This window comes from Haemaphysalis longicornis, unplaced genomic scaffold, assembly GCF_048455015.1.
Source record: "Haemaphysalis longicornis isolate Haplotype H1 unplaced genomic scaffold, Haemaphysalis longicornis Haplotype H1 scaffold_7, whole genome shotgun sequence".
NCBI classification, from domain to species: Eukaryota; Metazoa; Arthropoda; class Arachnida; order Ixodida; family Ixodidae; genus Haemaphysalis; species Haemaphysalis longicornis.
The window spans coordinates 149,919,326-150,063,504 of NW_027526422.1; the positions used below are offsets into that span (position 1 = coordinate 149,919,326).

Here is a 144,179-nt window from a genome sequence, read left to right on the forward strand (position 1 = left end):
AACATGGCTGACGGAGAATCGTAACGTCTATACCGATTGAATATAAATCGAGCAGCTAATCGCTGTGTTTTTTTCTTTTTTTTTTGTATATTACCAGCTGTATGGGAGTCCCTTACAATGCTGGCATATTCAAGAGAAGGACGAATTATGACTTTATAGGCTGAAAGTTTTAGTGAACTAGAAGAACGACGAAATTCATATTTCAGAAAGCCTAATTTTTTCCGGGCAGCAGAACATATACAATCAATATGTGCTGCCCAGCTAAGCTTCGATGTAATCGTTACGCCCAAGTACTTGTATTCTTCTACTTGCCTGATAATGTATCCGCCTACATTATAAGTAAACTCGAATTTTCGAATTTTGTTACGCAGACATAAATATGCGGTTTTCTCAAAATAATTACCATTTCCCACTTTTTGCACCATTCTTTGTGTAGTTTAAGTTTTCACACAAGTCACGCTGGTCAGAGATAGAATTTATGGTATTAAAAATTATACAATCGTCGGAAAATAGCTTAACAGACACGCAAGGTTGGATGGCTTGAACTAAATCGTTAATATAACTCCTAAATTGTATTGGCCCGAGAACTGACCCTTGCGGGACTCCAGAAAACACCCCCAAGTAACCAGAGCTGAAACGGTTTATATCTACTACGTACTGTTTTCTGTTCGTTAAGTATGCTATGACCCAGTTAATTATTTCCGGAGGAATGCCAATACCTTTCATTTTGTTTATTAGTTTGATATGCGGGACCTTGTCAAAGACCTTAAAAAAGTCCATAAAGATGACATCAACCTGTCCAGCCTTGTCAAGAACATGGGATAACTCGTTAACAGTTGCTAATAATTGCGTGGTAGTAGATAATCCCCGTCGGAATTAAGCCATGTTGCGTGCTGTGAATTACGTTATTTTGTTCAAGAAAAGTATTTAAATATTCCACTATAATGTGTCCAAGTAATTTGCAATAAATACAAGTGAGGGAGATTGGTCGATAATTGCTAACTAATAATATGTTACCTTTCTTAAACGCCGGAATTACACGTGCTAGCAGGTCAAGCACTGTACTAGTTTTAATCGAAAGATCAAATATTATTACTAGGAATATAGCCAGAATTTTCGCATACCCCTTTAGAAAAACAGCTGGGATACCATCAGGGCCACTCGATTTTTTCACGCCCACCCGCAATAATAGTTATATCACCCCTTCCAAGGATACATTTATTAAGTTTGAATGAGTTTTGGGGTCTTGAAAAAACTCTCTGAAAGTAAGAATTAAACATGTTTGCTATTTCGTTTTTATTTGTGACAGCGGTTTCTCCATTCATTATTTCATAAGGAATGCGGTTGTATTTGTTTTGTAAGAACTGGTAAAATTTTTGTGGACTCTGACGCAAAACGGCCTAGTGTCACGGTGTAATAATGTTACCTAGCCTCCCTCAACTTGGATGCCAAACTATCTCTTAGGTCGTGCAGAACAACATCATTAGCTATTTTTTGCTTTCTTCGCCGTTTAATTTTGCGTTTTAAGTGAATTAGATCGCGCGCGTTATCCAGGGGTTCGTGCGGCCAACTTTTTTAAGTTTATCTGGAACAAAATTGCGAATGCAGAAGTGGCAATAAAATTTGAACCTTGTCCATAGAGAGTTAATACTGCCCTCGCCAAATAATAGCAAAGCTTCTTCTAGTTAGTGAACAATCTGGTAATCGTCTGCAGCAGAATACTGCTCTACAACTACGGGCTCGGGTCTAGAGGACCTTGTTCTACGAGGTAAAGAACAATTAAAATGTACCAATTTGTGATCAGAAATTATATCAAAAACAGTTGCCATATGCAGGATTCAACACTTGTGGAACAGAAAATGACATCTAATATTGAAGAAATTGAACTTGTCACGCGCGTAGGATTAAGGACTGTCTGCGTGATGGAGTAAGCACGCGACATGTCTAGTACTCTGCACATCAATCGAACCACATTTCATCGATTCCCAATCCATGCACGGCACAATAAAATCACCCGCGATAATGATGTTTCGATTGCGGTATTTTATCAATAAAGGTCTATCAAAAGTCTGTCAAGAAAGAAGGTGGGGTGCCAGGGGGCCTATAGATAAATTCCCGCAAAATTAATGGGGTTACCAGCAATTACAGCTTTAGAAAAAACACTTTCCTGGCAGCTGTTAATATCAGGCAAGGAAACAGACGATACATCGCGTTTAACATGGATTGCAACTCCGCCCCCTCTTGTCTGACGATCTTTCTAATAACTTGTGTATGAAGGAGGAAATATGCAATTATTTGGAACTTCAGGGTGCAACCATGTCTCCGACATTACTGCTACGTGTGGGTCGTAAGAAAGCAAAACGTGCTCGTGTTGATCTTCGTTGCATACTCTTTAAAGGAGCACTGACACGAAAATTTTATGTTACACTTTTATTGCTTTTATCGATGCTTAATGGTCTGGCGAACCTGAAACAGCACTTCAAATACTTCAGCGCGCGATAGTTAATTACATTGAACGGCCTGAAAATCGTTTGTTTCAAATTCCCGCGCTTTCGTCCCGAACGGCGCATATGACAGCCTCCCGGTTTGACCTCACCGCTTTGTGCGGACGTCACCGGCGCCCGCTTGAGAGGGTGTTGCGCCCGCTCGTCGCTCGTGGGGCCGCGCGCGTGAAGTGACGTCACGAGTTTTTGGCGAGCGCTGTCGCGTCACTTCTTTTTCCTCTCCTGGAGTGATGTCACGCTGATGTCCATTTGCTGAGTGCCGCTCCGCGCGCTGCTCCGTCGGCGCGATAAATGCGATCCAATTGAACTATGTTCTTCGCGTCGCAGGCCGCTCATATTTCAGCCAGAGTATTCTGTTGAGTGAAGGAAGCGAACTGTGCAATAATATTAACGCCGAAAATTGGTGTCAGTGCTCCTTTAAGCATTCAGGAACCGCAATCGGAGAGCCTTTTGCGCATGCTCAGTTTTGTTTTGGGTTTGTCATTTTTCCGAGTAGGAAGACTTACGTAGGAACACCCTGCTACCAGCTGTGTCGTCCTACCCATAAACGTCATCGTTTAAAAACAACTTATCATGCACCAATTGAATCTTATCACCAGTACGCTTGTCCTGTAATCGAGATTGCCACAACTTATTTATTATGTGCAGCGTGGGTTGAGAATAATCGTGGGAGATCGACGCATCAGAACCTTTGAGCTTTGATCAGTTATCGAAAAATTCAATTTTTTCGTTATAATCGTACAGCCGGAGGATAACTGGCCTATGGCGGTCTTTTTGCGGCCTTCCTCTTCGGTGAATTCGTTCTACAGACCTGACGGAAACACCAAGTGTTTCGCCGAAAACTTTACGCAAAACCTTATCCTGTAGATTATGTCTTGTTTTTTTTTGTTTTTTTTTTGAAACCTCAGGTATCCCGAAGACGACTACATTGTTTCTGCGTGAACGATCTTCATCATCGTTCAGCCTCCGGTCCTGCCCAGCCAAAGCCTTCTCCAACTGCTGTACCGTTCCCTCCATCTTATGTATCTTTTCTTCGTTTGCCTTTGATATTTTCATAACCTCGCCTAGTTTTGACAGCTTCGCATTTACCTCAGAAAGTGTGGCATCGCGCTTTTTTCCGCTCCCTTTAGCCCTTTTAACTGAAGCATATTATCCTTCAACAGTTGTTCTATCTCGGGAGCAGGGTTACTTTCCACGTCGCCACATAACAGGAGTAGAAAAACATACCAGCAATCTATGACAACATGAATACATCTTTGTGGGCACGGCAGCACTACAATAGTGTACGAACTTGAACGAAATCCAGAAAGCGTGTCGTAGAAACTGATTTGCACAACAAGCCTGGAACTGGAGATCAGAAAGGAAAATTTGTACGATAGTTACCAGGGCAGTGCTTTGCTTTTGGAGGCTACAGCAGCTTTCTTGCGAACGAAGAGCTTTGTGGGCAAGTATTTACAAAATTATGGGGTATGCGTGGTCTGCGGAAAAGAAACAGAAACTATGCGGCACATAGTGTTAGAATGCGAGGGTGACCATCCAAATCTACATGAGGGAAATATTCGGCTTCCAGAAGCCCTAGGATTTAAGGGTAGCACAGAGGAAGTTAACTTCAAGGCTGTCGAGACGACGAAAAGAACTTTAGAATGCTGGTGGACGAAAAGGAGAGATGGGGAATATTTCCTAGGGCAGCTAGCACCTGTAACAGGAAAAAAAAAGTATTTTGTGCCTAACAAGTTTTTTGTACCTGCCCTAAGCAGCGCTAGTATTACACCAAGAGTATAAAGCATAGGTGTATTAGTCCTTTTTGGTAAGATGACACGTCATCACCCCGTTACAAAGGGGAAACCAATAGCAATCATCATCATCAACAACAAGAGTCCGGTTATGGTGGCACCATAGTCCGGTGCCAGTCCAACTGATATACCCCCACGGCACTCAACAACCACGATCTTCTCACTGCCCACTGTTACGAGAGTCGCCTCGCATAGGTAGCCCGTCTTTGAATTGAGGAACTCGTTCGTTCTTCCAAAATCTTCAAGTTAGCATCGTGTCCTGACCACCTCTCCCTCTTTCAACCGATGTCCCTTACTCCCCTGTGCCCTCCTGTTAATAAGACTCCCTCATACACGTGCGCGCCTACAACGACCCGCACAGAGATAAACATAGGCCGTGAAAAATGCCCCATAAAATGAATTAGAGACAACTATTGGTTTTAAGAAATACTGTACGTAAACGCCCCGCTCCCCACAAAAGCGAATAGTCTGCGTTTCCTGTTATTTGCTTCTCAGAACTCTCGGATCTATTTTCTTAGTCGCATCCTGCAAACGGAGCAATATTCCAGGAAAATGCTTCCCGTACACAACCGTTATGCTCTCCCCAGCTGCAAGAGACAAACGGCGTCACTTATCAAACCGTAGCCACACCGTAGCAGACGACGCACCCTTGAGCCCTTACGCAGCTTTTTTTTTTTTTTTTGCTACTCCTCATTTAGTAATCATACCTATTTCGCCTACGTATTTCACTCGCGTTCCTGCTACAGGAAATATATTTTTTTTTGTTTTTGCTCATCCATCTAACGTTTTAAATAAATTCAACTATTTGTTTTGGTAGGACGCGTCCTCTTGTGGTGAAATCTGTGGACAGTAGGGCGCTATGGGGCGGCGGGGCGGCTGTTTTGCTAGGTTGTTAGAACATCACGGTCATCACGGATCGCGGGTTGTCGAAGGGGGAGTGATTGCTCCGGTTTCATTGCTTTTATTCGAAGTCTACCGATTCTGGAAGCCCGAACTAAAGGTGGGGAACCGTGCCGTTGCTAGGCGTTTTGTGCTGCGGGAATGAAGTCAGAAGACGTGAAGCTTTCGGGCGGAAAGCCGAGTAGCGCCGTCGTAGCGGACATACAAGCGATCAACGCGCTAGGTGCCGATGAGTTCACTCGACTTCTCGATGTTACCTGCCGCCTGTCAACGGGCGCATCTTCAAACTCGAGCGGCGACGTGAGTAGCTGTGCCTTTGTCATTTGAAAAGTGAACCCGGTGATCAAAGCGCTGTCTTTGTTCTGCCTAGCTTTACCGAAACCGATCCCAAAGCCCAGTGTTCAGTCGAAGCGTGCACCAGCATATCGCGTTTACGCTGAGAAAACAACAAGTGAACACTGCATGTCCCTTTTAAACACTGGATTAATATGTATTGCGTATGGCCTGAAAGACAATAGTCTTTCTTTAGCTACTTGAACGCAGAAATTTCGGTCTGTATGTATGCTTGTCTGTCTGTCACAAGGTTCAGCCGCCCGGCCAAAGTCAGATGCTTAACTAGAAGTTAACATACACAAAGCCATTTATAAACATGTAAATCTGGTGTCACTGTTCATACCTGTCAATATTGTTGAGTAACAACAAAACATTACGCATATCTGAGGCAAAACTTCAATACATAAGTGATATTTCTGGGGTTCTTTTATTTAAAAAATACACGAATGCTTGATTCAGCGTAGCTGCTTGTTTGTCGCGGCAATTGCCGTGACCAATCCTCCTAACTCAAACGCGCTGGCACGTGCACACCCATGCGATAGCAGTCGATCAGGAGCTGTGGTACTGACCAGTACACGTCCCAAAAAAACGCCTACGAACTGTTTTCAAACAATGTTGCCGGCAGTTTAATTCCAAGAGAGTTACCGTATTTACCCGAATCTAGGCCGACCCCCGAAATTCAGAATGTCAAAAAATAAAAAAAAAGTTACTTCGAATGTAAACCGAATGAAAAAGGGGCACTCGACTGAGACTAGAACATGCACTTTATTACTCTTGCAACACTTGTCGTAGAATGTTCAATGCTCACTCGTCTTCTTCGTTGACATCAGTGCCCTCATTGTCGCTGACCTCTTTGTCACTGTCCTCTTCCTACAGCGCACTGTCCTCACTTCCGTCCAGAACATTTGAAATGCTGCACTTACGGAAGGCCCGCACAATTACCTCAGCCAGAATTTCGGCCCATACCGTGGTGACCCAGTTTGGCAGTTGGCTGAGTGAAGTGCACTTGATGCACCCGGTCGGTTTCACTTGGTGATCTTGCAGCATCAGCCAGTTGTTGTAATGCTTCCGCAGCCTGTCCATGAATGGCTTGTTGATGGCCACGTCGAGCAGTTGTAGCTGGCTTTTCATACCGCCGGGTATTACCGCAATGTCCGTACCGCCCTCCAAAAGCACGAACTTAACGGCATCTGTCAAGTGGCTGCGGTAGGAGTCCAGAACCACGAGTGACTCCTTATTAAACAGCAGAGCACCGGCATGTCGCTGCCAAACAGTCTTAACCCAATCTTTGACAAGGGCACCACTCATCCAACCTTTCTCGTGGGCAAGCACGGCGACATTCTTAGGGAAAACTTCCCTGGCTGGAAGAGTCTTCCTCTTAAAATAATGTACGGTGGCAGCTTTTGCCCATCGGCCGTGCAACACAACATCACGGTAACGCGCTGCTTCTCGTAGCTTGCAGTTTTGAACTTGACTTCTTTCGTGCCCCTGTCATTCACGGTGTAGGCCACAGGCATGTCGAAATACACCGGGGTCTGGTCGGCGTTACCAATCTGGCCCAGTCGGTACTCCTTTGCCACCCGTTTCTTGATGACAAAGCGCTGGAATGCGACCAGCTTCTCCTCCAAGTCAGGGGAGTGCTTTTGGCACACCGACGTACGATGTCGCAGGCCGAACCCGAACCACTTCATAAAGCGAGTGATCCAGCCCCTGCTGGCCTTGAACAGAGTCCATGCGACGCCTTATACGTTTGCGAACTCCCTCGTCTTCGCCTGTATCATCTCGTCATCACAGGCATTCCACCTTCTCTTTGCTGCCGGATAAAGTCAGTGACTTCCTTTTCCACCTCGTGGTGTCGACCGTTCTTGGGTTACTGCGAAGGCCATTCACTTGACAGTGCAGCTGAAAAGTTCGTTCCGCTGCTTGTGCCATCAGCTCCACGTTCTTCTCATCGACGCCGAATTCACGCTGTGATTGAAGGTTTGAAGTTTTCTCGGCCTCCAAGACTACCTTCGGCTTGAAAGCTGCGGTGTAGTGGCACCGGTTGGTGGGCACCATTGTGCCGCGAACACGGATGCTTCTCGAGGTCATGCAGCGCCGAACGCAAGCAAGCACGGAACGCTCAGAGCCGAGTTCACAACGTTCAAACAAGCAAAATGGTGCCTGCAAACCTGCAGGCTGCAAGCTTATGGCCACGAGATGGCGTTGAGTGGCTAGCGGTGACAGGAAAGCTGCATCCTCAAATCTAAGCCGACCCTCGACTTTCGTAAACGACTTTTTAAAAAAAAGTATCAGCCTAGATTCGTGTAAATACGGTACTTTGTGCCAGGTAGTGGAGACCGCGTGAGGAGTTCAAGCTGGATTATCGTCCGGCTGACGATCGCCCACGTCTTTGCAATGCTTCTGGCAGCCAGTGCAGTCACCTAGGGGATGTCAAAATAGTTGCAACATGGGCTATTTGCCTCATTCCTTCGAGTGAAAGCAACGGCGTGTCAAACGAGGCAAGGGGAGGTAAACGCTTGCGTAGGCGGCAAACACAGCACCTGCGTTTCTTGTACCATCTGACGCGCTGTTGCGTGCAGTCCAAGCATTCGGGAAGTGTGCACTTTACGTCATGAAGGGTGCGACAAATCAGGGGCATTGGCAAGTCTGCTTCGCCGGAAGTTGTGCTTTAGGTAAAAAAAGAGACCATTTGGACTCGGTATAAATGTAAACTTGATATTTGTATTCAACGTCGTGGCAAACTAAAGCAGCCTGTAAGTCTATTTTTTAGAACAGTATTTTTATGTTTGCTGTAAAAAAAACCCATTAAAACTTGAGGATTCTCCTTATGCATCAGATGTTCTAGAATGAAACCTGTGGCCACTGCTCATCTCGCTTAGGTTACCCGTGCTGGCGTGGCCGTAACCACAACACCCCTACGCACCAGAAGCATGCCAATGAGGACCTAGCCGCTGTGGCCGGCACTCGCATGAGGAGAATGTGATGTCGCAACCTTTGCTCAAACAGAAGTAGATCTTGTCGCCAAAGAGTGCCAGTGGCAAGTGTTGGTAGCATGGTGTTGACGAGGTGCGACGAGAAAGTGGCATTAAAGCTTTTCTAGATTGGTGAATTGCTTGCATTGGTTAAAGGGACCCTGCAACACTCTTTGAGCCATGCAAGTAAGACTGCGTGACGTTTAGCTTACACTTCCAGGAATCCCTGAGCCAAATATTACACGTGCACGTGAAGCGGGGAGTGTGCAAATCGCCGTGAAAGACGCGGAAAAACCAACTGCGCTCTCTTCAATTCTCCTCATTATGCACCCCTGGTATGGCCTAAATGACGTCATTGAGGCCATGGCTGTCCATTGGCTGTCGCTGGTCAACTTCGCGGCTTATTTCTCGCATTTCCTGTGACGATCCGCCGCCGTTGGCACTGTGTACAAACCTCTTCTTTGCCTGAACCTGTGCGCAGAATTTTGCCGTTTCTTTTGGGTTTTGAGTGCGCACATAGTTTGAGTGATGAGCTCAATACTTCTCTTTCTACCAGACCACTCGACAATGAACGTTTATTGCTTCAAAAACGCCCTACTAGCCCAAGCGTGCGCTTGCGCGCAGGCAGCCATGCCTGCTTTTATGTGGCACCAGACCGGAAATAGACCCCTCCACGTTGCGAAGAAAAGGAGAAAACTCCCCGGTCTGTGATATATCGAAGGCCACGGAAGAGAATGCCGCTAGCCACCCCCCTCTCCGGGAGAGAGCGTGCAGCTTTCGTCGCGTTTTCGGCGGTCCAGTTGAGAGGGAACGATTATGCACGATTTCTCATCGTGCGTAGTTTCGGTGACAGTGAACGGATTTTCATAATTCTTGCGGGAGAAAATTGCTGGGATAATAGACTTTACCCCAAAATACATTCCTAGTAGTCAATGGTAAGTGCTGCAGGGCCCTTTTAAGACCGTGGCAGTGACACTGGTTGCTTAGATGTAGCTCCCCGGCCAATCTGTTGCGCTGATAGAGATGATGATGAGAGTGTGGACAGGCGGTGCACAACAAAGAGACTAAGGGAAGATAGCACGGTCGGCCCAACATTCGACGAGAGACAAAGCTGTGTGGGCTGCGCAGGCTTTGCGGCCGCTCTCTTGGCCGCCTTGTAAATGTTGTAACGACATCGCTCATCATCTCTTATGGTTCGTGTCACCTCTGTCCTGCCACTGCCTAACAATATCTAGCCCATGTGTGGCCCAAACATAAGCACATTTTTGAATCGGAGGCTCGCACGCAGCGTGCCTTCTCTCGTTTGTCATTGTCAGTTTTCCTGATTCGTTAAGTGTCTCTGCACCTGAGAGCCAGCGCACATTGCATACGTGTGTATTCTGAATAAATTGGTCTAGTTGAACACCTTATACAGGCTTGCTGTCTACCATCAAACTTAAAAATGTTGAGGCAGCACTACATCATTGTGGTGGTATGTGAAGCAACCGCAAAAGGCATGAGGTGGTTGTTTTATTTCCTAGACCAACTACGGACCTAACCTTCCACATTACTGTGCTGTGACAGAGCACTTGCATTGAATGACTCAGTGGACAAGTTGGCCAGGCTCACTAAGCATTATTTTCAGTAGCGTGCAGCCTTGTTTCTTACTAGTAGCCCCTTGTTGCTGTTGCAAATGCTGCTGTAATTGTGTTGGCAAGGGGTTTTAGGAAAATTGAAATTGTAGAAATTTCTTCTGAATCACAGATCAACTAACCCTGTCATTTCATTGCCAATAAAATGAGACGGAAACATTTGTTCGTGCAGGACATAACATCAGAAATTACTCTGGGTAAAGTGATCACGATCTGTCATGGAGAACTTTCGGACGTGTTTTGTCTGTATGCCACAAGATATCAGTATGGGTGCTGGGGCCATTGGAGGGCACTGTGTCCAGAAAGTAAATTTAGTTACCATGCATGCATATAGAACGACTCTAGCTCTCCCAGGCCTTTTTTCTTTGTGTGTGAGGCTTTTTTTCAGGGCTTTACAGTGGTCGGTTGTGCACTAAACTTGTTAGTTTAACATTACTCAGCTGTCTTGATTGGGGAGTATGCAACGTTATGAGTGGTGTGAAAATTGCATTTATAATCAAATGTGCCGTTTTGTCTAAACTGGTGTTTCTTGACATGGAATTTCTCTTCTTACGTTATATGGTGACAAGTTCATGCCATGTCATATCTATTATAGGCTTTGGGTACAGCTTGAACCATGTTTTCAAGACCTAAAGGCCAGTAGAATGACTAAAGCACAAAAATTTATGCAACATGTTGCATTTTTCAAGGCTTTTGTATTTCCCATAGTAAAGGATGAGGCAATAACGGACAAGGCTTTGCATTTTTGTTCCTATTTTTGTGGTACCTTTCCTTTTCCTTGTTTTTTTTTTAGTGATGAGTAGTTCTTAACTGCAAGTAGGCCAGTGATCCCTTCTGGACTTGCAAAAGTGGTGGGGTATGCCCACGCTGAAGAAAGTTGATATGTATTATATTGTCAAGTAATTTGCTTTTTTGTCTTGTAACTGCAGTTGTCTTTCAGCACCTGCCTTTTGTGTGCCTGGCTTTCCCGCACAGCTGCAGTGTTGTACAGAGAAGGAAAATGAGAGATGGGAAATGAACAGACTATCATGTAGGGTTTCCACCTGGCCGGTTTTTGACCAGACCGACCGTTTTTTTAGACAGCGGGCCGGTTGCCGGTTCATACCTAAAACCGGCTGTCATTTGCCGGTTTTTTGGCCATCGGGCCACGATTATGATCGTTTTGGCGTTTCATGAGCGTCAATTCAGCAACTACGACGATATATATGTGCCGACAAGCTGCGCAAGGACACGTGAGCAAAGAAAATATGTTGCGTGTTTCCAGAAAGTCACGTTCACATTTCCTTTTTAGATAATCTTAGTCACTTTCTGCACAAATTTTCTGCTGATTTCTCACTAGGAAAATGCTACAATAACTGGCATTGCATGACAGAAAAACAAAAACACGTGGCCCCTCCCCCCTCGCGAGAAGCGGTTTTCTTTTGGAAGAAAGGTGGCAACCTTAAGACTATGCAGAGAAGGGAAATGAACAGACTGGCCATGCAGCAACTTTTTCTGCATCGTAAATAAGGTTTGCAGAAAGGGCAGGCAGGAGAGGGTTCGTAGATCCCTGAAATGACCCCACGAACCCCATTGAGAACCGCCATTAGCAGACGACCCTCGCCGGCCTCCTGTATTTCAATTACAAGCCAGAGCGAAAGTTGGTTGTACTTAGTTTATTCGTGTTGTGGCGCGTTAAATTGACTGCATACTGAATGAAATAGCCCTTAAAGAAGTTGCGGAGGCTAAACAAAATAATACCAGCTGCAACAAGCTGATTTATCGGCTTTCTTTTGAGCGAGCTGTCGTGATCGTCGTGGCGTGGGACAGTATCGCCAGGTCAGGGGGCCTAGCTTCCTCACGATAATTATCGTTCTTTCGTCCTGCGTGCGGTCAACAATGGAAAATTCGCAAGTAGCTTAAACACAGAACGCTGCTCATTTTATAGCCTGAAGTAACTGTAAATGGTTGCTTCAGCGGAGGCGTGTAAACGGACGCGAGGAGCGCAGCCGACTCAGCAGACAGTGCTGTCCTGGCACCACCTTGAAAACGAGTGGAAATTTTGCTTTCTATTTTCGCAAAATAAAGGAATCTTGCTTAACATACACCGCATGGTTTACTAATGGCAAGGTGCATGTGTACTAGCGAGTAGGTGAGGCAATAGCGTCAAATAAACATATTAAGTGCAATTAAAAGATACAAATCAAGCACCAAATTGCATGTCCGCTGCTTGCAGAGTTGCTTACTTCTCTATTTACATAACATAACACAGCCGCATTCATGGTGCACGGCCCAGATAGTTACATACAATAGTCACTGACTCTGTTGGTTATCTTCTAGTGCAGGGGTCATCACTAACAATCTGAATGTCTTCAAATGGGATTAGACGGCGAGACAAGAACAGATAATTGATCGCTTCCAGTTGCGTGGTCCCCCATTTTCACACTTCGCCAGATTATGGTCAAATATGATTGGCAATTCGCTGAATTTCTTCCCTTTACCTTCAAAGCCCCCCTCCCCCTCCCACCCGATTTGCCGTCCAGCCCTCCTCAGTGTCGGCTTCATGCAACTCAGCCCTACACCTCAAAACGTTGCTGACCCTTATTGTGGTTTATGAAGTGCAAACTGGGTATATGTGATGCAAGAGCATACTTAAATAAAGTGAGAGCAAACAAGAAGACAGGATGGCCACTCAGTTCGTCCGACCACTTTCTTTTACGGCCAGTACTTTCATAATCGCAAAGTAGATTTCACGCTTCTGATGCTCGCTGCATTTTGTCACTGAGCCACGCAATAAAACGGCAAGCTAGCGCTGCACCGTGTATTCGTAACGGCGACAGAAACCAGCAATGTTTAATGAAAGTGCATGCATAAGTGCGCAGGTGCGCGCTTATGCAGACGAGCGGACAAGCCTGCGGTCCGCCGGACTCGCTGGCTTTTATGCACGATCATCGCCAATTGGGTACTCTTCTTTTTGATCGGCTGTAGTTGAAAAGTCCTTGTCACTAAGTGTATTAATACAAACAAGAAGCTTTCACTTCAAATTTCACTTCATACGACCATCGATCGGTAAACCTGCGAGTGGCAGAGGGCCGTCACCGTCCCAGCACTTTCGTCGACGTTGTAAACATATTTAGCGCTGCAAAGCTTTTCCCGAATGCCAATTTGATCGCCGGGAGAGATCAAACGCGTCGGGTATGGGTTGGAGACCATGTCACAAAACAATCGAGAGTATCGAGCTCATTTTGCTTCTGTCAACACGGGATCGGAACCCCCACAGCTTTGTACTATGTACCCGGAAGTACTGCCCAGAAGCCAAGAGCCACTAAATAAGCTATGCTTATTACTTTTATTCGGTGACGCTACGGAAGCCGGTTGCGCAGCGCCGCCTGGGCAGCGCAGGAGCCGCATGCCTTCAGCAAATGAGAGGCTAGCAGTGTCGCCCCATACAAACATGCAACTAGTTGTGGCAAGTATGACGCACATATGTACGGCTTGCTTGCTTGTTTCTTTTCTTCCTTTGATTATTGTCTGCAATATTTTTATTACAGAAATCTTCAAATTGGTATTACCTTTTTATTTTTTCTTTTAGCTTGATTTGGCACAGCACCTTTTTTCGTGTGTCCCAAGCTGTTCTTTATGCTGAATGCATCTTTCAAGCATTTCACATTGTGTCCCTCAAGTAACGGGCACCCACATGGTAAAGCTTACCGAATTTTCTTTTTTCAATGTGTTGGACAAAAAAAATTGTTCAGTTAGTGCTTTGGTTCAGGTGAATTCATTTTGTTTTGGTTCAGTACCTGTTCGAATAAATCATGTACCAAATTGGTTCGATAAGTTGAATTATAAGCGAAGAAAAAAATGTTTAGCACCTTTAAGTAGCCGTAATCGCAGAACACAAACCAAAATTCAAAGTACTGCTTTTTACCATTAATAGTGGTGTGATTTCCTGGACAACTCTAAGCAATTGGGCCTCATATTAGGGAAAAAGCCGTTCTCCACTCAATGTGAAAGCAGTCGGAAGCGCAGAGCAGTGATTCGCCATAATGAGCTGTACCGCCATTATATGCTTACTGCTACTACCCCATGCAATTCAAATTTCCCGCCTTCGCAGTGCTCGTGTGCCCCCTGCCTGAAACTGCGCCAGCGGGAGTTCTAATCTCTTTGAGCTTTTCTCCCCGCACGTGCCGGCGTTGCACTGCCACATTTTGCACTATTGTGAAAAACCAACCCAACGGGTGTCCTTAACTAAAGGAACGCGGGCGCTGCCAGTTAATTATGTATATTTTTCCTCAAATGTGCGTATAGTTTTCTTTGCGCTAAACAACGGAAAGATGCATTACAAGCGCCAGTGTTCCACAACTTTTCGAACGCTTATGACTATATAAACCGCTTGGCTTTCGAAGTCTCTGGGGTACGCCGTGAACAACAGCGTTACCCCGGGACGCTGCCTCGGTGCTCTATATACTTGGGTTGAGCGAGCCAGCTAGGACAACAAGGCGAGCACCTAAAGTGCTCTGCACTTAAAAGACAAAGTAGTGACCATTCGCCAGCCACTTTCTCGTCAGCCTTTATGTCATTTTAGTGACTAGTTTTGCGTGTTTTCAGTAGAGGTTGGACAAGTGTGTCTGGTTGACATTTTTAATTTAGAAGCGAAGTTTGTACATAGCCCAGCAGCCGCCTGTTGCTATCCCCATGTGCAAGCGGGCACAACGATACACGGCGCCTCAACCGAGCGCTTGCTTCGGCACGCCTGTGCATTGCGGTCGCCGTGCGCAACTTCGCTCAACAAGGCGCGGTCACCCTCCCAGCATCTCCCACGATTTCCTCAGGGCCGAAACACGGTACACAAGATGGGCCCTCTATGCCCTCAAAGCTGTTGCCCCGTTGCCTGCCTGGGCATGCCATCATGACAATAATAGTGGGAACACCCAACCCTTACACAGGACTCTCATGAACCTCTGCGGCTGCCAGCCGAACGTGCAACCTTCTGTGGGCTGGTCACCTTGGAGCAACATGGGGGGGGGGGGGCAAGGCCAAAGAGAAGCAACTGTTTTGACCGCCCATTGTGCTTCTGGTCATTAGCGAATGGCATGCGCTCGCGCCATCGAATTTGGGGGCAGCGAGCTGGGCTTCAGCCAGTAACAAGGTAGGGTTCTCGGAACCGCGCACTGGAACCTTCAGCAGGAAAAAGTATGAACCGGAGAGTTGTCTTCGACCAGCGGAACAATGCTGCTGCCCACAAAAGGTCGCCTGTACAACAAAGGGCCCGGGGCCCCATTTGTTGGGGTGTATTCAAAATAAACGCCCATGATTTACCTCGTCACTGACCCGCAAGCTGGCATCCTAATAACAACATACAGAGTGCCGATAGTTTTGTGATTGATCTGAAAGGAAAAAGTGCATGAAATGTTACGAAGTTGATCTTGCTTGAAAGAGAAAAGCCCAATCAATTTGAAGGAGAAAAGCCCAATCAATTACGGTTGGTCAAACAGTTTCGTCGGGAACCGGTAACTGTTATTTATTTTGTCGGTTCGGTTCTGGGTTGGATTCAGGTGGCACAGCTGGCACATAACGGCTCGGGTTCAAGTTCAATTAGGTGAGAATACCGGTTCAGTTTGGTTTGGTTCCAGTTTGACACCTTGGTTCATCTTTTGTTGAGGTTAGCTTAGTTGGAAAGAGCCATGGAAGCCCCATGCAAGTGCCCACGCAAACGGCATGTACGTGGCTATATCGCATGGAATCTAAACAAACTACCGTGTACAGAAATCGTTGCCTACTTAGCTGAGCACGTAAAGAAATATTGTCAGGAATATAGGGTTGCGCCACCCATAGGTGGCAAGTGGCATTTCCTGCACTTAGGTACCTAGGTAATTTAGTGACCACATGCTTTGCGTTGCAGCCAGGGTGCTCCCCCACATGGTATTAACCCTTTCAGCCCTGATTTTTTTATTTTGAGCAATATGATGTTTTCTTAGTGTTTTCTTAAATCTTTGGGTCCCATAAGCCTCAAAACAAAAAATAGAACTTGAAGTGGAAGAAATAAGATTTATTAACGGGGCAATTAATTAGTACATCTGGCAATTAAAAATTTTGTGTTACACGCCGCTGTGGCTCAGTGGCTAAGGCGTTGCACTGCCGAGCACGAGGTTGCGGGGTCGATTCCCGGCCGCTTTTCTGATGGAGGCGAATAGTGAAAACACCCGTGTGTGCGAGATTTCGGCGCATATTAGAGATCCCCAGGTGGTCAAAATTAATCCGGAGCCCTCCACTACGGTGCGCCTCATTGCCTGCGTTGTGTCCGTGCATTAAACCCTAAAATCGAATTAAAAAGTTTTGTGTTGAGCAGCGACATCACTTTTGCATATTTTCCTAAACGTTATGACTACATGAACCTACAAACAAAGAATGAGCTTCGCAGTGCACGTATTGATAGATTTGCATGCTTGGGAATAAATCTCGCACCGCCATTTTTTTTTTCCGCCTCAATGGAGCTCCTTCTTTGTAGCGTGCAGCTCCACTAAAATGAAACAACAGTGATATCTATAGCAATAGGTATCAGTGAAGAACAATTTCCCAGGAAACTAGCAGGTTTGGTTTCATTCTCTATGCACTAAAGGAACTTTTATGTGATGGCATCAATTGATGCCACCAGGGCCGAAAGGGTTTTAAAGGGGCCATGAACACGAAATGCAAGTTTTGTTTTAAACAGACTAATTTGTCTCGATAACAATGATAGCAGTTTTATCACAAACGTCAAGCAAATAATCCTGATATGAGGGAAACAGGTGAAGTAGTGACAACCCTCCAGGCACTTTCTACTACCTAGTGATACGATCAAATGGAGCTACCATCATTCCTACTACAGTCACCCAGCCATGTTTTTACGCCGGTGGCCGCCAATCGCACAAACAAGTTCCTCTGACCTTATAGAGAAGTAACTAGAAAGTCTTTATGGCATCAGAGGAACTTGTTTGTGTGAATGGCGGCCACCGGCGTAAAAACATGGCTGGGTGACTGTAGTAGGGATGATGGTAGCTCCATTTGATCGTATCACTAGGGTGGTAACGTTGGGTGAACTCACTCATAGGTGTTTTAGTGCTGGCCCATATGGCAGCACGATATTTGAAAACTCTTCAATCTTTTTTGCATTTTTTTCGGTACAAGAATGCCTTTAGTCACCTAAATGGAGCTGGAGTGGGTTACCGAAGGCTTGTTCATCTAACTTGAATGAAGTTGTATTTTGCCTTCGTGTCCCCGTTCGTGCACATGGCACAATGAAGTGGCCTGCTCATCAGGTAGTAATACCTAACAGACAAGCAAACAATGGCTCGATATTCTCGGTAACACCGCGTCCTAGTTGCTGCATTGGGACTTGCAGCCGGTACAGCCACTGCCATGGAGGACAGTGAAACTGCTTTCAATGAAGGCACCCGGCTAGTTTACTGAGATACGTCAGTTTAAGCTGCTCCAGCCCGGGTACCTCGAGTGGCCAATCTAACAATTTTCCAAAATTCGAATGTTCACATTTTGGTGACTTGACATGCCAAAGCTGCGCCACGGATATGAGGCGCGCCAAAGTTGAGGGTTCTGGAGAAATGTTGACCACCTGGGCACCTTCAACATACGCCAAAATCTCAGGGGGCGCGTTTTTTTTTTTTTTTTTTTTTCTTCACCTTTATTGACAAGTGGCTTCCGCGGATTGTGAGACCTGTGGGATCCACCTTCCGTCCTTGGGCTGAGCAGCACATTGTTTTGGCCAGTGAGCCAACGCGGGGAGTTGTAGGAATATTTTTCATCTGTGCACACTGTGGGAACACTGCTGTTGTGCAGCTGATCATTGAGTGTCAGTCAATTAGCAATGAACGGCTGACCGAAGGGATCAGTGACTCAGCTGCAGTGCTGCCTAAGCAAGGGGTGCAGCTTGCATTACTCGGAAGTGAAGTTCCTGCATTCTCTTTTAAGTTTAATTTATTGTTTCTCAAATTCATAGCAACAAAGTTCTTACGTCGATCCATTTTCTAGTGCCTTGTGTGAATTTCGTTGCAACGGAGTTCAACTTGAAATTTCACTGCAAGCTCCTTTTCCTAAATCAAAGGTGCAATTCAACAACTTGCTGTGGGAGCTCTGTCTTGACTAAACTTCGACCCTAACAGATTTTATTAATGTTGCACAGCATTTTAAAGCTTTGCAGACTTTTTTTGAGGCCTGGTGGTCAGCCGTGGCCAACGACATGTTTCAGTGCATTTGGAATAACTCGGAAGTGTGACTTTTGATTGCCTTCTGCACTGCTTCTAGAGGCTGGTCACCATTTGACGCACTACACTGGTTTAGCGTTAAAGAAAAAGCTGTTCGAGTGAGCACTGCAGAAGCCGAATATTTTGTTACGCTGTCTAACACATTTGATTGTATTAGTTCTACTGACACGGCCAATAAAACGCTGGCAATTTCTGGAGTGGGCGAAAAATTGGACCTATACAATAGAAGGGTAATGGAGCTAATTGCCAATGTTTTTCTCCCAGGATAACCGCATTTACACTTTCAATTTAACAGTTGCTTACAAAGGTTTGGGTTTTGTTTTTGGTAACTTCTCTGTCTAGCTTAAGAAAAAGAGAGAGAGAAAAACTTGTTTACGGAGAGTCATGATGTTCTTGGGGGAGTGTTGCCCTCTTCACGGGTATCCGAAAAAGGGAGGGAGGTCTAGTTGGGCACAATAACGTTATGCAAACTTGTGCTTCTGAGCCCAAGGACTTGGGTTTGATGGTTGATGAGGAAGGTGGAGGCAAAAAGCAGAAACTCTCGTATGTTGAGATTTTGGCACACATTAAACATCCCCTGCTAATTAGAGTTCACAGTTAATTTGGAGCCTTCCACTACGGCATGCCTCAAGCCTACGCATAGCTCCGGTGCTTGAAACACCCAAATCTTGAATTTAAACATTACGCACACTTGTCTCCACTTCATTCCTGGAAACTCCTTTCCCTTCGTGTTTTGGAAGCGAGTGCCCAACCATGTCCAGTTTCAAGCAGTGCTGCTCAGAGCTCCCTGTTGCAGCTTCTTGTCTTTCCTCTCGAGGTTTGTCATGCTGAAGGTGCCGCCTGGCTTCGTGCAGGCCAGTGGACGCTGTGGAGAGACCCTCTTTGCCCTGCTGTCCGAGGCATCGCGCCGAGGCATGGATGCTCCTCAGCTTTGCCAGGCGCTCGAGTCCTTGGGCTTGGACGCTGCCAGGGCCGCACCAGTGGCTGAACAATGGCTGACATCGCGCACCTCGGCCCGTCCACAGGTGGGTAAATGCTCAGATACCATCATTTACACAGCAGGCATTCCTTATTTAGCAAACTTTGGCCGAATGCACACATCTGGAGATGGACGTAGCCCTGTGGAAGTACTTAGTACGAGATATGAGGACGATGAAGGCATCAAGGAATTGTTCTGGTGGCCCTTATGCACCCATCTTGGTGGCTGAAAGAAATCGCAAAAAAGTGGCTTTTTGAACGGGCCATTGATGGATATTTTCTTTTGTTTTCCATGTTGTTTGCTCGTTTGTAGGTCTACCTTTTAATTCACGCTCATTTTAAAAAGTGTAGAACACCAGCGAGAAGTGCACGTGCTTAAAAGAACCAATCTTCCTCAATAACAATGCAATTGCAAAGGCTGCAAAACCATTATGACGTGTTAACACCCATGCCATGGTTGCCCATTGTGTAACTTGGTCCATTCGGCCAGAATTGCAGTCATGGCCGTTATTCATTTGTGGATATCCCCAGTGCGATCATAAAGATTAAGCCAGCAGTTGAGTGTGTACGGATAAAAGGATGCACATACAGTTTCATTGGTCTTGCCAACAGCCACACGGTCACGCAGTGCAGCAATGAAGTGAGGTTGACACTTGCATATCCCTGAAATATCTGTGGTTAACTCTACGTATCTGGTAAACAGCAAGTTCTATGCAGCTCCTTGACAACCGGGAAAATCTTTCAAGAGCTAGTTTTGAAGGCCCTGGGAACCCTGGAATTTTTACAGACCCTTCAAAATGTTTGAATTTTAAAAATTTTTCTTTTTAACATTTAGTAGTGGTGTGCAGATTTTTAAAACTTCCAATACTTTGCAAATAGTGTTGGCTATTCGATTTGCAGCGTAGTTTATGCCGTTCGAATAATTTAAATATTTAAAGTTTTGAAATAATACAGCAATAAAAGTTTTCTGCCGCCAGACGTCATGTCAACATTAAAGCTTCACTGCATGGTTGGCCCTTAGGCTGGTTTTTTTGCACAGCGTCAAAGCTATGCAAAAAGGCACAGCACACGTTACGGGCTTTGCACAAAACAACTGTATGCCAACTCCGGAGTATGTCAGCTGAAGTGGAACACTTGTGTAAAATTTATAAGTTGGAAAGAAGTTTTCTGTCCATATAATCGCATGAGTGAGGAATTGAGTTAGTACTTGCAATACGGTCATACCAGTCACTACCATGCGTGTCTCCTTTCAGTCACTTAAAAAAAAAATGGCAGCGTCTCCACTCCGTGGATGATGGTGAGGGTGCGGAGTACGGGGACTCGAAATGACATCCAAGTTGCGCCCCTAGTGACATCCGCTTTGCGCCCCGACTGTCACTCGATCTGAGCCGTGAGTTGCACCTTGATTATTCCCTAAATAAAACTGCAACTCACGGCTCAAACTGAATTTTGCTTCATTTTCGCTTGATGGTGGTGTGCGCACAGATGGACACGAACGGACATTGGGAGGTCCTAAGGCACTCCGCACCCTTAGTCGAGGGAGTAAGCTGTTTGACTCTTGGGAACTAACTCACGGTCGTAGCCCAATGGGTAAGACGACTGACACTGTCTGAACTGTCTGGCCTACCAGACACAGGCTGGAATCCTGCCGGTGCCTGTGTGATTTTTTGCGATTGTAAATGCTATGCACACGGATGCGGACAGACATTGTGCAGTCCTAAGGTACTCCGCACCTAAAACCGCACATGCATCTGTATTCGCAGCATATTGAGGGACCCGCATGTGTCGAGAGTGCACTGGCGCTGCACAAAGGCACTCGCCTGGCGTTGCTGGGGCCTCCAAAGCGCAGGTTAGGGGTGTGTTGAGGAGGCTGGAACTGACACCCCGTCGGCCCGAATCTGTCCAGGCTTGAGTTGCAATGTCGGTCCCCCAGCAGCAGCATCACCCCTGGCTTGATTCTTGCCGCCTCCTTGTTCCGCTCCTGTCTTCTTTCCTCTGCCGCCTCCTTGCACGAAGAAAAAATGGTGCTGTTAGCCCACCCAGCAACATGGGCAGTGCACTGTAGCACGTGGGTAACACTGGTAAGGAATACCGTGAAGGAAAAACACACGGTTGCTCAGTTGGAAAGAACGCGTTTGTTAACCCACTCAGGACTGTTCACCTACGAAGGATGTTTTTTTTTTTTTTTTTAACTGAAAAAGTAAAACAACAACATTTAAAACTTTCAAAGTTCACACCGCAGTTGCATGATATGGGCAGGAGTGATGCAGTATGTGCCACCAGTAAAAACGCAGTTATCAGTGTGTTAACTACACTTTAGCATTCATGTGATATGACCAAGCAGAACTGGAGGACATGGTTCAATCGCCCAGCCATGTTTCTTTGTGTTGGCTTGGGTCGCCCTCCGCCAATGGCACAAACAAGGCTCTGTGACATCGTAGAGACATGGCCAGAAGGTTGCTGGGGAGGCACCACTGTATCATAGGTTATGCAGCAGTTAAGACTATGCCATGGTGACTATAGCTTAGTGTCGGGTAACTGGGTAGGTAGTAGCGGTAAATGTGGTGACTGAAATTTTCAGTTAGTAGCAATAGGTGATAATCATATTTTGGGCCAGCAGCAAGCCTTGCAAAATCTTTACAACTACCATGGCACCGCTAAAGTCAGAATAGATCATCACAAACAGTAAGCTGTCCATTTTCACCTTATTTAACCTGTAATCATGATAAAAACTGGAATTCAACAATTTTTTTTAGTATTCGAAAGTTTGCCCTACGGCATAACGCTGCACGATTCACAGGTACACGAACAAGTTTGCTTCTCGTATAAAGTCCAGAAGGTGCCGATGAAATGATGGTCCATGAACCCAGCGCTGCAGGTCTGGAGGGCAGCCAGGGTGGAGGCCGGTTGCACGAAGGTGCCGTAATCGGATCTGATTCAGTGCGGGGTAGGTCCACAGCAGATGCTGCACATTCACATTCTGTACGGCGGAGTCGCACAATGGGCAGGTAGAGTCGTATGGGCCGCGGTACTGCGATGGCCAAGAGGCAGTCACAGACGGCGTAAGGGCCATCCCAACGCGTATTCTCCGCAGCGCAACCTCCTCTCGGCGAGTTAAGTCACCAGGGAGGTTTGAACCACACGGGGGTATGAGGGCTCGTGTGGTGCGCCGGAGAATTTCCTTCTCTTGTGCCAGGTTTCCACTTGGATCTTCGGGGAAAAGTGGTAGTGGTCGCATCAGGGTATGCGGGCGACTAGCCGTGTCTGCCTCCCTACTGCCGGGTACCCATTCTATGCGGATCCGCAGTAGAGTGCTTCGTGCTAAGTGGTGAATGGCATCTGCGAACGCCGTAGCTTGTGTTACGCGGTGGATGTCATGGATGGCTTGCATAGAGTCTGTGCGTATTATTAGTAGACAGTATGGCCCTGCCTTGACAATAGGCAGTATTGCGGCCATCCCATCGTGTATCGCTGCTAGTTCAGCAAGATACGCTGGGGGCATCGGGTTAGCCTCGTAAGAGCAACATTGGTCCACCTCTGGTAGCTGGGGGCACATGAGTGCAGTGTGCACCGTGCCGTTTTTGACGCTGGCGTCTACATATGCGATTGCCGTTTCCGCATCTGGGCTATGTAGGCGAGAGACTTGGGCCATGGCCTGGCGAGGTACTGGGTAACGGAGGCGACCAATTGGTTTGTTGTCGGTTAACTGTACTCGCTGCCATGGAGGAATGTTTGAACCTTTCACAGTGGTACTTGGTACAACGTACCCCATGTACCGGGCTAGCGCAGCGGCTGCACTGGCCATTGAGACTTTACAGGCCCGGGCAGAGCGGCGTTGGTGCACCAGCTCATCAATCATATTGAGTTGGGCCTCCCCCTGCAGAATTGGTATCGGGGTCATTCAGAGTAGTCCAGTAATGGCCCGCATGGCATCCCGGTTGATGGCTTCGAGGTGATCCCAGTCCCTCATCGTGATGCGGTGGAATTGAGCCTGGTACACGAGTCTGGGTTACAACACTGAGCACACAAGGAGGCAAGCAACGCTGGTGCGCGACCCACCAGCCTTCATCGCCATTCGACGTATCAAGTCTCGACCTACATCTTGCACCCGTAGTCCTTGGATGGTTTGTTGACCAACACATCCACGGGCTGCAGGACAGATGCTAGGCCACTTATTATAACGGCCAGGTTAGTCCACATGCCACAAAACTTCTCCTTCACGCTCTCCACAAGATGCCCTTTGAAGCTGTCGAGCATCAACACCTCTGGCAGTCGCAGCAAAGCCCCTGGTCGTACCAGTCCTGTATCATCTCCTCATTCATCCACCCATTTTCTTGTATGCGCGTGTGAACGTGGCCTCCAAGCTTCAATTTGGACACCATCTTCCCTTTGAAGATGATAAAGGGTGGGAGTTTGCGGCCATCTGCTGTCACGGCAACCATCACCATGCAGCATTGTTTTTTGCAGCCGGTGGTCTTGATGGGTACTGACGCAACACCTTTCTTGCTCACCGTGGAGTTGGCTGGCATGTCGAACATCGGCGGCGTTTCGTCGGTTTCCCCAATCTGGGACATGATGAAGTTCCCCTTTCTGTGTAATCCAGTCACGAAGCAGTGAACCAATGCAATTTTCTCCTAGTAGGCCTGTAATAACCACTGGCAGAGGGTCTATCTCCATCTGAGAGACAGCTGGGGGCATCTCATGAAGGGTGTCGCCCAGCCTCAGTTAACTGTGAATGTCGCAGCAGGGACCCCTTTCTCGTGTGCGGTCTGCCTTGCAGGCAAACTGCAGTATCTCGCACAACACAGTGAGACAGGACGACCTCACCTCTTCAACAGCTCTTCTTCCATGGCAGGAAACTTTCCTTGCTTTGGTACCTGAAACGTCCTTCTTCTGGGTTTTGTATTTTGGAGTGAACTCTTCTGCTTTCTCCAATACCGCATGTGGCTCTCATTCACGTTGAAGTGCTTTGCGGCGGCGCGGTTCCCTTTTTCCTCGGCAAACTCAATGACATTGAGCTTGAATTTCGCCGTATAGATATTGCAGCCCTTCACTACTCAAGCAAAAGTTGATTGACTGATGGTGAAACGGCAGCACAAAAGGAGGATTCCCTTGCGACGTGAACTCGGGAAAGAGAGAGAGAGGGTTCTGACGCAGCACGAACACAGGAAGGAAAGGCAAGGCTGGGGCGACACTGCAGCAGGGCTGATACGCCCTCACACACCTCCGATAAAGAAGTTAGTGCTTCTGAATCCCCGTCTGCCTTTGCGTGCATTGTGTGTGAGTTCTCATGGTGGAAGAGAAAGGAAAGGACGGAGGCAAACGCTCGAGCAGTTCCAACTCCTCATGGAAAAGACGAAAGCAGTGGTGTACATGTGTCGAGAATGGACAATGTGGCCGGGTAGGGTGTCTGCATGTTCCTCCCTGCCTCCACTCCGCCACGGAGGGATGGCGAGGACGGACATTCAGGTATGGGGGAAGAAAGAAAGGAGAAAAGAAAAAGGAACGAAGGAACTATGCACATGCAGTCTCTTGTATCACTGCACTCCCATTCGCCATGGTGCCGTGCTGCTGTTCAAAATGCGCTCCTTTGTGCATGCGTGCCTATGGGTTGTCTCCTCGGGTGAGACAGGGAGCGCAAAATTTGTGAGTGGATTTTTTTTTCTGTAAATGTGGACAATAGTTAAGGGTGCCCAAATTACACGATGGCACAAATTATACAAGTAAATACACTAGTTGGCGTAATAACAACCAGTACACGAGTTTGTGAAGTGACCGCTTTCGATAGCTTTAGGGTACTTTCTCTTCGTTTAGGTCGGGGGGAGCGTGCATCTATCATCAGGTATCCGTCGCTGGTAGCTTGGCGTGTGTTCATTGTCGCTACAACTGTGCCTTCGAGCGGTAAAAAATCTTAAGCTGTGCGTCGTCTGCTACGGTTCGTCCCACTTCACCACATGCGTTCTTATACGAAAGCACTGCAGCCGTGGCGTTGTGTTAAAGTATTCTAACTTGGTAGTTGAGGCATGTTTGCAAGACGCACCCATAAATTTTAAGTGTGTTGTCATTTATCTCCTGAAAATTCTGAAGCATGGATTTATTAAAGCAGCATTGGTGTCATGTAATATTTTTATGCAAGGATAAACATGGTGAACACGAACGTCTATAATGAAAATGACCCTCTGAAAGTGGAATGTGTGTAAAATTTTCCGTGTGTAGCAATACCTGCTTTTGTAACTCGGTTGAAATACATTTTGTTACAGCACCATGGCTAGTCTGTTTGTGTACTTTCACTGCACGCGGAGAAGTGGTAGGAACCATAGCAGACGACACGCAGCTATCTCCGCCTCTGCCACTGATGTATGCTTATCTTTTGCCATTAAAGGGGCCATGAAGAGAAGATGCAAGTTTAGTTCATTAAAAAGACTGCTTTGTCTTGGTATGAATGATGCAAATTTTATTGCAAAGTTGAAAAAAGTAATGGAAGTACTAAGCAAACGAAATTAAGAAGTGGTGACCCCCCAGCGACTTTTTGGCGATGCCTCGACGTTACAAAATCTTGTTTGTGCGATTGGTGGCCGCGGACCTAAGCCACTGCCAAGAAATATGACTGGGCTATTGTAGTGGGGCTTCTAGTTTGGTCGTATCGCTTGAATGGTAGCACGAAATTAACCCACTGATAACGATGTATTTACTGCTGGCCCCTCTTGCATCACTCCTGCCCAAATTTCATCACCGTAGCTTCAAATATTAAGGTAGTCAGTACCTCTCAATTTCTTTGTTAAACGTCTTTGATGGCTGGAACGGTTTTCACTGAGTAGCCAAAGGCTTGTTCTTTCGAAAGGAACAAAGTTGTGTTTAGTCATGGTTGTCCCTTGACGAAAAAGGACATTTTCAAAAATAGCAGCGTGGTTAATAGAAGATTTTTTTTGTGAGCTTGGTGACCCATTGATTGGTCGGTTGGTGCGTTTGCTGCAGGTTCGGCCATGGCAGCTGCGCGACGTGGAGTGGCGGTTTGGGGTGACGGTGGCCAGCTCGGCAAACGAGCCCCGCGGCAGCTTCGTCCAGATGCGGCTGGCCCTGGCAGGTGGACAGGACGTGCACGTCGAGATGAACCTCGCTCAGTTCTACTCACTGTGCAATGAGATGGAGCAGGCTAAGCTCACGCTCGAAGCACTGCGCTGACTTGCCACTCGCCCTCGGGGGATGCCGTCACCACTCCTGGACTGTAGGTGTTCCAAAAGGTGTAATTATTTCTTTCTCGTTACCTTCAATTGATGCCTATTTTTTGTATAAATAAAGCATAGAGAACAATGTCTTTGGTTGCTGAACATCATTGCTCCGACAGAAGCACAGGGCAGCGGCTTGGCTTTGTGCTTGGGAAGATGTAGGGATTTTTTTGTATTAGTTGCTTTCATGGTCAGTAAAAGAGGGTATGCACATGCACTGAGTTCTGTCGGAGGAAAACTGGTGCTCACAAAAACCTGCAATATATTCAGTGCCACACTAAGTGGTTACGTTATAAGCGACCTACACAGTGCAGGGGTGGAACAGCTACGTCGTTTCCGCCATTGAGCGCCAAACTTGCTTACCTGTGCTATCCTGCGCCGAACTGCCCCTATTGCGCCAAACTCGTTTATCAGCACCCTCCTGCACCGAGGACCCCGAATTTAGCCGTAAGGTACAACAGCCATCTTCCCCTGTGCCCTAAAACTCTGCTGAAACATCATGTTTTTGGTATTATCAAGGCTGCAGGGGTGATCCAGCTGGGCCATTTGCGCCATTTTGCTACAATTGTACTCTCCTGCGCCCTGCTGCGCCAAGTGGTGTTTTACTTGCGCCAAATGCTCCGAACCGCTTGAACCCGGTTTTTCGGCCGAGAGTTGTCCCCTCAAACCAGCTGAAGCGAGAGACGATCATTCTCCCGCTAACCAGCACGATGCTTCCTAGGTTGGCAACTTGGAAGAAGCGGTGCGCTCGATTATTCGGTTCCCCCAGCCGAGCTCCGCTCATGGTGCAGCCGCAGTGCAGCAATAGTGCAGCCACGGTGCCGCTTCGGAGCAGAGAAGTGGTTATTCGGCAATGTTCGGCAAGTCAGCATGCATACAGACCGATGGCGTGGACCGCAACGAAGTGGTTTTCCGCTCTGCTGCAAACAAGCATAAAGGCATTACTTCATGTGTATCGCTTGTAGAAAACTAGCGATTGACGTTCTGCCACTCCTGACAAGATGCACAAACGAGAGTCTATTCTTTTCTGCGCTCGCGGCGAATCGTTTTATTACTGTGCGGCCTTATATTTAGGGCTAGTGCAGTAGAGTAGCGCTAGCCAAAACTGCATCAGCGTAAGTTTAAACAACTTGGCGTTTGGGATCTTCGCAGCGGGTTTCTCTTTGTTTTTGTTTTTTGTTCTTTTTTTTTTTTTTTTCATTTCGCGTGACGGTATTGAAAATAAAGCCCCTTCATATTGCTCTTATCCACCGCCTGAGTGGTCGGGAATGTGGTGCTGATGTTGGCAATGAAAAGCGGCTCAGGTGGAATTTGGAAGAAAAGGGGATCTCCTGCCGTGCGCTACTGAAAAGGGCTGAAGACATTTTTTCATCAGGGCAGGCTTTATTAGCAGAAGGCAACTCTGCTTTGAGCCACACCCTCTCCGAGCTGAATGAACTTAATAAGACGGCAAGCAAGAAGCAATAGTATGATGTGATGTGTGTGAAGTGCAATATTTTCTGTCTAAATATTGTCGAGCCGGACCCTCCGAGCTGGATGAACTGAACGAAACGGCAAGTAAGAAGCAACAAATCAGTGCAATATGTTTGAGATAGTGAAATATTTTTTTTGTAAATAAAATGGGCACCCCTTTGGTATCAGTAAGTTTTTGTAATGATTACTTGGTGTGTTTTTTTTAAGTTAAAGAAACGCTTGTCATCTGCTTCACTTGCAGCGGGGTCTAAAGGCTGTGGGGCCACACATTTTTGGTGCTTTAGTTACCAGCTTCAGAGTCTACAACTGTGGGGAAGTAATTAGCGTTGCCTGAATGGTTGCCAGCCTTCTTTATCTCCAGATAAATGAAGATGCAACATAAGTTTTGTGCTGCTCCCAAGCTGCTCCAAAATCAAGCTCTGATACAATAGTGCTCCAAAATAACATTTTTTCGGCTCCAAAAATTGCTCCAATAGTTCGAATGGCTGGATCACCCCTGAGGCTGTGAATGGTTAGGGAAAATGGCTTACGTTTAGCTGTAAGGTGGCAGGCATTATGCACCTTCACTCTGGATTTATTTGTGTCACATTTGCATACCTGTCAACTCTCCCGATTTACTCGGGAGACTCCCGATTGCCTACCTGTTCTCCCAATTGTACGGGCACAGTCATAAATCTCCCGATATTTGACCCCAACCCCCATCTCGAAAACAAAACAACAACAACAAAAAAAATCTGCGTTATGCAGCACAGCCGCACTGTGATTGCCTCACGAGCTGGGTAGCTAGCCGAAGTCGGATGGGAATTCAAGCCGTTTGTGTGCACGGAGTGTGCAAGCCTAACTTTGTTTATGTGTGGTCGGGACAACGTGTTCAGGACTGAAAGTAGTAACATTCTGCTTTTCACAGCTCTCTTGACATCATGGCGTTGTCGAAACCCAAGAAGAAGTATTTACAATGTTTCTTGAAGTGTTATAGTACTTCAGAAGTCCCGTGTTTCGTTCCGTCCAGGAAATGCGAACAGTTTGGATTTTGCACGACTTGCGCATGCGACGTGAACGTGACCCACGGCAGTGAAGGAGACCTTAAACTGCATTTGGCGACTACTAAGCACCAAAGCTTCCTTCGTGCTGCTGAGAAGCAGAGGACTGTGAGCAACTTATTTGGCAACGGCAATGAAGACAGTGTTATGCGTGCGGAGTGCCTTTTCACTGGATTTCTTATCGAGCACAATTTGCCGCTCAGCGTGAGTGATCACGCTGGGCCGCTTCTGCACAAGATGTTTCCCAAGTGCGAAAAGGCGGAGCGCTGCGGGTGCGGCAGAACGAAGACAACTGCCATTGTCGGCGAAATGGCTACAGAGGCGCAAGGTGCAATGGTGGAAAGCCTGAAGCATCGTGTTTTCGCGCTTGCAGTTGACAGCAGCAACGACACCTCATCGCAGCTTTACCCTGTCGTGGCAACCTACTACGTAGGGAAATGCGGGCGGGTTGAAAGTAAGCTGTTGTGCATGCAAGAACTTCGAGGAGAGGCTACTGGCCGAAAAACTGGCAACCTTGTGCTCGACGCATTTCGTTCGCTTGATATACCTGCGTCGAATTACATTGCATTTGGTGCTGATAATGCAAATGTAATGCTTGGAAAGAAAAATGGCATGGCTGCTGTTTTAAAGCATGTGCTGCATTAAAAAAAAAAAAACCCGCTGTGAACCTCGCGGTTTTCGAAGTCCCCAGGTTGGCAGGTGTGCATGATTTGCACAATTTTGTTTGCGGGTCCGGCTGCTGCACCACAGTCAATTGAAAATGATTAAAAGTAATAAGTGAAATGTTTTTGTGTAACATCGCAAACAGATATGGAACAGAATAGTATTCATATGATTGGTTGTAGTTTATTGGTGGTGACCTTGAATTTAGTCGACCATTTTTGCCGACAGTGTTCCTGCATGTATTTGACAAACAGGGTCTTAGATGCTTTGCCCTTGCTCGTTAATTCGGTTCGCGTTTCCTGTGAGGTACTTGTTTATTTTCGCCTGTGAACTGTGGGGTAAGCTGTGCTCATGTGGAGTATGGTCCAGCATTACTTACGCTCTCATTACGTAGTCTAAGGCGTACGGTTACCAACTCTTGCAACTCCGTAGCGGGTGGAGGCAAAGCTATGTTTTACTTTGCACGCACTTAAACTGCGGTTCGATTGAAAAAAAAAATGCACGCAAACACCTAGTCGTGGCGTGCCACCGACAGTTCGCTTAACACTGCTGTCTAGCGGACACGAAGAGAGGCCTGTTATCTGATCACCTTTGACTCTGCGTTTGAGGTTTACCCCTTGAGCGGTGATCACGCACTGCAGTGTTTGGGACTGAAGGTGGATAACTCCGCATATTGTAAATTTACAGTTATTAGAACTTCATTCCTGGTTGTGAGTAGGTTCTAGTGCACAGTAGGAAGCCTGATATAGTAGATTGATAGACTATTATTACATTACTGTTATTATTATCATTATTATTAGAATTCTATATTCAGAAGGGTGGACTCAAGGTCTTGTCATGGAAGGGGAAGGCGGTAAAGGAGGCGAGGGCGTCTACATCCTACATCCAGAAGAAGAAGACAAAGCTGCGAAGAGGAGGGCGTGTATGTTGCTAATCCATCACGACATAGCTTCGCGTTCAACCACCGTCGTCATCGTCCCGTAGGGGAACCGCTGAAGAAGAAGAAGACAAAGCTGCGAAGAGGAGGGCGTGTACGTTGATCTCAGCCGGTGCACCAATGTCAACAACTGTTATCTCACCAATGCTAATGGAGTCTACTGATTCTACCACAGAGACGACAACATCGACAAGAACATGATGGACAAGTTTTGGCGCCTCGAGAACCACCGCCTACTCACCATAACACAACAGTACTTGCGTGCCTTTGCCACCGGTGTGGACCCGGACGCGGAATTCCCTCTGGCGCTACTAAACACCAGCTCACTCAACATAACGGCAACACAATGGAACCACACGGAACCCCATGATGCTTCGTATCCTCATCAGGGTTCCCCACAGGAAGAGGGTGTAATTTTTTTTTTCTGTATGTATTTATTCCTTTCAATTGCTTACAGAAACACCATTGGGCTCTCTGCTTCATAGTTAGCTTGCAAGCTGTTTCTTGTGTTTCACCTTTCTGACCATCACCCCTGCCGACCAACTACACTTCAGACCTGCCCAGCCCGGCGCGCTCAATGGGGCCTCTGCCTAGTCTCTAACGCCCAGCCGACAGAGGCATTTCAATCCATAGATTTTGGTCATTCATTAAGAACAAGGAGCATTGTTCAGCTAAAATTTCTGGACATGTTATTTAAACAAGCGGCCATAATCCGTTGGACTGGCTTTCAGGTTGGGTGAATGGGAAGCTGTGCGGCTTGCTGTTTTATGCAAACGCAGTACCGGCTCTTGTATAAACAGTTATGAAGGAACAGAACAATTACAAAGGGACAAATTGTTGCGTTAGCGTGTCGGCAACTTTACTTGCGACCAAACCAAACTTACTAGTGCTGTGCGAGCAGCAAGAGGTGGTTTTCAAATGTGATGCACACTCTGGAGTGCGTGAACAGCACAGGAGTTTCGCATATTTTCTTTTATCATTGTGGAGAGAAAAATGAGCTGTGCCGGTACGAAATATTACCTAGTTTATAATTGCATAGCGTGGCGGACAGTTTTTCATGATCAGAAATTATCTGCCTTGTTCCAGTTGTACCGGATCTACGGTTGGAGTACATGGTTCATTTTACTGCATTTTATTGTCACGTCTTAACCAATCATAGGCTGATTGATTGAGTGATGGATGGATTGATTGATTGGTTGGTTGAGTAAACTTTATTCAAGACAGCAAGCGCAGAGAGGGTGTGGCCTGCAAGCCATATTGTTCAATAGCAAAATTTGGCTCAGGTTCAACACTTTAGACTTGGCTGTCACGAGTGGAAGCAATGACTATGCACGGGGTTTCATGAAAGTTTTCATTGCTTGAGATTTCGCAGCCTCTCGACGATTGGATTAAGCGTTTCATTTGTGCCGAAGGGCACATGGAAACAGCCCTGCCGGCGTTCCATCGATGGCAAAAATGAGGAACCAAACACCGGTAAAGCAGCGCTTTTGTGCGTGGGCATCGCATGTTCTGTAGTATCCTTGTAAATGCAGTCAGTCCAGTGTTTTCATATATCAGGCGTTAAACCCTGGTTTAGTCACGTGGTTCGCTTGCACTTATGGCGTCCTCGATAAACACGCACCGGTGTTGCCCCCAAAACCGGCGCGGTGCACAGTGCCCCACGACGGTGCGTACTGGCACGGAGCGTTGATCGAGGACAAACGGGGCGGTTCTACCCAGGCGCCATCTCTTAATCTAAGAAATCAACTCATAAAAACGTTCACAAGTAGCAATACAGCACTGTAATGAGACACAGCGCTATTAGAAAGTGGTATTTATTGAAGGCCAATGATTATATGTACGCACAACTTAAATCCGTCACACATGCGGAACAACGTACCGCCACCGCTTCCACTAAACAGCTACATACAAGCTGCTTCTCATCTTCGTTTGAGCCATAATGCGAGTGCCTGTTTTGTTCCGCCCTTCCGTTACAGCAAAACAAGTAGGTCTTCATCGCCTAGGCACTCCGGTGACAGTTCATGATAATTCGATCGAACGAAACGAATGTCAATCCCCAACTGTCTGGCAATGCATGCAGCCGTCTTTGAAGTGCACGAAGTTCGCGTCTTTACAATCTCTGGCCGTTGTTACCGCCCGATAGGAGCCTGTCGCATCGTTGCCCGATGAATTCACAAGCACGCCATCCTTGTCAGCAACAATACACAGCTCCTCCCGCCTTGACACGAGTGCGGCGATGCGCCGTCGCTGTAGCAGACGGCGGAGGAAGCCCCTTCACCAGCGTCGTCCGCGATGCATCTCGGTGCGCGGCGGTGCAACCAAGAATTGCCCCGCGACGGTGCGCCCCGGTTTATCGAGGACGGATGGTGCACACCGGTGCGGTTTATCGAGGATGAAAAGGCGCACCAGTGTGCCCCGGTGTGCACCGGTGCGGTTAATCGAGATGGAACAGCCGCCGCTGTCCGATAAGACGCAGGAAAAGCAGCTGTTTCAACCTGGCCTAGTTACGTGGTACCGCAGCAATGAAGTTTCAAGAAAGAGAAGCGATAAGAAGGGTACAGCTTGTACTGGAAGAAGATGCAGCTTGAGTGCCAGCAGCTGAAGGTCATTGCGACGCGATGACTGACCTTGAAAGATGCGGCATACTAGAGCTTCCGCTCATAACGAACTTATGTTGTCATTTCCATTGCCTTTGAATTAGTTTTTCCATGCTGACGCAGAATTACCTACGCTCCTTTAGAAGTGATAAAGGCAAACGTTAGGACTCGTGCCACGAAACCTCATGAAATGTCAATGACAAAAGCACGCACGGCCATTAGTCAGCCAGGAAGCCTAAAGCACGTTGCAAAACTTAAAGCCAATCAGACAGCTTGCACCGAATTCAGTAATTCACGGAGAATTCACAAAGTCAAGAATAGAGCCGCTCGACGGGTCCCGGGTTTGCTGAAGTGGATCATTTTTTAACCTGTTATTCTCCTTTTTTTATTATTGGACATAAGGAAAATAATGACCTTGTCTAGTCTTGCACTCCTAGACACAGAGATAATGCTTTCTTGACAAAAAGATGTTGAGACGTTGCCCACTGTCTTCACACGTGCATCATCACCCATTTTGGTTTATCAGGCACGCGTTAATTTGGTGTTAATGGCGGATGCAGCGAGACTGACTTAGCCACATCTTTTATTCTTTCTTCTCTCTTTCTCTGTCACTTCAACACTCTGTGCTATCCCTTCTCTCCCCCTCTACTTTCCCTCCCCTGCACTGGGTTGTATTTAGGTGAGCTGCCCACCGGGTTCAATAATATGCCCAGTGCACTTCCTTTTTTCTTTCCCTCATACTACAAACAACTACAGACGAGCATTTAAAAATCAACTTAAGTTTCAACCTTCAAATCAACCTATACACCGAGTGTTATTCCTATAAGTGACATGAACATACGAGAAACTACTTTTACACTTTTACACTAATACTGAAACACTTGTGGTTAACGTACCCACATGAGGTGTGAGTTTACCTTATGTGAAATATAGTATTATTAATAGAACTCGAAGCTGCAAGATAGCTTCTGTATATAATAATATAACTGATGCCATAGGAAAATTTTGCGATTTTTCTTAAAGGAGCCTTTATTTTTCACAGGCTATAATTACTAAAGCGTGCTTGAGAAATTGTAAATTTCAGTTTTGGTATTGAAAATAGCTAAGTATCCACTTCGATTCTCTACTATTCAAACAAAAGGGAGTCAAGCGCTTAAAGCTGAGCTATAACTGGGCATTGACGGAAACATTCATCTATACATGGTATAAACCAGTAATCGCGTCACCAATGGTGAAGAATGGCGGCACTGATGTTTTGGTGGGTAGAGTCAACGTCCAGTAAATGCTGCAAAGTAACAGCAAACATTGCTCTGCGTACTCTTGTAAATGCAAATACGGGGTGGGTTTTGTCCTCAAACACAAATGCTTAGGAGAAAAAGAACATTCTGGACGGCTAGACAGATGACGAGGAGAACACAACAGAGGCCTCATAAGATTGCGGCACTGGTGCGGGTGGCATTGCGGAGGATGTGAATGGTGCTGCCCTTTGGCAAGGCAACGTCTTGGAAGACAAGGAGACCGACGGTGTTCATAGAGATGAAGACGGCGACGACGGTGGCACACTTGAGGAATACTCCGTACGCCACCTGCGGCAAGGAATACCTCAATTGTCATGGTCAGCAAAGTGTGTGCAAAGCTGCATGAACTACAATCGCGCACTCGGCATTCAAGGGAGAAGGAGAAAATTTTGAAATATAACAGAATTTTCCTACTCGTAAATGTAAACAGGAGCGGCGGATTGTAAGCAGAAAGTTTGTTTAGCAAGAATATTGATCTACGATAAGTTGATCAATACTGATCTACAATTGGCGAGCTGAGTGTTGCCGGCTATTCTCTAAGAACCTGCCGTAAGCATAAAAAGCACTACAGTGACCACACACACGAGCGCAACAAAGAACGCCTCCATGTACAGAAAACCGGGTATGGAGATGAGCACACTCTTCCACTCCCTGTGTGAGTAAGCGCGTGACCCCTTTCTCCTTCCGCTCTCACTGGGAGCAGGCTCTGGGGAGCTGTAACCTGGCAACCCAAGAAGACGTCACCGCCAGAGCCTTGGACCAACGTTGCCTTGGACGTCGCGAGGGCCCTTTGAGCCTCCACCAGGGCAACCACCTGCCTACCCTGAACCCAATGTCTGAAGTTGCAGGAGAGAGTGCGGCGTCTGCGCGCCGTGACGGACACATCTGCGGAGAGCAGCGCGTCTCCGCACGTGTTTTTTCCGCCTCCAAAACCGGTCTCATACCGTACATGCGTGTTCCTAACCGTTGCCGGATCGAGAGAGGGTAAACGTGCGCGGAAACTCGTAGCGCTCTACGCACGTGTGTTTGGCCGCCCCGGAGAAAGGGAGAGGGCGCGACCAGCAGCTGTGGAGACACGGGTTAAGGAGAGAGGGTGTGGCGTCGAGGCCTTCACATCTGCTCCCAAGAAGCTGCAGATATAGACCAAAAAACTGCAGAGATGTACACGTGCGTCTGAGTTTTTACGTAGGTTAATGTACGATTTCGTAATGTGTGCAGCGCAATAAAGAGCTTCGCTGGGCAATTCGCTGCCATATGGATGGTTCTAGACCCAATTTGTTTTTACTTTTGCGTCTTGCATAAAGCTATAAGAAATCCCCGACGGATAACTCTTTCACAAGGTGCACTTTTATAGTAATAAAACGTTCTGAAATGGTCTTTTAAGCAGTGTGACCCGCCGCGGTGGCTCAGTGGCCAATGCGTTGTGCTGCTGAGCACGAGGTCGCGGGTTCGATTTCCGGTCGCGGTGGCTGCTTTTCTGATGGAGGCGGAAAGCAAAAACGCCCGTGTGTACGAGATTTCTGCGCACGATAAAGATCCCCAGGTGGTCCAAATTAATCCGGAGCCTTCCACTACGGCGTGACTCACAGCCTGCGCTGCGTCGGCGCGTTAAACACAACCCTACAATGAATCAATCAATCGTTTAGCAGAGTGGTATGGTTTCACAACAACAGTCTTTCGAGCTTGTTCATGAGCCTTGCCAAGCAAAAAAAATGGAACATTTCTCGGCGGTCCACAATGCCAGGCGAAGTGTGGCTTGTCTGTTCACTAGTGCCAGGTTTTCTTTCAATAATAGACACCGCTACGAAGCTCTATGGCCATCAATGGCCAATATCAGCTTAAATTGAGCACCTTATTTATGGCGCGTGCGTGCGTGTGTGTGTGCGAGGAAAACCGTTGCCCGAGCCCGAACTAGTTCATAATGGCTTTAGAGGAAGTAGCACGACCAAGCCCATGCCTTCCATCCACCTCCCCAACTTTTCACGACCTTGTTCTGAAGTACACCGCCGTTCCCCCCCAGTGCCAGAGGAAGTCTCTCTGGTTCCGCCTGGGTAGAAAGCAGCCTGCACCGCCCACGTAACTCACCGATTGTGCGCATCTGACGTCGAGGTACTCGCGCATGACGAGCAGCGGTAGCGACACCGGAAGCACGACGTTGATGGAGGCAGCCAGACACACGGGCACCACAAAGAAGGACCTCGGCGTCTCGGTCATCAGGGCCTGCGTTTCAAACCGTGTGGTCAGCGCCGCACACGAAGGCATAATACGTTTCGTTCATCAAAAAGGGTGCTTTCTGCGGAACCAATATTTTGTCGATTTTATCGCAAACTTCAAATAAATAACAGAGACATTAGGGAAAACAGAGGCAGCATGCTGCAGTGGCGACTCCGCAGCCACTTTCTGGCAATTTCTGTGACGTCACAGAATCTTGTTTGCGCCATTGGTGGCACCGATCTAGGCCACACACACGAAACATGACTGGGCAATTGTACTGGGGCCTCAAGTTCTATTTAATCTTAGCTAACGCGAAATTAACAAACTGATAATTATGTTTCTAGCGCTGACCCATAACACGCGCTTCCTGCCCACATTATGTCACTGTAGCGCGAAACAAAGTTTCTCAATAATTCTTGCCCTGTTTTGGCTAAAGAAACCTCTTTCGTGGCCTATATGAAGTTGAGTGAGGTACCAAAGGCTAGTTATTTCAAATTATATAAAGTATTCTGCCTTCACGGCCTCTTGAACATTCAATTCGCGCTAGAGCTACATTAAAGATGTGCTGCTTCAGCGCATTGATAACAATGGCTGATGTTACGAGCTATAAAGCGCCAAGCTGTCTTCATCCTTTTAGGCGTACACGCTTATAGTGCCTAGCTAGCGCGGGACTTCCATTTGCCCTGCAGCAGGGATTTACACCCCCCTTAGATTTCGCTCCCACCCGAAAAAAATATCCCACAACCATGAGCACCCCGCCCACGAATTTATACCTCCCCCAACAGGCTCCCCCTACGCACCCCAGGAGCATTTCGACCGCCCACACCCCCCAAATCGAAATTCTGTATAAACCCCTCGCCGTGCAGTTCATGGTTGGTTATGTCAAGTGAGATAAGGTGAAGGGTACATTAGAAGACCTTCCGGAGCTATATTTAACTCAATAGGCTAGACAGGGGCACCGTCAATGGAAGTCGCGTTTGTACAGTGTCGGCTCTAAGAGCGATGATTCCCATGCCCGAATTCCCACTATCAAAATAAAAAGTAGTACTAGTAGTAGTAGTATGTGTGTGTTTATGGCGCAAGGGCAGCCAAGGCCAAAGAGCGCAAAGATAATATTTAGTGGCCCTTATCCTATTACTAAGAAGGGCTTAATATATGGGTGTAAGTGCCCTGATATTAAAAATATGAAGATGGTCATAACGGTAGATGAAGGTGACCATGATGGGTGCATAACCCTCGGTAGCTCTCTTAATGCTGAGAGATCCGAAAGTTACATGTGGTACGATATGAGATTTAAAAAATAGGCTTGAGCGAGATATGATAAAAAAGTGACCCTCGTCCACCCCTGAACGCCCAAAATCAAATACTAGGAAGAAAATCACCCTTCGTCTTGGAAAACGCGGCCATCAAAATAGGAAGAAAATGACCCCTGCCTCGACGGCACGTTAACAGCCCACAGATGTGGTACGTCAGCGTTCCTGCGGGAGCATGGGCGTGTGCGTGTTGTCCGTGACTGGGGTTTATGTGAAGAGACGGCGACTACTCATAATTACTTGCGTCAAACACAGGCAGACGGCTCCGCCAAGCTGCAGAGGCTAACGGGCGACACGTGCTATTGGCTGCGAGATCGGCATATAGATGGCGACAGCGTCGCCCTACTAGTAGATGCTACGCTGGGAGGTAACGGGCGAACGCACGCTCTGGGCGTGCTTCGTGACTTTTTCGCGCCGTATGTGCGCATGAAAGGCGCAGGCAAAAGTGGAGCGCTGTAGTTCAGTTTCTGAACGTGTAATGTATTCGAAGGAAGCGGCAATAGGCTTTCATTACTACGCCGAAAAAGCGACGACCCGTAATTGGGAATCACTGAATGGCCGAAATAATGGCAATACTTGAACGCAGTGGTTCATAGCAAGATCGATCTTCCTCGTGTACGAGTTTCAACATGGAATAAAATTAAAAAGGGACAGCATCTTTGAATAACAGTGTAAAAAAATTGGCCGCGTATCTGCTCCTTTCGTTGCAAATGTCGACAAAAGACGATAGTCTTTATCGACTTTTGCCAAGTAAATGCTTCCCTTCGCTTTCCCGCTCACCTCTCATGTTGTTTCACTTGCGTCGCGCTCCTCCCTTAGGTAAAGACACCAAAGGTTTGCTTAAAGCTTAAGTCATCTTAAATTTACCGCGTTCCACTGTTCCAGGCCGGGTGTCTCGATGCCAACGCTGACGTATGGCGGAGACGCGCGTGAATCGAGGCGCCCTACGTCAACGTTGATAGAACCACGTTTCCCTACTCCACGTGCGTTCCAAGCAGAACGTGGAACCTATCTCGTGGAACCTTTCGTAACTGTTGCCGGTTGATTTCTTAAAATGGCGCCAGAAGCTATAGTTTCGCAGGAGACAGCAGGCGACGGCGGAGGGAATTTTTTTCTTCAGTTGATGAAGTATTTAATTTTGCAAAAATCAAGATTGTATAATTTTTTATAAAGGAACACTGCAAATATCACTTCTGAATTAATTTGTTGACTTATATTGGCGTAATGTCTTGTTCTCCAACAATGTTGACAAGTATGAACATTACTCCGGACTTCGACGGGTATTTCTCATGCAATGATATCGACGGTTCACTAATCCACAAATCACCTTTTTTCCCTAAGGTTGAATGCCTCGATGATTTTCTTAGTTAGCTGATTGCCATGAGCCGAACGGATGGTGGTATCTTGAAACATCGGGACGGACCCGTATTCAGAACAATGCCGATTGATATGAGTGCGCCTTTTGTTTTTAGGGAGTTTTTTGTTCTAATGATCTGATATTAATACAACGACCGGTCTGACCGACATAAACGTGACCACAGTCGAGAGGAATTTGATAGACAACACCCATTTTACACTCGACGAACGGGGACCTGTTTTTTAACAGTAAATCTTTTCTTTTTAACTCCGACATCAGGTTGCGCACATTTGAATACTCGGAACACGCACTGCTTATATTTTTCAAACAAGAAGTGGCGACAGGCTAGTCCAGCCAGAAATGAGGAGTCTCTAAAGAGCATCCATCTTGGTCTCCCCAAAGGGGTCACTCACCACTCGGACGACCGTGGGTGCCATGAGCTGGGCGACCGCGTCGCTGACCACAACCTCGGACAGGACGGCCGCCAGGCTGATCAGGATAAACTGGCTCGACTTGCTCGAGCGGCTCGTCCAGAAGTCGTCGTCCATCTTGGCCAAAAGCTTCTCCACCAGGCGATACTTCTGCGCATGAAGTGGCACACTTGGCAAGTTTATGGTGAGCATTTGCTCGTCCCGAAGGACCAAACACATGTGCGGTGAGCGACGAGTTTCCGCGCGCGTTTTGCTTCCCGGAAAACCGGTATGGCAACCGTCAGGACAGCTCATGAAGGCTAAAGGGCCGGTTTTTGAGAGGAAAAAACCCCGCCCGGAAACGCGTCGTTCTCCGCACATGTACTTGGCCATTACTAGTGCCAGGGGGAAACTCTGCAGACTTCAGTCTGCGCGCATGTCTGCCAACTCGCCCGCGGAGCATTGAACTTTACAGCGCGAAATAGTGAATGCAGCACCGAAGACATTACCTAAACAAATGGATATCAACTAAAAACGTGCAATCAGGGATTGGAACCTGCTTATAGGTGGTATTCGTGGAAAAGTTTCGCTGTCAATTTCTTCGCTTGGCAACACCGGAAACGGCCACAGACATGGCCGATGCGCCACGGACATGGCGCTATGGTCCCTAGAAATTGTTGCACATATTTCTAGGGCCCATAATGGCGCGGCTTGGGCCACTGCGGCCGCTCGCCGAAGAAAAAAAAAACACCCGCGTGCGTCGTCTGCTCCGTTTCAACCCGATTCTCAACGGTGGTGTCAACATAGATGTTATCAATCGCCCTCACACTGGACTCGAGGCAATACTTTGCGTTCGTTGAGGTAGAGTTTGTTAACGTGCAACACAGTCATGTGCTTAGCACGGACAAGTACCGCCATCCCGCGGAGCCCGACGTAACGAGTGACGGCGCACTCACATGGTTGCCTGCATGCGCGCCTCGCTAGTGAATACAAGCAATTGCGATGCCAGTTCGGACCTTTTCTTCCATAACCCCAAGGATGTGGGGGAGACGAAATATAAAGTACATATTGAATACGTGTTTATTTTTTTAGTTTCAGCATTCCTAGCTACTGAGACGAGTATTTCTGGAATAACGCTGGTGCAGGAAGCGTTCCCCAAATACCGATGAATATCTCGTTACTAACGACTGTGTCCCTTAGGCAGGAAAAGCGATCGTAGATGTTTAATCGTGCTGATGACTGCCGTGCTAGTTGACCCTACACAAAGAGTGCTTCCCGTACCTTGATTTTATGATTTGCAACAACAGTGTCGGCTGATGTTAATATCTTATTACAGATATTAACTCTCCTTACTCTTCTCGCGCCTTTTTAATTGGCGCCATATTTTTACCTCGTACAAGTCACACAGGAATATGCAGCTTACAGCTCCAGGGAAGCGAAGTCAGCGAAGCGTCGCATGTGCTCTTGTGCGCAGCTGCTTTGACTTCACAGTCTAAGACTTTGATTTCAAAAGCTGCTTTGACTTCATCGACTGACTACGCTTTTTGCAGTCTACAAACTAACAAACTTAAACCACACTATTCCGTGCGCAATCCTTGTAGCTTAATTTTAACTGAGCGAACGAACTGTGACGCCCGCCGTCGGCCGGCCGGTTCTAAACCTGTCGGGAGGTAGGTGGGCAGCGCATTTGAGCCATTGCTTCTAGAGTAAGCATCACACTAAACGCCATAAGAAATCGGCAAGAAGGATGCAGAGATGAAGACGGAACTTTCGAAAGTTGATTTTTCTATTATATGATATCGTGTAAACGTTCCCAAAGTGCTCGAAACATGCCCTGGGACACGAGACTTGAGCAAGTAATCCACAACGTTCAGAAATCACTCCAGTGTTCCTTTAAGCCGCATATATTATTCTTGACTACAAGTGATAGATGAAATACGTTTTTGAATGTAACGCGCCAACCAGGCCTTCAATATACATCCGATAAGTCGGCCACATAATGCCAATATTGTCGTAGCTCTGAATATTCTGATAGGCTGAAATTCACCAATCACCTTTTGTAGCGCTGGAATTTGAGTATATGTTTATACCGATAAGTTCAAGGCGGTTGTAACTTAAGGCTGCTAGGGAACGTATCTGCGGGGGTGCTCTCCTGTTCCCAGTTTTTATGATTCAGGGAGCGTACTTTCGTCACCAGAGCGGGGACCAACTTGAAAACCTCTTAATTAAACGCCACGAGATTACAAATATAGGAGTACGCTTGTTGGCCGCTAAATCGTAATCAAGTCACTCAACGTATGGCCCCCAATGACGCGTGCCCAAGTTTCCGCCTTGTTGGAATAGATGGTGGGGGAGGAGAGAGAGGAGGATAAACTTGTTTAGAATGCAAACGTCGAGGAAGTCCCGCGCCAGGTTCCCCTAAGCCAACCGGTCCATCAGCTGGTCCGAGGATAGCCAAGCCCGCAATGAGGGTGTGAAACATGTGGGGACGGAACTGTGATGGGGCAGGAGAAAAAAAAAAGGTTCTAACTAAGCGTAGCGTTCGGGACCATTGGGACATGCGGGGAGTCATGATGATGATAGGAACTATCTGTTCTCCCCAAAACTGGGTGAATGGATAGCCGAGAAATTAAGGAGCAGGACTAAGGATGGTATTTATCTGTACCTGCTCCGAAGAATGCGTATTTGCGGACATGAGAGAGATTTCGCGCAGAGACGGTTGTTGAGCGCGTACCTCGACAATGGCGGTGAGCACCCTGACCGATCCGAGCATGAGGAGGAGGCTCCAGGGCATTCGCGCAGCCAGGGTGCGCCAGGAGAGCAGGCGGCGGTACCAGCAGTGGCGCCACGTGGTCGCCGGGAGCATGCTCATCGCCACCACGGACACGCCCAGCAGGGGACCTTCGAGGTGTCTGCAAGGCAGGACGCAGCTAGAGGCTACTTGTGTGCACAACGGGCGTGTACCCACACTTCGTATCACAAGCTGCTACACTCTTTTCACCAATTATCCAACTAAGTGCGTCTAGCGTTCTACGGTGGCCGGCTATCGAAAAGTGTTGATAGGCGTTGGGGCCTTGTGGTGGCACCTGCCCAGCGAACGGACGGAAATATGCGTCCAAGGCACCAACCTCGTTGATTGATTTTAATTGCAGAGCTGTTTAAGCCGAGCGTTATCCGTCTGTCGCACCAAAAAGCCTCGCGGAGCGATGACGTCACCTCGCGTTGCTAGCAACGCTGGCGCAGGTGTGCATAGCTTCGAGCTCGCTTCCTTAGCCTGGCATTGCTCCGCCTAGCCTCACCAGTGCCCATCAAGCCGTGACGTCACTGCGCAAGTCATGGTACAAAGGCTCGTGTACAGCGGCGTCGTACAGGGAGGGGCCGCCAACTCTGCTGTTTCTTGAGCCATGCACCCTTGCAGCAAGCTGGGCCAATTTTGTATCATTTTATTCTTTGGGGTTGAACCTGCCAAAGCCACGCCTGGGCTGTGAGGTGCGCCGTAGTGGAGTGTTACGGATTAATTTTGTCCACCAGGGTGTCTTTAGCGTGCGGCTGAATGTCAGCTTATAAAATAAATTCTCAGATAATTCTCAAATAATGAATGGCAGCCTACCATTTTACCTGAAGGAGAAAGTGCATGACAGCTGCATCTTACCGGTGCTCACCTACGGGGCAGAAGCTTGGGGGAACACTAAGAGGGTTCAAATTAAATTGAGGACTACTCAGCGAGCAATAGAACGGAAGATGATAGGTGTAACATTAAGGGACAAGAAGAGAGCGAAGTGGGTCAAGGAACAAACATGTGTTAAGGACATATTAGTAGAAATTAAGAAGAAGACATGGACGTGGGCAGGGCATGTAATGCGAAGGCAAGATAACCGTTGGTCATTAACGGTAACAGTGGATCCCTAGAGAAGGCAATCGTGGCAGGGGGCGGCAGAAAGTTGATTTATTTATTTATATACATACCCTAAGGGCCCGTGGGCATTACATAGGGAGGGACTAAATTATACACAGAAAAAAGCTCATCTTGAAAAAAAAAAAAAACAGTTGAAAAAATCAACCGCATGAACAATAGGAACCGCAACACCACGAAAGAAAAAAAAAAGAAACATTTTAGGCACAAGAAGCGCCAAAAAGCGGAAATACACAGATATGAAACCGGAATAAACATTATTAACATCATAAATATTCATTTTTAAGGAAGGCTAAAAGTGCAGATTGAAGCGATGAAGTCTGCGTCAAGATGGCTATGTGCGATGGGCAGATGAGATCAAGAAGTTTGCGGGGATAAATTGGTCGCAGTTACCACAGGACTGGGATAATTGGAGAATAATGGGAGAGGCATTTGCCCTGCAGTGGGTGTAGATAGGCTGGTGATGATGAAATCTCAGCATACGGGGTTTTCGCATTTTGCGTCACCAGAAAAGCAGCCACCTCGGCTTGGATCAAACCCGCTCCTTAGGCTCAGCACCACAACGCCTTGGCCACATGGCCACCGCGCGGGCCCCATTGGCGTATGATCAGTTAAGCGGTCTTAATGGACGGATTGTCTGTCGAGAGCCGTGCAGCATCCACTGGGCTGAACGCAGCTTGTGAAATTAAGCATAGGTAAACCCTTCACCACTCCACGGAAATGGTAAAATGGAGCTCAGTTGCGGAAATGGCAAGAGAAAGCTCAGCAAGCCCCGCATAGTTGTCGCACCGCTAGAAAGAAAAAAAAACGTTTCGCAGGCGAGCACGCAGACAGCTCAAAACTGGAGTTTTTACCTTTCGGAAAGAGTAGGGTGGGACACAGAAAAGCAATGCAGGGACGTTAATGGGAACACAATAAAATAAATGCCTTCCCAAATTATTTTTCTCCTGTCAAACGATGCTCCTCATTTCAGGATAGATTCTACCACCAAACTGTTGCCATAGATTATGATCGCTCCGAGCAAGAATTTGTCCGTACGCACGTACAGCCATCGTGGCAGATCATAGTCGTCATAACCTGCACGCCACTGCAATAATGATAAAGATGATCACAAGAGGGGTCTTACGCCCGCGAACCTGGTTATACCAACGACCGGAATGAGAAGGAAGGGACCGGTAATGATGTCCTCATTATCGACGGTGGGTGTTTTGGGTTCTTAGTCCCAGACTCACCCACATCCCAGCCGCAATTTGGTCATCTTTTTCAGCGTGTATTGCCATGCCCAATGCAGTCCTCGGACTATCTGCGCTTAGGTGGAGCTGATAATCGAGGAGACGGTAGAACACACCAATACCGGCTAGGCCGAAGGCTGTACTTTCCAGTTTCTGAGCAACTAATCAGACCCCAAGAGACTGCTCTTCGTGAACTGCAGAATCATACGTACCCCCCCCCCCCCCTCCCGTACACCCCACGCCTTACGATACCCCGTGGACACACTGCGGTGCCCCTGGTATGGGAATGTCAAAATAACCCCGACATCGATCCCATCCAAACCCCTCCAGAGAGCAGTGGGTGAGAACTCGCCAGCTCTTGTATCAGCAAAAAGCTGATAGAACGGGCGAAGACGGCGGGTTGCTCCAATGGCGTACCGGGGTGAGGGCTCCACCCTCAGGACTTTTTACATTTGAACGAAGTAGCGCGCGCGCGCGCGCACGCACGCACGCACGCACGCACGCACGCACGCACGCACGCACGCACGCACACGCACACGCACGCACGCACACACGCACGCACGCACGCACGCACGCACACTCACTCACTCACTCACTCACTCACTCACTCACTCACTCACTCACTCACTCACTCACTCACTCACTCACTCCACTCCACTCCACTCCACTCCACTCCACTCGCTCGTGAGTAGGCCCTGAAATGCTATTCCAAAACGGAATCATGGTCCCTCTGATATTCAGAGTGTAGACTACGACTGCCGGTAAGACGTACCATGTTTCATTCATAAGCACAGAGACAAAATTGGGTATTGCTTTGCTTGTAGCCACGCGAGTCGAACGCTAAGGAGCTGGGAATAGACTGACAAAGGCATTGTTACCTTTCAGGCTGTTGAACACTGTATGCACTGGAGATGAGCGGAATCCCTACAAGCACGTAGAACAGCAAGGTCTCTTGCAGGCTGCGAAATGGTCAGGTTGTAAGACTTTGATGTGTGAGGAGCAGCTACGGTGGAAACTCACGTCTGGCGCCTGATGTCCCGCTGAAGACACCGCGCGCTCCTGGACAGGTGCGTGTGCATTTGCTCCTCGATGCCGTCCTCGCTATAACGGGGAGTGAAGACAGGGACGTTAAAAGCTGGAGCTGTTGTAAATATGAATCGCAGACATTACTCACTAAACAAACGGTATTGCACACTAAGGGGCATAAATTTCACTCAACGTTTGGAGGTCTGTGTTGAGAAAGCTACCTACAGCTCACTACCTGTAGAGAATAGCGTCGATAATAGTTTTCAAAAGATGCTTCTTAAAAACTGCTATGTTTTTTTTTGCTTTACTTCTGTGCACGAAATGAAAAGCATTGAACTGATGAAAGTACGGACAGGATGACGGGGCGTAATACTTCAGGTGAATTGGCAGGCAATCGGTGAATCGGGTGAACGGCCGGGAACAGGCTGATATACATGTTTTTTTTTTTTTGCGCGGGTGGCCGCACATATAGATGTAATTAATGGCTGCAACAGAATGGTCGCGTGCTCTGCACCAAGCAAAGATGTCACGGATGCTCAGTTTTCGGTGCTTCACGGCTACGAACGGGTGCGCCAGAGCGGAAACTTAAGCGCACTCCACATGGGGTCCCGCAGCAAGCTTCCATCATTCGCAATAATGCCGGGGGCACAGGCAGTGTCAGGGTTGAATACATTACTTTCCTTGGGCGGAAATACGATTGAGATTGATAGCAAATCGAACTCCGACGAAAAGCTGTCGAGCAGCTTACTAGGCAACATCATCTGGCAAGGGTCGTACTCAATACAACTGCTGTTTAAACGGGTGCTGCAGTATTTTCACCCGTTCTGTCTAAGTGACTTCTAATACTTGCCTCGACTGCTTCCGAACCCTGTACGTTCAGAAGAATATGTTGTAGGGCAAGTTGGATATACAATACATTACAGCAGGAACGTTGACAGGGACCGGAAGACACGGGGCAGCGCTTGTTCAGTGTGCCTTTCAAGTCCTCGTCAGCGTTCACGCTGTGATGTGTTCCATAGCTGTGCGTTCAGTTCAGACGAAGGCCTTTGGGAAGCCTACCTGGAAGCGATACTGGTGCAGTAGACGCCTATCCAGCATATGAGACAGCAGATCACAGCCACAGGCAATGCCACCGCCAGCCAGCTGCCCCAGGTCACCGGGCAGTCGTCATCGTGGCTGGCAAGGACAAGAGAGGACGAAAGGATCACGTACAATGTCGATTTTCCTTCGTAATGCTACGGCAGCGCTATTTACACGTACCTGTGACAATTTTTTGCTGCGAGGGGCGCGCGCCTCTTCAAGCATCGATGAAACAGAAAAGTGGCTTCATGGTAACCTAAAATGACAACCCTAATTTGGCGGGTTGCAGCCCCTGTGAATTGAACAGCTGTTGCAGCCAATGACTGAGCCCGTGCTCTTACACGTTAATACAGGCTGTCTCAATTGTCACTCTATTTACAATGGCGAAGCTGTCTCTGTCGTAAACCGACCTTAAAGGGACACTGAAGTGAATTTGTCAAGCTCCCGTTTTTGCTTGCACTGCGAAGACTGGCTCAAATTAGCACCCTTTTCATCGTTTATCCGGTTGACAAGTCGGTAATTATTTTACAAAGCGCGAAACAAGAAAAACTACCATGCGTGGTTTGCGGCGGCCGCACCAACTAAAGGCTGTGACGACGGGAGGAGACGCACCATGATTGGACGATGTCGAAGGTTAGCATTCAAAGAAGTTTCGGTTTCGGTTCTGTAAAACAACATGCTTGACATCCGACAGCATCGTTGGATGGGCATTCTCGATATCTCAGTAATCGTCGTACCGCGCTTCTGCCATGTTCTCGGCTGTAAAATGCATAAGATAAGCCTTCCAGGGCTGCTTGGAATCGTAGCAATCACTAGCCGAGGCCTACGCAGTGGATGAACGGCCTCCGCGTCTCCGCAGGTGCTCAAATGCCATGCGCTTTTCCCCCATATTTCGAGCTTCTCTCACTCATGCCTGTATCGTAAAAAGTGTGTTCGCACAAGGCCAAGGGTCTGTTGATTCTGGCCTGTGCCCACTGCCCGCAAGCAGTCGGTGCTTATAGCAACAGCACACCAACAAGAACTCGCTAGCGCGCCCGTGTTAGCCTGCACGCGATCTGTGAACTAGTTCGTGGAGCAGTGAACGTTACTGCCCAAAAAAAAGGTGAACTCAGTACAGAAAAGATCGGCCGAAAACGGAAGAAGTCAACTTAAAAAAATGAGAACTATGGAAGCGATGAGAACTATGGAAATTTAAGATATATAATGTATAATCAGTTCACACGTTTATTTATATTTAGCATTTCAAACAGCTTAGATGACTATTTGTTGTATTGCGCTGATGCAATAAGCGTCCCCCAAGTTTCCACAATATCTCACCTCTAGCAATTGCATTTCATAGACGTAAAAGCGTTTGCAGATGCGCAGTCGTGCTGCTGACCGCTGTGCTTGTTCGCCCAGCGCAAAAAAGTGCTTCCTGCACCCTAGTTTTACGTTGTATGGTAAAAGTATCAGTTGATTTTATTTCCTTAGTACCTATGTTGACTTCGCTGACTCTTCTGCCGCCTTCAAGAGGCCTTAGATTTTCCTACTGGCGTACCAGTCAGCGAAGCGTCGCATGTGCGCTTGTGCAGCGCTTGTGTGAAGCGACCTTGACTTGGAGCTAGATACAGTGTACAAACTAACCAAGTAAAGAAAGGCACATTCTTCCTTTCACAAACGTGCCCTGGCTTCGTTTCAACTGAGCGAACGAATTGCGACGACCCGTCGGCGGCCGGTGGACGAAACGCTGGGCCGACTGACTCTGTCGGAAGGTCGGCGAGCCGTGCAGTAGCGCAGCGAATTGCCAGCACATCTCTTACTGACGTCACACGAAAACGCCACAGAAAATGGGCGAGGGTGCAGAGAGGAGGACAGCATTTTCGAATTGATTTTTCTACTAAATAAATTCGCGTAAACGCACTCAGAGTGGTCGAAATAGGGCCTAGAGACTCCGGACTACAATTTGCGCTCGTAGTCTCGCAATGTTTACAAATCACTTCAGTGTCCCTTTAACAGCTGGCGCAAAAACAGAGACGAGCGAGGAGGCCTAAACTGGTGAAGGTGCTTTATCGGGATTTTTGGACAGGCGTAAAATGCCGTTAACGGAATATGAAAGATCAAAATATGGGGATCTTACACGACCAAACTACACCTGGGTGTTAAGATGCGCCCTATTGGCGGGCTCCGAGTTAACATTGGCCACATGCGGATCCTTAAGATGCAGCGAAATCTCGACACAGGGACGTTTTTGTTTTTCGCCTCACCCAGTAAAGCGGCCGTCGAGGTCGGGACCAAGGCTGCGTCCTTGGGCTCAAGAAACGCAATGCCTTAACTGTTAGCTCATGCGGAGGGTATTACATAAGTCTTCTAATGAAGATGCGAGTTAGCGCGGGTACTCTTGGCGCGTATGTGTTTAAAGAATTGTGATTGTGGACGGTGGTTGGAAAATTTTTGAAACGTTCCGAGACGAAGGTTTCACTACAACACCGCGAGTGCCGAATAGACATCACGACTACGGTGTCGCCGCGAAAACTTTATGCCCTTTATATTAGCAAACAACTATGCGTCTACGGCTGTGAAACTCTTCACTTAGCAGCAGGTGGCGATGAATACCAGCCAATCTTCCTCCTCACGTATTGTACCCGCCGCGGTGGCTCAGTGGCTAAGGCGTTGCGCTGCTGAGCACGAGGTCGCGGGTTCGATTCCCGGCCGCGGCGGCCGCTTTTCTGATGGAGGCGAAAAGCAAAAACGCCCGTGTGTACGAGATTTCGGCGCACGTTAAAGATCCCCAGGTGGTCAAAATTAATCCGGAGCCCTCCACTACGGCGCGCCTCATCGCCTGCGTTGCGTCGGCGCGTTAAACCCTACAATCAATCAATCAATCCTCACGTATTGTAAATTAGCAAGTGAGCCACATCACGTACCCACGGACGACGCAGGTTTTCATAGAGAAACAAAAGTTTAGTGGAGCGAAATTGTGCTCTGCAAAAACTCAAAGAAAATACAAGTGGCGTAGAAACAGTCAAGTAAGTGACGTGCGCAGATTGGCGACGGCGAATACAATGCCACGGCGTTTGCCCTGCGAGCATTTATATTTCCGCGCGTACATTTAGAACTGTCTAATCTGATATAGATCATTCGTGATCAAAGGGAAACATTCCTTCTACTGAAGACAGGCGATACACTGTTATTGTCAATAAAGATAGCCTGCGCGCACTCAATAGGAAATGAAATGCGCACCTCTATTCTAAGATCAGAAAGGTGATACGCGGCCAGACGCTCGCGGCATAACAAACAAATAAACCACCGTGTAAAGTTCATGGTAATATTGCGGGTTAACGTCAATAGTTAAATGTTTTTTTTTTTTTGAGTGGGATAGGAAGGGCAATAAAGACAATGATAAGAAGCGGAGTTTTAAACACCCTCGGCAGCTTTCAACTACAATAGACACACTCGTGCCTGCACTGTGCGAATGTCCGCAACATTCCCAAGCCGGAACTGCGCTTACAGTGTCGTACGGGTAGATCGGACTGCCTTCATGCACACCTTCGAACCTGATGTACCCGGACTGTCGCCCTTCCCTTCACGAAGGCAGCTTCAGTGCCCTGCTGAACGTTGTAAAAGATACACAAGTCTCGGACCGGCTAAGATTCTGCCAGTGCTGTCAGTGCTGGCCCTGTGCTGTTGGTGAGCACTTCAAATAAATAAATAAAGATGTCAGTGCTGCATGACAGTGCTGCATCAATCATCTTTCTGCTTCACCCTTTGTATTCTTTTTTCTGTTTATCCCCTCCTCCCCAATTGAACCTTGAGGTGCCTTCAACTTGGGAGGCAATTGTCAATGGTACTTTTCTGCCCTTTTTCTTGAAAGAAAGCAACAGACACAAGCGAAAGCGAAGGAGAGATTGAGCTAAGGTTGTAATGAGCTGGGCTGACTTGCTACGTCAGAGGGTGGATGTCAACAAGCTGAAGGCATTGCACTTAGCGGCGCATTTTAGCAGCATTTTCCTAGCTGGTAAAGCGATTATGGTTCGGCCATCATGATAGTTAACGAAGGCGAGCATTTTTGGAGCAAAACTACTTATACTTTGTTTCCTTGAATTATTTTATTCGTCGGTACCGGCCGCGGTGGCTGGGTGGCTAAGGCGCTGTGCTGCTGAGCCCAAGGACGTGGGTTCGATCCCGGCCGCGGTGGCTCCTCTTCAGATGGAGGCGAAAAGCGAAAATGGCCGTGCGCCGAGGTTTCGGCGAACCGTAAAGATATCCAGGTGGTCAAATTTAATCCTGAGCCAGCCACTACGGTGCACCTCATAGGCCAAGTGTCGCTCCTGTGCGTTAAACGCCATAATTAAGCAAATACCCTTTAATCGTATATGCGCGCACTGTCAGTCAGACGGTCAGTACGGACGACCATTGTTCTTTCACAAGCACTGAATGAATATTTTTCTTACTTGGAATACTCTATGTCAAGCTGCTTCCCTGTTTCTCTGCGGTACATGTCGTGGGTGCGTTGGTGGCGCAGTGAGCCTTACCACTCAAGGGCGAGGAGAACTGTCTTGCGCGTGGGCACTATGCTGAAGCTGATGATGCTGCCGAAAATGGCGGTGTAAGCAGCTCCGGCGATGAAGGCAGGGCGCGCCGCCATGGTGAGTCTGCGAGAGTATAAACACACCGCCCAATGCCCAAGTCTCCGGAGGCCAAAGAGATAAAGACTTACGCTCGAAGGCGCATAGACGGTGACTGTTGCTCCACACCGGTGATGCCTGAAATGAGAAGGTTGAAAGACGGTGAGCGAGGAATTTTCAACTCTCTCGTGGGGCTACATCACCTGCTGGGTTTCCTAAGAGTAGGCCCAGCATGTGCGTGCATATGCATGACTGGGACTGTGACCATAGGCGTGCGCACGGCTCTCGATTAGGGGGTGGTGTCCTTCCGTAGCCCCGCAAACGCTAGCTTTGTTCCGCAAAGCTAGCTTTGTTTATGCGTAACAATCATGCGCAACATCCGCAAACGCTAGTTTTGTTCATGCGTAACAATTTATAAATTGATATTGTCTATGTGAAACTTTTTACGCGGCTGTTCCGCTCTGTGCTACGCACGTTATTTACGTGGAAAATTCTAAAGAGTACAAGATCTCAAATAGATACAAAAATGAAAATTAGGAGATTACGTGTCTCCCAAAACGGCTTGCTTTTGGTCCCCCCCTTTCCGGGGCCGAAAGTAAACAGGCTTTTGGGAGCTAACGTGAGGGTTCTTTGAGGATCCTTTGGTTCCAACAAGCTTTGGGAGCTGGCATGAGCGTTCTTTGAGGGTTCTTTGGTTCGATTGAGTAAAGGTATTGGGCTCGTTTGGCGCTCCCCTAAGATGATTTGGAAGGGTGGCTGCTCGTCCCCCCCTGCTCCCCTGTGCTCACGCCTGTGACTATGACCACGAAGACATTGCGGAAAAAGTTCCTCGCGGCCGTCACAGCTGACTGCACTTATCTCTAGGTTGCAAACCTCTCAACTCTGTGACAGCCAGCCTGGCTAAGGCACAAGCCTTGCGGTGCTTAGGGCTTTGGACAAAAGATGCGCTCCCGTAGCTGCCAACAACTATCGTCCTGTGTCACTGGTGCACTGACAGCAGCGTCAAAGTTCTGGTCGAGCGACTGTTTGTCGATCATCCATTCGTTAAGGATACCACGAAGACAAACATGCAGCCTGTTTACTTGAAGAATTAGAAGAGATAGCCTTTTGTAACTCGTCCATTTCCACATCGCACCCGAAAGTAGTTTTACAAATAAGCGCATGAGAAATACTAACGAAGTTCTACATTTCACGCTACACAACGTCAGGGATCGCAAGGGAAAGGACAAAGACGTACTTAGACAATATTTTAAGTTTGTATAGTGATAGTGTATAGTGAAGTGATATGTTGAGTGATGCGCAGGCCCCCTAAAATCGACCATCCGTTTTTCAAAAGTAGTTTTCGCAGCTGTCGCAAATCGCAGAAACGAGTCCCTCTGGTTTGTTAGGGCAGCGCGAGGAAGTGCCAGTAGTTCGTATGCTTTCCTTATCCCTATAACCAATTGTTCAAAGTTTGCGTTAGAGCTGCCACGGTCGCCACTAGAGCATAACGATCTTTCAATAAACTTGACTTCTATTTTGTCTTCATGATTCTTCTAAACCGGCAAGAGAAGCGAATGAGCTAGCATATCGTGAAAGGGACACGCGCTTCTGGAAAAGAAAAAAATCAACGTCCCACGACCACAGATGACAACAAGGATTGCTCACAGAAGCTCGAGGCCCCTTCCATAGTGGCCCTCCTGTCGGTAGCAGACAGCGGCGAGGGTGGCGGGGCAATTATTCTGCGGCTGCTGGCGTTGTTCACGGTGACTGGCCTGCCTTGTGCAGACGCTGCCCTGCATTCGAGACCGCCACCGTCACCATCCTGAATAGATGCATCTGACGCCCGCTTGCTATCCCTGCGGCTTCCGTTGCTAGGCTGGAGAGACGAGTTCCGTTTCTTGAGGACCCATCGCACTTCTGGCTGGCCTTCTGGCTTTGGCATTGGTAAGGCAGGCACGTTCTTCGGTGGTTCCGCCTGCGATCCTGGTGGTGGCGCCGTCTTCTTTGTTTCGAGTGTTCGGTTTGGATCACTCTTTGCATTAGGCTTTTCGTCAGGATTAGGACGAGACTTTGAATTCCGTCTTGACCCAGCCTTCGTAGTCGCTTTCGAGGGAGTGCTTGACAGACGAACGGACAGGTTGTGCACATCCTTGAGTGTCAGCATGTGGGTCCGGCTGAGTGACTGAAAGGGAAACAGGGGATAACGAAGAAATATTAGGAAAGAAGCAAAACATTCGAAAAGTTCCTTCTGCTACGCAGTGAAGGCAGGGGAGCCTGTGGCACATTTTCGGAGAGGATGGTAGAGTCACTTGGCTCAACGTTACGAATACAACTGAACTTTTCCCCAGAAGTGGGGACCTTGTAGAACGCACATTTTGCGGACGTTCTATTACATTATGACATGTTGCAGCTCACATATATGTCTCTCCTACAATAAAGCATTAATTTGATAAATAAAAAAACCACAGCAGCTTTTCCAGCGAAAGCCTCATGTCCCTCATTCTGCGAGAGAGCACCGTTGTTGTCCGGTCAACAAAGTGTTGCCGCTGTGGAGAGTAAACAAAAAACACGTGCCATTTGATGGAGTTCCGACTCGAAATATTGCGTGCCACGTGACACCTGAACGTGATTGCACGTGAGTAGTACAGGAGCACACCAGACGCGCAGAACCATGATTTCAGGCAAGCTGTGTAGTGTCAGTCTGCTTGACGACGCCATTTCAACCGTTAGAAGAAAAAAACGAAAGGTAAGAAAGAGACGCGTACACGGTTTAGCAGAAAAGAAGCCGGTCGAAGTAATTAGCACCAAACGACAGAAACAAAAGCGAAGAGCCACGTGCAAATACAGTGGTGCAGTGGTGAAATTGTTAGCAAGTATGCGATGCTTTCCGCTTGAAATAACGTCAGCATACCAAAATGCGACGAGGAATATTTTCGTACCTTTGCGTCAAGATAACGCGTTGCTCAGAAGAAGGTCGCAGCAGGGACATTTCGCTGATGTGTACCATTCTCGCGTAATGATTTCGAATCCCTGATTGGGCGGTGTGAATCTCATCCTCCGATGGTGTTGGAAGTATTTCTATGTGGTGGACTCACTGAGGAAACATTTCTCTCCATCCATCCGTCCGTCCGCCCGTTCATCGGTCTGTCTGTCTGTCTGTCTGTCTGTCTGTCTGTCTGTCTGTCTGTCTGTCTGTCTGTCTGTCGTTATGCAAGGCATGGCCTGTCTGTCTGTCTGTATGTATGCAAGGCATGACGTGTCACACTTCCGCTGCATAATACAATGCTAATTAGAAAGCCAAGACCTTCAGGCTTTGTCCTCAGAAATCTTGTATTTGCCCCAGCAAAATGTCGTTCGAGCAATAAATTTGTGTCTAGAAGTGTAGCCGACTTTAAGAAAATCTCTGAATAGCGTCCTTAAGGCAGTTTGGGGCCTTGTGGAGGAATGGAATGAAAGGATTCGGCCGATCATATTTTGATGTTGGATTCTTATAGTGCGTCTGGAAAATGTCTTCTCAGCAGCGCATTTGTGTATACTACTGCAGACTACTGGAGACTGAAGACGACGACGACACTGAATGGAACACATTGGATTTTAACAACACCCTACGGCTGGAGTGTTTTCATATACGTTTTCACAGCAAGGTGACTTTACAGGAATCTGGGTATGAAGCGCTTCACGAGAACAAATCGCTCCCGAAATTCAGAGTGTGCGCGTTGTTGCAAATGCTGTACTGATCGCTTCAACAAAACTTGGCATCGGATCCGGATGTCAGGTCGTTACACTGAACTTTCTATCGAAAGGGAGTGATCAGAACGACAATATTCCTAAATTACAAAATTGGGCTTTTTAGGTTAGTTGCTTCAGCGTGGAGTAGGGGAATTCAATGGTCTCCCTTGAAATATTGTCGATCATCAGACGGGAGAAATGAGTCGTGATTTTTAATGACGTGTCCCCCTGTGTGCACTTGTTTTAATGCCTTCGTCCTTCATGGTGCACTGCACTGTTATTAGGAAGGCCTGGAATTAACACGTGATGTGCTCTTTAACGTTACCAGTAATGGCTTGTTAGTGCTGCACAGCTGGTGTTGGAAGCGCCTAAACTTGGAACAGTAACAACAGGAACCGGGAAGGCGACGAAGCAGGACGAAGGGCTTCGTTCGAAAAACGCGTGCATTTTTTTCCGGCGGGGATGCTTTTAGGATCGATGACTGTTGGGAACTTCTCGGCTCTCATGTGGTCGAGCACGTGGTTAGGCCTAGCTCTTTTTGTAGGAACGGCTGCGTTGGCCAGTGGTGTGACCACGTGCCTGCTCACTCCCTTGCCTGTCTTACATGGCACGCCGGGCCCACTGTCTCTTAAGCAAGTAACCCCCGCTACAAACCAACATTTAGCGCTAAAGACTGGAGAAGGATGCGGGTGACAAGCAGTTTGTTGAGAGCACCGTTCTGTTTCGGGACTCCGATCAGTGCACGCGGCAAGCTGTTAAGGCTGGTAAAAGTCAGGGCCAGGGCAGTAATTCTTTCAGCATGACGTAACTACGTTTTTCACGATTAGGTTGTCCGCATGAAAAATCAAGGTGGCTGACAAAAGAGTGCGCGCCGCCATACTGCGCCCCTCACCTGTTACGGCAGATATGTTCCACCTTCAAAATAACCATCTGACCAAAGTCAACACCGGTTCTTGTCTGCCATGTCCTTTGCTCAACGCTGGTTCATTATGAAGCACCAACCAGTACGAACCCAGATGCTGTTGCGTAATAAACCTCCGCTGTCATGCGTAATGTGCGGCGAGCATGCCAAAGGGCAGCCTCTCATCCGTGCCCGCCGGTGACCCAAAGTGTCTCCTCTCCCTACGTTTGTTCCCCACACTGGGAACAAAATTGGGGGTGCTCGGACCGCGACAGCCATGAACTGGTCCCCGGCCGGGATCTCGACGTCGCCGCGGCCCTCTGAACCTCCGGCACTAACAAGAGTATAAAAGTGGTTTCTCTCTCTCTCTCTCTCTTTCTCTCTCTCTCTCTCTCTCTCTCTCTCTCTCTCTCTCTCTCTCTCTCTCTCTCAGCGAATCAAGGTCTCGAGCAGGCACCGCCAATCTTGGACATGGTTGGAGGAAGCTGAGTTTTATATTTCGGACAGGACTGTCAGTGCCATCTCTTTCGAGCGAAGGGGTTAACGGGTGGTTAAATAGTAAGTAATTATTTAAGTTAGCACGTGGTTCCAATCTCTTTTGGCACAGGTAGGCTCTTCCGTTCGCCGCACGGAGACGGGGTGGCCTCTTGAAGGCGGCAGCTTCCCAGCAATTAAAAACGCCGAAAACTCTGAGGTCTGTGGCTCTCTTGCCATTGCCGAACTTCTGAAGGAAATAATAGCGTTTTTTTTCTTTTTGATTCTTTACTCTACTTCCAATGAGAAAGACTAACGCACATCCTTGGACAGACGGGCGAGCGGGTGGGTTGATGGGTGGGTAAATGCGAGGATCGCACCTGATCACACCGCTAAAAAGTGCAGTGTCGCAGCAGAAGATGCGCAGCGAGCGCAAAGATTAACTAGGAGATCACTTCAGGCTCGTGTTGAAGTACAACTTCTCCTGAAACTATGACGGGCTTTATGTTCCTCTGACGAGGGTGGAGGTCGCACCAGTCCGGTGCACCTTGTTGCGTAAAACCAGCGCGAACTCAGACGAAGACGAATGAAGTGCAACACAATGACAGCCGCTGGTCTAACAACTAAATCTTAATATCAGAAATCGTGAATATGAGTACTGAACACAAACAATGAAATAATAAAAAGACAGTGCGCATGGTCGAAACAAGTTTTCAAATGTCACGGTGATACCACAAGCAGATATGTTGCAGTCAAGGCACACGCAGATATGCAATCTCTTTAGGATGGAGACACACGCTTGTTTGGCTTACACACTTATCACCTCGTTTTGCTATGTGGAATGCCTCCATGATTTCGCGGGTTGTTTGATTACGGTGCCTAAATAAAATGTTAGAGGCAGGAAAATTATGTTTGCATTGGCTGCACTTAGCGCAATGCGAAGAACGATGGGATGATACAGGGCCTTTCAATTGCAATTCATGTTATCTTTAACGCACGTTGATACTGCGGCCAGTTTGTCCAACATAAGTTCGGCCACAGGGAAAAGGAATGCTGTACACAACTCCCGTTGCACATGTGACATACCGGTTCGTGTGGTTGACACCACAATCAACCCCTTTCTTCTCACTTCCCGGCTCTATCTTTCTGTCAAGCCTGCCACATACAGAATGCAACTTGTTGCGGGCCGTGATAGCCACTTGCACTCCAATGCCTCCATGTGGCGGCATTCCACGTAGCAGAACGAGGTGATAAGTGTGTAAGCCAAACAAGCGCGTGTCTCCAACCTAAAGAAATAGCATATCTGCGTGTGCCTTGACTGTAACATATCTACTTGTGGTATCACCGTGACCTTTGCAAACTTGTTTCGACCATGCGCACTGTCTTTTTATTACTTTATTGTTTGTGTTCAGTATTCATATTCACGCTTTCTGATATTAAAATTTAGTTGTTAGACCAGCGGCTGTTCTTGTGTTGCACCTTGACTCGTCTTCGTCTGAGTTCGCGCTGGTTTTATCCAAGGATGTCTTTCCAACATAGCCCAGCTTGCAACCCTCCGGTACACCTTATTCTCTCACCCTGATCGCCTTGAGGCCATCCTCGGTGGCCTGCTCTGGAGAAACGGCGCCCTGCGCCCGTTCGGCCCTTTTGGAGGCGCCTTTCGCCCTGCTGAGCTTCTTGGGTTGCGGGGCAATGTCGAAGCTGCTCGTCGACGCCGTGTCCGTCTCAGGTGCGTCAGTGAGGGACGCCAGATGCTCAGCCACGTAGCTCTCGGAAGTGACCGAGCTTTTCCGGCGGCCCGCTTCGGGTTTCGTCACCGAGCCACGATGTGACACTGCACGAAAGGGCGACGTGGACGGAGAGCCGTGGGCCGACGGCGGCGATGGATAGGGTGTGGCCCCGGCCGCTCCTCTCAACTCGTATCTCCCGGAAGAGTCATGCTGCATGACCGTCGCGGGGTATTCCTCGGGGCGAGTAGCTGTTGTGCAATCGTTCTTCTTGAATAAGCCCTGGGAGCGCGCAGGGGATTCTTCCAACAACGGAGCCGGCGGGGACGGCGACTGGGCTTGTCGTTTGAGGATGGACGATGGTGGCTTGACTTCTGTAGCGAAGGCACGGATACGACGCACTGGCAGGTGCCGCGGCCAATCCTCGCCTTCTCCAGTTGTAATCTCGAAAAGGCCGAAAGAAGTTTTGCGGGGCAGCTTTTTCTGCGTCGCCTGTGGAGAAGGGCGCTGTCATAAGAACCTAGAGAAATATTACACGGTCACGAGATGAGCGATGGTCCGGTCCACATTTAATTTTGATGATTGTGTAAATTATCCCAACGTCTGATTAAGGAATCCGATTTACTAGCAGTGGACGGGAGAACGAGCTCGGGGGATGGATGGATGGTATGACGAATGAACGGAAGGACGGCCGAACAGGAAGATATACAGACAGGTAGGCAAGCAGGCAGGCAGGCAGGCAGACACATAGATAGGCAAAGAGAGAGGTAAACAGGCAGGCAGGCAGGTAAGTAGGCAGGTAAGCAGAGACAGAAGCACGTGCAGAAAACAAAGGTGAACACAGCCAGCGTAAAAGCACCGACATACCATGTGGGAGTAAGATATGGGGGAAGGGTTTGAATAGCCCTAAGGCGGAGCAACGTGAAGAGTAACAAACACGGGCGTTCTTCACGCTACTCTGAACGTTGCTCCGCCTTGGGGCTGTTCAATCTACGCAACGAACCAACTAGTCCAGTTACAAAACCCCAGGAAGATCTAAAGACATTTGTTGAAGGCCATCCAATGCATACCGGCCAACATGCATTTAGAAGAGTTATGACATCGCAATAATTAATTTATTTTCTTGTCCCTCTTTATCTTCACCGCATGTTTTCTAAGAAAGAAACTAATTGGCTAAACAGGGCCAGAAGTATAGTTCGAACCGATACAAAACAGCCCGAATAGAGAAGAGTTACGGGTGGCTTAGGGTCTGACAACGTACGCGTGTGATTTTCTTAGCTTGGGGCGGCGGCCAGTCGTACTTGTGCGCTTCATTCCAGGTGGGGTGCACCTTGTAATGCTTGATAATGGAGCTGCCTGCGGACGCTTCGCTGGCTAGCGTCGCCCCGCTGATCACAGACAGGCTGCGGGCCCGTCGCATGAGCTCGCTGGCGCTGACCTTGCTCGACAGGCGCCGTCGGCGGCGGGCCTCGCCGAAGTAGACGAGCGAGGCCGAGCTGCTCGTACGTGCGCGGCTACGATGGTCGTTGCTGTCCAGAATATCGTTGAGGACTGTGGCCACGAAGCGCTCGATCAGGATGGTGCTGAAGACCACGAGCAGCGTGCCGGGCAGGACGAGGCTGAGGACGAGCACGAGCAGCTGCAGCTTCAGGAAGAGCGGCTTCATGCGGAGCGAGTGGCTGCGCAGCGCGTGCAGGCACAGCCGCAAGAACACGGTCGTCTCGTCGCCCACGATGCCCACGGCGAACAGCAGAGACGCCGTCAGTACGCTGGGCTGCACGCGCGTATGCAACGAGGGCAGGGAAGAATTAGGGTTAAGCTAGACATGCCATGACTATAGTGCCAAGACACGGGACAAAGACCGCTCTGGTTCTAAAATATCTTCGTTGTGTCGCTTTCTTGGTGCTGTAGCAAGTTGCAGTTCCAGCTGAATAACTACACTTCATGAACTGGTACCATCCGCTTCATGAAATAGCGTACTTAACAGGACAGCAACAATGATCCCTTTATAGACACCATGAAGGCAGCATTCAACCTTGATTCAGAGAAAAGATAACCTTGGCGAAGTAACAAAAGTGTCATAATTCCAGCTACGTAAAGTTGCAGTAGATAATTAAGAGGAGCGAAGATAGCGTACCGGCCACTCGACATGTTTCCTACTTCCGGGTATGCAGATTCGCTGATGCTCTCCAAAGGAAGCACTCTTTGCTAATGATGTGGCAATACCTTTGGAGCCCTCGTAAAAGAGCGACGAGAAAGGGCCGCTCACTCTAGTCTAACTGCTTTGTCAAAGCAGGAAGAAATATCACGAACTCCAGACGGCAGCTTTTACCACTGGCAATACTGCAAGTTCGGTTGGGCTCCAAATGTCTATTCTAACCAAATATGAAGATGTGCTTGAGGCTGATCGTATGAGGTATGCGTGGAACTATGCGCATGAGAAACGCTGCAATAGGCTTAAAGGCTAGTTCGTTGCCATACTGACTGTGCTTCCCGGCGAACTGTATTTATTCGCAAGCATTCAGCGCGCTTACCGCCGTTTCTTGTTTGTCCGCAAAGTACGTCACAAGGTCCTTTGCATCAGATTGTAACCGGTAGTTTAAATGCACTTATAAATGCATTTGTATATGTAATGGAAATATCTTTTCGCTTCACACTGAATAACATTGCAGTGTGTCATGAACTGCGAAATCTTTGGAAAAGAGAGCCTTTCCGTGTTGTCTTCATTGCCGCTTCAAATACAGGAATTTTGCAAATAGTTCAGCGGTCAAAGGTAGCTAAATATACTAATGTCAACCTTTTTTTCACGGTACACGATGTCAAAATCAATCTGCGCACAAATACTTTTTAACAGCCAGTGCAAACTTTACGTCGCTTGATGTATGGGTAGAAGGCCACCCTAACTTTAGGGGAACTGGTTGTTAGGCGAGTTGGTGCATTTTGGTGAATAAACACGGGCTTTGCGCGAAATTGACAAGACATACGTCAATGGCCGTATGCGTGAGCAGGACCTCTCTGTCAAAAAAAATAATGCCCACTTGCCCGCTCACTGTCTGGCCTGTACGAGTGGAGAGTGTTTATTACTGTTAAAAGAAGTTAAGGTTCTGCGCAGGTGCGGCGAAACGAAGGCGCGCAATTTTAGAGGCCTGTTATTTAAGAAAGAAAGGAGAAGCATGGGTGAGGGACACATCGGTGTTTTTTCATAAACAAGCACTTCTATATCTTGACACGTGTATGTAGAGATGTGATGGAGCTGCTTTTAAAGATTGCTATGGTTGTAGAAAGTGCGCATGAGCGACCTCATAACAAGTGTACTTATATTTGTATGATCTGTCTAACAAAATTTCGTTGAATGTTTGCGCTCGTCCGGTCGTTCCTGTATGTGTTGTCATTTTCGCACAAAGCCCGTGTTTATTCACCACCCTAACTTTCGGGACAGTAAAAAAAATGTGATTAAGATGGGCGATCGTTAGGGTCAAATGCCAGAGACTACAAGAAAGTGGCTGCGTTGGAGACTGAGGTGCAAATTTAGAAAAGAAAATGTCCTGGTCGAAAATACTGACCTCCCGCTTCTTAGGAGTTTGCCATCAATACTTCTTTTTTTCCCCTAGAAATGAAATCTGTTTCGTTTGAGCTTCGTCCTAAAAACGGAGCATTCTTTTTCTTTGTGTCTGTGTGAAGGTGTATTACAGTGAACAAGACTTTCCATGCATTATTGATGGCGTGGGTAAGCTAACTTCACATAATGGGTTTCACAAAACGATGATGATGATGAGCAAAGACACATAAAGGGCTTCAAGAGAAAAACAATTCCCGTAGTACCAATCGCACCTGGATCTCTGATGTTATAAAGTAGACGTCTATTCCATTGCGGCATTCCGACGCGATCAAAGCAGTTTGGATTTTGAACTTTGACTGAGGTTGTATGAGAGAGCGCTTCGCGTTTCACCCATCTTCTCCGAGGAGGAGGAGGAGGAGGAAAAAACTTTATTCAAACGCAACATTAAGCGTCGAGAATGTCCCGGGCCAGGTTCACCAACGCCAACTGGTCCGAGAGCTGGTCCGAGGCTAGCCAAGTCCGCCACGTTGAAGGAGGTGGGTGGGGAAAATGTGGGGATTGAATTGCAATGGGGCAGGCGAAAATGCAGTGTTCTAAATTAGCGTTGGGTTCGGGACAATTGGGACATGCTGGTGAGTGTCGGATACGGTAGAGGAAGGAACGAGCAGGTGTAAGGACGAAGAAGGGGCTTTGATGGATAGTACTCACACCAAGGTACTCGGGGGCCATCTGGTCAGCGCCGTAGACCTCGCCCAGGGGCAGGATGACGATGGGCAGCACGGCCGCGATGGGCGGCGGGATCAGGTGGCACATGAGGCCCGACAGTGTGATGAGGATGCAGTAGATGCAGATGCCGTCCTGCGCAGCAAGAAAGGATCGTGAAGGGTGGCTGGCCACTGCGACGCTCACAGAGCTCGAGGCAATGCTTCCCTCGTGTGGTCTGCCTGGGCTGAGACGACCGAGAATTTTTAAACCCAGTTTTATGCAGCTACTAATTGAGCATTTCCGCTTACTTTACCCTCCTTCCCCCAGAGAAGTTTCGCAATTAGAGCTTTGGGTGAGGGGAGGACGAGAAGAAAGAGACAAACCCGACAGATGAAAATTCACGGCTATCATGGTGGTAATGCCCCTGGCTCCAGGTCAAGCACCCTAAGTGCAGGCAGGATCGCGACAAAAGACGCGTTCATTCACAGTCGTGGTGATTGCATATTAATTGCTAAGACGGTGCTTTGGCCTGGCTCTACTAAAAAGATAAAAGAGGGGAAGGTATATCGTCTAATCACGCCGATTCACTGACGAAGTACACCAGTGACTGCAGAGCAGCCTAGCAGCGCGTCAGGTCAGCGGGCGGCCGTATCGAACCGTTCTGGCGTCGAAAGACTTGGTGTAGCGTCGCCGAGCTGCTGAGTGAGTTTTCCACTCCCGTATTTGCTGCTAAAGGGCTGGTTCATTGTGCATAGAAGTTTACGAACCAGGTTTATCGATGCGCACAACCTTTACAGTTTCTGGAAGATGTTTAACAATAAGTTACAGACGTTAAATGTTCTGTATGAATGGAGTGGTAATCTTCTCACAAGTCTCAAAAAATCACACAACGAAGGCACACGAGCTCAGCCTCAACCCGCCAGAGGGTTTTAACGGATCACTTCCTCGTTGATAGACGATGTGTTCGTTTCTATTACAAAGAAGCGTGAGCTAGGTCTTCCACAAAAGCGCAAATTATCACGCGATTAGTATTACTAGCTAATGCGCTGGAAAAGTAAAAATGCCCTGCAAATACAATAAATACATCAGCATTACCACAACCACCCCCAATGAGGACATAGTTTGTTTCTTGTTTGTCATCTGCCTAGTTCGAAAATACTTCCACGAATTCTCTGAATTTTTCGTAGGGCTTTGAACAGTTAAGTGCTCAGCGTCTGAGTCATTGTCCCCGTATGCATGGACTCGTAGATGGAAGGTTGAGTCGATATACACATGTTTTTTTTACTCAACCCACCCATATATATAAGCGCGAGTCGAGTTACAAAGGCGTCGGGCGAATCCGTTCGACCCGCAGCCGGAGTGGGTTGGCTAGCGTGTACGGATTGGTCGGTGGGAGTTAGGAGCTGGCTAGATCTCCTTCTGTGAACCCCTCCGGTCCGTACCTGCCCTTCCGTCGCCTCGATTCTTTGAATGGTATTCGCATAAGCGTTGGAGTGTAAATGTAAGCTGAGCCTGCAAGTCGACTCGGCCCTCCCTCTTTCCGTCCATATATGCATGTGGGGCTATTGTCTTTCCAGTTCCCGCTAGCGAACTCCTTGCACCTCAGCGAGGGCCCGGATGGCGGCAGGACAGTGATGGCTCAAGCCAAGCGGAAGAATTGCGGCCACACGTACCTTACCCCCGAAGACTAAGGGCAGCAGGTAGACCGGCATGAGGAACTCGAGGCACTTGGTGACGCTGCCCCTCTCACGTCGCGTCTCTGCCTCGGCCAACATGACCGTCGTCGCCGTGCGGGTCTTCTTGCTCAGGTCGCCTGCGTGCGAGGGACACAAACGTAAATCACTGACCCCTTGTGTAAATGACAAACATGGGGACGCGAAACCACTGCGACAGTTGTCAGGAAATGCTAATGGGGAAATAACCTTCGCTTTAACGTTAAAAAACGCGTCCCCTCACTTTACTTCATTGCCTCAAAGACCCCATGCGGGGCCGGTGGGGGGCACTGCGTAACAAATGGAATAACTGATGGGAGTTGGAATAACTGATGAATGGGAAGCAGAAGTATTCAAAATGGAGCTGTGCGCTGTGATATGTCCAGCAAAGCTTGACGGGCATGTAACGGCGGCAATGTCACATGGGAGGCCGCTACCGTCCCCTGTTGTACAAGGAAAAATGAGGCCACAAACGTGGTGTTGACAGCTTCAAGCTCTGTGCGTTTTGGTTCCACGACAAACGATATCCCATTTGTACAAAAATCAATAATAAAAGCCTCCATTTCACGCTCGTGTCATTGATTTTCTGCGTCTTAAAATATCACGCCACAAAGTACACGAAGGCCGCCTGGTGGTTGAAACACGAGCCTCGACCCCCAATTCCCCATCAAGGCGTACGAACCCTATAGCAGCTGGACAGACATCAGCGAAGACCTAAGTGTTAAGTATGAACGTGTTCACACGCATAATTTTGCTATGAACAAATGAGTCGAGCGTTAAATCTGTCCTCAAATCTAACCGAGCAAGTTATTTTTTCACGAGGCTAGTATAATTAAGGCTGTAAAGACTATTTATTCCGCATGCAGAAAGATTTCGCCTGATATTCTATCTCAGTGAAATTATTTTTTAAAAACGACCTATAATTATTTGGTGAAATTGATTGTGAGAAGTTGTTGTAGAACGTTTAGAAACGAGCTATTAATCTGAAACTACGGCATTCTAAATACGACGTGGGTTGGATGCCGGCCAAGGCAGTCGTTTATCTAATAAGGAGGCGAAAAAAAAATTACGCCCACCTCCCCTCGCGGGAACCCTGGTGTGATGCGACGCTGAAGGGGGTTCCATTGTGCGTTTCCGTTGGGTCGATTACTCGAATTGCGTGAGCAATCGTCGCGTAATGCGAGAGAGAGAGAGAGAGAGAGAGAGAGAGAGAGAGAGAAAGCGTAGCGCGGACGACCGTCGACTGAGAGACCGGCCGGAGCGCGGCACTCCGCTTATATGCGCAGCGCGCCTGAAGGAGAGGAGACCGTGGAGAGAGAAGGTGCTGTACATGCGCACAGCGCGCTTGTGCCACGCGCAGCGCCGCCCACCGGCGGAGTGAGAGTGCGCAGCGCCACGCGCCCGCAGATGTTGCGCAAGAGTGTTCGCTATCGGAGAGAGGAGAGGGGGTGAGTGGAGGAGAGACGCAGCTGTGTGTATGCAGTCGCCGACGGCGACGGACGCAGGACAGGGCCGCCGGCAAGAGATGCTCCTCTCAGCGTCGCATCTAAAACTGAAATTTTCGCGAGTATTCGCCGCGAGCTCGACATGTAGGTGGCGACAGCGTCGCGCTGCTAGTGTGGATGCTCCGCTGAGCGGCCCGTACGAATGCACACTGTGAGCGTGCTTCGTGCCTTTTTCCCGCCGTATGTGCGCACGAAAGGTGCAAACAAGAGTGGTATGCTGTAGTTCGGTTCCTCAACGTTCAATCTATAGCATGAAAGCGGCAGTAAGTTTTCATTACTACGCCAAAAAAGCGACGACTCATCAGGAATCTCAGAATGGCCGTAATTGTGACAATGAACTTGTACGCTGTGGCTCGTAGCAAGCTCGATCTTTCCAGACTATGGCTTTGAGCCTTCAGTAAAAGCATAAATAGTAACAAATCAGGAAGCCTCCATCTCTGAAATTCAGTTTACAAAGCCTCAATCGCTTTCACTGGCAGCATGACGCATTCTTGCATTTGTGGGATGCCTAGCTGAAATGGTAACACTACTTAGCTGCCCCGAAATTCTTTCTAAGAGCTTATATATTTTTTGTGCGTTCAAAAGGCGACATAAAATTAATGAATTTTGATCAGCGCAGAGATATAAATGTAACCGCTCTAACGGGTCTTTTAAATGAAATTTCAACGACTCTGAAGGACAGTTTGATGAATAACGGTTTCGGATCACTTATTTACGGATTTCGCCGCAAGGGAACTTCGAATTGAATTGTCAACGCACGCAGCACAATCAACATCTCATGTTTAGCTAGGTCTTCGCAAAGTGACAAGCAGGTTTACAGTGTGCAAACCAAGCTTCTGGGACCTCACAGTGAGCACAAATTTTCTGTTACGGCTGCTCTGTTGACCATTTGCGTTCCTTTTAAAATCTAACAGGTGCCTGCAACAGCGAGATGTGTTTGCATTCTTGTGTATAAGGTCGCTTACGAACCCTAAAGATGGCAATAAATGAAGTTGCGCTGTTGCAGATGTAGTAAAACATTTCCTTTTTATTTCTCATTGCGAATCAGCGCAACGGGTTCCCGTTAACTACTTTGTTTCGTAAACTGAACATCGCCTTTGTCTTAGCATTTAATTCTTGAGGATTGGTTAAAAAATGAAATTCTGTGCATTTAGTTTTTTTTTTTTTCGGGAATTGGGGGCGGGGTGGGGGTCCTGCCAACGTTGCAAGAGCAGCGAGAAGAGAACGCATGTAACGCGGAAAGCCAAACTATGGTTATCAGTGTTACTTACAATCGAAACTACACTAGGCGTCGTGTTCTGTAGCAGTGAAAAAGCAGTACGTTTTTTCAAAACTGATTAACCCACCTTTGTTCCAGAATTGTCCAGGAATTGTGGCTCGCCTTTTTCAAAATTGTATTAAGCAAGCATTGTGGAAAAAAAAAAAAAAAAAACGAGTCATGGCACACACCCCTCACACATGTGGGCAACAGCGTGCATTATATTACGCGTTTTCTCCTCTTCCTTTAAACTTAGGTCCACCTTTAAGAGGTTAAGACGTGACCATATTAGGCATTTGGTTATGCTGAGTGAGACACGTTTCGGGACAAGGTGATTCATGTCGGATTTGAAAATGATATATATGAAAATGACACACGAAATGCCACATGACAGACGCAAACTCACAACTGCTTAATTTTACCGAAAAATCCCCCCTAAATACTCTTGCGCATCCATAGAAACGTATTTTAAATAATACGTAAAATTAGCAACTCGATACAGTTGAATAAATATTCCTCCTCCTCAGTATAAACAACGACTGTCCAAAAACGGTATTTATTTTAGAAAAGGTACGGGAAGGACGTGATCACACAGGCGCTTGCGGGTGTAAAATAAGTGTCCGGTAATGTATGGGCGATAGCGCACGGGTCGTGTGCAGTGTAAATGTTTTTGTTCGTTTCTTCTTTCTAAAAGGACACAGCGCAATTTTACAAGGGTGTGGAATTTGCACGCGTGTGCACAGGTCTTGTCGCTTCTTACCCGTTTCGCGTACTAAACTTGTATCCTTGAAATAATCACCACGCCACCTTCAAAAACCACCCTTCGACGTTCCCGAAACGGCAGACGACTGCACTCAACAATCAGAAAAGTGCAATGTGTGGAAGCAATTTTATAACACGTTTCACACTCAAGCGGTGACCAGGGCGAATACGTTTCGTGGAATTAAACCAGCGCATTAACCCGCAACGGCCGCTGATTATTGCGTATCTAGAAGAAATGCGCAAGCAGATGTAACTATGTCATTGATTACTGCTAAACGAGCACACATATTGGTTGTTTTGTCGTGTGCAGCACGCGTCTTGCTCCGCACGCAACGTGAAAAAGCAGACGACGCGAGAGCGCCATCCACACTAGGAGCGGTTCGTCCCGCCGCCGCCAGGGGCCGACTGTGTTCGCGCTCGGGGCGAATAGCTCTCGGCGTTCGATAAAGGTCTGCAGGTAGTCAACAAAAAACTGCCACAGTGCACTGTGGCGCACCTCACATCCCTGGTGTAGCTAGGGCATGTAACTTGCCCCTTAGTTGTTTAATATGTAGAACAAATAGAACGGTTGCACCGTCAGTGCTGTGCAAGGATATTAGTTGTACACTCAAATTTAGGCAGATCAGTCGTGAAAGTGATGCCATGTCCCTTAAAGTGGCCCTGCAACAGTTACCATCGACTGCTAGGAATGTACTTTGGGGTAAAGTCTATTGTCCCAGCAATCTCATCCGGTAAGAATTATAAAAAATCCGTTCACAATCACCGAAACTACGCGCGATATGAAGTCACGCATAATTGTTCCCTCTCAACTCGACCGCGGAAAACGCGACGAAAGCTGCGCGCTCTCTCCAGGACAGGGGGCGGCTCGCGGCGTTATCTTCTGTGGCCTTCGATATTGGCCGCGAGGGCCACCACTGGAGAGGCCGGCGCTGCGATCGTTTTTACGTCACTTGTGGGATACCCGTTCCTACCTTGCTGCGTTGCTGCCTTGCCGCGCGTGACATTTCGTTTAGGATGCGCTTTCTAAGTGCATTTCCGTGCTAATTTTCGGCGTTTGAAATTCATTATCAGTGCGTGAAGCGTAGTTTGACCTCATGGGGACTTTATAACCGTGGCAGGCTGCCCGCAAACAACTTGAGCGTGATGGTGTATGCGGACGTATTCGACCGAACCCGGTGTAAGCGTAAGCTGCGGCTCGTTTCCCCGATCCACATTTAGCTCGGCTACGACGATCACCGAGCTAAATTTGTAGATTTAGGTTGTCGTTCTCAAGTAATAGGTGAAAGAGGAAATCATGAAGCGCTTACTGCTCGCAGAAACGCTCCGCACACACGTCCGCCGTGCCTGCAGCCCGCCGGCGGCTGGAACCGACATAGGTCGCGACAGCAACACATTGTAGCCGCTTTTTAAAGGGACGCTGAAGTGATATGTAAACATTGCGTGATTACTAGCGCAAATTGTAGTCCGGAGTCCCCAGGACATGTTTTCACCACTCTGGGCGCGTTTACGCGATTTTATTTAGTAGAAAAATTAATTCGAAAATGCTGTCCTCCTCTCTTTGCGCTCGCTCATTTTCTGTGGCGTTTTCGTGTGACGTCGAGAGGAGCCGAGCTCGCAATTGGCTACGCTACTGCACGGCTCCCCGGCCTTCAGACAGAGTCAGTCGGCCCAGCGTTTCGTCCGCCGGCCGCCGACGGGTCGTCGCAATTCGTTCGCTCAGTTGAAACGAAGCCAGGACACGTTGGTGAATGGAAGAATGTGCCTTTCTTTACTTGGTTAGTTTGTACACTGTATCTAGCTCCAAGTCAAGGTCGCTTCACACAAGCGCTGCACAAGCGAACATGGGATGCTTCGCTGACTGGTACGCCAGTATGAAAATATAAGGCCTCTTGAAGGCGGGAGAAGAGTCAGCGAAGTCAATATAGGTACTAAGGAAATAAAATCAACTGATATTTTTACCGTACAGCGTAAAACTAGGGTGCGGGAAGCACTTTTTTGCGCTGGGCGAACAAGCACAGCGGCCAGCAGCACGACTACGCATCTGCGAACGCTTTTTCGTCTAAGAAATGCAATTTGCTAGACGTGAGATATTGTGGAAACTTCGGGGATGCTTACTGCACGAGCGCAAAACAACAAATAGTCACCTAAGCTGCTTGGAATGCCAAAACTAAATAAAAGTGTAAACTGGTTATACATTATATACCTTATATTTCCAAGTTCAGCAGCGATCGCCTGTGGCCCAGTGGTTTTGAGCGCTAGGTATGTCATCGCAAGTGTTTTGAAGTCACAAGTTCGAATCCCCGCGGGTACATTCTTTTTTTTTTATAAGTTAACTTTTTCATTTTCCGCCGATGTTTTCTATACTGAGTTCACCTTTTTTGGGCCGCAACGTTCATTGCTCCACGAACCAGTTCCCAGAACGCGCGCAGGCTGGCACTGGCGCTCTAGCGAGTTCTCGTTGGCGTGCTGTTGCCATAACCACCGACTGCTTGCGGGCAGTGGGCACAGGCCAGAATCAACAGACCCTTGGCCTGGTGCGAACACGCTTTTTACGATACAGGCATGAGTGAGGCAAGCTCCAAGTATGGGGGAAAAGCGCATGGCATTTCAGCGTGTGCGGGGACGCGGAGGGCGTTCATGCACTGCGTAGGCCTCGGCTAGTGAATGCTACGATTCCAAGCCGTCCTGGGAGGCTTATCTTATGCATTTTACAGCCGACAACATGGCAGAAGCGCGGTACGATGATTACTGAGATATTGAGAATGCCCATCCAACAACGCCATCGGTTGTGTTTTACAGAACCGAAACCGAAACTTGCTTGATTGATAACCTTGGGTATCGTCCAATCACGGTGCCCTCTCCTCCCAACGCCACAGCCTTAGTTGGTGCGGCCGCCGCAAACGGCGCATAGTAGTTTTTCTTCTTTCGCGCTTTGTAAAATAATTACCGATTTGTCAACCGGATAATCGATGAAAAGTGTGCTAATTTGAGCCAGTCTACGCAGTGCAAGCAAAAACTGGAGTTTGACAAATTCACTTCGGTGTCCCTTTAAAATCACACTGATCGCGGAAAAGGAGGTCCACATTCGCGAAAGTGGATGTTAGTGTGGTGAAAAATTGTGCTGCGTAGTGTCAGCTGCGATTTTCAAGGCGATGTTCAAATATCTGCCGCGATCTGCGGCGACCGCGCCGCCGGGCCGGCCCGTTCGCGCACGGTGCGGCGAGAGGGCGAAGGATGGCTACGGATGTCGGGCCCCGCGCCGCCGGCCCGTTCGCGCACGGTGCGGCGAGCGGCTGAAGGGTGGCGATACCTGCGCGCAAAAATCGGCCCAGGCCGTGGCAGGTATCTTGATCATCGATGGCTTAAATGCAGTCACCACGCACGGATACAAACTTCCACATACGAAAAAAAGGGTGACAGTGTTGTAAAAAGTTGTGTTAGGGACTGTCATTCGCGACTGTAACGATAGCGGCGATGAAATATTTGCCGCGACGCTAAGCCTAAAGTTCCGAACATCGGACTCCGCGTATCCGAAACCGGCGGCGAGTTAGCTGTTGGAGAATACCTTCTTCTAAAACTCGCCGTGCGCAAGCGTGTTGCTTTGGGTTCCACGAACTTCTTGGGGGCCTCCAACGCTTGATTTCCCTCCTTGAACACCTCCGCTTGAACACCTCCTTGAGTCCCCATTACCCCACGACGTGTTTCGCCTTGTACGCAACCATGCCTTTTGTGAGCAATCGTGAGTTCACGTACTTGATGCCAGAGAAAGGCGCAGGCTCATTGTAAACAGACAAAATCCCGTGTTGCAGAGGTCTTAATTAAAAAAAAAACATAGCCAAGTCTAAACCCGCTCGAAGGCGTTAAAAACTAATTCGTACATTGCGGACAAGTTGTCGCAAAAAGTAAACATATCACCAGTACAGAGTACTAGTGATCGTTAATCAACTCAGGTCATGAATATAAAAAAAAACATTGAAGGGGAAATAGGCACTGCTTAAGCCAAAGTGCAGATCGTACCAGCACTTTTAAGCATGTGCGGGGAAGCAATCCGCTCACCGGTCTCACGTAGTCATTCATTTACCACGCAATGCGCGCAGTGCGCGTGGTGAGATCGCAACTGAGCGGCAAGTTTCTGTCGCTGTTGCAAGGTCTATTTTCTTGCACACATAGTCGCGTACATGTCAGGTCGCAAGTATTTCATAATGCATTAACAGCGTACTTTTCTCGGCACCAATTGTATCGTCCTTGGGGTTAGCTGGCTGCGTACGAGCTGTCGGCGGCGATGGTAGCAACTACCCAGCCGCGGCGGTGTCGTCGGGAACAAGCGAGCCGTTGATTGCTTGCCCGGATTATCTGGTAGGTAGACAACTTTCTTCTGTAATTTGCTACAAAGCCGCGAGGAGAGGGCACATGGTGGCCACAACAAAAAACGTGCGGTCGCATAAGCACAGGAAATGTGTTCGAGCAGACGACAGCATAACCCGGCGTCCTACAAGTGACGTCACTCGTAGGTGGCGCCACGGTATGTCCTCGGGGTCAGACCGGGGAGTTCTCTCCTTTTCTCCGAAACGTGGAGGCGCCTATTTCCGGTCTGGTGCCACAAAAAAGCAGGCATAGGTGCCTGCTCGCAAGCGCGGGCTCGGGCTGGTAGGGCGTTTTTGAAGCAATAAACGTTTGTACTCGAGTGGTCCCGTTGAAAAGGAAGTATTGAGCTGATCACGCAAACTCCGCGCGCACTCAAACACAAAAGAAACGGTAAAACTGTGCCTAAAGGTTCAGACATAGAAGAGGTTCGTACGCAGCGATGGCGACGGCGGAAATGAGAGAAATTTGCCGCGAATTTGACCTGTGACAGCCGATTGGGTAGTCATGGCCTCAATGACGTCGCTTAGGCCATGCCAGGGGTGCATAATGAGGAGAACTGAAGAAAGTGCGGTTGGTTTTTCCGCGGTTTTCACTGTGATTTGCGCGCTTACCGCTTCACGTGCACGTGTAATACTTGGCTCAGGTATTCCTGGCAGTGTAATCTAAACGCCGCGCAGGTTTACTTGCACTGCTCAAAGAGTGTTGCAGGGTCCCTTTAACTGTGGACATGGCCACGTACCTTCTGTGTCACTGCTTTGGGCCGTTCCTTGCGCCGCTGCTGACAGTCTCATCGCTGCTGCGTCCGTCTGGTCGGCAGTGGATGGGGATACGAAAACCTTGCAGCGCTGGACAGTTCGTCAAGCAAAGGGCCTGCGGGTGGCACGGCCTTTTCGAACCTGCGCGCTCCTTCGAACGTTGCGATGATGTAGCGCGCGACGCTTCTTCTTTTCTTCGCGTCTTAACCACGCGCTGCAATGGGCACGTTACGTTCTTCTCATTCTTTGCCTTACAGTAGTGGCTCATACCGTAGAGAGGTTTGAGGGGCCAGGGCTTGAGTTATTTTATAGTTAAGTAATGAGATAGTTAAGATAGGAGGGAAAAAATCAGGGACATAAAATGCTTCCACTTAAGCGCAAGATTTGAATGGCGAAGCTGTTGTGGTACCTTTGCCGGACATGTAGTTGCGTTTCGGTATAATTTTTATTTGCATAGCTTCGGTGCTAGTAATCGTCGTTATATGCATCGAAGAGGTCGTCGAATTCTTCGCGGCGAGTCATGGATGCAAAATCATCCTCAGCATTTTAGACTTCCATCATCTCAACTGGTGAAGTTTGCACTAAGTCGCGCAAGGCTGGAACCATAGAGAAGCTGCAGGATTTCTTTATAGACGTCAGCACCGTAGTATATGTCATCACGCATTTCTACAAGTTTGAAAATTTTTATTCACATGTTACGTCGTCGTTTGCACTGTGCTTGTAGTATTCATCGTCATATGCATCGATATCCTCGTTTTCGGCATGGCAAGCTTTACACGTGCGGTGGAGCTTGACGACAGTGCTGGATGTGGTTGATGGAAAGTCATGCAAGCGCCGTTCGGTGCCAATCCAGACCTGTTTAAATACAATTTTTTACCAAGTCGGCATCTCAGGGCTGTGAAGGACACTTCACATTGGCGGAAAGGGCAGAGGATGAATTCCTATATTTCAGATGCTTACACTCTGCTAAATCAAGGATAGCGTTAGATTGGCTATTAAGCAGGAAATAGCGTCGTAAGCGGGCTCCAGTTTTCCATGTGAGAGTGGCACAGATTAGTGATTCTGGGGATATGGTATCACATTTACTGAAAACGATATTGGTAGGGGAAGAGCAAAAAACCCTGAGGACACCGAAGCACTTGTAGGTTGTGATGAGAAAGAACGGACGTCCAGTTTAACAGCTGAGATGCAATGCTTCCGCAGATCGAGCAGATCGCAGGGATTTGTATTTTCTTGCCACTCCAGACGCTTTGCCCTGCGGTCCGCATTAACTCTTTCTAATGGCTTCCATCTGTCACCTACGAGTTGTTTCGCTTCGTATTTCTGTAGCCACCGTGTGATCGGATAGCTGCCGACAATGGTGAATGTCGTGGCTTGTTGGTTCTCTCGTTTGGCCTCGTTCTTCCGCTCCCTTCACCCTAGGTGTCCTGGCGCAGCCACCCACCTCTCGCAGCTGTTGAGGTTAAGCTGGAGCTATTGAACGCCTCGTGCAATGAAATGCTGCTCTGATTCCAAACTTCAGTGCCAACGCCGACACCGAATTCTTCGCTCAATGGTTATGTTTATGTTTTCGCATTAAAAAGGCAAACAGTAGCCAAGGTAGCCATACATGGAGGCGGTGACAACAAAAGTACTACCCGTTTTGAAAAAAAAATTCACCCCATATAATTTTTACTTTATTCGGCCGAGGAATACCTTGCTGTAGCGCAACCTCTTCACACCAATACAAAAAAAAAACTTGCTAATTCGAAGCGCGGGGGAAAGCCATTTTAGTTGAAATTAATAAAAGATCGCACTAATGAAAGTGAAGAATAAGAACACTAAACGGCGATCGGAACATGACGAAATTTCTTGCCTGGAAAAGCCCATTTTTTCAGTCTGCCTTTTCTTCGAAGGCCAGCACAATTTGCTCTAACGAGGGCATGTAGCGGAATACCTCATCTTTGCTTTCTTCAAAACTAGAAAGACGGGGCGACCATGGCATCCCAAACGGGGAGATGCAGACGTCCCTGATGACGAGGGCCGCCTCGGTCGACGCTGCATTTACACCAGCGACCACAAACTTTTAGCCCTGAACACGAGCTTAGTTTAAAAGTTGAATAAAGCGAAACTTTAGTGTCTTCACGGATGCCGTTGTACGCCAATACGTACTGTAGGAAAGCCAACTTTCTCTGATGGTGATGATGATGAATGATCGCGGGTGAAGTGGAAGAAAAAAAATTCCCCCGCACCTCCCCGAAGGGAATCGTGCACAAATGCGAATGCATTGGGTGCACCGATGAGTGTGTTGCGAGTAATGGCGTAATTAATGACGAGAGTGTGAACGTAATCATTTATTCATGAGCACCTGTTTGTGTTATCGTTGTACCTGACGGCCACAATCACTGCCTTGTGATCGCTAAAGTGCACGGTCAAAGGGTCTTTGAGAAGCATACGCGCGTCACAGTTTCGCGTAAAGACCACATCAATGCAACTCCCGTGAATGGTAGTGGGGCACGTGTCGAAGCCGGCAGAGAGACAATGCATAGAGTGCCTGGTCTGCATGTACTCGACCAGCCACTCGCCACTCTTCTTGCGCACGTCAACGTTGAAGTCGCCAACCAAGACTATGGGTCAGAGGGTTTGGAGCGCACGCGCACACTTTCCATAGCCGCGTCCAGCTGCGCGGCAACGGCGTCTCGAGCGAGGTTGGGCGCGAGGTACGCGGTCAGCACAAAGCCTCCGTCTCCGGTGTAGGTAAGGGTGTACAAGTCCTTGTACGGAGACGTGTCTCGAACGGGAGACGTGGCAACGGCGTGCGATATCAAGTTCCCATACACGTTAGACACGAGACTAACACCGCAGTACTCGCCGTCCTTGCCGCTTCGAGGAAACTAGTACAGCTCGCTTCAAGCGCATGCGTTCAGCATTGAGCGCGGAGAGATAACACCTGCGGGCGCACGCCGACGGAGCACGACAACCCCCGACTAAGCAATGCATTCGCATTTACGACGACGACGACGACGAAGGCAGAACTACGAGGCGCGCGCTCACGTGCGCTCGCGCTGGAGGAATGCAGGCGCACGCCGCTCGATGGACGCAAGACAACCCCCGACTAATAAATGCATTCGCATTTAAAAGTTGCAGATCACATCTGCGGTTGGATCATAAGATGTAGGATGCGTTAGCGTTACTTTGACTCCCACGGAGCCTTTCGGAACAGAATTGCTGCGTTAAGGAACTTTGATTCAGGAGCACAGAAGGTCTGCGAAGAGAAACACAGACTGCGAGGGTGTTCAATCTCAGTAGCCCAGGAGAAGCTTAGGCCCTCTGTGCTTGTGGGGCTTAAAGGAGCCATGAAGACAAAATACAAGTTTGGTTTATTAGAAAGACTGCTTAGTCCCGATAACAATGATACCAATATCATCGCAATCTTCGAACACATAAAGGAGATGTTAAAGAAAACGTGTGAAGCAGTCGCGACCCCCTAACCAATTTCCCGCAACTTTTCAATGACGTCACGGAACCTTGTTTGTGCGATTGGCGGCTACCTAGCTGACCTGTCGCGACGACACATGACTGGACGTCTGTAATGGGGCCTCTAGTTCCATTTGACCGCATCACTTGAATGCTAACGTGCAGTTAACGCACTCAAAATTGTTTTATTGTTGGCCCGTATGACGTCATTCTTGCTCATAACACGTCGCTGTGGCGCAAAATTTGAAAGTTTTTAAATACTCTTGCTTTTTTGTCGTTAAAAACATCTTTTGGGGCTGTAATGGAGGTTAGTGAGATACTGAATCCCAGTTCTATTAAATTAAACGAAGTTGTATTTTCTCTTCATGGCTCCTTTAATAATGAAGCTTGAAAGGTTGCAGCTGCAGGTGTTAGTCAATTTGAGTGAAAAAATGGCAGCTTCACTGGTGTTTCACAGTGTTTATTATTTAATGTCTGCGCGGGACTGAACATTCTTGCTATTTTGGGAATATATATATATATATATATATATATATATATCCGAGTGGCGCTGGCTACCACCCCCAAGCACAGGAAACAAGAATACCTAAACTAATTACCCCCGAAAGTGGAGGGGAAAATCGCCCCGCCGGTAGCGTAGTGGTTATCGCACCAGACCGGTATTCTGGAGGTCGTGGGCTCGGATCCCACCTGGCGGGCATTTTTTCTCCACTTTCTTTCTTTATTTCCTATTTCTTTATCTGTTTCAATGACCTACCACATCCTCCCCTTTGCTTTCCGAGGTCTTCTTGACTGCCAACTCTTATTTCTGTGTTATTTTCAACGAGCCCCTCATTTCCTATTCTTATTCGCTACATGCACAGCGAGGGCCTCTGTTCTGGCAGTCTTGGTGCCATAGGAAGCTTAAGAGGGCTCAACGCTGGTCGACCACTCTCGACATGTCGTAGACACTCGAGTCATGGCCCGGGGGTTAAAAAGAAGGTCCCCTTCACCTCGAGTAGTCCGAGTGGCGCTGGCTACCACCCCCAAGCACAGGAAACAAAAATACCTAAGCATAAATGCCCCAGAAAGTGGAGGGGAAAATCGCCCCGCCGGTAGCGTAGTGGTTATCGCAGCAGGCCGGTATTCTGGAGGTCGTGGGTTCGGATCTCACATGGCGGGCATTTTTTCTCCACTTTCTTTCTTTCCAGTTTCTTTATCTGTTTCAATGACGTACCACATCCTCCCATTTGCTTTCCGAGGTCTTCTTGACTGCCAACTCTTATTTCTGTGTTATTTTCAATGAGCCCCTCATTTCCTAGTCTTATTCGCTACATGCACAGCGAGGGCCTCTGTTCTGGCAGTCTTGGTGCCATAGGAAGCTTAAGAGGATTCAACGCTGGTCGACCACTCTCGACATGTCGTAGACACTCGAGTCATGGCCCGGGGGTTAAAAAGAAGGTCCCCTTCACCCCGAGTAATCTGAGTGGCGCTGGCTACCACCCCCAAGCACAGGAAACAAAAATACCTAAGCATAAATACCCCAGAAAGTGGAGGGGAAAATCGCCCCGCCGGTAGCGTAGTGGTTATCGCAGCAGGCCGGTATTCTGGAGGTCGTGGGTTCAGATCTCACCTGGCGGGCATTTTTTTCTCCACTTTCTTTCTTTCTTTCCAGTTTCTTTATCTGTTTCAATGACGTACCACATCCTCCCCTTTGCTTTCCGAGGTCTTCTTGACTGCCAACTCTTATTTCTGTGTTATTTTCAACGAGCCCCTCATTTCCTATTCTTATTCGCTACATGCACAGCGAGGGCCTCTGTTCTGGCAGTCTTGGTGCCATAGGAAGCTTAAGAGGGTTCAACGCTGGTCGACCACTCTCGACATGTCGTAGACACTCGAGTCATGGCCCGGGGGTTAAAAAGAAGGTCCCCTTCACCCCGAGTAGTCCGAGTGGCGCTGGCTACCACCCCCAAGCACAGGAAACAAAAATACCTAAACATAAATACCCCAGAAAGTGGAGGGGAAAATTGTCCCGCCGGGAGCGTAGTGGTTATCGCAGCAGACCGGTATTCTCGAGGTCGTGGGTTCGGATCCCACCTGGCGGGCATTTTTTTCTCCACTTTCTTTCTTTCCACTTTCTTTATCTGTTTGAATGACTACCCATATCCTCCCCTTTGGTTTCCGAGGTTTTCTTGACTGCCAACTCTTATTTCTGTGTTATTTTCAACGAGCTCCTCATTTCCTATTCTTATTGGCTACACACACACACACACAGATATATATATATATATATATATATATATATATATATATATATATATATATATATATATATATATATATATATATATATATATATATATATATATATATATATATATATATATATATATATATATATATATTTGTTTTCGGAAAAAAATTACTGGGGATTTTTAAATTGCGATAGACAACGTAAGAGTTCAAAGGTGGAACCTGAATTCACGAGCCGTGAACCCCGCTGTTTCTTCCCTGCTGCTTCTTCCCGATCACAGCGCGCTGGTCTTGAGGTAACCAGCTGGTCAAAGCTGCCTCCCATGTTTCGGTGGAAGTATAATATGCAAAAATATTTGAGTTGTTTGCCCTTGGGCATACCCTGTACATCCCTAGGTTTCGTGGAAGAGAAGGAATCTTTCCTTGAATTTGGCAGAGTTTTAAGTTGGTGTATGATGTTCCAAGCCAACACCTTCGCCCACATTTATTTGTGGATATTGGCGTTGGCTTATCCTCCACAGAGTTTGAAACTCTTCAGCCTAGACACTCCTTCAGCACGGGGGAAGATCGTGTTCCTGGCGTAGGATTGCGACACGTTCAACTTTTTTTTCGGGGAGGGGAGTGCGGTAGTCATGGTGGAAGGGAGCATGGTGTTTGTGTTGGCGTACCTCGTGGTCGGTGCCTCTAACTCTTCGAATACTTATGCTCGGATGTCTTTGGTGACGTCGTTAACTTTTTTCATAATGAATAGTTGTATCTTACTGAATTTTTAAAATATTCTGCCTCCAGATGGAAGTCTGAGCTCTTCGAGAGTCTGTAGAGAGGTTACGCTTCTATTTGATACTTCCGCTAGTCGCACTGCCAAGAGGATGCGTGCGACTTCCGCTTTATGACTTCTGCTTGTAGGAGGGTCATACAATCACAAATATTACCAGAGTATTCAACCAAGAGAAACCGTGTCTCCTCTTTTCCTACATCCCGGAGTCAATGTATATTGTGTTCTCAAGATATTAGACCTTCCTCGAATTAACTTGACCCTGTCATATCGCCTCTCATTGTGTAGGTTTCGATCCATGTTTTTGATAGAGTTAATATGCGGAGTCACTGTGTCGGCAAAATGATCGTGGGGGCGTGCAGTCGATAATTTTCCGGGGCAGGGGGTGTGGGGCCTGTCCTTCATACGATGACCCGTCCTGACTTCATTTACCGAGCCATGACCTTGTTGCAAGGAGAGCGGTTTCTATGATTTCTTCAAATAGGCTTTAAAGGCATAATTTGAGGAATTATTCATCATCAAAATTATCAACAGCCAAACAGGCCTCCCCCATCGACGTTAACCCGCTCTGCTGCTGCGCTGCCAGAGTGTATTTATTGCTTCCGAATTGCCTTGCTTTGTTCTTCTATAGAGCTGAAGGCCTTCCCCTTTGTCTAGACACATCTCTGGGTGTCCGTTATGTTTCCGTTATCGCCCACCAGATGTCAGTTCGTGTCATGGCAAAACTGGTGACGTGGAGGGCTCCAATATAGGTTGTTTTGATGGTGGTGTTCATTCGATCTTCTTCGGTGCAGGCGAGTTAAGGGTAAGGGAGGCTCAGTGAAACATGGCTCATGATCACTGGCTGCATAAGTTTCTACTGACATTCCTGCTCTTCTCTTGGTTAAGCGTTTCAGAATGCCCGCAAGTGGTTAAAGATTTTTTATTTTTTGGCGAACCTGAGATCGGCTCTGCCGTCCGACTCTATGGCTACGCCAAGCATTCTTACCTGACTGGTCTCTGGGAGGATATCCGTACCTATTTTTAGGGTGACTTTAAATCTGCCACGTGGCGCCTTCCGCCGTTTCCCAAACACATTTTGCAGCGGAACCAAAACCGCAAAAATATCGCAAAATAGTTCAATAATTTATGTAATTAGACGCTATGCATATATTCGGTTTTATTTTAGTTCGTATATGCTCATGATGTATGCCTTCCTTGGATTTGCAGAGACTGGCATTAAGTCTTTGCACCCCTATTTTAGGTTGGTGACAAAATGCTCGTACCGGTATCAATGCCGGTGGAAAGCCCGCCGCGCTAGCTCATTGGGTAAGCGATTACGCTACTGAGCCCAACGACGCGTGTTCAATTCCCATCACGCCGGAAGTTTTTCTGGTGGAATCAGAAAACAAAAACTCCAGTGTGTCGATTTTTCAGCGCTCGTTAAAGATCGTCAGGTTGCTGAAATTAACCTGGAGCTCTCCACTAATGCGCGCCTCGCAGCCCATTTGGGGCTTAGACATGTTATTTACGAAAATTTTTTATCTTCCGCTGGAGAGGTGTTCGGTGTGATGGCGTCAGCTGCGGGCACGGCTAGCGACCGGGTCTGCCGGGCATAAAATGACCTCTACTATGCAGGCGCTGCACCTGCTGAAAATGCGGTTCCTTTCTTTTGTCTCTGCTTAGTATCATCGTTCTCCCTTCCGCACTTCAGTTGCCGTTGTGCCAAATTCCAGATTTAGGCGAACAGTCGCATCTCGCTGTTTCAGTCGTAGCTTGCAGGTTGGAGCGATGTCGTATTTACGCGGATGCTTGATGAGCACGGCTGATAACGGACGTCTCGCGGCCACGGGGAAATCGATAAAATGAGCCTATTGACGCTACTGCCTTACAACACTTCCCATGGCCGGATTCGAACCTTGGTCCCCCGCGTTATGAAGCGTTGTGTCGCGTTCCAATTTCGGCATGGTCGAAGCGAACACTAAGTAGCAGGCACCGATTCGCGCCGTACACCCGAAACCCAAACGTAAGGCCTACGGAATGCACATAAGAAGGTTCTAGAAAAGTGTGGGTATTCTAGAAACGCGGTCACTAAAGTGCCGTCCGACGGCGCTCTAGCTGATCCCTGCAGGCACGGCAACAGCGCCGTCCGACGCATTAGAATATTAAAGAATAAGCTATCACCAGTTAAAACGCCTGCGTTGTCCACGTGACATGTGGATGTCACTGCGCGTGCCATTCTGTTCAGCTCCTGCTAATAAAGGCCCGCCATGCTTACTCTGTATCCTCCAGATTGAGTTCTGTTCAATGGGCACTGGCGCTGACGGCCTGTGATCGAGCCCCAGAGGGTCTACGTTCTGATTAGTTTTTCTAAAATTCCCATGCATTAAAGAAAAAAAAGTCGTTATAGGGTAGAGGATCCGTCTTAGCTTCTTGATGCGAAAGGCGGTGGTTCGAGACCCGTTTGAGCCGTGTTTGTTTTTTATTTAAGTCCTAAATTGAACTATAATTTTTGTGTCTTAGGTTAGTTTTGGTCTTTTAAACGATTTCTTTGTGTGCGTTAGGTCATGTTATGTCACGTTCAGGTTAGGTTGCTATTTTTTACGTTATCTAAAGCGATGTAGTGCCAGACGTGGCAATTTTGTTACAAAACGCCGGTGGACGTCGATATAGGGGAGAGCTTATAATACCGTCGGACGGCACTCTAGACACGGCCTTCTAGAAAAAATTCCCCGCATTTCCCCGAGGGGAAGAATGTGAAAGTGCGAATGCACGAGCTGATTTTGCGCGGTTCAGTAATGTTCGCGAAAGAGAGATCACACACACACACACAACTACAAAGAAAGAAAGATGCATTCATTCACAGACACCTATTTGTGTTGTCGTTGTACTTGATTGCTAGAGCGGATCTCAGCTTTGAAATTTCGTGTCAGTACTCCTTTAAGCAGGTGCATTAGCCCTTCTCACGCCCGATTCTTGGCCAATCCCCCACGTGGGTATGTGCCATGTCAGCGGCCAGGCTGCGCGCGCCCATCTCCCCCCGTTGCCAAGGAAGACGAGGAGATTGCTGGCCAATCCCCCACGTGGGTATGTGCCATGTCAGCGGCCAGGCTGCGCGCGCCCATCTCCACGTGCGCGGACATCGCCGGTGGATGCAGGTTCAGGGTCGCTTAAGAAGTGCATTGCACTTAAAAGTGGTGCTAAACATAGAGTTTCTCACTCTACGTCCAGAACGGCATATACTCGCAGTGTGGGATTGGCCAACCAAATAATCCATTACGAGAAAGCTTCGCGTCCAACCATCGTCGTCGTTAGACGGAGGGGTGCATGCTTTTTCCCTCCCTCTGTGTATCTCTTCCTAAGCTATTGGCCGCTCAGGTGCTTCGGCCTCCTCCCCCTCGCCGTCACTGTAAGCGACAGGTCCTGTGTTTCTGATTGAGAAATGATGTCCTCACTTGTTGGCGCACCAGGCACCACTGCACTGGTCTCGCGTCCCCGTTGGCATAGACCGCAAACAAAACGTCTTCCGAAACGCATTGCATCGCAGTTTTAAAATGGTTTTATCAAATTTTTTCTTGTACTTTTTTCTTCTCTCCATTCCGGAGGCGATACAGCCTGCTGCGTAGGCAGCGAGTGCGCCAGGTTGCGTGTTTCCACCGCTTCGCTGCACATTGCGCCCACGTGACATGTGTGATGTTACTGCGGTGCCATTCTATTCAGCTCCTTCTAAAAAGGGCCCGCCGTGCTGGCTCTGTATCCTCCAGATAGAGTTCTGTTCAGTGGGTGCTGGCGCTGACGGCCTGTGATCGAGCCCCAGCGGGAGTACTTTTTTAGATGCGAAGCATCTCATGCTCGGGGCTGTGTCCCTGCCTCCATCGTTGTCGTTGTCCGCCGTCCGCACTCTACTGCGCATGCACGTCTCTTCAGCCCCGTAAGCGTTTGGGCTGATGTCAGCACAGTCCGCTATAAAAAGAAATAGTTAGGCGGCGCCCGGTTTCGATCCAACGACTCTCTGGCCGCAAAAGGAGGTACGTGGTGCTCTTCCCACTGCGCTACAAACCGAAGCGGGAGCATGTGCTACGAACGCGCCTTATGTCCTTCACTCATTCAAACTACGTCAAGAAGCTACTGATACAACGAAGCACGGGAAGCTGAACGTCAACGGAAACCACTAACTGGAACTAATGGGAACTTCAGTCGACCCCATGGCTGCTTCGCATACTACTCAGGGTTCCCCTACGGGAAGATGGTGTAATTTTTCTATTTAAAATCAAATCTACGTGTCGCTGTTCGTAATACTGGTGATATGGTATGTTCGAGGTCACTTTGGGTTCGGGGCATAGCCTATGATCACATTTAATTACGTTGTGCATCTAGAGGAACTTGCTTGTGCCTACCCCAGTGCCCGCACGCAAAATTGGATTAGAGAATTTGTCCAAAGCCGGCCTGTACGCCTTCACGGTTCGCACCCTGGATGGGAACCTATGACTTATTATACTCGGTTACAACTCAAGAACGGCACCACCTCAGGTAGTGTATCACTCCGCCAAAGCGCCGGACCCGTGACGTCAGTGCGCGCGCGTTTTGAAAGGGGTTTGCTATGAATGCGTGATATCGTCTGCCTCGTCTCACGCAGTTTGTTTGTCGTCACTGGAGTCGTTTATAAGCATATTAAGTCCAAAAAATCTCTGGAACGGCTCACGCCATGTTCAAAATATTCCCAGTAACGCCCTACTTGCGCCGCGCGGAGAAACAAGCGTAAACCAGTACGGCGTGGGCCTTGCTTGGACATGCCCTGAGGCACCGGTTCTCTCAGGGTACACTACCATACTTGGCAAAGAACTTTCCAGCCTCGATGCGGAGCTGTACGCTATTAACAACGGAGTGTCAGCTATCGCCTTTGACTGTGACCCACCTCTACCGCCCTCCATACGCAGACTCACAGATTCGTACGAGGCCCTCACAGCTTTGCGATCGTATGGTTCGACCCAGCCTATCGTCCACGAAATTCTGTTTCAAATTCAACTCCTCAAACGGAACATCACCAACATCCGCATCGACTGGGTACCTGGCCACGAACCATTTTCTTCAGGCAACCAGGTGGCTCATGTGGCCGCTCAGGAGAGTTCCCTCTCTTATCCTCCGCTGGTGCCTGGGGTAAGGCCGTCGCGGTCCTCCTCTCCCTCCCCAGCGATGCGTATTCACAAGCACAAGAAGGACCGACGCACACGTCTAAAAGCCCTAACTCCGGCTGCCTACCTCAGCCGCCTACCTCCTATTCCCCGCTCAGGCGAAATTTTTATTAACAAATATATTGCAAATTCAGCGTACACACCTGAAACACTTCGCAAGTGGTATACCCCTCACCTGCCCCCTCGATATCCTTACTGCCGTACCACCACTCCATCAGTCCTCACCAACCTAGTTTGGTGGTGCCCAGCTTTCGCCACGCATCGTACATTTAAATCTCCCCAACCCCATCCCGATTCACAACAAACTGATGCACAACTATTATATGAAATAGCGGTTTATTCAATTAAAGGGACCCTGCAACACTCTTTGAGCAGTGCCAGTAAACCTGCGCGACGTTTAGATTACACTGCCAGGAATACCTGAGCCAAATATTACACGTGCACGTGAAGCGGTGAGCGCGCAAATCGATGTGAAAGACGCGGAAAAAACCAACCGCTCTCTCTTCAGTTGTCCTCATTATGCATGGCCTAAGGGACGTCACATAGGCCATGGCTGCCCGCTCGGCTGTCACTGGTCAACTTCGCGGCTAGATTCTCCCATTTCCGTCGTCGTCATCGCTGTGTACGAACCTCTTCTATGCCTGAACCTGTAGGCACAGTTTTGCCGTTTCTTTTGTGTTTTGAGTGCGCGCGGAGTTTGAGTGATGAGCTCAATACTTCCCTTTCAACGGGACCACTCGACTACAAACGTTTATTGGCGGTGAGATGTTTGAGTGGCGCCCCCTGCCTCTGACGTCAGCTTAGGGACTCGGTCCGCTGTCGTCTGATGCACTCCGCTTGTGAGGGGCAGCAATGCCTGTGCTGAAATCGCCCGCTTTGTTGCTTTAGTGCATTAAAAAGCGTATTTCTAGTAATTCGTCTGCCAGCTCTGAATAATTTCAAGCTGTACCCCGCACAAGTTTTCCGCACACGAGGAAAGAGAGAACAACTTTCTCCAGAGCATCGGTCAGAAGATCGTGTGTAACTCGTCCTTTCTATCTTATTTGCAGTGTAGGGTAGGGCTCCTCGATAAGTGTTTAAAATGGGTAGGCTTCGCTAAAGAATTTTTTGAGATTCTCTCATGAAAACTCGAGAGTATTATGCTATCAAGCAGCAAGCCCAAACACGCGCATCGCACAGCAGGAAATAAAACGGCTCACCTCTATTTTTTTCGCTGTTGTTGACTTGTATCAGATGGATGTTTTTCTGCTCCCAATACATTATTTTCTTCATCGTGACAAACGTGTTATTAGGAGGTTTGGGGATTTTTTGGGGGGTTCACAGAGTTCGTGTGATATTTTGTTCAGGCTGTATGACATAGATTACTTCTTCACAAATTGGCTTATGTTATGGCTGCGTGAAAGAATGCGCATATCTAAAGCATGCGTTGTTTATTTATATGTGAACGCAGTGAGAAGGTTTGTGCTACGCCGTAGCAATCGCGCCTCAGACAACGTTGTCCAGAGTACTTGAAGGCGGCGTTCGGGCTCCCTATTTCTATCGTAACCATCGTTATCATGACGAACTGACTCACAACTAGAACAGTTATGGCATGATTGTGGTGTTGGAGGGTTTATATACTCGCTAACGAATACAATAAATAGTATACGTGCTGGTTTCCAGTATAACAAGAACGGATGAATATTTCCAAGCAGCTCTTTGTTGTTTTCCAACACTTCCAGGCGTAAAGAACAAATCTTGGAATACTCGGGATGTCGTTCGATGAATTGAAGAAAATTACTCTCTTGATATGGACTTAGGACGCGGCCCACTAATCAGCTCGATTTCACAGTTGAAAACGTTTTCTCCTGTTCCTCCCCCTCTCGAGTGCAGTTTTCCTGTAACGCATATCTGAATATTGGGAAGATATGGCTGTGGGAAATATACGGAAATATCCCTCCAGGTCTGAACAAACATTCTGCCACTGTATTTTTACCATAGACGTGACTCGTCTGGCAAAATAAACCTCCACACTGGTTAGAAGCCGGATATAAAAAAAGCACGCGCTTATTCACAAAGTGGATTATTTGGAACTCAACGTACCGTTTTCGCGACCCATTATGCATGTCGGCATACTTTCATGCAGTGACAACATAAAATGATGTGATACAATACTTTCGAGCTTTTCGGCAAGGTTGCGAAAACAATTTTACTTTACGTACGATTAAATTCCTTGTGTCAAAGCCGAGAGCCCCGAAGGGCTAGAATTTGTTCTGGTCTTGCATTTTAGATGTGGTCGGTTGTTAGCAACCGGCTGTCCCCTTTGTTCCAAAGATTGCTGAATACAGAGGCTGACGCCTAGCTCCGACTCTTCGCTCTCCGTACAGGACCGGCTTCGCAAGGAATGGGGTGACGCCGGCAATGTTTCTTCCGCAGCGGTATTCAAAACTATACTTCAAATCACGCCTTGAGCTAGTGTATGCAATTTTAATTCTATTATAATGATAAAAAGTTACGCGCACGCAAAATGCCTCACACGTCAACCGAGCGCAAAGAAACAGCAGGGAGAGCGAGTCCGAGTGAAGCAGACGACAAATGTGAGAATCCCTAAGCCGACGTCACGGAGGCGCACTTCGCAGCGCCGCCTGTGGTCGCGCTCACCGCCAATTGCTTCAAAAACGCCCTACCATCCCGAGCGCGCACTTGCGAGCAGGCACCCATGCCTGCTTTTTTGTGGCACCAGACCGGAAGTAGGCCCCTCCGCGTTGCAGAGAAAAGGAGAAAACTACCCGGCATGTGATATATCGAAGGCCGCCGAAGAGAACGCCGCGAGCCGCCCCCCTCTCCGGGAGAGAGCGCGCAGCTTTCGTCGCCTTGTCCGCGTTCGAGTTGAGAGGGAACGATTATGCGCGATTTCTCATCGCGCGTAGTTTCGTTAATTGTGAACGGATTTTCATAATTCTTGCGGGAGGAGATTTCTGGGACAATAGACTTTATCCCAAAATACAGTACTAGTAGTCGATGGCAAGTGTTGCAGGGTCCCTTTAAAAGCGGTCTGGCACGGGTTGTTTGAGCGAGTCTTCCTCCGAACGTACTGGTGTATGTGCACAAACCCTATTGCGATCACCATGAACTGGCCCATGAATTGCAGGTTCCAAGAACTGTCCCAGTTATTGAGTCTACTGAGAACGACCAGCATTAATTTGTTTATTTTCTTTTACCCTCCCTCCCCATTCCTTTCCCCCATCGTGACCAGTGGTCATCCTTTTCTATTAAAGGTTGTCTCTCTCTCTCTCTCTCTCTCTGCATCGCGCGAATGGGCGTGTCACGGGGGCCGCTGTGCAGCGAAGCGTTTGGAAATACGCCGCCAGGCTACGGGCTGCGTGGTGCGCAGTTTGGATTATCTGTGGCGGAAGTCTTGCTAGCTTTTGAATTCGATTTTGCATTAATTTCTTTTTACATACACATCTCTGCCAGACCAAACCGTACAGTTAGAATTATCCATCAGATTTAAATTATGGAGGTCTAATTTCGCAGCTATCATTGTGCTAAGAACGCCTTTCCTGCTTTGTGAGACCCTCTCGACCTCGCTATTTACCTCCTAAATGGGGGTCTTTAAGGTGTTAAATTGATGTTAAAGTGATGGGAGCTCTTCGTCCCGAAATACACGTTTTCAACGTTTTGCTGTAAGTCCTCGCAAACCGGTTTTAGGGTCTGGGAAGAGGATAGATGCAGCAGTGGAGGGGAGTACGTTTTCAGCTTGTTGTCGCGACAAATCAGGTGGCTGGTTCCTCTAGTGCAATACGCTGGTGGTGGTACCATGTATTTTTGTTTAGAGATGGTACAAAGACGCCATGTAACGCTTTGGCGAATTTCGGTGTTTAGGGGAAAGGGGGAAGTTTTGAGAATTGGGGGAAAATAAAACAGTGGCTGTAAAGCTAAAGAAAATGGCGGAGGCCGAACATATCAAGAACGTTCCTTAGAGCGGTGAGCAGAAGCCGTTGTTCGCTTGCTTTAGAAATAAATACTCGGGTAAGGCCAATCAGGAGGACTCGGTGGGCTTGCTGAGCCTACTTTTTTGAAGGCTTGTTGCCGACAGTTGGCAAAGCTGGGGCTGTCCCGTAGATTGTGTGAGTGTAATTATTGGCTGATCAATGTGAACACCTGGGATTATCCAAACTGCTGTATCTTGTAGCGCGAAAATTTGGCGTCCTTGTGGACCCAGTTATAATCTTGTGAATGATAGTGTGAATTTCTTGAGCCAGGGCTGAGAAATGCCTGGGCGCTTCACACCTAGAGCCGCTTGTAGCTGCGACTTCCATCCCACCTTGAGGTGGGTGTAGAATTCCAAGCTGATAATACCGACGTTTCACCCGATGTGCTCTGATCGTCATCATGCTCCTGATTATCCTGATATACAGAGGATAGTGCTGTGACGAAAGGAAGTTCTATGATCAGACGAAGAGGTTTCAGCCCGGGTGATGCAACTTTGCCCAGTTGATTCTCTGTCGACTTGTTGCGCGAGTGCGTGGGCCTTGCCATTGCCTTGAGACTACCAAGTGGGTCAGTATCTAGTGGGTCGGTTTCAGCCGGAATAGGAAGTTAATCGCGTCTCTAAGGATCGTAGAATCTTCGAACTATTCTTGCGCTTCTAGGCATCGAACAGCCCGTTTAATGGCCATCAGCTCGGCCATCTGGGGTGTCGTGTTGTAGGAATGGTGTGTCGCGCGTTTCGTCGCATTCCGGGCACACTTAGCCAGCACCCGCCCGCCTAGTGATTCGGTCAACTGAGCCGGCGCTGAAAACCCTGACAGCCGTGTTGTAATCCTCATCTAGTCCCCTGAGTGCGAAGAATGCTCCGTTCGGCTTCCGTTGTTCGGCCCTCCAGGCACAAAGGCACACGCGCGGCGTCCAGGGATAGGGGCGAACGCGATAACATGTGCTGTCCACGGTGCCTGCGGGAACTGTAGTCTTGGTCTTTGCGGTTGCTGTTTGAGATGTTGCTTTATTATGAAACTTCCGGCTGGCGTATAGCTAGGCGATCCTGCTGCGCTAGATGCCTGTCGGGTTTTTTTCCATACGAGTATTTTGAGTTACATAGCTGCCAGCAGGGGTCTACGGCTCAGACTATGTCGACGGCCCCGGGTGGAATAAATGTCAGTATGGGGTTGCTCTCTTCACGAGCGTGGTGTCTCTCTCTCGTGGGGGCCTTCGGGGTACGCAGTGCTTTCTATAAAATGCCGCTGTCGACTTTAGAGTCGTCCGAAAATTAACAACACCCCAGTGAAGTTATCGGATGAATGTTTTGAACACATTCGTCTTGCGACGTACTTCGATTGGGTATTTCCTTTCACACGAGCCATCACCACGCTCTCTTTGTTATGGACCTCTTTAGCGGCGTTTGTCCATGACTACGAGGGTCCGAGGGGAGGACTTCACCAGCCTTACAGGCCAGCACTGATCCAGACAGCAAGAGTATTTGAATTTAGGTCTCCAACAAAAGGACGTATTTCTCTCCCTCTCTCTTAGCGAAGTGATCACTCCAGTGAAGGATTAGCACGTGAGCAACAGGGGGCAGCCAGCCTTTTTCAAGGAAACAACCAACAGAAATTTTACGACGAAGCACATGTGAGCCAAGCCTAGGCCTACCGTCCAGCAGCCCCACGGGAGATGACCGCGACTATACTGACAGTCGTGTACCGACTAGACGTGTGACAAACAACCAGCTGCGATAATACTGCACCCGGGGGTAACCAACACTTCGGCTAGTGACAGCTCGCACAAGGTAGCTTTACCTCAAAACAAATGTACATCGTCACGCCGTCAAATAAGCCGCAATTTTCGTGATCAACATGGCTGACATCAACGGCAAGTTGCCGGTATTCCTTCCTAAACAGCGCAAGCCAGCCATTCCAGACAGAAAATGGCACCGCTCATTCAAGACGTCCCTGGGTGCAGCAGGATGAAAAAAATTGTTCTTAAAAATGAGGGGCCAGTTTGCAATAAATTTCTGGGTACACAGGGCCACAAAATCACACTTTTAATAGAATCACCCAGGTCGTCAGGCGCAGATGCCTACCCCAGTGTATACGACTACCTGGTCCAAAGACTAAACTCGCGTGGAGGCGCCTATGTTACAATGAGCCAATCGGATGCGATATCGAAGGCTGAGCCGATAAAAGGCAGTCTGCGGTTTATTTCACCCATTTAATACTTCACCTGGGCTGCAACCTTGGTTCTAAGAGACGTTCATATTTCCGGGCCAATATAAAGTAGGTCTCACTTTAGGCAGTGTGCGGGAATGCCTGTTCGAAGAAGAGTCCTTAGTTTGTGCAAGAATTATCTGAGAATAGGAACTAAAAGTTTGCTCGTCCAGAGTTTCGATGTATCCGTGAAGCTGTGAGTCAGCCGTGGTCGCTGCGCGGATCAATTTTCCCCCAAACCGGTCACCGAGGCACGTAGTCGACAACAAGAGCTTGCTGTGGCAGGAGGTGGCACCAATCACGGCGCTGCCCAACAAGACGAAGGACAAGCTTCAGCGGCAGCAGACGTGGCCATTTCTCTAATGCTTGCGGCATGCCTCGCCATCCACCCAAGCAGGTTAGAACGTCACAGCCAAGAAGGCGCGCGTCGACACATCCATCTACGCCAGCGACGACACACAGTCATCGACACTCAACTACAATTACAGTCGGCGACGTCCCCAAGCATGGGATTTGATGCTGAAGTACACTCATTACTCGCAGAAAATCAAGTACAATGTTGCCAGAATAACAGTACTGCTGTAAAACAGGACCTCTGCCTATCAAAAAATGGTGAGGACCTAAATACATTTCAAGAAGAGATTGTCCCTCCAATGGGAACTACCGGTACTGGGCAGTACACTGAAGCAGCAGGAGTCGACAATCGGAGCTACTGAACAGCAAAATGGTACATGAAGGATCTCGTGAAGCACATCCAGTTTTCACAGGAAGCTACTAACCACATACAGATGCTACGATGCTGTCGGCTATGCAAAGGTGAACTATGTGGAAAGATTAAAGCACGTGGAAAAATTTGGCAATTACAATGCCGCCAACTGAATATTGAATGACTTGAAAGAGGCAGCCATGCCGAATACGAGAATAACATACACCAGAAGGGCAACCCTCACTACAGTAACCTTATCACATAGGAAAGAAAAGAGGTAGGATGTGGCTACGGCGATGCATGGCGTTGTGTCTGTGTACGTGGGCTAGGTTGACAAATTTAATGGAACTTTAAGTGCGCATTTCTCTCTTGGTTCGTACCGTTAAGTGGTTTGGGTCTCATCATGTGTACGTAGGGGACTTTGATGTACTTGTCGGTGCCTTTGGGTTCCTTTTGGTATTCCGGTGATGTGTTCCTCCGAAGTGGGTACGAATGTAGTATCGGGGTTTTCCTGACACAAAAGTAGTGTATTATCTGCGACCATGGGGCGGCTGCCGAGGTTATGTTGACGGCGCCCGGTAGAACTCTGTATATGTTCGTCAACTCGACCGTGGCTTGTGTGTACTCGTCGGGCCCTTTGGGGCCGTCTTAGCCACTACAACACTATGTACATTGCTTAAGCATCACTAAGAAATCAGTCAATCAATAAACCTCTCACGTACAGCGCAACACTTCATGTTGATCGCAGTAAAACCGGGACCAGCCCACACTGCGGACCATGTATGCGCACTCAAGACCCAAGCAAGGGGCTGGACATACCGAGGACATAGCCACCATAGCCACCGTATGGTATTCCACCATATGTTTGCGCATAGCCACCATATAGTATTGGACAACGTCTTACACGCAAGAATTTATCGTCCCTTCGCAGGTATTTAGTGGCTGGCGCACCCAAGCCTCTCTAATGAAAGCATTGAGTAGTTGTAAAATAGCACCTTTATTGATGGTACGAATTCTATAGGCGAAGTGGGTTCATGTTGAAGGACGGTGTGGTGTGTCTGGAATTTTTTATGAAAGCATTTATGGAACATTTGTCATGAAGCGAAACGTCTTGAGCTGAACGTACTTAAAGCTGCAGGCACCGTTTACTTAGTACAACCTCAAAGCCGGATGTGAGGCCTGGGCTTTGCACTGCTGCCCACATCCGATAGTGTTTACTCTTAAACTAGCGCAGTGATACATACCCACGTGTACATACCCACTAGATGACTGTGTAGCAGACCTTGCTATTAACGCAGATGGGGCGCTTACCGAACAATGATTTAATCAATCCATCACCTACAGCGCAAGCAGCAAGGGGACAGATTCCGTTTCCTTATGTGTGCAAGCTCGTCATTTCCTGGGCGGAATATGCGCCACCTACTGTTTATCCTGGAATACAACTTCTTTTCTGGTATGCAACTGCTTCACCCAGACCTTTCCAATTAAATCGAAGAACGGCGTCCGCTCACCGCTCTACGGAGCTTCCTCGAGACAGCTGGCTTCTTCCACTTCCTTCAGCTTTCTACCCCCTAATAGCAATTATTTTATTTCTCCCCAATTCCCATAACCTACCCCGTTTCCCTAGACAACAATATTTCGAAAGCGTAACTTGGCGTCTTTATAATATTTGTAAATACAAATGCGTGGTACCAGCATTACTGCCGCCACTATGTAATGGAGCTCTGCCGTTCTGCCGGATTATCCTGAAGGTAGAAGCGTGGGATTTCAAACGGACGCTGAGTTTTAAAAACAGGTGATATTTTTTATCGGAAAATATGCCCATAGCTCAATTCTGTGCCAGCTTTTTGTAACTAAGGGTGGCGTGGTATCATTTAGGCAGCTTTGAGGCCGGGAGGTGGCATACCAACACGTTAATTCAACGCTCTTAATCACACTTGAAGTGCCGGGTTTGCACCTATCATGAAGCAGAGTGTCGACACTAGGAAGGCCGGTCACAAGAAGTCTGTGCCTGTATTCGTAATCCTGTGTGTGTACTCTGAAGCCTAGCAAAGTGTCACACACACCCGCTTGTGAATACACGCACATAAGCGTACACGCACACGCTCACGCGCATACGCACACGCGCCGAGAATAGCACGTGCCTCCCACTGAAGCCTTAGACGATGCTTGCTAAGCAGTTATGTGTAATGCTTGGCACGATATCGTTCGGCTGTGGCAGCTGAACTGACCAAATAAATCATTGATAAAAAATCCTGACTACCAAGCTTCCTATTTTAGTCAAAAAGCTGGTATTTAACGAATGCGTTCTTCCAGTAATGACGTAGTGCGCAGAAACTTAGGGTGTCACTAAACGACTTGAAAGAAAACGTAGATCGGCCCAACGGGCCGTCGAAAGAAGAATGCTTGAGGTCACGCAGAGGGATAGGAAAACAGCTGCATGTATTAGGAACAGACTAAAGTGGAAGGCATTCTAGCTCGAATTGAGCGAAGAAAATGGGCATTGGCGGGTCACGTCATGCGCATCAGGGACAACACTTGGATCGAGTGGCTATCAATAGACGGTAAACGCCACAAGGGGTGGTCGAGGACTCGATGATCAGATGAGCTACTAAAATATGGGGGAAAGAGCGGATTCAGCTACCGCTCGGTGGGCGTGGATAGAAGATCTTTGGGAGAGAGAGAGAGAGAGAGAGAGTAGTCTTTAATGATACAGGTGAGGTTAGCCTGGCCAAGGCGCCTAGCTTGCTACACCAGATGTATAAAAAAAAAGAAATCGATGAAGAGATGATGATAATGACTGTGATGAAGATGACGCGCTCATTAAGAGATCTTTGGGAGAGGCCTTAGCCCTGCAGTGGACACAACCAGGCTGATGATGATGAAAGAATCCGGTGCCTTTGAACATAGCCCACGTACAGGAAGGGAAACGTCACTATAACCTTTCAGAACTAAACTTGTCAAGCGATGCTGTAGCAAAACTAATGATTGTCCGAACGTGTTTGGAGAACTTGTACATCTTCACAGCGCGAAAACTGACGGAAAAGGGACACTAAAAAAAACATACCAAATTGAGTCTGTTTCCAGTGTACGGCTATGCAGACTCAAAAATGCTAGCTATGGTGATGGAGTCAATGTGTCAGCAAGTGAAAAGCTGTAACATTTTGTGAAGAAAAAAATGTCTCCTGCATGTGATGTACCGATAGAAAAAATAAGAAAAAAAATTGTTACCCTGCATCTGCACAGTGAATCGTACCGTTTGAAGAAAGTTGGGAGGAGGTGCAACGCTAACGTAGTGTTGTTCGCAAAAAACAAGTTGGGGCATACTAAAGAGAAGCTTTCTATTTCTCACTGATGGCGCATGTCACATCGAAAATGCCTTGAATGAAAGCCCACTTTCTCTGACGATGATGATGATCGTGGGTGAAGGAAGATGAGGAATAAATATTTATTCAACTGCAAGAGTTCCGTTGTGGGAGTCCCCGCGAAAATGGCAGTCCTCGCGAAAACCCGCGAAAATGTTGATCTTGTTTCAAGCTCCAGAGGCAAACGGGGCACTGCGCGTGTCGTACAAAGCCTAAATAAGGCGAAGGTGCAATAAACCTCAATGCTCCGCTTGCTTGCATTGCGGCTACAAAATACTAGTAATCCAACGATACTTCCATCGCCCAGCGACGAATACAAGCGTGTATGGTTCGCTGCATGCTTGAGAGAGTATGAAAAGGTTCGGTTTCTTGTTTCACATTTTAGTGGACGGTCCGTTAACAAGGACACCCGGAGGGTAATAATCGGATCATCTCGCACGTTTATTTACAATTTATGAGGACGATAAATTCGACAAGTATTTGATTACCGTTTTATTTTTTTGTACTAGGAATTTGGCGTGCTTGATGTGAAAAGCCAGATCAGTATTTGTTCAGCGAAAGTCAGGATTGGGTCGTAAGAAACTTATTATAGTGCAGAAGAAATAGAAGGTGACGACGAAGAAGAAGCTATTCATTGATTTGGCGATGACGCTCACTACCCTTTTTTCTCGCGGTCCAGATCACCATTGAAGGTAAGATAGCATTCAGAGGCCCCTGAGTAGTAATGGTTACAAGAATTTGTAACTTTTTTGCTCTTCGTACTGGAACAGGACCAAAGGCGAAGCCTTCGCACAGCCCGGAGCCTCCACAATGATACCAGAACATGCCCTCCTCCTCGATGGGCCAGCTCCGTGCGATTTCCAGGAGTCCGACGCGGAGTTGGGGACTTCCGAGTCCGTTTCGTCGCTGGCAAACCTTGTCTCCGGGAACGCTCCTGCGGAACATGGCAGAGATGGCAGGGACACTGGCCCGGCATTAAACGGCCCTGGGGTCGCCCCAAGCGAGCCGTCGCATGGCCAAGATTCAACAGCCCAGGAGGGTAAGATATATGAACGTTCGGTGATATTTCAATATATTGGTTTTTGAAATGTTCGCCCTATTCTTTTTGTCAAGTTGAAAAAAGATAACATCCTAGATAGCACGTTTTCAGTATCTACCAGTCACATACGCACTATTCTGCCTGCAGCATATTCACCGAACACCATCAACCTGGAACACCGCAGCTAATCTCTTGAGCAGGTGCTGAAAGAAGCCACTGTTCGCTTTCGCGGCCTACAGAAATATCCCCTAGTTTTTTTAGTGGCCTGGATTCAAGTCGAAGTCACCTAGTTCTTTTTACTGGCCTGGATTCAAGTCGAAGCCATTTCTAGAATTTTTCGAAGTCTAGCATAATAATAACACTCAACACAGGTGGTGTCAAAGAGCTGAAAAACATAATCAGCATGCTCTGGGCTACCTGCCAATTATTAATTAATGTAACACCTAACCGCATAAGCGGCACGTTAAAACAGCCAAAAAAGATTCCAGTTTTCGGAAGGACTTAACTGCATATCGGATTCGCGCTTTTAACATGGTAATCGAGAAATTGGCAGAACACATACATAATACACAGTTATATGTTCTGTTTAGGGATAATAAGTGGCATTGGGCTAGGTGTTCGCGGAGCAGTGATTAAACGCTTAGGGGATCAAGGAGTTAACGAGCATTCCATGGCGTTCTTCCAAGATGGCAGCAAGTCCACCATACTTCATTGAAAAAGTAGAGTTACCTAAATACTGGAGTGTGTCAGGTCATAAAAATGACATAAATACAATTTCACTCGTGAGCTTAAACAGGAGCTGGCCGAGCGTTGCACGTTCAACTCTACCTAAAAAAAAAAAAAGCTATGGCTGTGCCTTCTCTTGTCGTTCACCGAGAAACTGCCACCAATGCTGACCCGTTTTGAACCGTGTGCCGAGTGTGTACTGTAATATACTCAGCCGCCGATTTCTAGCGCACTAGGTTCAAGCCGGAAGCGTAGCTTCCGGCTTGAATCCATCACACACAGTGGTGATGGATTTACAAAGGCTTTGGTTACATGCCTTCAGAGCGAGCCACTACATTGTTTCTTGATCCTGGAAAATTTCCTTCCTTTGCGTTCGCTAACAAGAAATATTCTTGCCTCTTAGCGTAGCAATAAAAGCAACAGGGGACATGCACTATCATTGATTGTAGTGGGCGTGGAAACCTATCTTTATTTATTAAAGAGTGGTTCCATATCATGCATGCGTCAGGGTGTACTCCGGACAGTCCATTTGCAAAAGAGGTTGCGGTAATAAAGGCATGGTGAAAGACTGCGTTTATTTATTGTTTCGGGCAGCACCAACCCAGCCTATTGTGGCAAGATTGCGTATGAATAAAGCTGAAGTACTTAGCATGAAATGAAGGAATAGGTTTAAAATTACTTTGGTATATGCAGATATGCAGACGGCTAGGTAAGATTGCGATGCATTCGTTATTCCTGTGGAACAGCTTTTAAAATCCATAATTTTATTCACGAGTTCATCCCGGCGCAAGTCGAGTACTCTACTGCAGTGGATTGTTCCCGACTACACAGTTAAATCACTCAGTTCAGCATATCAAGATAATCTAACAGCTGAAAGGAAGGTTAAAGGATCAAGAAGACAACATTAAAGCGTATCAGTTTGGAAGCAGCAGACGTCGGTACTCACATTTTTATTCCAGGCACGAAGACGCTTTTTTAACTAAAAAACGCCAGAAATATTGATGAAGCTTGGTGAACGAGCTATTTTCACTAAATGTAGAGTACATTCTTTTTATAGCAGTAAGAATTGGGGGGGGGGGGATTGGGGGGGGAGTGACCAATTAAGGTTACGAAAGAACACGTAGACACCAAAGCAGTTAGTGCGGCACTTTGCCGGCTGACACCGCTAACACAGCCGTCATACGCGCTGGACTTCGCGGAAACAACACTGACCAACTTACACAAGCGGAACGGTTGCTCACGTGACCATGTTTGTGTAGTCACGGCTTAAAATTTTCGGAAACGAATAGTGTGGACCGTAATAAAAATACGGCCGGTGTACAAGTCCGTCCAGAAGCAAAGCGCGAATACCTGCACTTCAGCAGTATTGGAGCGCCATCTATGAAAGTGGGCGATAAACACGTTAACAAACCCACGGCCTCCGCGATCAGCTGCCGGTGGCGCGCCGTTGCGCCGCCGGCAGCCGATCGCGGAGGCCACGACAAACCACTGGCATTCAGCAGTATTGCAGCGGCCTCTGTTAAAGTAGGTGATAACCAAGATAATCAATGGGCGCCTGTGAGATGGTAGCCGCCCTGGTCACCAGGCTATATGCAGTTTTAAGACCCCACTGTTAATACGGCATTGCCGACGTCACGAAAGCGCACGATTTAATGGGAGAATGGAAATTTCGACCTAAAATATTTACTTTCTCAGGGTATAAAGCATCGTTTGTTGCCGAACAAGCGCTACAAAACACTACAAAAAAACAAAAGCGCTACAAAAAACAAAACACCAAATTTGTAGAGTAAACCAAAATTATATTTTGTCTGCACGGCCCCGTCAACAAAAACAAGCCAGGTGGAAATACGGGCAAAAAGAAAGCAAAGGTAGAAAACGGCCCGGCACGATATGGTAGCGCCAGCTAGGAAGACTGATGGTAAACAAGGCTCCGTAATCGGCTGTCAGGCCTTATGGCGGAATAGATTTCGCTTGAAGACCTGTTCTTGTGACGTAATTGTAAACCTCACGAAAACATGTTTTGTCGGGAGAATCAAAATTCTAACTTGATATATTTCTTAGTGACAAAGGCATCGTTTGTTTCCGGAAAAGTGCTCAGGCACTATAAAACATTAAATTATCCCAATAAAACAATTTGAATTTTGTCTGCATAGCCCCTTTATGAGCCATTGTCTTTTTAGCGCTTATTGTCACTATACGTGCCTGTATGGGGTTTGCAGCGCTTAAAAGATTCGTTATTTCTGTCATATTTGTCTTTTGCGGTTTTTCGAGTTGACGTTCCGCAAGGACTGTTGCCGCCTCAAAAGCCTGCAACTGGGTGCCAGTCGCACGCAGCTTGTGACAAAAACCCGCGAGCCGTGTCAAACACGCCGAGAAACGCAAACTTAGTGCCAAGAATCTTTCAGGCACAATAAGCTAACCTGCACGACCCGCCACCATTTCACCCTCGCCACAATGCCCGAGCCGCTTGAGGCCCGTTCGCAGCGACACTCCAGCCAACTTCACCGACGACTCCCGTGCCCACACCAGCTGTTTTGCTGTATGTCCTTCTGAAGCGCAGTGCCACAGACCAGCGGCAGGCAACGTTTGTCAATGTGCCCTGAGCTAAGAAACAAATTAACGCAACCCAGCCTCGTACACGCCACTTAAGGTCAAAGACGCCTCCAACAGAAAAATCACGTGCACATTTGACACACCGAGGTTTTAAGGAGTCGCCAAGAACACGTGCACAGTCATCCGGCGATCACTGGTACACTGCTGGCTGGCAAGATGCAGAACATGTAGAACGAAAAAGGCACGAAAAACGCATTTATAGGACAGGCCATCTCGGCACATTCCAAGTACTCTAGTCGTGACCACCGTCATTGCTGTGCCGGCTAACATTAAACGGCATTTGGAAACCTAGAAATAAGGGAATTAGCTGCGAAGAATATTACGTGCTGTCAAATATTGATAATCGGTGTATAGTGCGTGGTTACTGAATGGTGCTATATCCCCAGGTTCGCTAGTTATCTGCTTCCGGAGAACAGAATGGCTTAGTAATTTGTACAAAATTATGGCACTTGCATTACTAGCCATTGAATTCATCGGTGTTGTGAAGAGCTGAGAAGGTCGTTCTGATCAGTCAACGAATAAATACCTGCAGTGAAGATCGTTCTTCGAGAGAGAGAGAGAGAATAAACTTCTTTATTAGCAAAAAAAGGAAAAAAAATGTGGAGTGGTGTCCTCATTTCAGGACCCCATTCGTGGTGCCAGCTGCGACAGCCCTTTCCACCAACCGAAGCTGGCTTCCGGACTGGAACTGGACAACACGCTCTCCCATTGCTCATAAGACGGGCGAGGAATTCTGTCCAACTTGGGGTTTTTCTGACAACCCCACACCATATGGTAGAGCGTGCCAGGTTCGCCACAAAACTGACACAGAGAGGAGTACTGGGTCGGGTACATTAGGCGCAATTTCGTCAAGTGGGGAAACGTATTCGTTTGAAGCAGCCTAAGTATTCTTTCCTGGGCTTTCGTTAAGGATTCGTGGGCCGGGGGGTAAATCTTGCGCTCGAGCCTGTAATGCTGGCTGATCTCGTGGTAGGTGAGCAATGGGCTCGCAGCCTCTATCCCTCGTGGTGCCCGGCGGGATAGCTCTCGGGCAGTATTAAGGGCGGTGTTGTTGCCCTGGAGGATCGAATGGGCTGGAGTCCAGAGTATTTTGACTCGTCGGTGAAGCGGACGTTGAAGAAGAATATTTAAGGCACATTTGGATATTCTTCCATGCAGGTAATTTCGGCATGCCTGTTGGGAGTCTGTGACAACTGTATCTGCGGTGGTCTGAGAGATGGCCAGGGCAATGTTAGCCTCTTCTGCTTGGTCAGTGGTCGTGCAGGGTAGGGTAATGCTGGTAATATGCGACGTTGCGGTTGTCACAACAGCAGTCATCGATCCCCTTCTGGCGTAGTCAGCCACATCAGTATAGACCGTGCTGGCCCTGTTGTCATTGACCCTTCCGATTGCACGAGCTCTTGCCTCTCTTCTGCCTGCATGATGTACTGGATGCATGTTGCGCGGTATTGGCGCTACTGCAATCTTCTCTCGCAGTTCGATTGGCATATCCCGATACTGTACCTCTTCAGGGGACGTCATTCCTAGTCTGCCTAGGAGGCTTCTCCCAGTAATACTTGACCCCAATCTTTGTCGCTGGTTTGATAGACGAGCCTCGATGATTTCAGCCACTGTGTTGTGAATACCCAGTTTTAAAAGTTTTTCATTCGAGGTGCTTACTGGGAGGCCCAGAGCCTGCTTATATGCCTTTCTGATTAATGCGTCCAATTTAGGTGTTTCAGTCTTATTGAGTATGGCATATGGAAGGGTGTAAGCCAGTCGGGAAATCACAAAGGCCTCAACGAGCCGAAGTGTGTCCGCCTCTTTCATGCCCGTAGACTTTGTCGTTATTCTTCGGAGCATATGTGTCACTTGTTCGGTAGTGCGCTTGAGCCAGCTGATAAAAAATGTGTTCCTGCTGTCCGCCTGGAAGAACATTCCCAAGATCTTGATCTGACGGGAAGGCCTGATGGTATGGCCATCCAAGATGATCTCGATGCTTGGGGCTTGCCGCCTTCCCCTGTGCACCATGAGGAGCTCTGATTTTTGCGGTGAGCAAGAGAGGCCACAGCTCATCGCGTATTCATTGACTACGTCGACGGCAAGTTGTAAGCGGTCCTGCATTTCCCCCACCGGGCCCTTTCCAGTCCACACCGTTATATCGTCGGCGTACAAGCCATGGTGCAGATCTGGTATGACCCCTAGTTTAGCGGGGAGGCCAATAAGGGCGATATTGAACAGTAGGGGTGACAGAACCGCTCCTTGTGGCGAACCCCTCCCACCGAGGTCGATGGGGTCCGACGCAATGTCTCCGATCTTGATAACTGCTTTCCGTCCTGACAGAAAGTCTCGGACATAGTTGTAAGTCCGGTTCCCACAGTCTAGACCATTGAGGTTTACTAAGATAGCCTGGTGGGTGACATTATCAAATGCCCCCTTTAGGTCGAGGGCCAGTATGCCTTTTGGCGTGTGGCTGTTGGCTTGCATCATGATATCTCCTTTCAGTTGTAAGAGGATATCATGAGTTGAAAGATGCGGCCTAAAGCCAAACATGGTTGATGGCAGTTTTCCGGTGCTTTCTAGGTATTTCTGCAACCTCGTGAGGACAATGTGTTCCATGAGCTTCCCCACGCAAGAAGTCAAAGAGATGGGACGGTGGTTTTCAATGTGTGGTTCCTTGCCAGGTTTGGGAATGAATCGCATTTCTGCGGTCTTCCATTCCGGTGGGAGGGTTCCGCTCTTCCAGCAGGTGTTCATGTATGCGGTGAGAGCAGTCACCGAGGAAGGCTCGAGGTTTTTAGCGCTTTATTGGTAATCTCATCTCGTCCCGGAGTGGTGTTGCGTCTAAGCTTTGCCATTGCAGCTTCCACCTCGCATAGCTGTATGTCCCTGTCCAAATCAGGATTTGGCCTTCCCGTGTAGTCTGAGATAGGCGTAACAGGCGATGGTGGCAAGTATTTGCCCTGCAATTTCTTTAGTAGCTCTGACTGCGTCCCGAGAAATGAGTGCAGAACCGTCGTCATTGTGCGGCGAGATTGGCCTTTGCTGTTGGCCGGGTCTATCAAATATCTCAGCAGCCTCCACGTCTTTGAGCTACTAAGAGTCCCCTTTAGACCATCGCAAAGGGAGAGCCAATTCTCTCTATTCAGCTGTGCTGCGTATTTCGTCGCTTCCGCGGTGAGTCCGGTTATGCGCTTTTTCAACTTTCTGTTGTGGCGTTGTCTTTTCCACCTGCGGATCAGTCCTCTTCTGGCCTCCCATAAGTGAAGCAGCTTGGGATCGACGCTAGGCACTTGCGTGGTGGTCTTTACTTTCTGGGTCGTGGATCTCATGTCCTCCCATACTCCTCTGGCCCATTCCTGTATGCTTGTAATCTCGCTAGATAATTCTTGGGCTTCCCGGCGTTCACGAAATTTGTGCCAATCAGTGATTTTGGCCTCACCTAGGTGGGCTCGGTACTCGGGACCTAGGATGACTGTGGATATGATATCATGGTCAGAGCCTAGGTTTTCACCTGTGTTGGTCCAGCTGACCTCACTAATATTCTTCACTAACGTGAGGTCAGGGCAAGTATCCCTGGTGACGCTGTTACCCATTCGTGTGGGGACCAAGTGGTCAGTGACCAGCGTGAGGTCTTCTTCTTCCATGGCAAGGCTGAGTTCTGTGCCTCTTTTATTGGTGTAACCGTATCTCCACAGTGGGTGAGCGGCGTTGAAGTCGCCTACAATGATGAGCGGGTTATCAGCTGCTACTCGCACCGCCTGTTGAATTATTTGCTTTATCTCCGCCTGCTTCCTCTTGGGGCGACAGTACACGTTGAGGACGAACAGGCTCTGGGCTCTTCCTGTTTTTCTGGGGATCAGTTCGGACAGCACTCCGATTTGTTCATGCTGGGTTAACGAATGCTGTATGGCTGTGATTTCCTTTTTGATGAGTGTGGCTGAATTATTGATTTGGGAATCTCCGTGAGTCATGTAGCCCGGTAGTTTAACCGGTGCATTGGTTTCTTGGAGCGCAATTACGTCTGGTAGAATACTGACTGTTCCTATATACTGCTGCAGGGATCCGACTTTAGGTTTAATACTCCTGCAGTTCCACTGCCATATTGTTCTTTGCTTCGACTTGTGGTTACGGGCCATTGCTACTACCCGAGAAGCCTTCCTGGGGATCTTGCGTGTTTGGTCTGTCGTAAGGCTTCTCTCGACGCCTGCTCGGAGACTTTTCAAGCACCTCGATTCTTTTGTGCAAGGCACCCGATTCCTTGTACATTGAATCGACCCGTGCTGTTAGTGTGCCAAGCTGCTCTGTGATACTCGCTGTAGACTGTTTCAGTTGCGCCTCGATTGTCTTGGTGATTATTTCAACTATTTCTGTGTTTTCTTCTCGTGGCTCAACTCTAGGCTGTTCCGGCTCAACTGGGATATCTTTCTTTACCACCATCTTCCTGCGTTTCTCGTTGGTCTGCGTAGTTATTCCTTCCTTGAGGGCAGCGAACTCTTCCCTAAGACTCCTTAGCTCTGCCTGAACTTTCGCGCATTCGGCCTCTAGTCTTTCATTCTCTGCCTTGACCTTTGTGCACTCGGCACACTGGTGTTGGATCGTTCTTCGAAGCGCAGTTGTGTCTTCAAGCAACAGTTATCAACTGTGCCTGTTTCACCAAAGCCCGTTGTTACCCCTTAAAATCTCGGCCAAGGGCAGACAACTACTACAAAAACAGTCGCCGGTAGAATTACGGCTGTGCAGTCGACAAAAGAGTCGCAGCCCAAAATATTTATACCACGCTACACTTGAACGTCACTTGGCACATTCGTGTGGTCATTTCACACTCGTAGCAGAAAGCTTTCCGCAGGTGAGAGCGGCTCAAATCTGACTAAGAATGCTGCTTTCATTTCGATGGTCCAGGACAGATCCGCCACCATCACCCGAACGACCGGTTGTTGATAGAGCCATTCCTGTTTGACATTCTGCCATTCTGTCTGACAAAAAAATCCTGGATGGATTCCCTTGCTAAAAGAAGTTCTGAAGGTTCTGGGCAATAGGCATTATGATATTCCACATGAAGTCAGGCCATGGACCATCCCGAAGTACAAGCAGGCTCCCCCAACTTCAACAGCCGTTGAGCGTTTTGTTTTCTTTTTTTTTTGCACACAATTATCGAGTGAAAGCAGTTACAGATCCAAGCAGCAAATCATTGAGATGGGTCTGGTTTGTCATGGACCATTCTGGGATCTGTCATGGATGGGCCGGGTTTGCCTTTCGTTTGTTGTCGAGTCAGCCGGCATTTCACATAAATCTGTGTTACTGCAAGTCAAAAATTTGTCGTAAAATACGCTGCTGAAGTAAACACACATTGAACCTATATTTGCCTAAATGACAGTATTTGGTGTCTATATCTGCCACAATGCCACTTTTCAGTGACTATTATAGGGCTTAAAACGTTAATTCTTAGTGCCTAAAGTTGTGGCCGTTGGCGATGACTGTTGTAGGAGTGTTAACCTGGTTCCTTTTCTCCCCTCAGATGCGGCAGAACGTCCCTCTTCGCAGCAGGCAGCCGCAGCAGCACCAAGGATAAGACTGGCGGACCTACTCCTCCGTTTCATTCGCCGGCTCTCTCCCACTGCCCTGCTGCTCGCCGTGCTGAGCAGTACACTAGTTCTCCTCCTGCTTATCGCTCACAACTGGAAGCGCCAGAGTGTGGCCCGTCACCGTGCTTCACGCCACAATAGCTGATCGAAATTATCTTGCAGCATTATCAAGTTTTGTACGTACGAAGAATCATAAAGAATATCGGAAGTTTTCGCTCGTCGGTCAGCATTTGTGGGGGAGAGGGGCGGGGGCGACCACGGGCCGTTTACACGTCGCATTTACACCTGCTTCATCGAGCAGTCAAAATGTGTGTTTGCCTGGCAAATTTTAAAAGGCAGGCTGTGAAATGCATGCCCAAAACAAATCGAATAAAGCACAGCGCCGATAACTAGCCCTCTAAACGTTGTGACTTTGCAATTTCATTTGCGTTTAGGCCTCAGTTCTCGATACCACGCCCTTTAGAAATGCCGTTCACGTAACCCTTTCCTTAAGGAATTAGTGCACAAGGGGGAGTGTTCCACATGTGTAAGTTTGTATGAGCTTGTGCGGGGTTATGCAGAAAGCATCCGCAAATTTAACTGAGGTTGAACAATAAAATGGTGATACGATGAGATCGTTTATGTCGTTATGAAAACAGGACAAGAAGCTTGGCCTGCCATCGCCACGTAGGGCTTGAGTGGCATAGCCCGGCAGTGATAAGAAACTAAAGACACTAAGGAAATACATGGCAAGATGAAAGAAAATAAGAGAACAAATTGGGCAATCGAATTGTACAAAAAGAAACTGGCAAATGCACAGAGCGGAGGAAGCTCGCAGAACCTTTATTGATACTTCGCCAAAGATTCCTTACAATGTGCCTTGAATCTCTATGCTACAAATTACTTCACGGAGCCTGTTGAACGCTGGCAGAACAGGCTTGCAGTTGTAACCATGGCCCGAACCCCACATGGCACACGCCGTCAACCCCGTGCCTGCGACATGAAATGGCGTAACTATGGCGTATATTTAGTGACGTCACCGGAAGTTAAGCGTGCCGTCACTTCTACGGGGCAGGAGCCAGCGCGGAAGAATCTGTTTCGTACCCCGCGCGGGGTACGAGACTTATTCCTTCTAAAAAACGCTCAGCCGCCAATCTTTTTTTGCAAATATTTATAGAAAACGGATGTTTTTCAGATCTGGTAAGAAATATCTTGCCCACATTAGCTATCACTCACAAGTTGGTCACTGTTGAAAATACGGAGATAGGGGGCGTTAAAGTGAGCGAGATTGGTTTGTTTTGTCAAAATCCCTGATTTTTTCTGAAATCGTTTTACCAAGATCAAAAATTTGCTTTAAACTGTTTTTCATTTTGCTGTATTTGTTTTAAACAAATTTTAGTAATTCAAATTACACTTCGCCGTGTGCAAAGCCCCAAAGTTGGAAAAAATACACCATCTTCCAGCGGGGAACCCTGATGAGGATGCGAAGCATCATGGGGGTTTCGTGTGGTTCCAGTGTGTTGCCGTTATGCTGAGTGATCTGGTATTTAGTAGCGCCAGAGGGAATTCCACGTCCGTGTCGACACCGGTGGCAAAGGCACGCAAGTACTGTTGTGTTACGGTGAGTAGGCGGTGGTTCTCGGGGCACCGAAACTCGTCCATCATGTTCTTGTCGATGTTGTCGTCTCTGTGGTAGAATCGGTAGTCTCCATCAGCGTTGGTGAGGTAAAGGTTGTTGATGTTGGTGCACCGGCTGAGAGCAACGTACACGCCCTCGTCTTCGTAGCTTTGTCTTCTTCTCCTTCTTCTTCTGCGGTTCCCCTACGGGAAGATGACGACGGTGATTGAACGCGAAGCTATCTCCTGATGGGTTCTTTGGTTGGCCAGTCCCTAGGGGCATCTTGCCACAATCATCATCAGGAGCGCTACGGACGGGGCACGGACGCGGGACATCCCCCCGGGCAAGAGACGCTGACATCCTCCTCTAAAGTTTTTAGTTCGTCGTTTTCGTTGACGTTCAGCTTCGCGTGCCTTCGTTGTATCAGTAGCTTTTTGACATAGTTGCAATGAGTCAAGGACATAAAACGCGTTCGTAGCACTTGCTCCTGTCTCAGTTTTGTCGAACCCGCGATGGTGGCTTAAGGCTGACGCACCTATTTGTAAAACAGCTTGTGAATCGATTTTTGCTTTTGCGGGACGTTCAAGACCCTTTTCTGCGCACAGTACTTCAAGTGCGGCTAATGTGGGCTTTGCCCGAATTCGTAGTTTCTACGAGTAGTATGACAGGGAGAATCTATGGATACTTTAAGGAGATTGTTGCGTCATCCTGTTTTTTGTTTGCTCGATTTTCGATGCACTGTTTGGCTAATGTCACGCGGAAAAAATCATATAAGGATGTATGCGATGTGGTATTACTTGTACCAATGCACAGAGTTTTATACTGTGCAGGCCCAGGACAAGATGTTCTAAAAAGGGTTAAGCGAATGGAAGTATCACCAGGAGCGAAGTCTTTCTTCTTTAAACTACACACGGGCACGCTTTCAGTTGCAACATGGATGGAGGATAAGGGGATTTCTATGCCATAGGGAACCGGCTGCTCTATTTGCTAACAACCGGAAACGGTGGAGCATGTCTTTCTCTATTGTTGGGCAGCAGTGTTTCTATGGGATGTTTTCCAAAGGACACTTCAAAAGGACTTTCCACTGAACCCCCATGGAATACTGTTTTTATGTATATAGGATGGGGTGCCGTACGATCTTGTCATGTTGTTGGGCCTGCACAGTATTTGGCGGTCGCGTATGGCATGGCTCAGCTGTGATGTAGACGCGGGGCCGACGCGAAAATATTTCCGCGAAACTGTTTCCCAGTTCATTGAAATTCAGAGAGCGAATGTTCCTGAGTGATTGCCAAGGGTGGAACCCCTCGCCATGCTTAGAGAATTTTAAATGACAACGCCAGTCCACCATGGCATGGCGGCCTTTTTGTAGATTGTGTGTTTTCTGTAGTACCTTTATGTTGCGTTGCACTGTCGAAGACCGGCAATAAAGAAAAAAAAAGTTTTGTAGCGCAGTGAGAAGAGCGCCGCGTACCTCCAGTTGCGTCCAGAGAGTCATGGGATCGATACCGGGCGCCGATAACTATTTATTTTTTTATAGTGTAGGGGGAGAGGTGCGTCCTGACGGACGCCGGACATAGCCCCGAGCAAGAGATGCTTTGCATCTAATAACTGCTACCACCGGAAACCGCGCGTCAGCCGCGCCACCTTCGCAATTATTTTCTCGCGAAGTACGCACTCTAAGGAAAACGTATTGAACTGCGGGGCTATGCCCTGGCTTCCGCATCATGCTGAGGAAAAAGAAATAAGGCGTGCGGACAGTCATGTTCCATCTCTCGAGGAATCAGCCCTAGCCGACACTTCGAGAGATGCCGCTGGCTACTATTGGGATTAAAGAGGTAAGTTCCAGCCAGATAAGGCGCTCCAGTGTGCGAGCTTCTCCCGGTCGTACTCACTACCGATGATGATGATGACAGGCAGCAGCGCCTGGCCCACCGATTAATGGCTTCGAAGTTCACGCGGACTTCCAGGCATGCAGTGCGGGAGCTCGATGATAATGACTGCTCTGACCTAGCTTTTTACTGTGACGTAGGAGGTCGCGAGGTGGTCACCCGCATAACAGTCGCCACTACTACTACAGATGGAAGGGATGAAGGGGGCGCAACTGTTCCTTTTGAAATTTAAAACTTTTTAAATTTTACAATGCTCCTAAAAAGTCCCCCCAGGCCCTACCTATGGGTGTCTTTGAAAAAGTTCTGAAGAGGTTCATGCTAGTGCCTGAAAAAGTCGTGTTGTATCCGTTATAGCCTTGCCCAGTCGCCCTTCTCATGCGCCCCTGTGGCGTTAGGATATGCAAACGCAACGTTCAGCATTACGTCGTGCCAAGGAACATCAAACTGATTGCACGTAAAGATGCGGGTACCGGTTGACGAAATTTGAGATAAAAGCGGGACGTTAGGGCTAACGTTAGGTGACACACGCCAGCGTTCGCCCCACCAAGCAAAGCAATCATTTATTTGAAACGTACTTTGGCATTAGCCTAAATATTACTTTTAAAATTCACGTGCTTCGATTTACTCGCGGGAGCGTGTTTTTATGTCGAAACCCACGACGTGTTCTCTGGGTCAACATTTCAATAGCTACTTCAAGCCCCATGGCGTTGGCAAGAGCGATCGGCCCTTACTTACGAAGCCCTCTTTTGTGTACTCTCAACAGCCAAATCTGATTGTTTTCTTTTAAGCTTAGTTACGCTATATTTTTTCTCTATGCACCACCCCAGTTTTTCTGCCATCTTCTGGGTAGAACGTCAGATTTTGTACCTACGAACTCATCTAATGCTTTCACGAAAATCAATAGATCATTCTTGTTTTGCTGTTTTCTCTCAAGCGGCAGCCGTCACGTTGCGAATGTTTTCCTCTGTGGCGTTGGATCGATGAGTTTGCAAACTTCTTTGGTACACCCTGAGCGTGTAAATGCAAACTCAAAGCAGCCCCTTCACGTTTTTGATATTCTCGTTTTTGTGCGCATTTGCATTTGGGTTGGAATACAGGTCTCGGGGTAACGCCACTGCAGGCTTTCAAACTTAGCGCGTGATGGAGTTTTTTTTTTTTTCATTTTTTTCATTGCCGCAGCCAACACGTTTGTGGTCACGTAAAAACGAGTACTACTAATGGTCTGATATAGAGTGCAATACGTGCACTTCTGGTGTGCAGCAACACAGATCATGCCAAAAAGTCGGTCCGGACGACAAATATAATGTAAAGCAATATTAAGTTCTTCAATATCGACCTTAGCCCAAATGCATTACGCACCATTTTGCCAGAGCCTCATCGATTCGCGCTTCGTGGTTCTCCTGCTGGAAACACATTGTCAACTGAACGCGCGGACACTTTATTCTGGAACATGCGCCGCCGCTGTCACCTCACTCCAGTGCACGCACCGTGCTAAACTTGGGTATTTATTCTTTCTCTATACAGGTCTCATAGTGCTTACTAATAACCAAATAATGTTTTGTTTTGGTTTGTTTTATGTCATATCTTCGGGACTTGTTTGATGTGACTAAGGCTGTAGTGATGTTCGGTAAGCTAAAGAAACATTGCGAATGTAGTCTTGGTAGACACTGGGGGCCGGGTTCCGAAGCCACCGTTGCCAGTGTGTTTTCTCTTCCAAACCTAAGCCGTGATTTGATAAACCGGTTAGATTATAAAAACAACAAATACGACGCAAAAAAGAGCTGGGCACGGCGCGCTTGTTTCGTAACATTGTTATGTCCTGATGACAGCCGGCGGGAACAGTAGACAGGCGAGAAGTGGGCGGAACGTATTTGTCGCGCCATGCGCGTGACTAAAGGAGCCAGGCAATGAGGGAACTTCGAAGGCGGCGTCCGAAGAGGGCGGAGAGAACCAGACACACCACCACACAAAGCTTGTGCTTAGATTCTGTTTTCTTAAGATTGAAGGGCATGGTACATATCCTCGACAAGGGAGTTACATAAACTTGACATTGCGAAGGTTTGGTATCCAGTATCCATGGGACAACATATACAGACTGTCCAACAATTTTTTAGCAGCAACGCATCTCTTTGACTCGCCTTGTCCCGCGTCGTTGTCGCGGCGTAGTCCGCATCCCTCTCCCATTCTCCTCGCCGCGGCAGCTGCGCGCTCCGCCGCTCTCACCGCAGCGCCATCTGCGCGTCAGCTCGGGCAGCGCTCGGCTGCGCTCGCTCCCGTCGCCGTGCAAGCTGTGCGTTAGCGCGCAGCTTGCGCACGGTTAAAAAATTTACACCATCTTCCCCCGATGGGAACCATGGGGTAGATGCGACGCATCGGGGGTGAACATGCTGCGTAAATAAGATACACAACAGAAATCCACACACTGACATCGCTAACATAACGGAAACGCAACGGCAACCCCCGATGCGTTGCATCTACCCCATGGTTCCCCTCGCGGGAAGATGGTGTAAATTTTTTGAAAGCAAGAGGGTTTCTTCAGGGCTAGGTTTTTCGTGGTCTTCCACCGATGTTGACTCCTTCAAACCAGACCCACTCAAACTACTGGTTGCAGAAGCATCATCTTGGGTGTCCGGCACTACCTCCACAGAAACTGAAGGTCACCTTCTTCGTGATGCAGGAGCTAGAGGATAAGTGGTAGCCAAAAGACGTGCTATTTTTTGTGGTATTTTATTTTAAATTCGAAGCAGGTTTACATTCGCCGAACGAGAAATTCCGTCTGTCTGTCTGTAGCGCTTCCTGCTTCTCACTTTTGCCGCCCTAGACAATGCTCCATAATAAAGGATTTCTGGCCTTCAAATTCGAACTTACACCTCTTGGGTATCAATGCAGGCATTTAAACCAGTGTACCACCGGTTAGTTGAAGATGCGGAGGGAAAACTGCTCAACATGTCTCACGTTTTGCAACCGTAACATAGCAACCACAATAACAAAATTGCGCGCGTTCCTGTCACTTGATCTGGTAGAACTGGCATGAGCGCGGGCAGTTACGTGATCAGTACAGCTTTCGCCGCCATTCTAAGATGCGGACACAGCTGCAAGTCATTACGTGGCCGAGAGGGGTGCGGTCACTCGCTACATACATGGTAATCACATTCGACCCTCCCTCAATTAGGGCCGCTCACCGCACTGCCGTTATTGCAATGACGCCGAGACTTTCTAATAAAGAACAAGGACGCAGAAACGCCGAGTGTCAGTGAATGCCTCGTCTGCGAAAAAAGAACTGAAAGGAAAACAAAGTGTCACCGCGGCTTCTCTCAGCAATGACGGAACAAAACAAGAGGAACGGCGCCGTTCTAGCACGTCTTGGAGTCACTGCTGCAGGAAAAGTTGCAATACCAAACAAGAGTTCAGTAAACACAACAGTGTCATACTGAACATCATCGGGACCAAAGAAGGCACCTGGATGAGGACGAAGCACAAGTGATACATTCGCAGGGTGCCCATCGTCGGCGTCGACGAAGAGTTCAGTTTAACGGGGAAAGAGTCAAGACAATACGCGCCCATGGACAACTAATTACGGACATTTTCTTCGAAGGCGAATTGCGAACCTGCTGTAACTTCTGTGAGCGATTGTAGTTTCATTCCGACGTCACAATAGTACAAGCTCACTAATACACGCTACGTGGTGCATTTCTTGACGATTCAGGGTGGACAAAACTTTCGAAGCGTAACACTGCAACTAACGCTCGGCGCACTTCAAGAGAGCATGCCAAACCGAAAATTACAAACAAAAACATATGCAACTGCCCATGGCTATGAAACACGTGTCCTACTACGGGCAGAGGCTTCTGGAATGCCACCTGAGGAAAATAGCGTTCTAAGGCACGCCGGTATCGAGACCTCGCCGAGGACATCGTAGAACGTTCTTGTAAGTCACCACGTCAGAAGAGTGAATCCCCGTATTCAGTGGCTTCCTGACAGGCTAGGCCTACACAGCCACTCTTGCGAAGGGAACTGCCAAGAAATATTGAGAGATAGCCCTCCTCCATATTGCGACATAATACAGTGATTAGACCGAATTTCGCTGTGTATCATTGTTGTGCAAATCCCATTTATCCAGCTTTTTATGCAGAAGGCTTTATTGAAGCTGCGTACAGAACGCAGACCTCAGCGGTGTTCGACGCTACAATAGCGCAGTTGAGAGAAGACGTCAGCTACAACGTGGAAGGGTATAGAGAAACTGTGGGGAAGCCCACCGCATGGACCAGTAGGTTGTGGCCGCCGGACGCTACAACCTGACAGCGAGATGCCGGTAGTACCATCCAGAAGAACGGGTGTAAGCTGAAAAAACAATCCGACAGGATTCAACGGGAGACTCCCGAAACGATGTTTCATGCCTTAGATTGTACCTTAGATGCCTTAGATTGTACCTGATGAAGACTACAAATCCTAGCGAAATCTGATCATGGGCCCACGTTTTAATGTGTTACTTCTCGGACCACTCAGCGTGAGGTGAAAGAATTCTTATTTCATAACCCGTTAGTTTATCATGAGCTCGACACTCTATTCGAAGTCCATAACGACGCCCCATACTTCCTTTTAAGACCTGCTTACGTTTGCTTGCACATGTGCTGTACCCGGCATTCTTAACCTGTTTGTAGAGTGGAGTATCTACACGCTATGTCAAGTGTAGGGCGAAAATACAGTATTGAACCTCACTTACCCCCCTTGGCATCACCGTAGCTGGATGTCAAGCATTCCATGTCAGAGTTTTTGCTTTCCGAAAGTATGCGGTGAAACGTAAATGCCGGTCAACCGTAAGCTGCAGGCGTCTCAAAGTTTGACAGCTGCTTCGCTTCTTGTTCTTGAGGCAGCAATTATTGGGGGCAGGTTCAATCAGCGAACCCCATACGAAACCCAATCTCAACTTGTAGTTTCCCTCGATGGAATCATTATAGTATTCCCGTATATGGGCATATTCGCGTAAACGATAAAGTCACAACACTCGAATAATCTATATGGAATGCTAAATTTACACGGTGACAAATGTTTTCGTTCACGTGGGCGTTTCTTTTATGACCTTATTATATTATTGTACATCGGTTTAAAAACTTACCCGTAATAATAAATGGTGAATTTTCACGCTAACATAATTTTTTGTTGACGAGAGCAGTAGCAATATTTTAATGAGAGAAGTTTCTTGGCCATATCGGCGAAAGAATGCCCACCGCTGACGTTCGCAAATGTGCCGTTAAAGCTGTGCCCGGAATTTCGAAAACTCTTACGCGAGAAGCAAAATTACAAAGCCAAAAAGCACGCCCATTGGCTCCTACATGTTCCCGTCGCCTGCATTATAAATTACACCAAGCACCACGTGCAACAAAAAAAACAAAAACACATAAGAAAACTTGCACTGACAATGATTTGGCAGCATGAATGATACCGAACACTTGCAAGTAATCGCCTTGTGTATAAGGTCATTGTCTGAGGTTTTCATTCTAATAACCTCAAAAGCGGATGGAGAATTGTATTAACAAAAAACGAGGTTACATCGTCGAATTGTAATTACACCAGAACGACAGAACGAAGGAAGTGAGACTGGTGCAATGCTAACGCATCATAGAAACTTCCAGAACTGGGCGTAATTGAAATGGAAAGATAACTCTTTCAATAAGAAAAATACGTCTTTTTTTTTCTTAACGAACGTTTTTGTTTTGTTTTTCGGCGTTTTTATCAGATCAATGTTGCTGTCACATCAAAGGGTGGACACAGAGGGAGGTTTAAATTTTAAGTCTCCTTACATCACTGCTAAGCACCGAAACTACACTCTGCGTGGCTACGCAAGCCACAAACACTGTTTTCGATGTTGGCCACCGGTGAAGTGCCGAAGAAAATTCCCCTACCCCATGGGAAAAACCACTGGGAAACTTCAGGGTGAAAAGAAGAAAACGCTAGCGATTTTTGTAGAAGGCTGCTGGCGAGTGGGGGAAAATAGGCGAGGTTTAGCGCAAAATGTCAAAAATAAATACAAGTTCAGTAGGACGCAAACAAACATTTAGTTACTACCCTGGACTACCTCGGCTGAACACGCATTTGGGGTCTTTTATACACAACGGCTCCAGCTCTTTCGTGGAGAGGGAAAATACTATGGCCGATGTTCTCTGCGAATATGATGAGGTAAATTATGAGGACTCCCGTTTACACCAAGGGGAGCTCAGTACGAAGCTGATTAAGAAATATTTTAGGGGCGAAGCTCCTAAAGCCATGGGTCTGTCCATCCCTTGTGTCTCGTGGTACGTGACCGCCGCATGCTTTCGGAGATGTCGCAAAGTGGGCCGTGTTTCACGCGCAAGAACCGGCTGCAACCGGCAGCGCAAACTCGGCACCGGGAGCGCGAGCTTGTCTGTGTTCGCCAACGGAGGCGCGAGCGCACGTGCACTGCGAGGGGGAGATCACGCAAGAGATCACGCCACGAACGCAGGCAGTCGTTCTGGGAGATCGAACGAGACGCAAGGACCTTTCCTCGTTTCCTCTCGTCTTGTTCGGGCACAAGTTCACCCTAAATAAAAGTTCTTTCTTTACCGTTGTGTCCCATCCTACGCGACAAATTGTGGTGGCGGTGCGGGGTAGTCCTCGATGGCGCGGGGTCTTTCACCAGGTCTGGGCCTGGGAGCATTGACTCCGAAAATAAAAGTTGATTTGTACAATGTACGCACACAGTCTTACGTCTTTCTGAATGATGTAATGGGCGAACTTTCACGGGAGAGTTACGGTTACCGATGATCTCCCCCTCTCGAGCTTCGCCCCACTTATCATAATTCATTCCGTGGATATGGCGTGATTTTTTTGCCAACCAGGTTCACGCGAAGGTTTATTACTCAACATAGCTGAATGACGTAAAACATACTGGCATATTTACCATTATTACATTCGCTGTATAACGCAGACCATAACTCGTATTCCCCAAAGACGGAAGCGCCTGCGTACATTTATTGGACAATCCTTTAGGTACAATGCCGTTCGTTGTTTGTGCATCTATGGCCGCTCTTATCCTATTTTCCTTTCAGAAGTTTTTAATATAATAGCATTTGCGTCTTTTTTGCAATTTTTTTTACATCTTAAAGCTGCGCTACTTTTGTTTCTCCCGACTACACTGGAGTACCGATTACCTTTCCAATCGTGTTTTGGCCAAACAGTCCACTTTTTTCTCGTGAGCCCTGTCTTGGTTATTGGATAGGCACGAAATTTGTTAAGGAGATTTTTATTCTCATTCAGATGCGTGTATGTAAGGAGCGGGCAGCTGAGGCATGCGGTGTGTACATCGTCGTGGAGAGCACTGGCATAATCAGCGATATGCTACTTACGCTGTAACTTTACACGAGGAAAATATTCTTCCTTTTTCCAATGTCAGTGCTGGGAAACAGTTACAATTTTTGGGCTATTCCTACTATTAAGTAATTTGCAAATTTGGATAGCACAAAAAACAAAGACACGTTACCCGGATTGTGGAAGTTTTTTCACATTTTAAATTTGATGTGTACCCTTTTGTGGGAATGGACACATGGGTAGCTGCCCTGGGCATTTCAAAATGGCAAAGCTCTCAAAGCTTTTTTGGTGTTTCACTATAAGGATAAATGTCGTATCGTGCTTCATGTCAATGATCCCCGCTGTATCAAAAATATCAAACGTTTCAGTTCGGATTGATTACGTGACCTTTTTTCTCTTTTAATGACTGGCCATTCCTTCTGCCATGTTTAGACTACAACGCCGGATTTGTAACCTTTTGAATCAAAAAATGCTTTCGCAATATCAAACAGGTCGTTCTTGCAAACTGCTTCACGTCAAGCGAAACCACAGTCAAGAAGACTATTACGCTGCAGATACCGCTTCGAGGAGGAGAAGGATAAACTTTATTGGGAGCATCGTAATGTGGTGTGGGGCCCTCAGTCCAGGACTCCATTGGAGACCCCTGCCGCTACGGGCCTTTCCACCAGCTTAAGCTGGGAATCGAGACCGGAGCTGGACAGCTCCTCCTCTTACTGCTCACGGGAAGGGTGCGCGATTCTTGGAATTTTGGGGTTTGCCGAACACTCCCATACCATATGGTAGAGGGTGCCCGGGGCAGCGCAAAATTTGCACAGCGGGAAGTACTGAGTGGGATGGAGCAAGTGAAGTTTTGACGGATGAGGAAACGTATTTGTTTGGAGGAGCCGGAGGCAGTGCTCCTGCTCTTTGGTTAGTGATTCATGACCGGGGGGATAGATCATTCTTTGGCACTTATAGTACCCCGTTATGTCTTGATACGTAACCAAAGGATACGCAGGCGACAGCCTCGTGTCGCCTGACGGGATAGATCTCGGGCGGTGTTGTGGGCGGTCGTGTTGCCCTGGAGGGTTGAGTGGGCTGGCGTCCAAACAATCTTCACTTTTCTTTCGGGTGGCTTTTGAAGCAGGATGTCCAGAGCCGTCTTTGAAATTCTACCACGAAGGAAGTTTCGGCAAGACTGTTGCGAGTCCGTAATAACGGTATCCGCATTGGTCTGGGAGATGGCCAGAGCAATGGCCGCTTCCTCTGCTTGGGTAGTCGTTGTGAAGGGCAAGGTGATGCTGGTGAGGTGGTTCACTGTTGAAGTAACCACGGCGGTCATGGCTCCTCTTCTGGCGTAGTCGGCGGCGTCGGTGTAAACCGTGCGGTCTCGGTCCCTGTGTCGTTTGTTGAGAGTGCGCGCTCTTGATTCTCTTCTCCCTGCGTGGTAAGTAGAGTCCATCTTACGGGGTATAGGTGCAACGTCAATGTTTAGCGGTGATTGTTTTCCTTCTTGACATCCATCAATACGTTTTTCACCTCCTTCCATTCATCTTTAGGGTCAGAACAAAAACCAACGCAACTCAATAATATTTTCAATAACGCGTTGCTTTCATGGTGAGGCATGTCTGCTTTGGAATATATGCGTCGACGTTGCGTTAAATCTGTATTATAAACTTCGCAGGTACACCACTTCTGTATGACGGCCAGCGCGAACACGGTTGCTGACGCCTAAAGCAACTTCGACTGGGGCTGTACAGGCGTACGTACGCGACATACAGCAACACGGGCCCAACTGAAACTCTGCGCACACGACTGCAGGCATCGTACAAAACAAAGTTAGGTTCTTCTTTATGGACTCTAGGTTAATGCACAATGTAGCACTTTGTTAGAATACGGTCGGTTCCCCCGCAGTGTTTCGGCAGCATGGACCATCCGCTGGCACTGCCATTTCCCACAGCAGTAAACACCGGGCTCCTCAAAAATTGGGTATTTTCACTGTTTACATGCCCAGTCTTATTGGCTCAGTTACTTCATCACTTTGCTATTTCCATCATTTGCCAACTCAGTAAGATTTTGAAGAAGTGCCTAAAAGATTGCAACACAACAGAGCAGAACTCGGTGCAATTACTTTTCATATGAGTAGCTCTGTTTTGCTAACGGGTGTATTCAGGCGTAATGTAGGAAGACCTTGCCCGGATTCCTAGACACACTCTTATTCAATGAGAATAAAGACGTAAAAAAAGTTACGGTAGAGTAACCGAAGGGAAAAAAATGGGGGCGCTTTCCAACCCTAGGTGAATAGTCACTCCTCATTGTTTAAACATCCTAATCACAAGGTTTGTCATCGGAAGAGAAGACGCCATGTCAGCTGTTCGCGAAAAAATTTCGCCGCTGAATAAGGAGGATTGAATATTTATCGTGTGCACACGGACACCCGGCAGGAAAACCACCCTATCTACGAAGTAGAATGCCGTGCGGATGGAGTGGGTCGGATGGAGGAAGATATTTTTATAACCGCGTATTTATAGGAATGTTTCTTGCTCCATAAGGATGACAGACATGAAACATCCTTGCTGAGGGACAATTCAATCATTGGTACAGAAACATTGTACCTAAACAGTAACCTAAATTCAACAAAATGTAATGCAGTGCGAACAAGTTTGTAATTATTAAGCTTTAGTCACACTACAATTGTTAATATATTCAGGGGCGCTTGCCCGTTCCCTTAGTTTCCAATATTTTTTCCACGATTTAATTAGTGCCCTTGTTCTTATTCCCTTCGGGTTTTCAGACCCATTTTGTGTCTGCTAAGTCCCAACTGCAATCAATAGCCGTGAAGCGTTCAACAATCTTTCAGAAAAAAGCAATTGTTTTTACACCAAAGCTGCCTACGGCTAGGATCGAGCCGGTTGTCTCCAACAACAAAGCGATGTACACAAGAATCGCACGTGAGCGTACCGCCATTTTGCGGCACCCACTGAAACCTCCTGGATCGTAAATTGTGAGGCACACTTTGATCGTACGGAAAGAAGTTCAGAAATTTGGCTCCAATCCACGCTAGGAAGGTGGTTGGAAAGAAAAGCTTTAGACGACACCAACAACAATTGCGCATGCGACTCACTTGAATTCCCACAACTGGCTTTACAAAGAGTGAAACGAGAGATTCTGCCAGCCGTTACTTGGAATTCCCGGGGCGGCGTCCCGCACGCAGTTGCGTCGGCCCCTCCCGGGCTAGAGCGGTGGACGCCGCCGCCATAGCCCGGCCGTGGGTCAGCAGAAAGAAAAAGGAGAGGAGCGTCTTTCGAAGGGTGAGAATGCGGAACCTAGCCATCCTGACGAGCTAGCTTGGGGCTACACCACTGCGCGACACAAGCGTAGGCACCGAAACAATTCGGCATGTGAGCTTAGCGATTCCCATACAGCCAACAATCATGTAGAACCTTCTCCAGCGGTTGCATATCACGAACAACCAGAAGAATTCTTCTCCAGCATCCTCGTAACGATTATTTGGGCTCCAGCCCACTCCGCCGTGTATGGCAATGAAGCTGCCCACCAGCGTGCCTGAGAGTTGACCCACCGGGCAAGCCAAGAGTTCGGCGAGCAGTGGCAGGTCTGCCCCCTCTTGTCGTTCCACGAAACTCAGCATTACCGTCTGGAATGAACGCTATATCCTCCTCCGCACAAAAGCCTCACCAAAGAACAAGAGCGCCACCTGCGAGGCATTGAAACAAACACATTTCCCCACCCCACTAGAGCTCACAATCTGGCCCCCAGCCTGTACTCCTTGCAATGCCGCTTCTTCAAGGCTCCGAGCACCCTCTACCTTATCATGTGGGGCTGTGGTAAGAACCCCCACCTACCCCTCCTGCCTCTCCTCCCCTGAGCACTGGGAGAGAGCAATGTCCAGCTCGGACACTGACGACTAGCTTTGGCTGGTACAGCGAGCCCAAGAAGCCGGACAAACTCAAGGGGTCCTGGAATGAGGACTCTTCCCCAGGGCTGACAAGTTTATATACACGTTTGTTCCTCCTTCTGTTCCTCCTCCTCCTGCCATATATACTGATTTAAACTAGTTCAGTAAGTTTCAGAATTGCGAGAAAGCCGAGGGAATTTTATAATCGCTGTTTATCAGGACCAGTTGCTTCTTCCGCCTTTGGTAATACCTGTTAAAACACAACCGAATTGGCATTCATCAATTTAGAAAACGGAGTCCCAATCGTGACAAGCAGTGCGCAAAAGGTAGCGTCTCCCTAGCGGCCAGATGTCTGTAAGTGGCCTCTAGATTTTGTTTTCCCGGCCTTCATACCAATCCTTAACGTATCTTTGCCGTAGGACCACTCACTTTCATCGAGCCCTGGTTACCCAGGAGGTGCTGTCGAACAAGCTAATCAAGCCGTGCGAAGGAAGCGCGCAATCGACGCGAAGCTGCTCCAGAACAGGCCGAAAACAACCATCGCCAAAGCAGACGACAAAGCCGCACCGCCGACGCCACCTCCGGCGAGAAAGCACTTCTTTAGGCAATTCCGCGCTGGCAACACCGGGTAAATTCGCCGCGCCATCTACAGTGTGGTCCGTGAGTGAAACCCTCCGCTACTCACTCCCCCCCACCCTCGCCGCGCCTACGCCGCGTCGGGAATTTATTGTACCGCACGCCGCGAAAGATCCGTTGGCTGATACAGCTAGAAAGCTCTGCTTCAAAAAAGAAAAATGGTCCTAGGGCAATCATATTTTGATATAAGACGGTTTATATTGCCCTGGAGAGATGTCTTCCCAAAGAAGCATCAGTGTTTAGAGGTGAAGCCGACTTTATGAACATTGAGGTAAGCTAGCCCTTTGTAAGGTGGTGTTTCCACCTTCCACTATGCACAGCGAAGCATGGCCCACCTACGGAGGAAGTATGGTTACAGAACACGGCTTGTGTTATCAAACGTATCCCGACACACATTCTTTGAGAGTGAGCCGCTAAGTCCAATCGATCATTTTTTGCGTAAGTTTGCCCTACGGCATAACAAAAAGTTTTCATAGGTACAACACTGCACCCGTAACGCGCAAAAATCCAAGCAGAGACCGATGCTGGGGCCCCCATATCCAGCGCTTGAGATCTAGGGGTCTGCCAAGATGGAGCCCTGTGCCTCGGATGTGTTGCGTTCGGGCGTCTCTAAGGCCTGGGAAAGTCCACAACAGGTGTTCAACGTCAGCTTCTGGGGCACGAGTCACACAGAAGGGGCAAGTGTCCGCGAACGGTGCGTGATATCGGGCAGGCCAACCGTGCATAACTGCTGGGGATAACGCCACCCAAACCCAAAGCCTCCGCAGCACGATCTCCTCCCAACGAGGTCAGTTCCACGCGGTGGAAGTAAAGCACGCGTGGCAGGACGGAGAATTTCCTTTTCCACCAGCAGTTTTTCTCTTGTAGATTCTGCAAGAAGTGGCAGTGGCCGTGGGAGGTCCCTGTGGCAGGCGCGATCCACCACTTAGTTTCATTTGCTTGTCACAATTAGTTCACACTGTAGCCGTCAAGGCTACAGTATTATTGTCTGCTGTGGCCATTTATGGATGGAGTATGAAAACGCGAAATTACCTCAAACAAACTATATGAAGAATACCTGCCAACAGGACTCTAACAAAACGCACAACAGCTTCGCTCGTGATCCTTCTCAAAGTGGAAGGGGAATGGATGTTATTGTATGAGCTTTGTTTAGCAGGTGAATGTTTTTATAAGGTCTTTTTCTTCTCTTTTAGGTGCGTGGAAGGGAGAAGCATCCAGTCAAAGAACGCGGTACCTGACTTGGTGTGGCGATATTTGCCTCCGCAGCCGTATAGTATAATGCTTACATTGGCACATTATAAGACGGGAACCTTATTTCACTGCCCAACGTCACTTCTCAAGAACACTCACCACTCTTGGTTTGTTTTTACAATAATGCTACTTACAGATTTAGGTAATGCTAAACGCATAAGCACATTACCTGAAATCCTTGAAGTTTTGAACGGTCCTAATCTTAATGTATACTTTTTTTGCTTAAACCGACCAATGTCTGCCCGCCTTTCTCTTTTCCAAGCTGCAACCCCCTCCAAGATTCTTTCATGCTTCAATCCAAGCACGCATGTCAGGAACATTCTTGATGTCAATGGCAGACGCGGCATCGAAAGCGTGGTGATTTCTCCCCGCAGAGTTATGGAAAGAACGTTTAAAAATTTGGCAAAAGAAATGTGGTGTGATTTGACTTTGGTAACGTGGATCGCAGTGGATCAAAATGAGAGACACCAGTCCTACCGTCAATTCTGCGAACGAAATTGCTGCTTAAGCTTTGTGGGAATCACTACAAACAGCAATTTATTGATTGTTCAAGACTTTAGCGAACGGGCAAGGAATCGGCTACATCTGCAATTACAAAACATTCGAAATTTTTCTGCATTGTCAAACAGAAGCGTTACCATAGGTTGCCCGCAGTTAACAGCAAAAGGAATGTATGAGGACCTATGTTCATTGTTAGAGAATAACAATATGGCCCAAGCTCTGAGCGTTGTAGGAGCCAATTTCTCGATTATAGGTGTGGAGGCCAATTCCTGGAGAGATAGCATACGCGGTCATAAAGTGCATGTCATTGCGATTACCCTTGTGGTCACCGAAGCTCGTTACGAAATGTTTTCCTTTACTGAACACCATGTCGACACAGGTGTTTATTATGTGCGGACGAAAATACGCCCAAGCATTAGCTACCTGAAATTTCTTCCGCTCTGGATGTGTATACTGTTGCTGTCAATGGTGGCCTGTGTCAGAGTGCTCGTCCTCGCGGATAAGGGAACCGGTACAGGGTCATCTCGAGGACGCAATCAGTACTGGACTATGGCTCTTACCGCTAGCGTACTTCTCTTCTCCTCACCATTGACCACGGAGCGAACCGCTGCCCGTTTTGTCCTCGGAGCTTGGTTTCTGTCATGCTTCTCGCTGGCCGTGTACTTACAAAGCCTTCTAACGGCAAGCATCACCTGTGGCTTTGACTGGGAAGCGGACAATATGCTTGAAAGGCTTTATCCAAAGCTGAATTCAGGACACCTAATTCCGTGCTGCGTACCGGGCTTTATTTTTGACAAAATTTTCAAAAAACATGACAGGGACGATCGGCACTTTAGCATCCTTGACGCTATGGCAGCGGCCGCTCAACGCTTTGAAAAATTACCAGGGCCTGTAAAAACGAGGGATAGCCTTGCCGGTTGCATGAAGAAGGCGGCCAAGGGAACACATGTGTATGTCGGCTTTGGAGGAATGCATTGCTGGTACAACAAGCAACGCTGGTACCAGCAAGGCCTTATTGTAGAAGGTCAGGAAACGCTGCTGACGATTCCCTGTATCTTTGCGATGAGAAAAGACTACCATCTTCGCCGACAAATAAACCTCATTGCGCGCAGATTGGTGGAGACAGGTTGGGACTACCGCCGACAGAGGCTGTTGGAGTGGAAGTGCTTTGGGGAAAAAAATGTTAAGAACCAAATCCATCTGCCTCATATTCACCAGCTCTTCCTTGTTATTGGTGTTGGTTGCTTATTAAGCTTGGTTTTCTTAAGTGGTGAGTTCCTAGTCGCCAAAATGTCTGCCTAATGTCACCGCAGTGCGTGCGGCTGATGCGCTACAGAGGGCGCTTTATAGCTCAAACCTTTGTATGTGCTCTATATGACCATGCCCTAAAGTGTTTGGTAAAATCAATGACTATCTCTCTCTACTTCGCAGAGCTGTACAGGTGAAACTTGACTTCAAATTTATGTCCCAGTAATACCCATCTCTGTACATTTGGCCGATTTCTCCGGGGGGTTGTTTGACGCCACTCTTTGTGAACCAGAATCCTTTTGTGTAGAGAAATCAAAGAGCCACAAATGTTTTGAATTGAATGCACGATAGAATAATTCTTGGCATAGGGACGTTTTCACGTATGGATAAAATTAAAACTTCATATTATTTAATTTAAACTTTCAATGTATTCACTGATAATGTCCCGCCCTGCTTGCCTCTGCCCAACAGACAACATTTGTGCAGGTAGAATGAAATCTGTATTGTTGAAAATAAAGATTTCTGTGGCTGATATCAGGATGGTGCTGCCTACTCCATAGACAAGGTTAAAAAATATTGCGCTTCATTTTGCGTGAGTGTCAAGGTTATGTTTATTCGAAGAGTCGGAAAATTTATCGCAGCCTCTGCTTACTTGTGCTGGCTATTTATTTCCAATGTTTGCGTTGAAATGTTTGGAAACAGTGATGGTAGATCGTAACTGCGCACCGTGGGCCTATGCGTCTTTATTCCAGAGACAGCATCGTCGAAATAAAAATATATTTCAAAGGAAGTTTTCTCCTAATGCAACGCGATACTTCTAGTCCTCAAGACGCCATTAGCAATCTCCGCTCCTCGCTGTAGGGATATTTAGACCACCCTATATGAAGCAGATGATACTCTCATTATAAACCCTGACCTTTACTGGTGAGTCAAAACAGAGAAAACGATAGACTCGAATAAACGTCACAGGCGTGTTATTACGTTGGATGAGTCAAAAAAGCTCTCCGTTCAATGAGAACTGTCATAATATCTGTTCTAACCTCGACCATGAACGCGGCCTCACCAAACTATAGCAGCGTTACAAGGCACTCTACGGTAAAAGCAAACTTCGCCCTGCCTCTTTGCAAATCTCACACTACAAAACTCTTCTGGCATCGTGCGACTCACTCGTATCCCAAAATTCCTACCACGTGTCTTTCTTTGAAACTGCAACTCCCTTACTGTCCATTTATTATCTTCTTCTGCTGAAGACCAGATACTCCTTTCACTCTTCCGGAACTTCAAGCTGCCCTTCACCATGAAGAACTCTATTCCTCATATGGCCACGCTGACCTTACATGGCAGCTCCTCCGTAACCTGGAAGAAAACCCCAAGCTCCTTGTACTCAATATACTAAATGACAAACGGAAAACCATTCACGCCAAAGTAAATCTGACCTGAGTTGGACCCATTCCCAAACCCAACAAGCGTTCGGCCCAACATTTTATTGTTCGGACCATCTCCTCCAACCGAGATCTGTTTAAATTTTTCGAGACTTGTAGACAAAAGAATGCAGCACAATATATATTGCACAAAGCTCCGCTTTTATCAGTCTCAAGCTGGCCTCTGTCTACATCTTCGCACGCACGACTGTCTTTAGCATTTTCGTGGTCATTGCCCGTACAGGCAGTTCCTGTAACCCGTACTATACTGACCATTCACGTGCTAAAGCAGTTTTATAATGTCACTGATTCAGCACCTCTTAGTAAATGGCTGCTACACATCGAAGTCAACCACCTTACAAATAGCTTAAAAACTATCTTGAGAATCAGCCTAATCATCTTAGAGGTAATATCGAGACTCAGTCTATTCTGCTTAGTGAAACGCACCAGGTATAGCATCCCACAACTTCTGTTTTGCTGTGTAGTACCACCGGGTTGCATCCACGAAGCCATGCTCTTTGGTTTGACCATGCCCTAATCACTCGGCAGCTGGAGGCAAAGATCACATCTCTTTTCCGTTGGAAGCAAAGATCACATCTCTTTTTCCTATCTGCTCTTATTACCAAACCATTAGGACTAAAGAAGCTAGATATCCATACGTTGAGAGTATCATTAGTGAACTTCGAACAGCTACGGCCAGGTTTCTTTACATAGCTTAGAGTCGGTTCCTGAGAGGACGGAGGTTCCACTGCTTCATGGGGCACCATGAAGCAGTTATTACACCATGTTATTACCCAACCGAAAGCCTCAACCAATTCAAGTATGATCTGGTTTGAATCGTGGGAATGGTATTGTGCTGCCACAACAATGCTCGACGCTGAATTGAATAACTAAAGCGCAACTGGAAAATAATGCTTTATGTGGCCTCTTGAATGTGTAATAAGATTAGTGTATTAGCTAGGCTGGTTACCTTACCTCTCACTTGGCCCTGTATATTTAGTTATTTATTTACAAGATACCTACATCGCCACGAGTGTATTTTTGTAGGGGCGACATGCAACATGTGCAGAACAGAGTAGGCAAATACATGCATACAGTCATACACTTTTCCAAAAGCACTTATTCATATTGGTTAGAAAAACCAATACCACATTGACCATTAATGGAAGAAAAAAAGATTGTTGCTTTGTATGCGAACCATTTCCTCTGACAACATATTTTAGTCATGTATTGTTCTTGGAAAAAAGGAATTTGCAAAAATATTTGTTCTGTCGGAATACTCTAGCACATTTTGTGGATTGTCATGACGCAGTGATATGTAGTTTCGCTCGCGGAGATACTGTTTTTAGGTAGATACCGGTGTGATTGTAGTAAATGCACTGGAAAAAGTTTAATCTGAACTTTTTACGCCTGGAATGCAGTGGTTCCCAGCTCAGGGTAGCTTGAATCGCCGAGATGCTAGCAAAAGGGTCGTAGTTGTTAGTAGCAAAAAATGAGGTGCCTGGTTTTGCAGCTTTTCTAATCTTTCTATAAGATGCTCTTGGTAAGGGTCCCACACTACACACGCATAATCAAGTGTAGATCGTACATGCATAAAATACAGTGTTTCTTTCACTTCTGAGGATGCATTATTGAAGTTTCTCCGGATAAAATATAACATTCTACTTGCCTTTGTATTTATGTACTCTAAATGTTTAATCCACTTGAGTGACTGAGTTAAGTATACACCTAAGTATTCGTACTCCGGGACGCGACTGATTATTGTATCTTTTAATTTATAACTTGCTTCGTTGCAGCTGATTCTCGTGTAAACCGGAGGGTATTACATTTCTCGATATTTAGGCTCATCCCCCATAAGTTAAACCACCGAGCTACCGTTTCTAGGTTTTTTGTAGAGCATGTGTGTCGCTTAGTGAATTTATCTGCCTATAAATAACACAGTCGTCAGCAAATAATTTAATTCAGGACGTAATGTTTTCCGTTATATCATTTTTATAAATAAGGAACAATAATGGTCCCAGTACGCTACCTTAGGGTACGCCAGAACTCGCTGCAAGAGAGCTAGATTTGTGGCTATTCAAAAGCACGCATTGTTCACGGCCGTCCAGGTAGTTACGTATCCAAGTATAAATTTTTCGGTTAATATTCAGATATGCAAGTTTATTGCCCAGAAGGTTTAGAGGTACCATATCAAAAGCCTTTCTAAAATGTAAAAATATTGCGTCTACTTGCGTATTACTATTGAGGGCCTGTGATACGTAATGCTGAAGTTCTACCAAATGAGTATTACGTGAAAATCCACTGCGAGCGCCATGCTGAGAAGGTGTAAGGTAGTTGATGGAGTTCGTCTGTAATCGTGTATAATTTTTTACACTTTTTCTATCCCCGGAGTTTAAAAAAACGCGTTATATTTGCAAATTTACGGTCTTTGGGAACAATGCCTGACTCAAGTGACATTCTGTAAATAATAGCTAAATACCGTGAAATAACGTCGTGGTACTCCTTCAGTACAAATGGCGATAGCCCATCTGGATCACATGCTTTCGATGTGTCCAATTCACGTAAGAGGCCATCTATACCATAAACATCTATAATGATATCATCCGTAGAGTGGGTTACATGGCTAACAAATGATGGTAAAGAAGCAGTTGACGTTTTTTTGTGAAAAAACAGAGTGGAAAAATGCATTGAATGCGTCCTCCATTTCAGCATTAGTTTGCGCAGAGATGCCATCCACTGACAAAGACTGTAGAGAAATGTCATCTTTACTGGTTTTCTTTAGGTATTTCGAAAATGTTTTCGGGTTTCGCTTAAGGTCAATGTTCAACCCGCCAAAAAATTGTATTTTTGCATTTTTTACCGGAATCTTAACCTTATTGATAGAGTCTTTCAAGGCCTGTTCATTAAATTCGCTACTATTCCTGCACAAACGTCTATAGGCTCGCCGGGCTTCTTTTATTATTTTGCGAATTTTCGCGGTTAACCAAGGTTTTTGTTGTTGTATTTTTGCCTTTAGGCACTTCGATGGTATAACATTTCTGTTAGATGGTTTACTTTATCGCGAGAGATACACCAGAGTTCTTCCAACCCCAGGGATTCAGACTGCCGAACAAAATTTCTAGGTATGATTCAAATACTGCATAGATAGCTTCATAGATTCCTTTACGAAACATGAAAACTTGGCGAGGATGTTGCATTTGATTCAAGCACAAAGTAAGGACAATTCTGCTACAAATGCTTTCTGGTCGCTTACGCCATGAATAACAGGTGCGTTACATATATTATTTGTGTCGTTACATAACATCCAATCCAAGATTGCGTTCTGCCTGGTAGGTTCTAAAACGTACTGGTTGAAGTCAAACGTAGACACCAATTCTTTAAACTCACAATAAAGCTGAGAAGTCATATTTGTCGAGTTTTCTGCTATCCAATTAAAGTCGGGCAGATTATAATCGCCCCCCAAAATTGATTAGTCAGGTATCACTGATAGCGCGTCAGCAAGTTTGCCAATTGGTTCACTACTATTTGCTGGGCGGTAAAATGTACCAACTACTAATGTTTTTCTTTGGGGAAGAAAAAACTCGACACCATACGGACACCGTACCATCGTCAAATAAAGTGGCTGGCTGTTAAGTCTATGTCATGTTAAGGCATGTCAATGTCTGTCTTTGCGGTAGACAGTATATCCAGAAGGAAGAAGTTCTGCACTTCACACGCTTTCGTCCAGCCATGACTCCGTGTCCATAATAATTTGCGGTTCAACAGTAGGAACCAAAGACGCGAATTCGTCTACTTTTTTTAATGCTACGGCAGTTTACGAGAACGATAGATAGAACGCCCGGAAGCACGCAAGGCATACCGCTCCGCTTCCTATCGTTTTGGCACACAACGCGTCATTCGCTTCCTGTTGATAGCATGGTCTACTTAGGTTTTCGGACAGGCACCGGTTCATTTTTTGCACTGTCCCAGATAAAACTTTCGCCGTCAACGACCAGCTTGTCGTTGTTGAGGTAGACGCGGCTATCTTTATTCTGCTTCTTTTCCTTCCCATAGTTCCAGAGGTTCCGCCTTTTTTCCCGTATTGCTTGGCTAAATTCTTCGGAAACACTGTACTCGGTGACTTTAAATTTGGTAGCATCGTGCATCACGCTTCCTCGCATTTTCCAGCTAGAAAAACATGCCACAATAGACCTAGTCTTTCCGTTTCTATACGCCCCTGTGGGGTGCGCCCGTTCTATGGAAATATGTTTCAGACCGAGTACAGCTTTGCAAATCTCGCTAACCAATTTTTCGAACGTTTCCCATGTTTTGTTTTTTTGCAGTTACGTCCGGCACTCCAAAAAAAGCCAAGTTTGACCGGCGACGTCGGTATTCAAGGTCGTCTAACTTAGCCATCATTGTCTTTTTTCTTTGCTCAGTACGTAATTCGGTCTCCAGTGACGTCAACCCTCAAACTAATGCCATGAAGTTGATTTTATAGTTATTTTTGTTTCAATTCCATGCTCTCCAGCATAGCCAAACGTTTTTGCCTGTGCAGTATACATATCTTGAAGAATTGTTTTCATTCGTGATATTTCTTCTTCTTGGGCCTTAGTCAGAGGACCCGGGTTTAACTCAACATATGCTGATAATTGTAGCAAATATTCCATGACAAGCAGAGAGCTGTAATTGCAAACTGACAGAGCCCCTACTAACGTTTGTGCAACAAAACGCATGAAACCAGCACGATGCTCGGGTTTGACGACAGGGCACGACACCTTGACAAGCATTACATTGTTAAAACGATAGCATTTCACGCGAGTTAAATAACCCCCCTGGTGCATGAGATAGCGTGAGTGCGGGCCTAGCCGACGTTCGCTAGGCAGCTCCTTTTTATGGTCTTGAACCGGATCCGGAAGTGTTACACGATGGTTGGCCATCTATCGGTCTCGAAGGTGAAGCAGGGATGCTTGCGGAAAGTAACGTCGCTTGTGAAGATGACCGCGGTGCTCTAGTAAAATCGGCGTTATCGCTGGCCACGGCTCGAGCGCAGGAACGGCAGGCGTGCCGGCACAGCTCGCCGCAGCAACAACGAAGCCAATCAGCACGTGGTACATGAGATAGCGCAAGTGCGGGCAGAAAAAAGTGCCCTGGCCCTATATTACTGATATTACTCCCAAGGTAAATATAACTGGTAGCGAAGCTTCCATAGACGCCCATACGTTCAGAAAATGGCTGCTCTTAAGCTGCTCATGGGGCTTAGCGCCATCTGTGTGAGGAGGGAACACTTCCGGCGGAACAAAAAATAAACAGGGTGTGACGCAAGATCCGGTCAGAAAGTGACGTCATTTTAGTGGCATTAGCGGGAAAATTTGACTTCAAAATAACATTAGCAGGACTCTGATCGCTGAGGGCTCATGTCATTGCCATCTGACGCAAGTTGGCGAGCCCTTGGCGTCTGTGCTTCAAGTCAACGCCAGCTTATACTCGCGACTAGAGAAACGCACGTTAGCATACTGTCGTGTGATTCGCCTCGGTGTTTATAAAAGCATCTTGCACCTTCTCTGAACCTTAACTCTGTATTGATGCCTTCCACTGCGGTATAAAAGCAATCAGTTGTTTATTTTGATTGCAGCGGGCGGCAAACGTACCCCCCCCCTTCCCCCTTCCCGACTGGAATTTTTTTTCTGCCTTGGGATACAGAGCCGAAAATGACAGTTGACCACTCTCCCCGGCCGCCCTTTTATATAAAAAACGTGCCCACTCCTCACCCCGATACCAATTTCTACCAACGCCACTGCTAAGTTTAATTGCGTCGCACATACGCAGGTTGCGTGCGTGCCTTAAGTATAGATAAAGGTTATATAATGCTTGCTCAGTTTGTGTACTTCTGTTCTAAGAGAAGAAATAACGCATAGTCATGCTATAATCAAGACATTTGAATTTTATTCCAGGATAAACATAAAACAAATTTGCCACACTGCACAAAATGAGCACGTATACAATAAGTACAAAATGTTCGTGGGCACAACAGGCATTATGATTTTCCTTACGCGCCGAAAAATTGACTTTACCCGTAACACATTGCATTATGAGCAATGAAAGCGTCTACAGCAGAACTACTTCGAAACAAAAGAAAAGAACCAGGCACTGCATCTTGACATAGAAAACCGGGCCGCAGGAATGCCGATTCACGAAAGTGCAACGAGCACACTGCAGCTGTCGCGGCGTCTTATCAAGTAAACAAGGGTTTCTACAGAAGTTCACTCAGCATTCACGCCTGCAATTTCCTAGTTGCATTATTAGGCAAGTGTCGCAACAGATAAGTAAAAAGAGGAAAAATGGATCAATGCAAACGAAAGCGATGGCAGTATGTAAAAGCACATAGCAGGAAAGATCTGGCAGCAGCGCAGCACGGAGCAGCACAACACAGTACTGCGATGGAAATAATGCTTGCGCATACAAGTGCGGGAAGAAACGAGCACTATTAGCGTTGTAATGCAATAGAGAAGACAATGAGATAGACAATTAAAGCGACTCGTTTAAATTCGAGTGGTACTACGCCGAAAAGTCCTAGAGTAATTGACACAACTTTCTCTGAGCCAGCCTGAGGTGAAATCAAGAGATAACTGTGACATAACAAAGCTATAGACCCATTTTTTTTTCGAAGCACCACCACGTCCCCTTACACAAACCCCCGTGCACATATTAACAGTACAATAGTTTCGCGTTACCTGTGGAAATGAGAGGAAAATGGTGCAATAAAACGCCATGTGTACGGGAGTTGCTGTTGCAACCTTGTACAGCACATCGTTTCTGTAGGTACCGACGAAAGCGCTCCGCTCCAACCGTTGGCAGCATCATCCCGTAGTTCATCGTGCCCGCCGGGCACGGTACTACACGTGTTCACCGACGATACAACGCACCTTGCAACTCCACGCACAGCAAAAATTAAGTGCACACCAAATTAACAAGGAAAAACGAATGCAAATGCACACCACCAAAAGACGCGAGGGGCGTTTCCTAGCAGACGAACTTTAGGAGCGCCTTTCCGATCACTACAAGGACTGCATCACAGAGCAATGACATGTGTCATTCTTCAGAGGGCGCTACAAAAAAGGTTTTTGAGAATGAACGGCATTTTCATAAATTATCTATATACTGTGCCTAAATAAATTTGATTGAGAAATAAGTATAGTTCGTAAAATATAAATGTTGTTTTATTGTTGAACAAAACTTGGTTTTTTGTTACTAGTGTTTGTTCCCTCCTCACCTAGTCGCGCTTCAATCGCCACTCCCATAAGCCCCCATGCTGATGTCGCTGGCAATAGGTTCTGAACCGCTTTTTGCCCGAACCTTCGCTACCATTTATATTTACCTTGTTACTCCATCTCGCGTGACAAAACTCATATTTCTACATAGTCCCCGGCCGCAGCGGCCGCTTTTCAGATGGAGGCGAAAAGCAAAAACGCCCGTGTGTACGATATTTCGGCGCACGTTAAAGATCCCCAGGTGTTCAAAATTAACCCGGAGCCCTCCACTACGGCGCGCCTCATCGCCTGCGTTGCGTTGGCTCGTTAAACCCCATAATCAGTCAAGTCTACATAGTTCGTCCCTTCTGACAATGAACAAGCGTTCCACGACACAATAACATTTGCGCTTTAGAGCAACCCACGCTGTTGCTCCCTCTGTCAGAAATTTTTTTTACAGACAAGGCTCAGGCTCACTATCTAGGAGGTCGCTCTTACAGCGGAGGACTCTGAAACCTGCCCAATCAAACCTATCTCATCTCCTACACTGAAATGCCGCGAATTTTATAAAAGAGAAAGACGCTGTCACCTAGCGCGCAACCATCTTCATGATTGCATAGTTCATATTCATCTACATTAAAAGGGCCGTGAAAGCCACAAACAAAAGCCTTATTTTTAAAGAAGTATGTTTTGGTACAGCACACAGCTCCATTCCAGCCGCGAATGATGTTTTAACAGACAAAAAACCAACGACGTATTGCAGGAGTTTTAAATTCGCGCTACAGGGACTTGTTTGGGCTGGTGTGACGTCATATGGGCTAGCACTAAAACGTAATTTTCAGTATGTTAACTGCGAGTTAGCAATAAAGTGATCTGATCAACAGAAACTAGAGGCCCTAATACAATACTCCGGTAATGTGCCTTAGCGATGGGTTAGTTTGGCTGCCACCAATTGCACAAACAAGACTTGTGACGTCATACAAAAGTTGCATAAAGTGACTGTGCTGTCGCTCCTTCTTCTCATGTTTCATTTGATATCTACATGAATCCCTGCTCGAGTGAAGCCCACCGAAAGCTGCAGAGAAGCTAGTGCTTCCGCGAAATGGTTGCGTGGCCCGACTGCGGTTACACGCTCTTTATGGGTCATTGGCCTTGGACTGTACCAACTGCATTGCCTGCCTGGGCTGTGCAGCTTCCCTTTTCGTCCGTTCCATTCAGTGTTCTCGCACCGGGTGAAGTTTTTCTCTAGCCGCCCTAATTAGTAAAAGTCCTTCAAACTGGACGAAAAGGCGACCGCGTTTCGGCGCAGCAGTTAAAAAAAGGAGAAATGGCCGAAAAGGCTCCTGGTACATCGACGTCGGGGATACGAGTTCTGATGCGCTGCTCTGCGGTTTCTGGCGCACTGTCGTCCTCCTCTATAGTTGTATTTTAATGCACTGGAAATCTATCTGCGACGTCTGTAGCTCTGACGGGGAAGAAGAAACAACGCGCAGTGGTCGCCCGAAGGCAGTCAACAAGCTCTGCGTGTAAATGAATGTGACAGTTTTTATTTTGGTCAGTTTTTATGCCGCCATTAAATTCTTGAGTCATTTTGTGCGGATAAAAATCAATGATGGTTGGAAGATGCAGGTAACGTAATTCCCAGACTGCTACGACGACGAAATACGACAAGTATAGTTTGCGGCCGAAGAACGAAAATCAGAAATGCGCAGTTGTAAAAAGTATCTGTGTGTTACAGAAATATGTTACAGAAAAAAATTGCAGAGAGGTTTGCATATAATTGCGGAGCCTTTCCAACTTTCAATTCGGAAGCACAATAAACCCACTGTAGTCCATGCAAACGACGATGAAGCCAGGAGTGAAGCGCGCGGCGAAGTAAAAGCGGGTATGCGCCATTTTTCGGGCAACAACCACCAACATGTGTCTTCGGTAATTTATTGCTGTTAACGCATAGTGTGATTGTGTCATCAGGAGAAAGCAACCCACAGAAAGGAAAAAGCAAAAAAAAGAAAGTATTTCGTCATTTTGTCATAAAGCGCTCAATTACACAGCTGTTATCACAGGTTCCGCAAAGTGCACAAAGAAAATAGCTACTCTCACTGATTTTCTAAAAATAAAAATGCCTACATTCAGTCTTCCCAAAATAACCAGTGAAAAGACACAATGATGCTGTCACTGGTGTGTTGTATAAAATATTGGTGATAATAAGTCGATGAAAACGAAATGAAAAATAATGTTACCCTAAAGCTGGCTTATAAGGGCTAATATTCAACAAATTAATAGAAATTTCTTGGCAAGGCTGAGTAAGCTTCCAATGGCATATTATAACAAAGTTACGAACAAAGAAATAAATAGGCACAATTTGCGTGCTTACAGCCTCGACGTCAACACATCCACATTGCTTCGAAAGCTTCCGAAAGGCATATATGTACCGAAAAGACAATACCGAAGTGCTACGAATGGCCTGCAGCGATAACATCTAGACCTCAACATTGCATTCCGGTGCATTCTTTTGCCCGCCATTCATTCGCAGTTCCGTCGAAAGCATGACCTTCCGAGACATTTGGGCGAAAAATATTTTCCCCCACAGTACTTCGATCGCTTAAACGGAGCACTACTGCTTGTAAAGCCACGTTCTGAAGCGCTGTGCGCGAAACAACTACAGTGGCCGACCGTTTATTCGGACGCCGAAAATTCGCATATGATTATTTATACGGATACCTTCCCGGCACGGCTATTTGCCCCTTTGAAGTACATGTATATCCACGACCGACAGTTCGGACGCCGCACCGCCATGCGCAGAGCACGCTGTTCGATTTTCAGACTCAAGCTTCGGTGCTCTCACGGTGCTCTCACGGGAACTGCGCCGCCACCTTGCGGAGGCGTGGAACAACAGAAGGGAGTTGCTGACTGCCTGAAATGTAAAACTTGAAGAGGCCCGTACGTGTTAGCGCATTTTGGCCGTTGTCACGGCCAGTCGCTTTGCGTACCGTTGTGTCTGTTGCTTGGCCTGCTAAGACTGATCTTCTGAAATGGCTCCGACACCACCTGTATCCCCACAGCCACTTGCGGCGTCAGGAGCTATTCGGAGTTTCAAATAAACCAGACAACTACGAGAAACTCACGGTGGAGAAAAAAGTTGCCATTATTCGTCAAGTTGAAATCGGCCGACCGCAATGTGAAGTTGCTTGCGAATTTTCGGTTTCAAAGCAAACCGTCTCCGATTACTTGAAGAACAAGGAAAAGATCATGAAGGCAGTGGAAAAAGCGTCTGCGGTAAAGCAGAAGTATCTCAGAGACCGCATCCACCCAAAGGTGCCTGTTTTTTTAGATATGCGTAGGCAAAAGGCAAAGACGATCGCCCTGTGCATGGGTATTATGTACTGCAAGTTCACTGATGACTGGCTGCGCAACTTCAAGGAAATATAGGACCTGGCCTTTAAACGCATGTCTGTTGATGGCGGTGCTCTCGACGTAACCCTTGTGGCAAATTACCGTGCCGTAAAGCTGTGTTCCTTGATGTACCAGAACACCCCAGACAACATATTCTACTTTGATGAGACTGGCTTGTTTTACAAAATGTTGCCTCAGGAGACGATTGCTTTCTTTGGCCAATGCTGCCACGGCGGGTAGCACATTCAGGAGCGATTGTCGGTTGTCGTGTCAGCCAACATGTCGGTGGCGAAGAAGCTTCCACTCCTCGTCGTAGGCAAATTAAGACACCCGAGATGTTTTAGAGGACTTAAGTCGCTCCCAGCTTGGTACCCAGCTTGGTACGCCTGGATTACGCAGGAACTCGTTGGTCAGCATATGCGGAAGCTCGACCATAAGTACGAGCAATAGATACGCAAGGCACGCATGTTCGTTGAAAACTGTGGTGCCAAAGCGCACATCAACAACTTGAACGTGATCACCTTGGCATTTTCGCCGCCGTGTACCATCAGTGTGTTGCAGACGATGGACCGAGGTGTCATCAAGAACTTGAAGTTCCACTACCGATCGCGCCTTGTGAATAGTGTGCTGTTGTGTGTGTACAGTGACAAAAGCTACGTTGCGGATGTGGTGTCGGCTATCAGCATCCTGTCTGATGCTTGGAGGGCAGTGACACAGGACACAATCCGCAACTGCATTCGGCATGCGGGATTTGTGGTTGGCAGTGAGGACGAAGATAGTGATGCAGTCCAGAACCCCACAGATTGCCGCAGCATCCGACATGTTCAATGACCTCTGTGCTAGAGTTGGAGCGTTTACGTTTTAAGATTTCACTATCATCGATAGTGCCTTCCTTCCGTGTGCCGAGTTGGATAATGACGAAATCGTACGCAAGTCTTCGAACCCGCGCAGGTGGACAGCGACTCCGATGATGGCGTTCCACCAACGTCAGACCCTTCAAATACTGATCTAGCGCGAGCTCTTAGAGTGTTATTGTCTGCCTACCGTGACGGGAAAACGCTGGTAGAAATACGGCCTACGTAATCGCGCGTAAGCGTGCATGTGTACAGACGCGCATACATACGTTTTTCCATGCATTGGGCCAATAAAGGTTTCTGTTTTTATTTTTTTGAGTGAAACCCTTTTTTTGAGACCCGGATTATTCGGACTTATCGGCGGTTCCCGTCGAGTCCGAAAAAACAGTTGGCAACTGTATTTAATGAGATTTCCGGGTATGCTATGTTTTCCATGCAACAGGGAATGAACCGCGACCAAGAGAAATGCACCGTGACACCATGTTGGGACCCTAGTGCAAAGTAAACCTGACGCGGCCAGGAATTCCGGAAGGGGAAAGAGGGCGAGGAGGGCCGGGGCCTCTGCCTTTTGTCAAAAAAGATCTTCAGCTCCCCCAAGTAATGCTTGCCCGATTGTATAAGTCATGGCTCTAAAAAACAATTATTCAGCCGCGTGTCTGCTCATTTCGCTGCAAATGTAGAAAAGGTATTCTGCCCCTTCTGACCAATAAATGCTTCCCTTCTCTTGCCCTTTGTCTCGCTCTTGCAACAAAAAACAGGGTCCAGGTTCCCGCAGTAACAACTTCCAGTGTCCAAGTGTCCAAGTCCCAGTGGACATCGTTCTCGCGATGTCCACTGAAACTTTTCGTTACTGTTGGACCTCATGAAATGCCGCCACGAGGTCTAAAATCGGGTATGAGCGCTTCTCCTTTTTTTTTGGGGGGGGGGGGGGGGCGGGAAAGCGAGTGGTCAAAATACTTTTCAACGCGTATTTAGTATTTTCCACTACAAAAATCAAGCAGCCATGCATTCTGTTTAAAAGAACACCTAAATATCCCTTATGTATTGATGTTTTGCCTCAAATATGCCTAGTTTTGTTTTTGATGAACAATGTTGACACTATGAGGTGTTCCCAGATTTAGTGGATAAGAAAAATTTTACCTGTCTAAATTTATAGTTCAAGAATTCATTTTAACTTTCGGCCGGGCGGCTGCGTCAATGGACAGACAGACAGACAGACAGACAGACTGAAAACTTTTGAGCGCTCAAGTAGCAAGAAAAAAACGATCGTCTTTTAAAAAACTGCTGGAGTGGTGTGAAGCTTGAGGCTCAATAAGACCGAGTCATTACGCCAGAACGTGCGACCCGCCTGTAGAGGCTAACCCTTATTAATTTGCCGATTCGCCTTCTTTCATTTCTTCTGGTAATGTGATGCCGCCATATTACTATCACTGGAGTTTTGGTGACCCTCAAAGATAAAGTAAAAATGTTTTGTTGAATGATTTTGCTCACCATATTCGTATCATGCATGCGTCGAGTCGAATTGGCGGTGCATTTCGAATATCATGCACAAACTAATAGTACCTTTAATTTCAGATTGCGTAGCATGTTTGAAGTTGATAAAAAGATGTTGCTCTAAATAAAATTTGTTGCCTCAAGAGTAAATTCGAAAAGCCAAGGCTTACTTCTGTAACAAACTATTCATTCGACACGCCATTCACATTGCGCAGCGAACACCAGGCCATGGTCACACTCCTGAATACAAAGGGAGTAGGTCGACGTCCTTTCTGCATAGCAAATTGGCACGTCAGGCTGCTGGCATACAACTTTACAATTGAATACCAAAAGGGCGTCAACAACACTGTTGCTGATGCTCATTCAAGGATGCTTTCGGGTTACGTGAAGGAGGAAAAGAGAGCGGAGAGTGTCTGTTCTGTGTCAACATGTGTTATTCTTGGGGAGTTTGGCGTTCAAACAATGCAGCACCCGATAATTCAGCAGGTCATAAAGTGGGTGACTTCGGCCTAAGCTTCAGTGAAGACATTGCTACCGAAGAGTACCATTGTACCGGGTGCGTGTGGAGCTCTCGGTCAATCGAGACCTCCTGCTTCGTGGAGACAAAATCGCCGTATTTCCATCCCTCGTAGCACGGCTTCTTAACACAGCCCACAATTCCCTTCTGGGAATAACAAGGACCAAGCAGCGTGTACGGGAACAATGATGGTGGCCTGCTACGTACAATCAAGTAGAGCAGTTGATTACGTTTTGCAGGGTATGCCACTCTGTTGACAAGTCGGCGAAACCCCAGTTTCTTTCTCCTCGGCACCATGGCAGAAGCTAGGCGTCGATATTGTGGGCCCTTTTTCCAATGTGTCCGCAGATTATCGCTATGAAATTACGGCCATCGATTATTTCAGCAAGTACCCGTAGGTTAGCTTTTTCATAGGAAGTAACTACTGCAAGTCATCTCCTTTCTGCGAAGCATTATAAACAGCGAACGATATTCCGACGAGATTGTGTGTGACCATGGTCCTCAGAATTTGACAGTTTTGTCTCTACGTATGGGCTGGTGGGGTCGCTTCCTGTTTGTCCGGGCTTCTTTCAGTAGTCGGCAGTGCAGGGCAGAGGATACAACAAATTCCTCATTCGCCTTCTTTCATTTCTTCTTGCAAATTCATACTGCCACATTACTATCACTAAAGTTTTGGTGTCCCTGTGAAATAGAGTTTACAATTTTCTTTCAATGATTTTGCTTCCCATGAGATTTGTATCACGCGTCAAGGCGGATTGCCGGTGCATTTCGGGTGCCATTAAAATAGTACAATAGCTCTTCTGTAACCAAACCAATAATTTCTTTATTATGAGATTGCGTAGCATGTTTGAAGTTGATAAGACGCTGTTGCTTTAAATAACGTTTGTGTTGACTCAAGAGTAAATTCGAAAGTAAATTCGAAGTCTTATCTCTGTATAAAAACTACTAATTTGACACACCCCCAAAAAGCTTACTCTGGTTTATAGAAAAAAAATTATCATCTCTTCATCATCGATCCCGCCCCCCCCCCCCCCCCCCCACCCTTTTCGGCACACTTCAGAAGCCTCTGGACAAGGCCATTGAAAGATAGAATGGAGGAGTCCACGAGTAATTACGAAATGCGTGCTTTCTGGCTAGCACTGATGTCATTTGGCGTCGCAGCGAAAGGATATAGCCCCGCGCTTTCTGTGGCTCTGAGAAAATCTACTTACAAAATTTCTGAAAGGCCTGCAACGAGAACCAAAGGGCTCTGATACAACTTTGAAGACACAGCGTTAATGCGGCATGTTTGTGAACGCACGCCCGTTCGTGCACGCTACAAGGTGGGTGCGCCCGGAGGCGAATCGGCGCAAAACCTGGGAGGGTGCAATAATGGGTGGCACGTGCAGGCCACAACAGCCCGTTTTTGTGGCGAAGGGGCATGCAGAAAAGCGCACCCAAATAAGGAGGAAGAGATTTTTTGTTTGTCGTTCCGCAACCCCGCAGAAAGCGAATTCGATTACAAAGCCCGTTATTTTATTGCCCCTCCCACTCCTTCAACCCCGGTGAGACCGGTGCCCTCTATTTCACCATGTAAACATCATGCGCTCAATAAACACACTTTCTCTCTCGGTCTCTATCGCAGTCATGGATATGTGGCGTCGCCTGCTGGCACAATCTCTAAAAGACTCTCAAGATGGCGAATCTGAGTGAACCGGCGGACCGCGCAGGCTCGTCTACTGCGGTGCGCCGCACTTTTTCCTGGCTGTGCACTTATGCGATCACTTTCATTAAACACAGCTGGTTTGCGCCGCCGTTACGAATACATGATGCAGTGCTGACTTGCCTTTTTTGTTTCATGGTGGCTCAGTGGCAAATTACAGCGATCGTCAGACGCGTAAAATCGGACTCCGAAAGTACGGGACATAGGGAAAAGCGGTCGGGAGAACTCAATGGCCGGGTTATTTCCTTATTTGCGCTCACTTTATTTCATTACGCTCTTGCCTCATGTATTCCGAATTCGCACTTAACGGACTGGAACAGGGGTCGGCAACGATTTGAGGTGGAGGGCTGAGTTGCATGAAGCCGAGACGATGGATGGCCCGGATGTCAAATCGGGTGGATTGGTGATGGGGGCTTTGACGTCAAAAGAAATACTTCAGCGATTCGTCAATGACATTTGACAATACTTGATCTGGCTGTGTGGAGACGGAGGATAATGCAACTGGAAGCGGCCAATTATCTGCTCTGGGCTTCCGTCTAACCCTACTTGAGGTCAAAACTGGTGCATGTCGGCCTTCAGATGGTTAGTGACAGGGGGACGGGTGAGGTTTCTGATAACGTGCTTCAGGTCGCAAAATACTGCCCCTAAGGGCTGCATGCGGCCCGCAAGTCGTAGGTTGTTGGCCCCTGTACTAGAAGATGACGAACACAGTCAGTAACGGTCGTTTGTAAACATTTGGGCCGCGAATGTAAACATTTGTAAACGTGAACATGTAAATGTAAACATTTGGGTCGTGATGTTATGTAAACATAGAAGTGCACATTTAAGCAGGCAATAGACGTGCGATTTGGTGTTTGTTCTGCGTCCTTTATTTGGGCTTAATTTTGTTTATTGGATGCTACAGCCACAGTTTCAACCCTTTAGTACACATTCACCCGGCCGTTCGTAAATCGTGCGGCGTGAAGTGTTCGCCTGAAAAATAATTTAGTTTGTGAAAATATAACACAAAATTTCCAGAGAGAGTGAGAGAGAGAGAGACGTTTTATCCCTGACTAGGCCTGGGTATGGTTTAGCCGCGGAAGAGCATCTTGTGGGCCCGAGCCCGACATCGAATTGCAGGATGGCAGCGGCGGAACAAAGTTGTTTTCGTTGTGGTTCCTTTCTTCGTGGCCCATACCCACTTTTGGGGATTGCGCAGAAATTTGAACCTTCGAGAGGCTCATATGCCCTGTTCACAAAATTATCAATGGGAAACGTAAAGATAGTACCATTACTTTCAAGTGTCACGGGGCGCGAACTATTCTACAACCGAGGACCCTTGTCTCAGTGCATGCGTTCGCAGCTATTTCCGTCCTTTGGTGTCTTTTTGGTGTCTATAATGAGCAACAGGCGCGGAATGGCCAGGAACATCGATATGAAAATTACATAAACCGATGTTTGACAATACCGTTTTCGAATAAATAGGTTCGTCATCGATGAACCAGCGTTCGATAAGCTGTCTTGGAACCCCGCATGAGGTCCGAAAAACTTCAAGGCGGTGCTTTAGGTCCTTCTTGGAAGGAAATACTAAGAAGGGGGGTAAATTAGCTAAGTCTCTTATGCTAAAATGGTAATGAATAATGAAATAATGACAGATTTTAAAAAATGTTACACACCAATTTGCGTAGTGTAAAGTGGCCGCGATGTGCTCCGGCGCCCGTTTTCCACTGTCGTTGTGGTCGCTGCAGCTAAAAAATAAAATCGGCTGAGGACAACTCGACGGTCCAACTCTGAGGGAAAGGACGGGAAAAAATTGCGACCGGGTTCTAAGATAAGGGACCTCGCAGACGGGGGATCTGGCAAACAGGCACGCACACACATACAAACACATACACATGCACGCCAGCTTGAAAAACAATTACCAGAATCAGTCCTTCAATACCAATAGCAGTCGAACCCCGTTATAATGAACACTGATATGTCGAATTATCGAATATAGACAAGTAAATGATAATTTGGTTTATTATGCTTTCTTTCAGGGACATATTCCTTTTATAACGAAACCAATAGATACGCGCAACCAATATCGGCTGTAGAGAAGAAATATTTGGTTCAAGCGAGCCTCGAATCTTAACAACAAAGCAACATTAGAAATAAATTAAGATAACAAAACCATTACCTTAAAATTTTGAAAAACTGCAGGATTAGAAGAAGCTGTTTTATGCGTGGACACTGTCGAAAACCTCATCCTACTCATTGCTGTGAAAATCCACCACACGGAGATCACATCTCTCTTCAAATAAAAAAGAACTCAGGCCTGTTTTTTCAAACGAACTTTGTTCTGTTGTAATATCACGTTCTTGTGCTTCGGTACATTTAGTTTGAAGGCAGGTATGGATTACCTTGTTTATGGTGGGGTCGAAGCGTGGAATAATGCATTTTTGAATCTAGGATTCTTGCGCGAGACCTATTGTCGATTTGTCAGTTCTGATTTTTGCCTGTACTGTCACAACAAATATCGGATATTATGATTTGTCTTAGTGCCCCCATACTGCTTCATCGTAACGAGATTCGACTGTGCTGTTTTCTGTTGTAAGCACTCGGCCGTTTTCCCCCTCCTTTACGACAGCCGCAACTTGCAAATTGGCCTGCCTTCCGAAGATGGCCGTATGTCAAAGCGCGCCGCTCGACTCGCTCAAAATTCTCAGGAGTACTGGGAGAGTTCCTTCTCGCTCGCATTCAGAGCGGAAGGGAAAGGGAAAAAGAGGAATAGCGCGACCGCGGCGATTACGGGGCCTGATAAGGAGTCGACACCCCATGTCACACAGTTTCGGACCTCTTTCTTCCAGCTTCCCCATCCCAATAACCTCCTCACATCGCGGCAAATACGCCCTTGGGTTCCCCGGAAGTCTGTATTTGCCGGGGAAATAAAAGGGAGCGACAGAGAAAAACAGAGAGACAGAGAGAAAGAGAGAGAGAGAGAGAGAAATCGTGCCTTGGGTCCTTCCCCTTGAATGGGTCGCCATAGCGTCTCTAAAGAAGCCGCGCTTAAGAGTACCAGCACTTCGTGCAATCGGAAGCGTCTGGGGGCCATTTTGTTTCTGGCTTGCAGTGTTACCATCTCTCCCAACGAAACCGCCGCCGGTTGGGAGGGGCAGAGTGTGACCGGGCGCTTTAGCGTCCGCGCAGCAGAGACAGAGAGACTGCAAAGGCGCCCAGAAACAAAATGGCTGCGCCCACATGTAAACAAATATCACGTGGTGCCGACCGACCAATGAAAATCCTGGCGGCGTATAACAATGAAAGAAAATACTGTCGATACTCTACAATCCTTTATTTAGTTAGGTTAGGTCGCCTCGACCAGCGGACAGGACGGCAAAACTCCGAGAACGCACGTGCGAGCAGCTGTGATGTACGCTTCCTCCCGAGTTCCCGGAGGTCACAAGTAATTAGGGGACGACACATGGTGGAGCCCCACAACAAGCGTCCGTCGCAGTTTCCGGTAGCCGGTCGATCCATTACAATCCCCAACTGTCGGCGTTTGATCAACAATGCCCTCTTCCGATGTATCTAGAAGCGAGAGCAAACGCCGCTGATGTGCATGCCACTTTGTTGACAGCTTCTTGGGCGTTTGTGTTTTGTTCTAGTTTATTTCGGGGCACAAGTTGGCGACAATGAACGTTAATTTCGTGCTTCACCTCGTGACAATATAAACGATAACAGCGGGATGGCTGTTCTTGATTTCGGATAAGAAGAATAGGAGTGCCTTGTCATGTCGACTAGCCCTGAGCACAATTTTTTAAAACACATTCGACGAAGTTACTTAACAAAACATGTTGCTGAGCTAGTCTGTACATACGTAAAGAAAGAAGAAAACGTGGAGCAAACTAGACGGGGACGGAGAAGACAAGGTATCTCTCTTAACGTGTCTTCTTCATCTACGTTTAGATTGCGCCCCGTTTTCTTCTTTCTTTATAAGCATGACGAAGTGACGCATCGTCACCTCCGCGAATTTCCCTTCACGGGTTGTAACATGTACCCTACTAAACGTTGCCGTACTACGACCTGCCTTCCGAGGAATAGCCTTACAACCGTACTAAAGAGCCTAGCGTAGCACAGCGCGTGGGCAAGAGCACGTGATGGCTCTGAAAGGGAACAGGTGCACACCACTGGCGATACCAGCCACCCGAAAACGCTAATTGTGAGGAGGCAGCGGCATAAATGTTATTCTACCTCTTTTTTATAACACC

At 47.5% G+C, this 144,179-nt stretch overlaps 2 protein-coding genes across 2 annotated transcripts; one reads left to right on the plus strand and one right to left on the minus strand.

Annotated features, from left to right (window-relative positions):
* Nucleotides 1–5,188: 5,188 nt before the first annotated feature.
* Nucleotides 5,189–26,666, plus strand: LOC144147126 (COMM domain-containing protein 7-like). Its single transcript, XM_077679199.1, has 3 exons — nt 5,189–5,497; nt 19,228–19,398; nt 26,327–26,666. Exons 1-3 carry the CDS (start codon nt 5,339–5,341, stop codon nt 26,531–26,533), a joined length of 537 nt encoding a protein of 178 aa, XP_077535325.1. The 5' UTR covers nt 5,189–5,338; the 3' UTR covers nt 26,534–26,666.
* A 7,642-nt stretch (nt 26,667–34,308) lies between these two features.
* Nucleotides 34,309–101,902, minus strand: LOC144146602 (uncharacterized). Its single transcript, XM_077678540.1, has 15 exons — nt 101,695–101,902; nt 64,485–64,624; nt 62,815–62,964; nt 59,809–60,321; nt 58,398–59,039; nt 53,382–53,898; nt 51,827–51,872; nt 51,642–51,761; nt 47,110–47,226; nt 46,045–46,125; nt 45,903–45,983; nt 42,614–42,791; nt 39,883–40,050; nt 36,671–36,805; nt 34,309–34,873 (listed from the first exon to the last, which is right to left on the minus strand). The coding sequence occupies exons 1-15, from the start codon at nt 101,900–101,902 to the stop codon at nt 34,715–34,717; spliced, it is 3,255 nt and encodes a 1,084-aa protein (XP_077534666.1). The 3' UTR covers nt 34,309–34,714.
* Nucleotides 101,903–144,179: the final 42,277 nt, after the last annotated feature.

Coding starts and splice junctions, on each gene's coding strand:
- LOC144147126 (XM_077679199.1), top strand. CDS start 5,339: ATGAAGTCAGAAGACGTGAAGCTTTCGGGCGGAAAGCCGAGTAGCGCC. Junction 5,498..19,227: donor CTTCAAACTCGAGCGGCGAC/GTGAGTAGCTGT, acceptor GGCTTCGTGCAG/GCCAGTGGACGCTGTGGAGA. Junction 19,399..26,326: donor GCACCTCGGCCCGTCCACAG/GTGGGTAAATGC, acceptor CGTTTGCTGCAG/GTTCGGCCATGGCAGCTGCG.
- LOC144146602 (XM_077678540.1), bottom strand. CDS start 101,902: ATGATGCAAGCCAACAGCCACACGCCAAAAGGCATACTGGCCCTCGAC. Junction 64,625..101,694: donor GTCGGACCCCATCGACCTCG/GTGGGAGGGGTT, acceptor CCTCGCACGCAG/GCGACCTGAGCAAGAAGACC. Junction 60,322..62,814: donor TGGCCCCCGAGTACCTTGGT/GTGAGTACTATC, acceptor ACGCGCGTGCAG/CCCAGCGTACTGACGGCGTC.